The sequence below is a fragment of the Neovison vison genome, chromosome X (assembly GCF_020171115.1).
Source record: "Neovison vison isolate M4711 chromosome X, ASM_NN_V1, whole genome shotgun sequence".
NCBI classification, from domain to species: domain Eukaryota; kingdom Metazoa; phylum Chordata; class Mammalia; order Carnivora; family Mustelidae; genus Neogale; species Neogale vison.
Genome location: NC_058105.1, coordinates 35,231,360 through 35,375,538, shown reverse-complemented (window position 1 = coordinate 35,375,538; position 144,179 = coordinate 35,231,360). Strand labels below are relative to the sequence as shown.

General features: G+C 36.4%; 1 pseudogene; it reads right to left on the bottom strand.

The window, feature by feature from the left end:
* Positions 1-31,904: 31,904 nt before the first annotated feature.
* LOC122896541 lies at positions 31,905-110,107 on the bottom strand (annotated as a pseudogene).
* Between the last annotated feature and the right edge of the window lie 34,072 nt (positions 110,108-144,179).

Here is a 144,179-nt window from a genome sequence, read left to right as displayed (position 1 = left end):
CTGCAAGCTCTCATCTTGTACCCCTGATTCTGCAATTGGCTGTTTTTATTATTGTAACCTCATGCTTTTGTTTCTGCCATAGTCAGCAAGAGTATATTGGCATTGTTTACGTTATTTATAATAAAGGTATATTACTTCAGCTGAGTTTACCAAAATTAAAGGTTTTCTATTTAACTTGCCAGTAGACGCTTGGGGGAATGTGACAGACAGTTAAAATGTACTCTACAGCAACTGTTTTATGACTGTGGTAGCAATTGAAAGAGTAAGCATGGCAGCAGTATGCGCTAAAACTGATAAATGGATTGTAAAGAAAAGCAGTGCACAAAGAACGGGTAAGTGCTTGTCCCTGCTCTCTGGTGATAGAACCTCAGTCTTTCTGGAGGTAATCTGTGCTGCTGCAGAAAAAGGTGAAACTATCTTAATAGATCTTTAGTTTATCATCACATTTCTTCTTTCATTGTGTCTTGCCGTCGTTTATCTTTAGTAAGGGATCTTTAGCAATTCCATTTCCAGCAAATTGTTCCCAAACTTGTTCTTTATTTAGCCCATCACACTGCTTCTTCAGTAAGTCCATTCCGAGAATCAGCTATCATTACTTTCTGACCACAATATTTCCTTCCTTATCCTTACCCCTTTATAACTACTGACTTTTCTTCTTTTGCTCCCACCCCACAAATAACCTCCAGTCTCTTCAGGTTTTCTAATGAATTTTTCATTCAGTGGTTTTTTTTTTAATTTCCTTGCCTACTCATTCTGGGACCCATGATCAGCTACTTTAACGTATCTCTTCATTAACTCAAATAATCCTTTATTTCTTTGATCTTTTGTTAAGATTATATAACCCAGTCTCAATCCAGGAGAGAAACTTCTTGTTACTCTGTTCCTCTCATTTTACTCCTAGACCATAATATCTGAGGGAAGTCACAAAATCATGATGACAAATTTCAAAATAAATCTGGGCTCCTGAACTTCAGTTGGATTTTGTAGTTTAGTTGCTAGCTTTTTTACTGCTGCTTGACATTTTCTGATCATTCCCTATGGTAGATGCCCAAATTTTAGACAGGCCCTAGTATATCAGCTCTAAATATGGCTACTACTTAATTCCTTGGGTAAGATTGAGGTCATTTGATATGGCTCCTTGACCTTTCTTCATCTCCTTCTAAGTAAATTTCTATTGCCAAACCATCCTCTTCTAACCATCCAATATCTAATCATCTAACACCCTGTCTTTGTCCTATAAGAGACACTTCTTTAAAAAAATTATTTATTTATTTATTTATTTGACAGACAGAGATCACAAGTAGGCAAAGAGGCAGGCGGGGGGGGGAAGCAGGCTCCCCACTGAGCAGAGAGCCCGATGTGGGGCTCGATTCCAGGACTCCAGGATCATGACCTGAGTGGAGGGCAGAGGCTTTAACCCACTGAGCCACCCAGGTGCCCCAAGAGACACTTTTTAAAAAGATTTGATTTACTTTAGAGACAGAGCATGCACAAGCAGGGAGAGAGAGAGAATCTCAAGCAGACTCCCAGCTGAGCACAGAGTCCAGTGTGGGGCTTAGTCCCATGACCCCTAGATTGTGACTTGAGCCGAAGCCAAGAATTGGATGCTTAAACGATTACACTGCCCAGGCACTCCCAAGAGACTTTTCCAAGGCAGGTACCTTTTATTCTCATCCTTTCCACACTCCTCTGGCATCTCATCCTCAACACACTCCTCTTGCTATATTACTAATCCCCTCTCTACAATGGCAAGAGATTTTCTTCCCATGAATAAGATCAACTTTCCCCAGAATCCTCCACAGTCCTCCTTGAAATTGGGTATCTCCTAAAACTGCCGTTTCATTTCCCTCCCACACCCTTTACTGCCAAAACTTTTAAAAGAATAGGGTGCACTTGCAGTTTTTCTTCCTTACTCCTTCTTTGTACTCCTTAAAATCTGGTTTCCATTCTCACAACTGTACAGAAATTCTTTCTCCAAAGTTCTGATGTTCTGATAATAGTTTCATAAAAGTTTCAATAGACAACTTTCCCAATTGTCATCCTCTTAGCCTTACTCTAAGACATATGACATTCTAAGGCATATGTACTTAAGACGTAAGTACATATGTTGACTACCATATCCTTCTTAAAATTTTTTTCCTTTATATGGAAGAACTTCTTTGTCATGGATTTTCTCCTACCTAGCTATAGGTGTCCTCCACATTAACTTGTGTTATATATTATAAACATTTGCATGGAAAATTGAAAGCATTTATCTATGCAAGACACAATGAAAATTGAAAGCCATTTATCTAAGTACAAAGACTTGTACTTAATTGCTTATGGGGATTTACTTACAATTGTCAAAACCTAGATTCAACTCAATAGATGAATTGATAAATTGTGGTACATTCATAAAATGGAGAACTACTCAGGAATAAAAAGAAGCAAACTACTGATACACATAGGTTGGGTAATTCTCTCCCTTTTTAAAAAGATTTTATTTATTGATTTGAAAGGGAGAGAGTCAGACATACTAAGAAAGAAAACAAGCAGGAAGGAGAGAGAGAGAAGCAGGCTCCCCGCTGAGCAGGGAGCCCATGTGGTGATCCATCCTAGGACCCTGGGATCATGACCTGAACCAAAGGCAGACACTTAAATGGCTGAGCCACCCCAGTGCTCCAACAAGGGTAATTCTCAAAAGTATTATGCTAAGGGAAAGAAGCCAGATACTAAAGACTGTATACTGTAAAGTTCAATTTATATGACACTCGAGAAAAGGCAAAACTACAGTGACAGAAAACAGATTAGTGGTTGCCAGCTTGGTCTGAGGTTAAGGGAGGATATTGAGTACCAAGGGCCAAAAGGGAACACTCTGGAATGATGGAAATGTATATAATGATTGTAGTGGTGGTGGTTATATAACTGGATACATTTGTCATTGACATTTAAGAATTTTATTGTATATAAATTATACCTCAATATAAAGTTGACAAAAAGTTAAAATATAAAACTCTAGAACTAGTGCAGTGATTTTCATATCTTCATATATTCCCCTCAAAGATCAATTGTTCTTTTTTTAATGATCATTTTCTTTTATAAAATATTTTATTATTTGCCTCAAAATATTATAAACTTATTTTTGGATCTATCACTGAATCCAATATTGTTAGTTACATAGAATGTACTCTGCAAGTACTTGATTTGTTGATGCAGTTATTTTGAGGAGAAATTCACACTTGAGAAACAATGTAGTATAATATTTAAAACATTTGTCATTAGAGAAACTTGAGTTCACATCATTGCTTTGCAAATTGGCTGTGTGGGTTTGGACTAATTTCTTCTACTTATGCTTCTCTTTTTTTCTTCTGTAAAAGAGGGAAAAGACTAGTAATTATTTCAAAAGTTTATTGTAAGAATTAAAAGTGACAATGCTTGTAAATAACTGGCATAGAGAAAACAGCAAAGGCCAAAAGCACTAGACAGAATAAAATTTATTTTATCCTTTTAAAAGAGCTTATTCAGTGTCTAGTTTTGCATGTATAGTGGATTTATTCCTCATTAAAACTATAATCACCATCCCCAAACAGTACTCCATAGTTATCTAAACAATCTTTGATGCTGGAAACAATTACCAATGTATTCTCTTTCTATCATATCTTACCATATTACCTATGTTTCTTTCTTATCTTTCTTTACTCCTTTGTCTTTATCCTCTGTGATGTTTATTATTACTTTTTAGATATGGGATTTTAAGACAAGTCCTCCAGAAGCCATTTATTTTATTTCTATTACTTCATTTGCAATTGAAGTGAATTGGTTGATGACTTATTTAAGGGAGAGGTCATTTTCCAGGTGATTATTCTTTAAAGATGATAAGATAACAGACTAAAATTTAAATAAATCACAGAATTTTCTTTTTTTAGATTTTATTTATTTATTTGTCAGAGAGAGAGAGAGAGTAAGAGAACACAAGTTGGGGGAGCAGCAGGCAGAGGGAGAAGCAGACTCCCCACTGAGCAGAAAGCCTATTGCTAGATCTCAGGATCCTGGGGTCATGATCTGAGCCAAACACAGATGTTTAACCCACTGAGCCACCCAGGCATCCTGATAAATCACAGAACTTTCTAACTACAAGTCATGTAAGTAGTTATTCACTGCAAGTCCCTCATTACTTGTTGGGAAAGCAGAGACCAAAAGGGATGGAATGACTTGCCTAAGGACATGAAGCTAATTAGCGACAGAACTAATTAAACCCATTCTTAATCCAGTGGCTTTCCATCAAAACCAGTTGGCATCTATATAAACATGATTACTTACTTTAGTAAACTTCATCGCTAGAAAGTTTTATTGAACATAGCTTATATTTTGCCTCAGAATTAATAGAAAACATTTCTCAACTCACATTGAATCTCATAAAGAGTCAGATGTAATATAATTTCCCTAATAGTGCCATGATTCCTCTGCTCTCACCTTTCTCATTGATCAATATCAAAATATTCCTGCATCTTCTTTTATCAGGCTGCCTTACTCTTCATCTCTCAAGACAACTGAGCATGAGTTTGTATCTGACCGAAGATTAATTTCTGTCATTTGACCTATCTTGCAGCCTTCTACTTACTGAAGCAATATTAAGAGCTCTCAGTTCCTTTGATTAGTTTGGTTCATGGGTCAGCAAACTATGGCCTATGGGCCAAATTTGGCTCACCACTTATTTTTGTAAATAGAGTCTCATTGGAACAAAGCCATGCCAATTTGTTTATGAATTGTTCATGGTTGTTTTCACATTACAATGGCAGAGTTGTATACTTGTGAAAGAGACCATAAGACCCACAAAACCTAAAACATTTACTCTTTGGCCCTTAAGAGAAAAAATCTATAGAGTTCCCTGGTCTAGATTATGAACAGCTTTTGGAGATGATCATGAGCTTTGGAAAAGAATGTGTATTCTCTTTTTAGAATATTTTTATTAGATATATACCTAATAATTCAAATGGATAAAATATATTTTAAAAATTTCTTCAGTATCATGTGTTTTTTCTGCTTTCCTCTACCAAAGATCAAGTGATATGATACATCAATCTCTCACTGCAATTATGTTTTCTCAACTTCTCCTTGAATATAGAACAGATTTTGCTTATATGCATATGTAGCGATAGAGATACTATGCTATATTTTAATGGTTTGTTGGTGTTGCATCCTCTTCATAAGTTACACATTTTAATAAAAACAAATTATCTTCTGTGTCAGATAAGCTCCTTTTCTTTGACTTCTACTTTGGTATTAATTAGTATTAGGATTATGATTCTCCTGATTTGTTCTGTTTTCATCGACATAATTGTTCATTCTTTTACCTGATATTATTTTTAAATTGTTTATTTTTAATTTTTTTTAAATATTAAAATTTTTTAAAATAAACGTATAATGTATTATTAGCCCCAGGGGTTACATGATGTTTTTACTGTCCTTGGGAAGGAGACATATGAGCTGGTAATCCAGTACATCTAATATGTGTCATTCCCCTATATTTATCTTTTCCTCAACCAAAAGCAATGGCCTGGGTCTTGCAGTGTTGGACAAGACAGAGGAAGCCCCCTAGAGCCAATTTTCCCCATTAATGACAATTAAAAATTGTGGACAAGACACAAATGTGACTAATTGACATCTCTGAAAAGTAAAGAGTAGTAGGTAGATTGGGGAAAGAAGTAAAAACTTGAAGAATGACCAGGAAAGCTTTGAGTTTACTATATATTTGCTTTTTCTTTGTTTCCCTTTAACCCAAGGTTGGTGAATGTTTTCCATAACTGTCCAGTGAGTGTGGACAGCAAAAATTGAGTAACCCCCTTTCTAGGCAGAGGACTTTGAAAATGGTCTGGAGAATGTAAGGAAAATCCTTATCTTCTTTCTTTTTTTCTCTCCAGGCCTTGCCTGAGATTATTACTAGTCACAAAGTTGCAATGCTGTAATGATAATGGTACTCACTTGAAACCCCAAGGCAAAAATAATCCCCATGTTTTTTTTCTAGAGGAATCAAGTAAAGGGGCCTTGTGTGTGTTGGAAATCCTGATTATTTTTTTCTGTCCTTTTTTCTTATTCTACTCTAATTTTGCTATTAGTTGCATGGAACTCCACAACAGATCTAAAACTATAAGATGAACCCCTGTATTCTAGACAGAGAAACTGGGAAAACTGGTGTCTTGGAGTTGAGACTGTGGGGAAGTCCCAGATAGTAAATGATGGAAGAAGGGGTTTCTCTAATTCTGGGTTTAAACTGACACAAGTTCTGGGCTTACATCCACAGTGTGCATGCAGGGCACAAACACAAAGAAGAACAGCAAAGGCTTTTTTTGAAAACTGAAATGCCATATAAACTATGGGCCAAGACCTAGAGTAAGTCTCGAGTGGTACATATGTGGGGTAGACCCACATAGCAGAGCAATGGTTTAGAAAACTGAACTGATATTAGAATTGTTGCTCACAGTAGGCAAGGAAGAACTTGCAATCTGAACCTAAATGAATTTATTGTCTGCTAACTAAACCATCCAACCAACCAACCAGCCAACTAACCAACCAACCAACAAACTAACCAAACAAACTCATCATTCACCAGAGAACTTCAACAGGATCTGAAGTTAAAGTTATAGTTTTCAGAATGTCTAGAATAAGTTGTTAAGAGACAATAAACATGAAATGTTTATGAGATGTTAACAGATGCAGATATTGGAATTATCAAAAACTTTAAAACAGCTATTTTATCCATTCTTCATGTGGGAAGGTTGGACCCTCTTGAATAGATGGAAAGATAGAAGATTTCAGCCAAAAAATACAAGCTATAAAAAAGAACTAACTTAAAATGTAGTACAGGAAAATACATCAATTAAAATAGAAAGTTCCTTGAAGAGGCTCAATAGCAAGAATAGAGAGATGACAGAAAGAGGAAAAAGAGATTGGCTGAAATATTCCCAAATTTGGTGAAAGATATTAATTTATAGATTCAAAAGTTCAGCAAACTTCAAACAGAATGAACATAAATTATGGTCATATACATCATAATCAAAATACTTAAAACCAAGGAAAAGAAAAACTCTTAAAAATGAGAGAAAGAATATTTCACATCTTGGGAGAACAGTGATTTGAATGATTATGTATTTGTCATCACAAATCATGGAAGACCGAAGATCTTAGAACGATAAGTTTAATGTGCTGAAAGAAAATAAGTGTCAACTCAGAAAACTATGCTTTTTTGGGGTGATGAAATTATCGATACCTTTCTTGTTTGTGGTGGTGGTTATAAAACATCTGTGTTTGTTAGAACGTACAGATATGGACATCAAAAAAGTAAATTTCATTGTATCTAGATTACAAATAAATTTAAAAAGGAAATGACCTATAAATTCAAAATACATGTGATAAATTGTGAATACATGCAGAAAAGGAGGTATCTTTTCCTTCTCTGAAATAATAGATAATTCTATCCCTTCTCAGTCCTAGAATCAGGCCCTTTGAAATTAGTACATGATCTTTCAATTTTAAACATAAATATACTCTTAGCTTCCATTTGAAAATTAAAATAAAATCACTTTGATGTACATAAATATGCCTTTAATAAATATCTTAATTTTAGAAAAATTGATTGCACTATAATATTATTCAAAAATTTTAGTCATAATTATGATTTTTTTCCGTAATTGTGATTTTAAAAACAGAGATTAAAGGGAGGCATTTTCTACATACAGCTGTTATTTGTGACAACATAGAAATGTCTTCTGAACTGTACGAGTTACCTACGAGGTTAAGATTTATATTGTTTGCATTGAATGTGAAGAGAAGTTTCTCTATCCACTTTCCATAATTTTGGTAATTTTTTTAAACCTTATAATAGCTTTTTAAAAATAATTGTGTTGTCTTCTGTATTTTAAAATAAAAATTCTAAGTAAAATAAGTTAATTGGGAAAAGACAATTATATGGTGTCACTCATATGTGGAATATAAGAAACACACAGAAGACTAAGGGAAGGGAGGAAAAACTGAATGGGAAGAAATCAGAGAGGGAGACAAACCATGAGAGACTCTTGACTCCAGGAAACAAACTGAGGGTTGCTGAATGGGAGGTCGGTGGGAGGATGGGGTAACTGGGTGATGGACATTGATGAGGGCATGTGATGTGATGAACACTGAGTGTTGTATGCAACTGATGAGTTCTTGAACACTACATCTGAAATTGAAACTAATGATGTACTATGTGTTGGTTAATTGAATTTAAATTTAAAAAATAATAAAATAAAAATTCTACAATGTTTTTTAAAGAGTGAAAATATTAAAAAAAACCCTACATTTAATTGCTTTTAATTTTAATTTTTTAATTTTCTCTTCACTTGTCCCTGTTGCCATGTATCAGATATTTATCTGGCTGCTCATCCTTAGAGTGAAAACAGTTACTGAGTCATTGACTCAGTAGAGGACCCTGGTTCTGTCTGATAGCTTAAGAGTGTACATAGTAATGTTGTTTACACATACAGTTTTCATTTTTGTGATTAGTTTCTCTGTTACTGTCAGTAACCCTAACCAATTTTTGACAGTGCTTTGGAATGCAGTGGTGTGGGAAAAGGCAATGAGCTTTGGATGCAGATTGCCTCAGGAGAAAATTCACTTCTGGACCCTACTGGCTATAAATTTCTCTATGTAGTAAATGGTAAAAATAACAATACCTTGGGATGCCTCGGTGCCTCAGTTGGTTAAGTAGCCAACTCTTGATTTCCACTCAGGTCATGATCTCAGGGTGGTGAGACTGAGCCCTGAGTTGGGCTCCATGCTCAGCACAGAGTCGGATCCTGCTTGAGATTCTCTCCTTCTCCTTCTGCCCCTACCCCTTCTTGTGTGCTCTCTCTCTCAAATAAATAAATAAATCTTTAAAAAAATAACAGTAACTTCCTTACAAATAATCTCATGTATTACGTGAGATAATCTAGAGTTTGGACCCACGTATGCCTGTTTCCAGAGGTCAAACTCCCTATTACCACATTATGCTGCCTCTCGTGAACTGCCAAATGCATTTTCCAATGGGATCACTGTTGTAAAAAATTTTTAAATTTCCTGATTAAACCACAAAGGTTATCTGATCTATTCCCTTCAGAACTCTAGCAAAGAAAGTCATTGGCCAAAATTCCTGAGGGTCACAGACTGGGATGCTATACAATTATAAAAAATGTGATACATCATAAAGTACCATCTTAAAAAACAGCTTGCAGCCTTTTCTTGTTAATACCCAAAAGCTTTGATCCATATTGAAATCATATGCCACACAGAGCCCATATTCACAGGACTGTAATCAAATACTCAAAACTAGAAGACTCTCTGGAAGCCCAAATTTCAGAATTGTATTATACGTTGTTACATTCATGGAAAGACTAGCTTTATAACTATCACAGATTGCTTTAGCTATTTTATTACTGAGCAATCCTAGATTATTTCACAAGTAGGCAGATAATATGAAGATTTTATGATTGACAAACTACAGTATGTGGAGGTAGAGAGTCATGACCCTTTTCTTCACGGCACTCTCTTTGAGATGATAGTGAGGCACAGGCTCCTACTGATTTAAAATGGTAATGGCCAGTTTTTTTCTTCGGCAAATTTCTTGATATTCCTAATGCCCATTTTCACAAGCTGGGATCCTAATCTTTTACCGACTAATATTTTACTGCAGTAAAATATGGTTAAGAAATATTGCATTAGATAATGTAAACATTTTAAAACAGATTGCTATAGGACATTTTAGAACATTTTGATATATGAGTAAATATTCATTTGAAACCTTGAAGCTGGTGATAGCAGCACCTCCCAAACTTATTTGATTATGTGGCATGTTTTTAAGGTATACCTATTAACATCTCTCAGAACTACTAATCTGTAATACACTTTGGGAAATGTCATCCAAGTATTCAGAAGTCCATGAACGTAGTATATACATGATTTTCAAGCTTTGAATTGGAATGTGTAGGGTAGGGACCAGTACCAGGCTAGGAAATTTAATTGGGCAGATGGATTAATCATGTGTGTAAAAGCATAGAAACTTGGTACAAAGATCTGTACCCTGTCATCAGCAAAATATTTACAAATCCTCTCTTATTTCAAGTCAGTAGGACAATTTCCAAAGTTGGCAACCCCGTTCTGCTGTTTTTTAATTGTAATCTAACTCCAGATGTTCTTTCTTAGCCCAGCTTCTCTGGTATCTGTGATCATATTCTTTCTGATTAATTTCTTTAGCAATGTTTTATTTAATATCTATTGCATATATTTTGCTGAAATAGGTATTTAAAAGCCTGAAAAAATGTAATAAACATGTTTCCTGTTCTTTTTTTTTTAATTTAAAATTTTTTAAAGATTTTTATTTATTTATTTGACTGACAGAGATCACAAGTAGGCAGAGAGGCAGGCAGAGAGAGAGGAAGGGAAGCAGGCTCCCCGCTGAGCAGAGAGCCCGGTGCAGGGCTCGATCCCAGGACCCTGGGACCATGACCTGAGCAGAAGGCAGAGGCCTCAACCCACTGAGCCACCCAGGCGCCCTTTTTAATTTAAATTTAATTAGCCAACATATAGTACATTATTAGTTTCAGATGTAGTGTTCAATAATTCATCAGTTGCGTATAACACCCAGTGCTTGTCACATCATGTGCCCTCCTTACATGCATCACCCAGTTACCCCAGCCCCCTACCCACCTCCCCTTCTGAAGCCTTCAGTTTGTTTCCTATAATTAAGAGTCTCTCATGGTTTTTCTACCTCTCTAATGACTTTCCATTCAGTTTTCCCTCCCTTTCCCTATGATCCTCTGTGCCGTTTCTTATATTCCACATATGATAATCGTCTTCCTCTTACTGACTTATTTCACGCAGCATTATACCCTCCAGTTCCATCCATGTTGAAGTAAATGGTAGGTACTCATTCTTTTTGATGGCTGAGTAATATTCTACTGCATATGTGAACCACATCTTCTTTATCCATTCATCTGCTGATGGACATCTTGGCTCTTACCACAGTTTGACTATGGTAGACATTGCTGCTAATTGTGGACATTCCTGAAAACTGGGGATCAGGTGTCCATTTGGATCACTACCTTTATATCTTCAAGGTAAATACCTAGTAGGGCAATTGCTGGGTCATAGGGTAGTTTTATTTTTTAAAAATTTTTAAAGTTTTTTAAATTTTCTTTTTTCTTTTTAACTTCTTAAGGGAACTCCATACTGTTTTCTCGAATGGTTACACCAGTTTGCATTCCCAACAGTGTAAGAGTGTTCCCCTTTCTCTGCATCTTCACCAACGTTTGTTGTTTCCTGTCTTTTTTGTCTCTAATTTTAGCCATTCTGATTGGTGTGTGATGGTATTTCATTGTGGTTTTGATTTGTATTTCCCTGATACAAAGGGATGTGGAGCATTTTTTCAAGAGTCTATTGGTCATTTGTATGGCGTCTTTGGAGAAATATCTGTTCACATCTTCTGCCACTTCTTGACTGGATTATTTGTTTTTTTGGGTGTTGAGTTTGATAATTTCTTTATAAAGCATGCATACGAACCCTTTATCAGATTTGTCATTTGCAACTATCTTCTCCCATTCTGTAGGTTGCCTTTTAGTTTTGTTGAGTATTGCCCTTTGCATACAGAAGCTTTTTATCTTGATGAAGTCCTAATAGTTCATTTTAACTATTATTTCCTTTGCCTTTGGAGATGTATCTAGCAAGAAGTTGCAGTGGGTAAGGTCGAAGAGGTTGCTCCCTGAGTTCTCCTCTAGTATTTTGATGGATTCCTATCTCACATTTAGGTTTTTCATACATTTTGAGTTTATATTTGTGTTTAACGCAAGAAAATAGTCCAGTTTCATTCTTCTGCATGTGGCTGTCCAATTTTTCCAACACCATTTATTGAAGAGACTGTTCTTTTTCCATTAGATATTCTTTCCTGCTTTGTCAAAGATTAGTTAACCGTAGAGTTGAGGATCTATTTCTGGGCTCTGCATTCTGCTCTGTTGATCTACGTGTCTGTTCTTGAGCCAATACCATATTGTCCTGATGATTACAGCTTTGTAATATAGCTTAAGGTCTGGCATTATGATGCCACCAGCTTGGTTTTCTTGTTCAACATTCCTCTAGCTATTTGGGTCTTCCTTGGGCCATATAAAGTTTAAGATTATTTGTTCCAGCTCTGTGAAAAATGTCAATGGTATTTTGGTAGGGATTATACTGACATGTAGAATGCTCTGGGTAGCATAAACATTTTAATATTTATTCTTCATGAGAATGAAGTATTTTTCTTCAAATTTTTAAGAAGTGTTCTGTAGTTTTTAGAGTACAGATCCTTTACCTCTTTGGTTATGTTTATTTCTAGATATCTTATGGTTTTTGGTGCAGTTGTAAATGGGATTGATTCCTTAATTTCTCTTTTTTCTGTCTCAGTGTTGTTATCTAGAAATGCAACTGATTTCTGTGTATTGATTTTATATCTTGCCACACTTCTGAATTCTTGTATGAGTTCTAACAATTTTGGGGTGGAGTCCTTTGGGTTTTCCACAAAAAGTATCATGTCATCTGCGAAGAGTGAGATTTTGACTTCTTTGCCAATTTGAATGCCTTTTATTTCTTTTTGTCTGGTTCTTGAGGCTAGGACTTCTAGTACTATGTTGAACAACAGTGGTGAGCATGGACATCCCTGTCATGTTCCCGAGCTTAGGTGATAAGAACTCATCTTCCCTCCCATTGAGAACGACATTTGCTGCAGGCTTTTCATAGATGGCTTTTATGATATTGAGGTATGTTCCCTCTATCCCTACGCTATGGAGAGTTTTCATCAAGAAAGGATGCTGTATTTTGTTAAATGCTTTTTCTTCATTAATCAAGAGGATCATATGGTTCTTAGACTTTCTTTTATTAATGTGATGTATCACATTGGTTGATTTGTGAATGTTGAACCACCCTTGCAGCCCAGGAATAAATCCCACTTGGTCGTGGTGAATAATCCTTTTAATGTACTGTTGGATCCTATTGGCTAGTATCTTGGTGAGAATTTCGGCATCCATGTTCATCAGGGATATTTGTCTGTAATTCTCCTTTTAGTAGGGGTCTTTGGTTTGGGGATCAAGGCAATGTTGGCCTCTTACAAGTTTGGAAGTTTTCCGTCCCTCTTTTTTTGAAACAGCTTCAGAAGAATAGGTATTCGTTCTTCTTTAAATGTTTGGTAGAATTCCTCTGGGAAGCTCTCTGGCCCTGGACTCTTGTTTGTTGGGAGATTTTCAATTACTACTTCATCTGCATTGGAGGTTATAGGTTTGTCAGGTTTTCTATTTCTTCCTGTATCAGTTTTGGTAATTTATGTTTCTGGGAATGCATCCATTTCTTCCAGATTGCCTAATTTGTTGGCATATAGTTTCTCATAATATGTTCTTAAAACTGTATTTCCTTTCTGTTAGTTGTGATATCTCCTCTTTCATTCATGATTTTATTAATTTGGGTCCTTTCTCTTTTCTTTTTGATTAGTCTGGCTAGAGGTTTATTGATCTTATTAATTCTTTCAAAGAACAATTTCCTAGTTTCATTGATCTGTTCTACTGTTCTTTTGGTTACTATTTTGTTGATTTCTGCTTTAATCTTAATCATTTCTCTTCTCCTGCTTTTTAAAGCTTTATTTGCCATTCTTTCTACAGCTCCTCTAAGTGTAAAGTTAGCTTGTGAATTTGAGACTTTCCTAATTTTTGAGAGAGACTTTTGCTATTGCTATGCACTTCCCTCTTAAGACCACCTTTGCTGTATCCCAAATGTTTTGAACAGTTGTATTTTCATTTTCATTAGTTTCCATGAATTTTTAAATTCTTCTCTAATTTCCTGGTTGTCCCATTTGTTCTTCAGTAGGATGCTTTTTAACATCCAAGTTTTAGAGTTCCCTCCAAATATCCTCTTGTGATTGAGTTCAAGTTTCAAAGCATAATTGTCTGAAAATATGCAGGGAATAATCCCGATTTTGGTATCAGTTCAGACCTGATTTGTCACCCAGTACGTGACCTATTCTGGAGAATGTTCCATGCACACTCGAGAATGTATATTCTGTTGCTTTAGGATGGAATGTTCTGATTATATCTGTGAAGTCCATGTGGTCCAATGTCTCATTCAAAGCCCTTAATTTCCTTATTTATCTTTTGCTTAAATGATCTGTCCATTACTATGAGTGGGATGTTGAAGTCCCTAACTATTATTGTATTATTATCAATTGGTTTCTTTAATTTGGTTATTAATTAGTTTATATAATTGGCTGCTTCCAAATTAGGAGCATAAATATTTATAATTGTTAGATCTTCATGTTGGATAGACCCGTTAGGTATGAAATAGTGTCTCTCTTCATCCCTTACTACAGTCTTTGGCTTAAAATCTAATTTTCTGATGAAAATTGCTACCCAGCTTTCTTTTGAGGTCAACTGGTGAGATAAATGGTTCTCTACCCCCTCACTTTCAACCTGGAGGTTCCTTTAGGTCTAAAATAAGTCTTTTGTAGACAGAATATGAATGGGTCTTGCTTTTTTATACAATCTGATACCCTGTGTCTTTTGATTGGAACATTTAGCTCATTTATATTCAGAGTAACTCGTGAATGGTAGGAATCTAATGCCATTGTATTTCCTGTAAAGTCCCTGTTTTTGTAGATTATCTCTCTTTCTGGTCTTTGTTACTTTTGGGATTTCTCTTCTCTTATAGGATCCCCTTTAATATTTCTTACAGGGCTGGTTTAGTGATCACAAATTCTTCTAGTTTCTGTTGTCCTGGAAGCTCTTTATTTCTCCTTCCATTCTAATGACAGCCTCACTGGATAAAGTATTCTTGGCTGTGTGTTTTTCTCATTTAATACCCTGTACATATCATACCAGGTCTTTTTAGCCTGTCAGGTCTCTGTTGATCTGTCTGATACCAGTCCAATGTTTCTACCATTATGAGTTAAGGATCTCTTGCTCTGAACTTCTTTCAGGATTTTTTCTTTATCTCTGAAATTTTCAAGCTTCACAATTATATGTTGGGGTGTTGATCTATTTTTATTGATTTTAGGGGGCATTCTCTCTGGTCTTGGATGCCTGTTTCCTTCCCCAGATTAGGGAAGTTCTCAGGTATGATTTGCTCCAATATACCTTCTGTCCCTCTCTTTCTTCTTCCTCTGGGACTTCAATAATTCTAATATTATTTCTCTTTATTGTATCATTGATTTCATGAAGCCTTCCCTCATGGTCCATTAGTTGTTTTTCCTCTCTTTTGCTCAGCTTTCTTCCTTTCAATCATCTTGTCTTCTATATCACTGACTCTCCCTTCTGCCTCACTTACCCTAACTGTTAGAGCATCCAATTTAGACTGCATTTCAGAACATTTTAAATTTCAACCTGATTAGATTTAATTTCTGAACTAAGAGATTCTCTAGTTTCTTTTATGCTTTTTGCAAGCCCAGTTAATAACTTTATAATTGTTATACTGAATTCCAGCACTGACATTTTACTTATATCTGTATGTCTGTATGGGTTAGATCTGTGGCAGAGAGTACTTCCTCTGGTTCTTTCTTTTGTTGTGAATTCTTCCTTCTAGTCTTTTTGCCCAGAGGAGAATGGATGAATGAGAGAACAAAATAAAAAAAAATATCAACCACAACCTAAGCAAAATACACACTAGACAAATCTGAAGAGGTCAGAAACCCAAAAAGAAAAGAAAGAGAAAAAAGGGGAAAAAATGGAGAATATAATCTTTCAGGTGGACAAAACAAGGTGATCCATTTGGTCCTGGTGTATTTTGGTCTGTTTGTTAGAATACCCTAAAGTAGAAAATTGTAAAGAAAACAAAATTTATGCCTATTCAAAAATAAAATTGAATACAATGAAAGGAAACCAAGAATGAAGAATATATCTATAAAATATAAATGTAAAAATGAAAGTTAAAAAAAAAGACTTAAAAACAAAGAGTTGATAGGGGTGCTTGGGTGGCTCAGTGGGTTGGGCCGCTGCCTTCGGCTCGGGCCATGATCCCAGGGTCCTGGGATCGAGTCCCGCGTAGGGCTCCTTGCTCAGCAGGAAGCCTGCCTCTCTCTCTGCCTCTGCCTGCCTCTCTGCCTGCTTGCGTGCTTTCTCTCCCTTTCTAAAAAAAAAAAAAAAAAAAAAAAGGAAGAAAAAAGAATAAAAAGAAAGGATAATGTAAAACTGAAAGATAAAAGAATCATGAGAAAAAAAAAATAACCCTTGGTTTCTAGGTTTCTATATACTATTTTCTTTTTTTTAATGTTTATTTATTTATTTGACAGACAGAGATCACAAGGAGGCAGAGAGGCAGGCAGAAAGAGAGAGGAGGAAGCAGGCTCCCTGCCAAGAAGAGAGCCCAATGTGGGGCTTGATCCCAGGACCCTGGGATCATGACCTGAGCTGAAGGCAGAGGCTTTAACCCACTGAACCACCCAGGTGCTCCTGTATATACTATTTTCCCCTAGAGCTGGAGTTTTGCATTTCTGTGTACTTGGTAAATTTGGTATTTCCCTGATGTTTCAACTGACCATCTGAGGGAAGGGCCTGCTGTTGGGATTTTCAAGTGTCCTTGCCTGAATGGAGTTGCACCACCTTTCCAGGGGCCAGGCTCAGTGTAAGCTCTTCTGGGTTCTTCTTTGTGGCTTCTGTTCCTTGAAGGCTTTCTGTGCCTTTTTAGAGGATGAAAATAAAAATGGCCATGTCCAGGTCCCCAGCCCTGGAGTTGAAACATTGTGGCCCCCTCTCTCCAGTAAACTCTCAGGGAAAAACAGTCTTCACTTTTGTATCTGCCAAACTCTGCAGACTCCTGTAGCGCAGACCTGTACTCATCCTCCTGGGGGAAGGAGGAAGGTCACTGTGTCTCTGCCCTTTGCAGGGGTTCCGCGTGGAAAGCAGTTGCCTGGTTGTGTTGTGGTTCATGTTTTACAGCAACCTGATCCAAGAGCCCACTCCCAGGCTTGCTGACTATAGCCAGTTTCCCTGTTCCACTGTTTGGGAACTGTCCGGCACAGGCACTCCTGTACTTTAGCGACCCTGGGGATCCTGAAACATCACTGTCCCACCTAGGATTCTGTCCCACTTCACCACCTGAACACCTTTCAGGAAGGGATCTATCTCAATGGAACAGACTTCTAAAGGTTCCAGTTTGGGGCTCTGGTGCTGTATCACTTTCCAGCTTAAAGAGGCTCCCTCCCCCTGACGTTTATCTTCCCATATATCATCTCAGATTCACTTCTCCGCGACTCCTACCTTGCAAAAAGTGGTCACTTTTGTATTTGCAAAGTTCCAGCAATTTTTTCCTTACATCTCAGTTTGAATTCATAGGTGTTCAGAATGATTTGATAGTTATCTGGCTAAATTCAAGGGGCCAGATCTAATGAGGTCCTTTACTCTTTCATTGTTGTGCTGTTCTCCCACATGTTTCTTGCTCTTGAAGAGCAAATAATCCCGTGTGTGAGACAAAACCCAATACTCTTGCAGCCTTCTGCTCATTGCAGACAATATAACCATTAAAGCCATGTCAGGCTAATTGTTCTTCTCCTCCCCATTCGAATATGTACCATGTCAACTTTGTTCTCTGCCCTTTTGCTTGTGCTGTTCTCTTGCTCTAGAATGATCCCTTACTCCTCTTTCCCTATTAATAATTGGCCTTCTTGAAAAAATAAATAAATAAATAAATAACAGTACTTTTTTGGTTTAAAAATAATAAATAAATGACTTAAAACATAATTATAAATAAATAATTTATTTATTATATTATTAACTATTATAAATATAGAAAAAAAATAATTGGCCTTCTTCTAAGGCTCAGCTGATGTTCCCATCTTTGCTCTGCAGGCTTTCCTCTGCTCTCCTGCTATCCTTTCTTTCATACTTAGGTTTATTGTTTATGGGTATTTATCTTGCCTTTTCAAATAGATTTTAAGTTCTTTAACTGGGAAATGTTTTATCTGTGTATTGTTCATGGTACCTAGCATGATCCTGGATCCAGACAGAGTAGGGTTGATGTACAAAACATGTTTCTGTATTTTCATAGTATCTTATAGATGGGGTTGGGGTATGGGCTGGGAGGAAAAGAACAGTTTAAGCAGAACTATAGATGGTTAAAAACTACTAAGTTATAGTGACATGACCTTAATATTCAAATGTTTTAATTTAGTGACTAATTATATTTCCAGACAAACTAATACGCTTGAAATGGTATTTTGGCATAGTTCAAATGGCCACGGGTAGAACCTTAAAAGGATGTATTTATCATTTTTGTCCACATTCAAAAATATTCCTAGGACATACCTTAAGCAATCAGCATATATCCTCAATCTGATGCCTGCCAAAATATTTTATGTGAGCACCAAAAACCACTTTTTCTCAGAACTATCACAGAAATTAAAACTAAACTTTTGGGCAAGATTAAAAAGACTACCTTCTCACCTTTTTTTCATTATGCTAGTTTTCCACTTGAAATCAGCTCACTTTGTGATATATAAAAGGACATACCAATATGAAATAAGTAAAATGAAAAATTAATGTACATGCAAAATAGAGTTCATGCAAGCCAATTTTAAACAATAAGTAAAATGAGCTGCATTGTCTACTTTGTAGAAGGATATAGGATACATTATTTTCATTACCAGCTGCTCTTGTAAACAACACAGTTTAGTTCAATTAGTGTGACTCATTCAAACAGGTCATTAAATCAATATTACAGGCAAACTGAACTGATTAATCAAAAAATTCTCTCATGCCTGAAAGTCACCACATTATGTAAATTCTGTTAGAGTAAAACCTTGATTGACCTGAATCTAACTAACCTGAACTTTCAATTAACAGGATTTTTTAAAACCTCCACTTGAATTTTAAAAGAACAAGATAAACGACAAGACAATTTCATATCAAGTATAGTGTCAGTGTAGTTGATAATCATACGCTGTTCCAATGAGTAGGCCTATTCCTTGTGTTTTGAGGAACCCTGGGAAGAATTCTAGTTCCAGAAATAGCATCCTGTTAATAATGCCTGAACTTCTACCTTTGTTATTTATCGTCGATGGAAAAAAATAGTGAAATACAACTGTACTTGATAAGAAAATTACATAATTTTATTACTGGGTTACACCTTTCAATAGAGTTTCTTAGATATTTCCCAGCAGGAAAGTTCACTGAGATGCCCGTAACAGGTAAGTTTAGTTGGGGTAAGGGGAGGTTGAAGACCAAAGACAGGATAGTGTCTAAGGAGGGCACACCTGGCGTGGCTCCCACATGAGTGACCCTGGTTATCAGCAGGGAATTATAGGAAGAAGTATCCTTGAGGATAGGCAGTTAAAGGAAGGCTGGAAGATACCAAATCAGAACTTAAGAGTTTTTCTGAGGTCAGCCTTACATTCTCCCCCAGCATTTCAAAATGGTCTCACTACAGTGCTTTTTGTAATTTCTTTTAAGTTTTATTTTGCTAAATATAAATTGCTGCATTTCATTATATGAATCCATAGTGAAGGGCATCTGGGAAGTAAATTTTTTTTAAAGATTTATTTATTTATTTGATAGAGAGAGATCAGAAGAAGGTAGAGAGGCAGGCAGAGAGAGAGGGGGAAGCAGGCTCCCCACTGAGCAGAGATCCTGATGTGGGGCTCAATCCCAGGACTCTGGGATCATGACCTGAGCCGAAAGCAGAGGCTTTAACCCACTGAGCCACCCAGGCACCTCCTGGGAAGTAAATTTTTAAATTGACATTTTCTTTTCCTAGTGAGGTCTTGTGTGCAATAACCATAAGGAAATTCTCCCAAGAGAAAACATGCACTCTTGGAGAGAACACAGCCATAGAGCCAAGCTGCATCTTAGTCATCAATTCTAAAGGTTTCTTTAGACAACAGCCTCCCTTTGAAGAGAATAAAATTCCAAATAGCATCAGTCATAGTGAAGTCAGAGAGGCTATCCATTCCAGCCAGCTCCACTTAATTTAGAAACAATTTCTCCATCTATGAAACTCTTATATTGGCCTTTAATTTTCATTACACCAATCTGAACTTTGACAGTACCATGTAGAGACTCCCTTGGGCATGGGGTGGGGCTTGTAACTAAGTAAAATTTTGTCGGGCTGGAGATGCTAACTCTGCTTTTCACATGCTAGTACCTTAGATTCAAGGTAATAGTTCTCATAGACTCCAAGTATTCTTTTTCTTTTTTTTTTTTTATGAGGTATGAGTTCAAATGGGAAAAGTAAAAAGATACATTTATAGAATAAGCTGTAATTATAAGCAAAAAAAAATCAGGGGAAAGATGAGTTATACAGGTCCTGCTTTGAATAACTGTTAACTAATTAATAATCATATACTTACTGAGCATCCATGATGGACCAACAACTATGCTAAATTGGTGATTTGTCTATGATCTTTTTGTGTACTTCTTCTTTGTTAGATATTCCCAGAATAAAAGGCCTTAGTTTCTAAAGTATTTAAGGTTTATTCTGAGGGTAGTAGTTGGTTTTAGAATAGGAATGGCATCCTGAGATGCACGCATTAGAACAGATTTCTCTTATGCAGGATAATAAATATTTTCAGATGGTAGAAAGGATAACATGGGGGGACTGATTGGGTATGGAGCGAGGACAGCATGAAAGAGAGGGCAATTGGGTATGATGTCCAAGTATCTGGTTTGGTGAATGAGGTTCATGTTGATAATATTGGCCCTCTTGCTGCCCTTTCAAGTGTCCATTGTGTGCCAGGCACTGTGCTAGACACTGTTGTTGGTCTAGGGAGGATTCTGTGTTTCAGTGGAAAGCTAGGCCATGTTTGAAGCAGACCTTCAGGGTTATCTAATCCTGCTTGGATGGCAGTTATCTTGCAACCCTGTAGATCGGAGATAACTGATATTAATGCAAAATAATCATTGTTTATAGGCAATAATGCTTGTCTATAAACAAGCAAATCTGTTTCTCTCAGGACATCTCCTCCTCTGTGGAAAAAAGTGTTGCCTCCCATTTATACGTTCTGAAATGTCAGCATTCTTGATCTATAAATGTGCCTGTTCTTTGGATTCTGTTTTTAACTGGTTGTAACACTCTCCCAGTTTCTTCATTACTGAGTTAAATAAAATCTTTAACACGTATTTATTTCTGTATTTGTGTGAATGTTGTGATTTTACCCTTTTTCGGAGCGTTTTAACGGTAGTGAATTTGACAGGCCTACCTTTGTCCTCATGGAACTTAAATCCTAGGGGGGTGCAAACAGATAACAAACCCAACCAGTAAGTATATATGTACAGTGAAGTAGGCATCAGTAGGTGCCGGGGAGGAAAATGGTATAAGGTGTGGGGGTGAGTGGGATGAGAAAGTCCAAGGACATATCCTGGACTTTGGACTATATCAGGGGTACACAAAATTATGTGCCTATATATACCACGATTATAACCCTGTAAGGTTTCCTCCTATGTGATACTGTCTCTTCAAGGAGGGAAGGAAGAATTTATTGCCCCACCTGTCTTTTTGTTTACCTCTTCCCTTTTATCTTGCTGGGGGCGCTACTCCAATCTTATCCACTCCTTTCTCATTAGTACCTTATCTTCATCTAATGGAAGCTGGTGGTTAACACTCAATGGACCTCTTTAGTAGGCAGGGCCCAGTTTTCTGAAATAGAGCTTAAAGTTAGGAAAATTGCAGTTTACACCAGAATTTTTTCCGAAAAGGTTGGGTTCTCTCCCAGAACAATCAACCAATGGGAAAATATTTGTTGAATTTCTTCTATGTGAACGACATTATACTTGGCATCGTAAGGCCTACAAAAAGAGGAAAGTACTTTAGAAAAAAATATTTTATCTCAATTTGACAGAAGTTCAAATAATTTGAAAACAGACCATTTGAATGATTTTACCTCCATTTCCATATTTAGAAGGATGTATGCAGCTGTTACTTCCATGCCTGTATTTGGAAGGATAAAAAAAACATAATAGTTGTTTTTAAGCCTCCCTTTCCCCAGTACCCTCCAGTCCCTTTGGGCCATGGTTGAGAACCACTCCTGGAAGTAGTGCTTTTAAATATCTTTTTTTTTAATGTGTGTGAAAATTCAGTTACTTAATCATGGTTTCAGAGCTTCGTGTAACTGCTAAACTTGCCATCTGGATATTAGAGACAGAATTAATTAAAAAGCCATCAATTCTATTTCCAATGTGTTCACAAGAAAATGATGGAAGGCATTTTTCAGGAGGTATTTATCAAACAGTGATTCATCCATGTGTTCCCTCACCACTGGAATAATCCAGCACACACCGAGATGGCGAGATGGATGGAAGTACATGCTGGGGTTATGGGCTTGTTTTCACAGTGTCCTTGTGACCCTGTCACTGCTTCATTTACCCTCCACTGTTTAGTTCCTGCACCATACACTCTGAGGATACTGCTTCTGGGTCTTTCCCTTGGCCCTCCTACCTCCGCTAGATAGTGTCAGACCACTGGAGTCACCTGGTGTTTCAGATCATCAAATCAAGGAATGCCATCCTATTTGGTGAAGTTGTTTGACTTTTCATAGGTGTTAACTTTGTCTCCCCAGCTACGTTCTAAGCTTCTGCAAGTTAGGGAGTAGTACCAGGCTAACAGGCATCACTCCATTAATGTTTACAAACAGATGCCACATCCCTTATGCCCATTAGTCCTTTATCTTGTGGAGTCAAAATGTTCTCCCTGCTGTTGGAGAGGTTGTAAAAATACCATAGCAGAATTTATGGGCTCACAAGTAGACGAAGGGAAAGAAATAAATAGTTTAGGAGGAAAGGCAGGTCTAAGGTGTTTTTTTTTTTAAAGATTTTATTTATTTATTCGACAGAGAGAGATTACAAGTAGGCAGAGAGGCAGGCAGAGAGAGAGAGCAGGAAGCAGGCTCCCTGCCAAGCAGAGAGCCCGATGCGGGACTTGATCCCAGGACCCTGAGATCATGACCTGAGCCGAAGGCAGCGGCTCAACCCACCGAGCCACCCAGGTCTAAGGTTTTGTAAAGCCCAATCACAATGCAAATGTGTGATCTGGTAGCGGTAATGCTTTACATCATTACTAGAGGTCAAGATCGTTGCTATATAAATTCACCAAATGAGTTTAATTGTTTAATGAGAACAATCACAGGAAGGAGAGGTCGGGAGGATGCTATGGGACATAAAATATGTTAAGGGGGTAGCAGAGAGGAGAGAGCCCCACTCTAGGAGGCTTGGACAGGCACTCAAAAAATATCATTAGCTCTGAGACTACGTAGGGTGGAGGAGTAGAATTAGGGGAGCAGAGGTGAGGGCAGAGGGAGAGAAAGAGAAAACAGAAGACCTCCTTCACAATTTTGTCAAAGGCTAGCCCTTTGGACATCCAAAGGTTATTTTTTTTTTCTGCAAACATCTTATCTTATCTCATCTTTACTAGTTTGTTTTAGGCTATACTGGAAATTCCCTTATCTGCTTGTTCCTTATCTGTTCTTGATTCCTTTGCTGGTTCTTTGACAGCAGGGCTGAGGGCCGCTTGTGAGATCCCCTGCTTCCTGGAAACAGAATTCTTTGCAGTTACAGAAGACATTTGCTTTACCCTGGATGCTTGGCTGGGCTCTGGGGATTTACATAAAGCAATATTTGAATAAAAAAACTGAGGCTCTCTCATGTTTTGGTGTCACGTACAGACTGAGTTGATGAGGGGGTTAACTTCTTTTCCTGCCAAGGTCATCAGGAAGAAAGCTGTCCCCTGAGACACTCTAACATTAACCTGAGAACTGAAGGACCTTTGAGCTATAAGGCTTTCACAGTCAAACTGCACTAAATCAGAAAAATTTAAAGAGCAAGGCCACTTGAAGGGAAAAGCTCAGATTCTACGTTCTTTCAGAAATTCAACTTTGTTTCTTGAGGACTAGCACAAATCCTCATATACCTAGTCTGATTGTAACAAGCCAGTGTTTTGAAGGCTAGCACTGTTATCAGAAAGGCCACACACCAGGCTTTGGTGTGGAAAGACTTGTGATTGAAACCTAGTCGCAGGACTGAAGAGCTGTGTGGCATTGATCAAAGACACACAGCTGCTATTGCCTCATTTTTGTAATCTTTATAATAGAGATACCAATGTCTGTCTCCCAGGGTTTTAAAGAATTAGAAATAACAGAGGAAAAGTACTAGTGCAGTGGTCTCATAAACTAGGTTCCCAGCCAGTGTGATGTGGAGGGAGAATCCACGTTCTTTCCTCTGCCTGGGACATGGGCTAGCGGATTTACGTACTCCTCTTTATGGGAAATTCAACTTTGGGGGCAATCGGTCCTAATTAGTAACATTCATTTCTATGTAGACCATAAATATGCTAAAGAACTGTTAAGTTGTTATTCTCTTAAGTTGATTAATTCTGTCTCTTGTTTACATCTACCAGAGGAAATTGTTTGATAGCCACTTAAATGTCAACATTGGTCTAGCCTGGCTAGTTCTGATCTAATGGGTTTGTGATACAGCCAGGTAAAGTTCTGGTTGTTTTTCCTTTATTTGAAATTTCCTTGGTGGCATATTGTCCTTAAAATTGAAATAATTTTTATTTAGACTTTCACTATCAGCAAGTGGCCTATGGGCACATTTTTTTTTCTGCTACTCAGATACATTTTATTTAAAAAAAATACACTGAGGAATCACTGACACATCCTTATGAAAACATATTCATGTGTAACTTACAACCACACTAAACCATATTTGAAAGGTTTTTCAAGGTCAACTTTGGCATAAGCTAACTTTATACCATTTACTCAGGAATTATTTTAGTTTTTGATTAATGGGCATATGTTTGGTCTGTAATATAATTTTGTGACTGCTAAATCAAATTGTAACTTAATTAGGTTACTTTAGTGGTTTGGGAGAAACGTTTAAGATATTTTTGGTTCCTTATTTGTTGCTAATTTTTTTCAAAACTTTAAGTGCAGTGTAGTTAACATACAGTGTTATGTTAGTTTCAGGTGTACATTATAATTATTCTATACATTACTCAGTGCTCATCACAATGTGGATTCAATTCTCATCACCTGTTTCCCCCGACCTCCCACCCACCTGCCCTCTGGTAACCATCAGTCTGTTCTCTATAGTTAAGAGTCTGTTTCTTGGTTTGTCTCTTTTTTTCTTTGTTCATTTGTTTCTTAAATTCCACATATGAGGGAAATCATATAGTACTTTTCATTCTCTGATTTCTTTCACTTAGCATTATACTCTCTAGCTCTATCCATGTCATTGCAAACGGCAAGATTTCATTCTTTTTGATGGCTGAGTAATATTTGTGTGTGTGTGTGTGTGTAACACTTCTTCCTTATTTATTTGTCTGTTGATGGACACGGGCTGCATTCACGGGCTGCATTCATAGTTTGGCTATTGTATACAATGCTACAACAGATGTAGGGGTTCATGTATCCGTTTGAATTAGTGTTTTTGTGTTTTTGGGGGATGAATACCCAGTAGTGCAAACACTGGATCATAGAGTAGCTCTATTTTTCGCTTTTTCAGGAACCTCCATACTCTCTTCCACAGTGACTGTACCAGTTTGCATTCCCACCAACAGTAAGAGGGTTCCTTTTTCTCCATACCTCCATATCTCCAAACCTTGTTGATTCTTGTGTTTTCAACGTCAGTCATTCTGATGAGAGAGGTGGTATCTGATTGCATTTTGTTTGATTTGCATTTCCCTGCTGATAAGTGATGTTGAGCATCTTTTCATTCAGCTGTTGGCCATCTGGATGTCTGCTTTGGAAAAATGTCAGTCAGAACATGTATGTACAAATGTCTCTTTGAGTCTCTGCTTTCATTTTTCTTGGGTACTTGAAATGGAATTGCTGGATCATATGGTCATTCTGTGTTTAACTTTCTGAGGAACAACCAAACTACTTTCTGCAGTGATTGTATTGCTTTACATTCCCACCAATGATGCATGTGAGTTCCAGTTTCTCTACATCCTTGCCAAGGCTTATTTTCCACATATTTTTTATTAGAGCCATCCTAATGGATGTGAAGTGGTATCTCATTGTGGTTTTAATTTGCATTTCTCTAATGACTAATGGTGTTGAGCATCTTTTCATTTGATTATTGGCCATTTGTGTATTCTCTGTAGAGAAATATCTATTCAAGTCCTTTGCCTATATTTGAATTGGGTTGTTTGGGTACATTTTTAATTGCTATTTTTGCTAAGCCCCAGTCCGCTCCAGCGACTGAGCAGAGTAAATTCTTCTCATTAAGAAAAATAAAACTAATTTAGAAAATCAGGGACAAAATTGTGAAGAGGAACCTACCACTAACTGTGGAGGGTAAATCATGTTCCCTAAGTGAAGAGGAAGAGAGAGAAAGCAAATAGAACAAGAAAGCTGCAGGAAGATGGAGAGACCACAAGAAACACCGTTCCTTCAATTAGCTGGGATAGCTAGGCAGGGTGGCTCTATCATGCTTGACTAAGTCAACAACAAGATATTGAAGATAAAAAAAAATCAGGAAAAGTAGTTAAGCGCAAGTGATAACGGATATGAAGATTAGCATTCTAATGAAACATTATTACACGGTTGGGGCTTGGGGTGCGGTAGGTTGTGTGATGACTTTTGAGAAGCAGTGAACAAAATTATATTCTGGAATTCAGTTGGTTGACATTTGCTCTAAAGAATTATTTTAGGATTTAGTTATTATTTAAATTTATATTATGCTTCCTTTTCTTTTTTTAAATTTAAGTTCAATTAGCCCACTCATAGTACCTCATTAGTTTCAGATGTAGTGTTCAATAATTGATCAGTTGCATATAATTGGGTGATGGGCATTGAGGAAGGCACCGAGTGATGAGAAGTGGGTGTTATATGTAATATGCTTTTGATACGAACACGGTGCAAAGGGACGTTTGTCTTTCACCTCAAACCATCTCAGTTTATACCTTACAGCTCAAACCTTGGGGGCTGTGGCATACAACTGCCATCTGGTGTTGGCATGTTCTCATAGCAGGGTTATGTATCTAGCACGTTAAAAAAAAACAACTTGGGGACAGATTATGCAAACCAATATTGATGAAGTGATAGTAAGTTCCCCAGCCATCTAAATTAATAAGGTGTTATTGTTTTCAAAAAAGAGATTAGGAAACAACCTTTGAGAATACTTCCTTATGGAATTCAGAGTAATGCAGAAACTGTGCCTATTATTGGCAGAGGGGAATATTCTTTTTACGTGGCTGTGGACAGTCTATGAATTGTGAATGAACTTATTGTTTCAGTGATCTGGTTTACACTCAAATATGCTGTAAAAATACACAGATGAGAAAGTGATCAAATACAAAAGAAGTGCATTTGAGAGGAGATGTTTTCTAAGCTCTAAATTTCTCATTTTAAAGGTTACAGTCCCATCAAAAAAAAATCAAGCATTTTTTTTCTATTGTTGTGTAATTCAGTCTTTTTCTGCATCCCGTAATAGTGCTTAATGCTTCCAGAATTCATTTGACTCAAAGAAATCAGTTTGATTCATCAGGCCCCATGATGCTTGCAGAGTTAAAAGACCTTCCCTTGAAAGTAGGTATCCTGATAGCACAGATGTAAGGGATTTGCTCTAGTCACCTGTCGTCAAGAAGGTTGGCGGGGACAGAACTTCCAGTCCCCTGTTGTCTTCTCTTAGGAGTCTAGCTGCAGAAACCTTGTCATTTTTGAGCTGCCTTTCAATTAGCTGATCAGGAGAAACAGGGATGGAAGTAGCCCGAGGGAAACCTCTGAGCTACCCAGTTGAACATTACAAGACCGGCTCTATCATCGAAGAAGAGCTGGAGTATTGCTCAATTTTACAGTGGAAAAATAACGTTGGGGATGATTGGAGTTAGGAAGGAATGAGAATCTTAAATGCATTTCTTACTACTGTGGGCCTGGAGAAAGTTTGCTTAAGAAATTGTAACTTTATAAAGAATACCACTTCCTGGAGGAAAACAGTCTAGTTTGTTGAGTAACAGTGAAAGTTGTAAATGACTTTTAGCTTTTTTCATAATTCCCTTTGGGAGCAATTAGCTGCCCACAGTGGGGAGTTACAGGCAAGGAAGCTGAGAGCGGCAGGAGAGCCATGTATCTGGTCATTCGCAGGAAACTGCACTGGGAATCTTCCCGATCCTTCTTCACCCCATCTCAAGCCATCAGGTCTTATTAAACCTCAACTGCTACTTCACACATTTATCCTGATTCCGCATAAAGCCTCTGACATCTTTAGTGTTAGCGCTGAGTAATGTGAGTAAATACACAACAGTCTTTGAAACCCAAGACTAATGTCTCTTTTGTTCTCCACCTTTCTTTCCATCTCTTTTCTTCTGTGTTTCTACCTACCTGAGGTGAATAGTTTGAAGATGGGGCTCCCTGATAATTAGTAGTCAGGAGTCAAATGGACACCTTGCTGTTTCTAACTTTAGTGCCTCTTCACAGGAGTGTCTGGATGTCCTCTATTTCCTGTTTCTTATCTTTTTATGATTTATTTATTTATTTGAAGGGGTGCGGCCCAAAGAGGGAGAGAGAATCTCCAGCAGACTCCCTGCTGAGCACAGAGCCTGATGCAAGGCTCCACCCTAGGACCCCAAGATCATGACCCGAGTGGACACTTAACTGACAGAGCAACCCAGGCACCCATGTTTTCCATTTCTATAGCCACCACGTAAGTGTAGGTCTTTTTGCAAAAATTGCAACATCTATGTGGTTTTTCTACCTTCTATTTCTGTCCCATCAAAATCAATTCTCTCAAACATTATTTTCTCTCACTCAAGTGTTTCGAATGTTCAGAGTTCATGTAATAGAGCAAATCCAGATTCATTGGTATGACCTTCAAAGCTGTCACTAACAATTTCCATTGTGTACTCTCTTACTGGTTCCCGAGGTGGGCTCTGTGGCAAACAAGCAAAACACCTTACATTGGCTTATATTATTGAGTTTTCATAATGACTTTATAATACTTCCACTTCACAGATGACTTTCATAATGACTTTATAATACTTCCACTTCACAGATGAGGAAACTGAGTGTTATAAACATTGATTACTTTGTCCATGGGTAATGCAATTAGTGATGAACCTGGGATTACAATCAATGCTGATTCCAGAATCAGTGGTGAATACCCAATAGGCAGTCTTTAGTGCCTTCCGCCCATGTTTGAAGCAGGGACATATTTTTCTTTTTAATTTGGTTTGATATTAAGAGGGGGTCATTATGGAAAATAACTAGAACTTTCTTAATCTTTATTATATTACTCTGCTTTCACTTTCCTCCTCTGATGCTTTTGGGACTTAGTTTGTCTCTTAGAAAAACTTGGTGAGAAAAATGATACATTATCTTTTTAAAACTTTGTGTTATGGAGAATTTAGAATGTATACAAAGTAGATAGAATAATGCAATGAGTCCCTATGTACCCAATACCCAGGCCCAATAATAATCAATCTGTCAGGGATGCTTGGGTGGCTCAGTCAGTTAAGTGTCTGCCTTCGGCTCAGGTCATGATCTCGGGTCCTGGGATCGAGCCCAGCTTCAGGCTCCCTGCTCAGAGGGGAGTCTGCTTCTCCCTTTCCTTCTGCCCCCTCCTACTCACTTACTCTCTCTCTACCCCTCAAATGAATAAAAATCTTTTTTAAAAAATCCCATCATGCTTCATCCATACCTCCATTCACTATCCCTTCCCATAGTATATTTAAGCAAATCTCAGTCATCATATCATCTGTCAATATTTCAGTATGTATGTAAAAGAACAGGACTCTTTTTTAACATAATGACAATTATTTCGTCTATAACAATAATAATTACCCCAATAATACAACTAATCTGCTATTGTACAAATTTCCAATTGTCTCATGTTAAAATACTTTGCACACCATTTATGAATTAGGATCCAAAAAAGGTCTACATGTTGTGATCGATTGCTCTATATTTTAAGTCTCTTTTAATCTGTTAGTTACCCCTCATCTCTCTCTCTTTGCAATGTGTTGAAGAAACCAGGTCAGAGGTGCCTGGGTAGCTCAGTTGGTTAAGCGTCTGCCTTCACTTCTTTCTCTCCAATAAATAAATAAAATCTTTTTAAAAAAAGTTTGTCTTGTAGAGTTTCCCAAGGTATGGATTTTACTGATTGCATTTCCACGGTGTAGTTTAACAAGTTCCTTTGTCCTCTATTTCCTATAAAATTGTAATTGTGGCTGGAGAATTGGAGCTAGAGACTTGATTGGATGTAGAGGTTTGATTCTCTTTTCAAGATTTAATATACGGTATTGTCATATCCCATAGAAAGCATACAATGTTTGATTATCTCCATAAATATATTTATATTAATTTAGAATATCATATGTGTTTATCCATCATTTGATATATAGTTCTATTTATTGGAGTTTAACTTCATTTTTCTTTCATAAATTTCATCCATTATTGTGTAATCCTTTTCAGTTTCAGGCTCCTTAAAGTGGAGTAAGTACTTAAGGACTCTCGAATTTAGCTGAACATCGAGTTTTAGATGTTTTTCCTTCTAATATCTTAGAATTTTCTATCCTATGATTAATTATGCAGCAAATAAATTTCAACTTGTCTTTATTGATTCTTAACGAGGCATTCAGCTTAATTTGCATAGAAGACTTTTCCCATCTGTATTTTATCTGTTGACAAATTAAACTAAGTTATGTAATTTCAATGTAAGTAAACTGGAATACACAGTTTTGGGAACAAACACAACTGGATGTTTTATAAGCAGTTGAACTGGGGGGTGAAAAAATGTGTGGTTACCCATTCATTTCAGTATGTCTTGGCTATCAATTGATAAGTTTTGTAATGGGAATACAGAGTTAAAGAGGCAAGTTAGTTAAATGGAAGCCTATTAAACAACCTTCAAGCACACTGCTGTCCAAGAGAACTTTCTGTGATGGGGATGTTTTATGTCTGTGTTGTCCAATATGGTATCCACTACCCACATGTAGCTCTTGAGCACTTGAAATGTGGCCACTGTGATTGAGGGGAAGCTAGAGAACTGAACTTTTAATTTAACTAATTCAATTAATTAACTTAAATTTAATAACCTTGAACAAATTGGTTCTAGGACACAAAATTTGCACTGGAGAAAACTGGCTCCAAAGTCTAACTCTAGAGCCTGCACTCTTAAGCATAACACCATAGTTTTGTGGCTTGGTGTTTCTCAGGACTTTTTTTTTCAAGGCACTAAATGCACATTCACATTTCTTTTATCTATCTATCATCTATCTATCTATAGTGATTTTCACATTATATATATATGTGTGTGTGTGTGTGTGTGTGTGTGTGTATGTGTATATATATATACAATTGTATGTGTATATATATATATATATATATATATATATAAAAGCAAATGACAAAGACCCAGTTTACCAGCCTAAGTTTAACACTATATATTTAAACAGTTGTCAAAACTCACTAAGTTGGCAGCATTCATGCACAATTAGAAAGCATCTTCAATTTATATTAAATCAGAAATGTATTATCATTATGCATTAATATCTTGCACTACTAAATACTGGAAAAAATGAAATTATTGTTGTGGAAGATTCATCCAGGCAATATGAACTACACAGCAAGTTAACACGATTTGTCTCACACTCCAAACACATTGAGAAAAATAGATCCATGCTGGTATTAATGCATGAAAGAGCCATAGCCACCTTGGATTATATTTAATAATTAAAAAAAAAGCAAGATGCACACAAAGATTTACAAGAATTTTAAAGACAAAATAAAATAGTCCTATGAGGCCCCAACAATAAGTCAAGAGTCTGACAAATAGAGGCTAACATGAGTTGTGGTTATGAATACTTAAGATTAGGTACAATAACACTGAAAGTCAAGTTCATTTGAAATCTTCAAAAAAGAAGTTCCTGCTAATCCTCAAATGGTGCTTGTATAGTTAACTTCTGCACTAATTGGTTGCATTGAATTACTTGTTATCAAAGCATAGCAGCTGTCTCTTACCACTTGTGGTTAAGGACTTTAACTGGCTGTCTTCAGCTTTGACTCTTTCTTGACCATTTTCAACATTATTCTCTATCTTTTTTTAAAAAGATTTTATGTATTTATTTGACAGACATCACAAGCAAGCAGAGAAGCAGGTAGAGAGAGAGAGAGAGAGAGAGAGGGAAGCAGGCTCCCTACTGAGCAAAGAGCCCGATGCAGGGCTCGATTCCAGGACCCTGAGATCATGACCTGAGCTGAAGGCAGAGGTTTTAACCCACTGAGCCACCCAGGCACCCCTCAACATTATTCTCTTTGCAGTGAGTTTCCTGCCACTAACAATTTTAGTAAAAGCTGATATGGATTTGAAGCTGCTTGTTGAACTATTCTAAAAGGACATGGAAGAGAATGAAGTGAGGCTTCCATGACCCAGTGAACCTAAAGACATAAATCCTGTATCGGAAAGAGCAAATTCCCTTCAAAATGTGGAAATCCACTGAAGACAGTGAAAAACAATTCTCTGCCTCAGCTTCTTTGGGGAACCCCTGTGAGTCCTCAGAAAAGTCTACTAGTGGGTTTTCAAAGAAGTTGAATAAAAATCGGTCTCATCCACTCAATCAATCAATCAATCAATCAATCTGTGAAGGCATCATTTGAGTTATGCAGGGTGAAGCCCAACTCAGACTGTCAAAATGACTTCCACCTCCACCACTTAATCCTTCTTCGCCATATTTGTCATAGGAATCTCATTTTTTAGCATCTGAATAATATGTCATATACCTCAGCTACTTGTTTGAATTCTATCTCTCCTGCTTGTTTATTCTCATGATTTTTTTACCTGGATGCCACTTCAGTGCCAGTTTCTGATAATAGCTTTTTTAAAAGATTTATTCATTTATTTATTTGACAGAGAGAGAGAAAGAGACCACAAGTAGGCAGAGAGACAGGCAGAGAGAGAGGGGGAAGCAGGCTTCCCGCTGAGCAGAGAGCCTGATTTGAGGCTCCATCCCAGGACCCTGAGATCATGACCTGAGCTGAAAGTAAACGCTTAACCCCCTGAGCCACCCAGGCATCCCTCTGATAATGACTTGTTAATATTTTTGGCTAAGGCATGTCTGCGCATGCTCAGACCTTCAGAGTAGTCCACATGTTTTAACAGGCTGTTAGAAGGAGTCCTCATTTCTGGTTTTAAGGTCATCTGTGTGGGGCCCAGGACTCAGGAGCCTGCTAAGTGCAGCCCAAGTCTCCCTTCGGTTGCCTTTTGCACGTTGTGTGGGTTAACAGTGTCACCCTAATGCTTCTCAGGATTTACTCTTACATGAGCCATTGTCTTTGTGCACGATATTCCTTCTAGCAGAAAATTGTACCCTTAGAATCTTCTTAGCCTGGCGTGGTATCCAGTATCCATGATAGTTTCGAATAAACCATACCTCCCTGGTGTGGTTTATTAAGTGTGGGAACACACTTATGTGTTCCCTCCCACACCAGCTCACGTTTAACCAATAAATTGTGTTGACTGTGATATTGCCTGACTTCTGAGGCTGTTATAAGAAGCCTTGGAGCCTCTGTCTTGATCTGTCGGGTCGACGTTCTTGGGGCCCTGAGCCACCTTGTAAGACTCTACCTACCCTGCCGGAGGGATCTTATGGAGAAGCCCCGAAACTTCATGGAAGAAAGGAAGGTTCTAGCAGAGAGACTAGTCTTTAAAGCTGTCTCCTTCAAGGTGCCAGGCACGTGAGTGAAACCTCTTGCAGCCTACCAACCAGCCCAGCTGTTAAGTAAGTACCCAAATTCTGAGGTAGGATATTTGTTGGAGTTTTAAAGATACTTTGTTACACAGCAATAGAGAGTTGGAACACTCTGCTAGTTTTTACTCTTCCTTCAAGTGTTAGTTTAGGCATCACCTCCAAGGAACGTCTGATTTGCACTTTTAACTTCCCTTTCCCTTTTGAGTTAAGTGTGATTCTCTTTGCCCCGGTGCCATACAACACTTCATTCTACATGTGTGGTTTTGTGCTATTTGTCCTCTCGACTGTGGTCTCTCTGAACTTATGACTTATTCTCCTTTATGAGAGGACCTTATCCCAATACTTGGTGCACTATGGCTATTCAAAATAAATGTACTAAATCACAGAATCTTAGGACTTGGGGAACTTTCGATGCCCTGGAAAACAACCCAGTTTTATCTACAAAGTGTTTGTCCATCCATCCTCTGTGGGAAGCCCCTCACGTAATGATAACTTACTAATTCCTGAGGTAGCTTACCCCATCTTTAAGCAATTCACCCTGTTAGCACGTGCTTGTCAGCTTAACTCTTTTTTTTTTAAGATTTTATTTATTTATTTGACAGAGATCACAAGTAAGCAGAGAGGCAGGCGGAGGCGGGGGAGGGAAGCAGGCTCCCTGCTGAACAGAGAACCTGATGCGAGACTCGATCCCAGGACCCTGAGATCATGACCTGAGCTGAAGGCAGAGGCTTAACCCACTGAACCACCCAGATGCCTTCAGCTTAACTCTTGCTTTTGATCGCTTTTTCATTTCAGCTTCTCTCAGGAGTCCTGTGCTTGCTAATATGTTCATTTGTGCTCACCTCTGCACTGTAAACTTTTTTTTTTAATATTTTATTTTTTTGTTTGATAGTGAGAAAGAGAGAGAAAGAGAGAACACACACAAGCAGGGGGAGCAGCAGGCAGAGGGAGAAGCAGGCCTTCCGCTGAGCAGAGAGCCTGATTTGGGGCCCGATTCCAGGACCCTGGAATCACGACCCGAGCCAAAGGCAGACACCCAACGACTGAGCCACCCAGGCGCCCCCAGTAAACTTTTTTTTTTTAAGCCTTTTTAATATTTGTGTTGTAGGTACCTAACTGTATTATAAGTTTAGAAATAAACCTGCTCTCTTAGATGTATTTTATTGTCCCTCACTGGATACATTGCCTTCAGAGGTAACTCAATTTATGCACTTTGCTGATAGACCAGTAGAATGTACCGGTTAAGAGTGTGGGTTCTGATGGCAGAAGTCTTGGGTTCAAATTCTGACAGTGGCACATATTAGTGATTATGTGAAATTAGACAACTCACCTGATCTAAATAAGTTGTTCCTATCTGAAGAACGGTAACTTCCTCATACATTTGTTGTAAAAATTAAATGATATTGTGTACATAAGCAGTGCTTAACCACAACTTTACATATTAGATGCTTAGTAAGTAGTACTGATACACAACTCAGCAACACAGTACCAGCTGACCAAATTAAGTATTCTTTCTCATATTGAGCATTAGATAACCACCTCATTTTATTTTGTCTTTCTGAACTGTTTGTCTCACTTTTGCCTGGCTGCTTTCTCTCTAAAAGTTTACAATAGTGGAATTCAATTTTTTAAGCCTTACCTGCTTTTTTTGGTAGAAGATTCGAATTAGTAAATAACCATATTTACTATACACAAGATGATAGATGTTATTGTCAAAACCTTAGATAGTCACAAGACCATTTGGAATCAAGGCTTGTGTCTCACTTGCAAGAGCAAAAAATGTAGACAAGTCCATGATCTAATTGCATTGGTAACTATGTCCCTAAAGAATTGAGATGTTATTCTTTGGATTTCAACCTAGCTGTGTGCCTCTTGTAGAACTCAGCTGCCTCTTATATAAAACAGGCAAAACATTTCTGTTTACCTCTCAGGGTTTCTGTGAATATCAATGAGATGAGGTCCTTGAGGGCAGGTGTTGGGGAGGGGAATGCTTCCTCTCCACTCCTGATATTTCTTTCCAGATGGAAGGATAGCCATTACTGTGACACACCTGGCCTCTATTCTCTACTCATTCTTTACTGAGTAAATTTTTTGGTGATTTTGGTTGCAGAAATTAAGTGTCCTTAGTGAAGCAGCTGCCTACAGGAAGCATATAGACTGTCCTGTTCTCCAGGGACAGTTTTTCCAGGTCCTAACCTGCTAAATGGTTAAGCCTATAATTCTGGGATTCACATTATTAAATCTCCTTGGCTTTAGAAGCATCAGATTCTTGAATATCTGTTTTATGAGAAGTGACGTTAATATTTTGGTATCTACCTAACTTACTACTATGTCCTAAATAGGCCAATAGAGTTGGTTCAGAATTTAAGCAGGAAAGAGGTATTTTATTTATGGGGCTGCCTCAAAGACCCCCCCCCCCCAAAGCAAGGGGCTAGGTTTTAGTCCTTTTTTAGTCATTTTTATTGTTCTAGCACTTAGCACAGTGTCTGGCACATAGCAGGTACTAAATGCCTTAGGTCTGAACCTTTGGAATAATATAAAGTGCTATGAAAATAAATGGTAATACTTATTATTCAGAAAAACCCACTGTGCTTCCAGATTTGTATATTTCAAATCCAGGAGAAGCTGTTACCATGACAGTTAATTCTCCAAGAAATTTATGTAACAATTGTCTTAGCCATTTTGGTTTATTCTTTTTTTTTAAAAAGATTTTATTTATTTATTTGTCAGAGAGAGAGAGAGAGAGAGAGGGAGAACACAAGCAGGCAGAGCCAGAGAGAGAAGCAGACTTCTGGCTGAGCAAGGAGCTCAATGCGGGACTTGATCCCAGGATCTTGGGATCATGACCTGAGCCGAAAGCTGCAGCTTAACCAGCTGAGCCACCCAGGCATCCCCATTTTGGGCTATTCTAACAAAACATCACAGACCAGCTTTTTAGACAACATATTTTTTTTTCCTCTCACAATTCTGGAAGCTGAATTCTGAGATCAGAAGCCAGCATGGTTGGGTGAGGAACTTCTTCTGGGTTGCAGATTTCTTGTATCTTCACATGGTGGAAGGGGTGAGCTAGCTTTCTGGGGCCTCTTTTTAAAAAGATTTTATTTATTTATTTGAGAAAGTAAGAGCAAGAGCAAGCTGGGGAGGGACAGAGGGAGAGGGAGAAGCAGATGCCCTGCTAAGCAGGGAGCCAGATGCAGGGTTCAATCCATGACCCTGAGAGCATGACCTGAGCTGAAGGCAGATGCTTAACCCACTGAGCCACACAAGCTGTGGCCTCTTTTATAGGGGAATTAACCCCCTTTGTGGAGGCTTGGCCCTCATGATTTAATTACCTCCCAAAGATCTCTCATCCTAATATCCCCACCTTGGGCATTAAGTTAACAACATATGAATGTTTGGAATGAGAAGCACAAACATTCAGACCACAGCAATCCTGCATTATGCCCCCCAGACTCTGTAACGTGGAATGAAGAGCTCAGTCTTCCTGCATATACTACAGATTAGGAAATTTAGGTACAGGGACGCCTGGGTGGCGCAGTTGGTTGGACGACTGCCTCCGGCTCAGGGCGTGATCCTGGAGTCCTGGGATCGAGTCCCACATCAGGCTCCCAGCTCCATGGGGAGTCTGCTTCGCTCTCTGACCTTCTCCTCGCTCATTCTCTCTCTCACTGTCTCTCTCTCTCAAATCAATAAAATAAAATCTTTAAAAAAAAAAAAGAAAATTTAGGTACAAAGCAGTAGTACAATTTACTTATGCTCTCATAACAAGTTCATGGTTATGTTTTCAGTAGAATAACAGCTTCAGAACTTTATTAGCTAGTCTGGGCTCTTGTTTTGAAATTTTATAGAATACACTGAGACCATATCTGTAAGCTTCCAAATCATTAAATGTAGATGCCAGACTTTTTTACAAGTCCATTTGTGAGATCTGAAATAGTTGGATATGTTCTGGAATCTTTGGATCACAAAGCCATTGAGGCAGTTTGGATGGAGGAAGTAAGAGGCTATCACAATAAAAAAGAGGTGTGAAGTTTTTGATTATTATCGGAAGAGTAATTACCAGCAAATTGCCACATTTATAGAGCTAGCAACAGATGTGTGACAGCTGGGTTAATTGAATGTCTGGTGGGCCTTTTTCTATATAAGATAATTCCATGTGCATATTATGGGAAAGAAAGCAGGTGTGACCAGTCAACTGTCAAATGAGAATAAGTATCACCTGGAGAATGTACTGATCTACTAAACTCAATGTTTTATATTTCTTAGCTTACAAGATAATCTAGCAATCGAGTTTTTGAGGGTGTGGAGGTACATTTTACTCCAAGAAAGCACATATTAATATAAAAGTATATGGCAAAGAGTTTCCAATTTCTAGCCTTTATGTGAAGGCTTTGCAAAATGTACATTGAAGTGAAATTCTGAAGCTGTACACCCGTCTCCACAGCACTATGTATATGGCCCTGAAGTCAGCAAGTTTGCTCCTTTTTCCACAGATGTGAACTGCCAGAATATTCGCTAATTCTTGACACATTTAAGAAAGTACAGGACTGATGGGAGAGAAATCTGGTCACTGGCTATGTTACTCTAGGGACGTGGAACGTATTAGTCATTGATCTCTCTGAACTTCAGTCAATTCCATGTCTCCAGAATGAAATGATGGAATTCGATGATCTTTAAGAAAAAAAATGTAGTGTTTTAGCCATTTTTTTTCTTTGTCAGAGACTTAAGACAACAAATTATCAATTCCATTATCTTGTTAATTCCATTAACAAATAGGTCAGAAACATTCAATATTTGTTGATGGGCTGACTAACTTATGTAAACTGTTGAGGATGAAAAAATAGAAGAAAATGCCTAACTTCAGTCATGAGAGTCCTTTTTGTGATTTCCAAATATGCATCATCTGTTCCAATGTAGGACATTAGTTTGTGTAATTTCTACTAGCTGCTGAATGGAAGGCAGCTACAAGGATTTTTTCAAGTGTACGTAGTCGCCACATACACATTTCCAGTAGAGTGGACCAGTAGTTCTTAAACTTCACCATAATCATCTACAGAGTTCACAGGAGTTGCAAATTCTTATTGGTAAGACAGGTACCACACTTAGAGAAAACGACCATAGATCCTGAAGTTCCTGAATCCAGACTTAAAACTCCATCACTTATTAGCTCCACACTTAGCTCCCCAGCCCTCTCAGATGTCCTTGCCAACTATTAGACCTAACTTCTCTGTGTTCCTTGTCCCGCATTACAGGTTCCAGACCCACGAGCAAGGTGGTTGTTTATTTTGTTCTCCTCTCAGGTAAAGAAAGGCCTCTAAGTCAATGTTAGCTATCCAATTCACTTACTGCACACTTGAAGTTATCCATTATGTCTCCTTCTCTCCTCCTGTCCTCTTTCCTGTCCAGGCAGGTCCATCATTGCCTCTGCCCCCAAATACAGTTACTTTGACCAAGAGATTCAGGGTTACGTACTCTTTGAATTTACTTTCTTTACAACTCTTGTGGTTTCACATTCATGATAAAGAAGTCAGATGTATAACCTCCGTGTGCAAAATTCAGAGTCAATCCTATAATTCCCTTACAATTGTCCCAGTTGCCCTATCCCAGAACACCCAGTATTTCTCTATTCCATCTATTGTGTGTGGTAGTCATGAAATCAAGGGGGAGTGCTTGGAGGAAGCTGTATTTGGCTGGACTTTGAAGAAAGGGGCAGGATATTTGCAGAGATGTGGAGAAAGGGCATCTAGAAAAAAGCAATAGTGTGAGCAAATGCATAAGAGAGCAGAACATTGGTTCTCAAAGTTTAGTGTGCAAAAGAAGCACATGGGGAATGAGGCCTGGGTGTCTCAGTCAGTTGAGCATCTGATTTTTGATTTTGGTTCAGGTCATGATATCAGGGTCATAAGATCAAGCCCCACATCAGGCTTGGCTCTCAGTGTGGTGTCTGCTTGTCCCACTCACTCTGCTCCTCACCCCACTTGTGTTCTATCTATCTCTAAAATAAATACGAACTTTTTTTAAAAAAAAACACATGGAGATTTTATTTAAAATGCAGATTCATGGGCCACACCAAAAGAGATCCTGATTAGATTGGCCTGGAATGGAACTCAGGAATCAGCATTTTAAACAAGCACTTCAGGTGATTTTTTTTTAATCTAGTGATTCATGAGCAAAACCTAGAAAAAAAAATGAAAATATAGTCTACCTTTACACATATTGGGATGTATCATAGGTTCTTATACCCTAAAATGTACCATTTGATCAAGTTATCAAGCTTCTATTATAAGCTGTTACTCTATATAGAATAATTGTTCTTAAAGTTATCTCTATACCAGAAGCATCAACAGCACCTGAGAATCTGTCAGAAAGGAAAATTATGGGTCTCCAACTCAGACCTACTGAATCAGAAAGTCTGGACATGGGGCCCAGCAATCTGGGTTTGGGCAAGCTTTCCAGTTGGTTGTGATGCCTGAGGAGTCCGAGAACCCTTGTTCTAGAATAGTATTGGCTTTGTGTAATGTAGTCGACCTTCACATTTGCTGTTAGATCCTGTGTTCAAACCAGTATTTTAAAAATGCGTGAAAAGGGATTTAATTCATATTTTAGAAAAGTAAAAATAAAAGAGCTGATATGTTAAAGAGCTGATTATTCCTTTATCCACACTGGTAAAAATAGTAAAGAATTTTGAAACTGTTTCTTTAGCAAATATTACCTAATTTAGTTATTTAAACCAATGGATATGATGGCATGATTTTATTTCCCTGTGAATATTTATATTACACATGTTTGTTACTATTCTCTCAACATAATTCTAATTAATCTGTGGAAATGTAGTTTTAGCCTAGAGCAGTGGTTTTCACCTTTTGCACATTAGAATCACCTAGGAAGCTCTTAAAAAGTAGATGCCTAGATGAGCTCCCTCTCTCCATTCTGATTTAATTGGTCTCCATTAGGGCACAAGCATTGGATATCTTTTAAGAGTTCCTCAGAAGATTGTTATGTGCAGCCAGTTGAGAACCACTGGCCCAGAGTTTTCTACATGACTCTTATTTGGCTTAAACTTCTAACCTCAGTTTAACAGCAGATGGTCCTTAAAAAATGTAACAATAAAAGAGTTCAGACAAAAAGAATTCTACAAAAGCAGCAATGATTATCAGGTTAAAAAATATAATTAAGACCTCTTCCATTGGACAATGAGTGGATTATTTAGTATCTTTGGTGGTAGAAATCTGGACAGTAAAGTCCTTGAAATCAAGGACTTTGTCTTGTCACTTTTATGTCCTCACTGCCAGGCACAGAGTAGAGACAAAAGTATTTGTTGAATAAATGGAAGGGAAGTAAGGGAAGAGTGAGCCAATTAACCAGCACATATCAGTGTCTTGTCCACTGTTTTCAACTAGTATTCTAGGATTGTGTTCTTATCTACTATTTTCACATACTGGTCTAAGATTGTGAGCAAAGAAGCAAAGAAAAGAACAAATATGGTTCCTATACTCTTACAATGTACAATTTTGAAATAAGATATGTATATATTAAAAATGCAAGGTAGGTTATACTTTGCATCAAAAATATAAAACTTGAGATTGGATTTTCTAAGAGGAAGAATTTACGAGTTGGAGTAATGAGGATGGACTTCGTAGGGAAACTAGAACTTGAGCTGTTGGATGAAACAAGGAGAATAATCCAATAAGGAAGAACATTATAAGCAAAGATGCAGAAGAATTTTGGAAGCTAAAATTGAAAAGATAGGTTTGGACTAGATTTTGGAGAGTCTTAGATGCCAATTGAAGTGTTTGAACCTGGATTTTATCTTAGAGAGGAAAGACAGGCATTGGTATGTTCTATTGGTTTTTAACAGGAGAGAGAGAGAGACCTGACAAAAATAGCATTTTAGACCTATTATTCTAATGATAGGATAGCTATCAACAGGTAGAGTTTGGCATTGATGATGGCTAAGTATGAGGGTGTTCAAGATATGTCATTGAAAGTCATGCATGGAATTATGCCATGGTAGCAGGAACAGACAGGTAAGGACAGATGGAGAATTTTTGAATAACTGCAATAGCGGGGCACCTGAGGGCTCAGTGGGTTAAAGCCTCTGCCTTCGGCTCAGGTCATGATCCCAGGGTTCTGGGATTGAGCCCCACATTGGGCTCTCTGCTCAGCCGAGAGCTTGCTTCCCTTCCCCCTTCTCTCTGCCTGCCTCTCTGCCTACTTGTGATCTCTTGTCTGTCAAATAAATAAATAAAATCTTTAAAAAAAATAACTGCAATAGCAATAGCTATATAGCTATATATGTATATAGCTATATATATATTCATTTTGCATTAGTTGTATATATAGCTAATGCCTATCGCATTGCCTGGCACATATTAAGCATATATACCCAAACACACACTATATATATATATATATTGTGTGTGTGTGTGTGTGTGTGTGTGTATAGTGTGTATAGTATATATATATATAGTGTGTGTTTGGGTATGTATGCTTAATATGTGCCAGGCAATGCGATAGGCATTAGCTATATATATAGCTAATGCAAAATGAATATACATATAGCTATATAGCTATTGCTATTGCAGTTATTCAAAAATTCTCCATCTGTCCATATACATATATATATATATATATATATGTATGCCAGGCAATGCGATAGGCATTGAGAACCATCCAGAGGTCATGTGTATGATTTTTAAACAATTGGTACAACACAGGCATCCTAGGCTTCCACCAATCCAAAGTCATGAAGTCCAGTAGGTTATACCAGTGTTTACTATCAGTCCAGACTTAGCAGTGAATAAAACAGTCTGTGTGTTTATAGAACTTACACATGTAAAAGAATGCTTGGTGCCAGAGTATTTCCCACTGAGGACAAAAGGCAGCCTCCATAAAGTTGTTATACTAAAAATGGTCCCCTCTACAACCAATATGTAGAATTAGAGTTGACCTTTGAACAACAAGGGTGTTAGGGATACCAATACCCCGTGTAATTGAAAATGTATATAATTGAAATATATATAATTTTTGACTTCTCCAAATCTTTACTAATAGCTTTCTGTTGATCAGAAGCCTTACCAATGTCAATTAAAACATATTTTGCATGTTTACATGTATTATATATTATATTCTTTTTTAAAAGATTTATTCACTTAAGAGAGAGAGCAAATCTTTTTTTTTTTTTTAAGATTTATTCACTTAAGAGAGAGGGGGAGAAGGAGAGGGGATCTTTGAGCAGACGCCCCAGTGAGTACGGAGCCTGATACAGGGCTCAGTCCCAGGACCCTGAGATCATGACCTATGCCAAAATCAAGAGCTGGCCACTTAACTGACTGAGCCACCTAGGCACCCCATATATATTGCATTCTTGAAGTAAGAAAATATTAACAAAATCATAAGGGAAGATACATTTATAATACTGTATTTATCAAAAAGGATTTGCATATAAGTGGGCCCACACATTTCAAACCCAGGTTTTTCAAGAGTCAATTGCAGTTGGGCCACTTCTTGATTATATTGAGGTTTTTTTTTTCTCTTTTTCCTTTCATTTTGCATTAAACTACCACTTTGACACCTCCTCCATAGCTCCTGGGTTTTTTGTAAATCTTATTCTCTGCATAGACTGGACCTGTTTACTTCTTATTACTTTGTTATGAGCTTTTCACTCTCTAGTTGTAAACATTTCACAAATCTAAGTTGTGCCAAATGTGACAGATCCATCAAGGCTTAGTCATTTTTGAGGCCATGTCATGACAATCATTATAGCAAGATTTTGAGCTTTAGAGGGAGAGAGAGAGATGGAAAAACACGCAAAGTTGGTCCAAGTTCACTTTTGCTAGAGAAAAGAGGTTTGGTTTTTTGTTTTTGTTTTTTTTTTTTTTAGGTCCAGTTGTTTTTTTCAGACCTCTTAATGATTGCACTTTTGCATAATCAATGGGATCACCTTTGTAGTAAATCCTTTCTGCTTGTTAAAATGTCTGAGAACACCAGACTGGCCATTTTCCAGACTGTTTCTTAATCACCTTTAATCAGGTATAATTTTTCAAATCATTCACTGAAAGTGTTATCTTTTTTACACAGGGTATTCTTAATCATTAAACACTGGCAAAATGAAGTGTGTTACTGAAACACTAGGGAAGGTCAATTTTTCAGAGTACCAACATTTTAGACCATTTTATTGTCTAAGACTTCTGTTTAAAAACAAAAATATTCTCCTTTTTATCTTATAAAAATAAGAGTTCATTGTAAAAAGTATTTTGAAGATACAGAAAATTCAAAATTAAAAGTTCTCATATTTATACAAAAAAGAAACAACAAAATGTCAAGTAATTATTTCATCTCAACACTTTTTTCTAGCATAAAATGATGCTTTATCTATAATTTTGTATCCCAGTATTTAATATTATACCTGAAGATTTTTCATAGACCCCAAAATATTTTTCTAAAACACAGCTGTAATTGCTAGATAATGTTATAGCCTATGGATATACCTTTTTTTTTTTTAACTATTTCTGTACTACAGGATATTTAGATTGCCTTTATACATGGCATATTGTGAACCATACAATACCCAAACCATACTGTCATAAAAAAAACTTACTTTCCTGAATTTCTGATCCTTTCGATAGGTCATAAACCTATATTTGCAATTATTGTGACCAAATATGTAAATATTTATAAGGCTTATTGCACATATTATCCAGGAAGATTATACCAAAATAATATAGGTATCTATTTCACCATATTCTTACCAGAATTATTACCACATGGAAAAAAATGGTAATCATTTTTGTTTCTTTAAACTAGCAGACTAGATGCCCAGACTAACTCTCTTACAGAAAACAAAAACACTTTATAAATCTTGAATACTTCTATAAGGTAGATGGAAAGAAAATAAGTTATCATCTAGTGACCAAATGAAGGAAGAGATGTAAAAGAGTTAAGCAGCTCTCCAAAGCCAACTTTTACCTTAAGAGTATTTGCTGAATCTAATGAGGTAGTTTTTCACAGCCTTCTGGAGGTCAAGGAATAGGAGACAAAGCCCACCTAAGTTGGAGCATCTAACAGAAGGTCCTTCCACAGAGCTTTGACCCCAAAGGGTCATACCCATAGTTGAAGGGTCGACTAGAAATAAATCTGTTCCATACTATAATACCTGCTTTGAACATTGGTAAGAATGTGGGGCAATCCTCTCTTGAGATTTTATAACAGCACAGTATCCCTCACATAGGTTTACAGCCCAAGTAGACAACACATGGGTGGCCTGGAAAACCTAAAGCTGAGTATTTAAAGCCAGTCTAGACTGACTGTTCATCCAAAGGCCTGAAAGATCCCAAACTCAAATCCTTTCTTGAGGGAACTGACCTTTATCACAAACCAAGGATGATTTCCACAGATAGAGGTTGAAGGAAAATAATAGGGAAAAAAAAAATCATTGAATTCATGCAGAAAATGTCACCATGAGTGAGAGCCAGTAGAAACAAAAGACAACAGAATAAGATCCACAAAACTTCATTTGTATAACTATCAAACTCAGTAGAAAATAATTTTCTCTATTTCAATAAATTAAAGAGAATTTATAAATGTGAGTAAAGAGCAAGTGGATATAAAGATAAATCATACAGAACCCATAAAAATGGAATATATTGGGAACACCTGGGTGACTGAGTTGGTTGAGCATCTAGCTCTTGGTTGCAGCTCAGGTAATGATCTCAGGGTCATGAGACTGAGGCCCACCTTGTGCTCTGTGCTCAGCAGGGAGTCAGCTTGAGATTCTCTCTCTTCTTCTCCCTTTGCCCCTCTCCCCACTCTCCTGATCTCTCTCTCTAAAAATAATCTTTTAAAAAAAGAAATAGAATATATTATAATGAAAATTAAAAATGTAATGAATAGCTTTAACAATGGGTTACCCAAAACTAAATAAACATTTAGTGAACTATACTAAATAACTGAAGAAAACATAGAGCTCAAAGAGAAGAAGAGATGAGAAATGAGAGAGGGGTTAATGTAGGATATTATAGGATATAATATTATACTTATATAATATTAATATTTACCTATTACAGGTTAATATAAGATACTATAGGATAGACTGAAAAGATCTAATATACATATAATCAGAGATCCAAAAAGAGAAGAAAAAGTAAAACAGAAGAATATTTGAAGATACAATGGTTGAACTTTTTGTAAAAATGTTAAAAGACATCAATACATAGATTCAAAAAGCTTAACTAATCCCAAGCAAGATTTTTTAAAAAGAACTCACCTAAAAAATTCACCTAGAAACATTATGTTGAAATCCTAGGATACTGAAGAAATTTGAAACAAACAAACAAACAAACAAACAAAAAAACCTGGGAAACTAAAACTCTCTACCCAACAAAAACGTTTTTTTCAGGCAGAACAAGTATAATCCAAGATAGAAGGTTTGAAAAGCAAGAAGGAATAATGAAGAAATAAAATAAAAAGTATTTAAGTAAACATAAACATACACAGAATATTTAAACAATAATGATGCCTTTGGAACAAGAAAAAACTGAATAGTAGATAATAATAGCATTTAAGTCAAGAGAAGATTTGATCAAATTAGATCAGGCTTAGGGTATCATAAGGTTCTTATATTATTCAGTGGGAGGGTAACTATACTCATTAATTTTAGGATTTCAAGTGATTGTTATTGTACAGACAACAGTCTGATCACAGTGGGATTATGTTAAAAGTCAATCGGTAACCAGGGTGCCTTGGTGGCTCAGTCAGTTAAAGAATTGACTCTTGGTTTCAGCTCAGGTCACGATCTCAGACTCCTGTGATTGGCCCCTGAGCCGGGCTCCCCACTCTGTGCAAATTCTGCTTAAGATTCTCTCTCTCCCTCTACCCCTTTCTCCAAACTCTCTCTCTCTCTTTCTTAAATAAATAAACTTAAAAAAAATTAATATGTAACCATAAAGCCCCCATATGCTTGGAAAAGAAGATACACTTTTTTTTTTTCTTTTCGGTAATCGCTATGCCCAACATGGGGCTTGAACTAATGACCAGGGGATGAAGAGTTGCATGTTCTACTGACCGAGCCAGCCAGGCACCCCAAAGATATACTTTTCTTCTCTTTTTTATTTTGTTTGTGGGTTTTTTGTGTGTGGTAAGAGCAAAGGAGAAGTAAACAAATTGAAATTCTGAAATACTTGGAAATTAAAAAATAATAGATTTCCAATATAACAAAGCTTAGATCTAGTTAAGGTAATAATCAGAAGTTAAAATAATCCTAAATGCTTATTTTAAAAGAAAGAAAGTCTGGAAGTTAATGACAATCATACATTTCAGGAGTTTAGAAAAAATAGAAAAAGAAATTCAAAGAAATAAAGAACAAAAAGAAGAAATTAGTGAAATAAAAAAAAGACCTACATATAATAGAAAGGACCAACACAGCCAAGAGTTAGTTATTTACGAAGAAAAATAAAGTTGACAAATCACTGGTAAATGTGAGAAAACAATAAAGTAAAATATATGGCACAGATGCACAATATTAGGGACACAAAAACATATAATAAAAAATTCTGCTATTAAAAAGATAAGATATAATGAAAAATTTTATGGCAGTACATTGGATACCTTACATAGAAAATGATATAAGGTATTTCAAGAAGAAATATAAAATCTGAATAATACTATAATCACTAGGGATAGTAATTGATTTAAATCTGTCTACAAATAAAATTCTATGCCCATACAATTTTTAATAGTGAATTCTATCAAATATCTAAGGAATAAATTATTTTCATCTTCTACATACTATTCCAAAGTATATAAAAAGAAAGGATACTTCTTATTTCATTTTATGAGGCTGTCATAATTTTGATACCAAGTCCTGACAAAAATATCTGAGAGGAAAATTATAGAACAATATTACTCTGAATATAGATGAAATTCTCAAACAAAATATTAATCAGCAGGATCCCACAATGGCTATAAAGGGTAATATAGAATCTGTATCACACTGAGTTTATTCCAAAAATTCCAGGGCAGATTAACAGCAGAAAAGGAATTAATATAATTCACAGCATTAATTTCAAGGCAAATCAATGTGAATAGAAAAAATGATAAAATTCTTTATCCATTTATGATAGACATTTTTAGTAAACTAAGAGTAGAAGGGAATTCCTCTACTAATGAATACCAAAATTGGAACTTCCTTTATTTGATTTTAAGATTGGGAATAAGAAAACCATTCTTACAATTACATAGAATGGTTATCTTTTATAAACATGATTGCCTCCATAGAAAATTCACATAATTTAAATTGTTATATTATTAGGTTATAAAGAGTGCAGTGTTTCTGAATTCAAAATAAGATACGAAAATACTTTTCTGTGCTCCACTGAAAACACAGAAAATGAAATAAAAAGGAAATATAGCTTTTGATGCTATTTAAAAATATAGTGCCAAAGAACTATTTTAACAAAATCATTTAAACTTTATAGAAAAAATATGGAAAAATGTATTCAATGTATTAGGACTTTAAATTATATCAAATGGTACCTTGAATTCATATTAAGAAATTAAGAGAAACAGAAATGGACAATAAGATTAATATGACAAATTTTATAAATATATACTTTGTTTCCTTTCTCCTTTCAGGTTTTTAAATGACCTGTCTTATAAAAATGCACTTTTAAACTTGTTACATACATAGATGAAATATGTACAACAATAGCACAGAAAAGGAAATAAGAGGGAATAGGTATAATGTTTTTATAGCCCACAGAAAATAGGACACTATAAATATGAAATAGATTCTGATAAGCTATAGTGTATATTTTAAGCAACAGAACAACCACTAAAAGAAAATAAAAGATGTTTACAAAATATTTGAGGGAATTAATATATAGTAGGAAATATTCAAAGAAAAACAGAAAAAAAGCAGTAAAGGAGGACAGGAACAAAAAAGCCATGAGACCTATAGAAAACAAGTAAAATGGCAGATGTAAATTGAACATATCAATAATACCTTTAAATGTGAATAGATTAGACAATCCATCGACAGATGAATGGATAAAGAAGATATGGTACACACACACACACACACACACACACACAGAGGACTATTACTCAACCATAAAAAAGAGTGAAATCTTGCCATTTGCAACAACATGGGTGGAACTAGAGAATATAATACGAAACAAAATTAGCCAGTCAGAACAAATACCATATGATTTCACTCATTATGTGGAAGTTTAGAAACAGAAGAAATGGAGAAAGGAAAAAAAAGACTGAAAAATAGTCTCTTTACTATAGAGAACAAACAGATGGTTACCAGAGAGGAAGTAGTTGGGGGGAATGGGTGAAACAAATGAAGGAGATTAAGAGTACATTCATCTTGGGGCGCCTGGGTGGCTCGGTGGGTTAAGTCGCTGCCTTCGGCTCGGGTCATGATCTCGGGGTCCTGGGATCGAGTCCTGCGTCGGGCTCTCTGCTCAGCAGGGAGACTGCTTCCCTCTCTCTCTCTCTCTGCCTGCCTCTCGGTCTACTTGTGATTTCTCTCTGTCAAATAGATAAATAAAATCTTAAAAAAAATAAAAAAAAAGAGTACACTCATCTTGATGAGCACTGAGTAATATATGGAATTGTTAAATCACTATATTGTACACCTGAAATCAATATAACACTGTTAACTACACTGGAATTAAAAAAAAATCCCATCAAAAGGTAGGGATTACATTCTTATATGTATGTCTGAAACGTTCTACTTTAACTCAAACTAGATAGGAATTTGGGTTTTGTCACTATACTTTCTATTCCCCCTTGTGAGGAACATGTAACTATCTTTGTCTTAAATATGCATATTTACATTTATATTTAATTTTGTCTTAAATATTTTGCTTTGAATTTATAGTAAGACAAACATGCTTGAGAATATGTATCAGAAAATGTATTTACTTCCTAAACCATGTGAACTCCAAAGGGGAAAATATTTTCTTATTTCTCAGAACATAAACTAACAATAGAACGTAAGGAAAGGAAGACATCTGTGTAATTAAATAACAGGACAACAGACACCAAAACTTCATTGAAAAATTCTAAAATTCTCCTCTTTGAATGCACATCTCTTCCTTCTTCATCTCTGTAAGAGTAATTATGAAAGAATATTTCACATATACCAAAATGCAGCCTAAACTTAATAAAAAAAAACAGCTTTTGTTTTTCTAGATCCTGTTTCTGTTTCATTTCTCTTATTTTTCTTCATTCCTTTCATCGATTTTCTTTAGCTTTCTGAGCCCTTGTTTAAACTGAGTTATTTTCAAAATGAGCTATAAATGAACTTCTATGTACTTTTCTTAGCAACTCTGATGAGTGGAACTTTCATTGCCATTCAATTCTAAATGGATTATAATTTTCATTCTGATTTCCCCTTTATCTCTTATGCAGTATTACTTTTTTAGTTTATAAGTCTATGGAGTTTTTCTAAATAATTCTTTATTCTTGGCTTCTAATTTAATGTACTGTGTTCAGATGACCCGCTCCAGCTTCACTGGAACTTCTTTTGAGAACTAATACTTGGCCCATGTTTATTATTATTTCATCTATCCTTAAAAAGAATGTATATTTTCTTCTTTGGGGTACAGATCAAGCTATCAGCTTTATTCAAAATCATTACTTTTTATCTACTTGATCTATAAATTCCTAATAAAGGTCTATTAAAAGTAAAAAAAAAAGTAAGGATTACTAGCCCAAATTAAAAAAAAATCCAAACATATGCAGTTCACAGCAGGCATTCTTTAAAGAGACAAACATGTGAATAGCAAAACAATGAAAAAGATATCATGTGACCATAAGCGGTTGGAGTGGCTATACTAATAAAGTTTAAAGCAAAATATGTTACTAGAAATAGAGACATTTTATAATGACAAAAGACAATACTTTAGGAATGAATAATAATTTTAAATATATTGTTATGTACTGAATTATGTCCTCCACTCCAGATGCATATGTTAAAGCCTTAACCCCCATTATGACTGGATTTGGAGATCTGGCCTTTAAAGAAATAATTAATTTCACTGAGTTATAAGGATAAGGTCCTAATCCAATGTGACTAAAAGTGAAACAGATACCAGGTATGTTCAAGAACACAGAAAAAGCCACATGAAGACAAAGGAAGACGGTGGCCATTTACAAGCCAAGGAGAGAGGCCTCCAGAGAAATCAACCCTGCTAGTACCCTAATCTTGAACTTGCAGGCTCTAGAACTGTGAAACTGTGTTTTCAGCCACCTAGTCTGTGGCATTATTTTGTGGTAGTTCTAGCTGACTAAAACAAGTTTTAGTATTATGAAGTGGGATGCTGCTGTAACAAGTACCTAAAAATGTGGACATTGCTTTGGAAGTGGTTAATGGGTGGAGGCCAGAAGCATTTTGAAGTGCATGTTAGGAAGAAACTAGGTTGCCTTGAAGAGACTTTTGGTAGAGATATGGTGAATATTGGTAGAATATTAATGGCGATTCTGATGAAGTCTCAAATGGAAATGAGGCACATGTTATTGGAAACTGGAAGAAACACAATCCATGTTATAAAGTGACAAAGAACTTGGCCAAACTATGTTCTAGGTGTGGAGACAAAAATCAATAGAACAGCAAGGACAAATGACTCCAACTACAATAGTGGATTCACCAATACCTGTCTACCAGTAATTGACAGATTCAACCAGCAGAAAATCAGTAAGGACATAGTTAAATTGAACAATGCCATCAGTCACCTGGATATAATTGACTTTTATGGAATACTTTATCCAACTGCAGGAGAATAAATGTCCTTTTCAAGCTCACAGAGCATTCACCAAGATAAAGCATGGTCTGGGCCATAAAACACAACAAATTTAAAAGATTATTAATCACAAAAATATGTTCTCTGACTACAAAGAAATTAAACAAAAAATCAATAACAGAAAGATAGTTGGAAAACATCAATTCTGGTGATTAAACAAAACACTTCTAAATAACATGTGGGTCAAGGAAGTCTCAAAAGAAATTTAAAAATAGTTTGAGCTAAATGAAAAATCTAACTTATCAATTTGTGGGATGCAGTACAAGCAAAGCTTAGAGGGAAATTTGTAGCATTGAATGCATATTTTAGAAAAGAGGAAATATCTAAAATTAATAAGCTTCTACCATAGCAAACTATAAAAAAGAGCAAATTAAATCTAAGCAGAAGGAGAATAACAAATATCAGAGAAGAAATATCTACTAGAAGGTAACAGATGGAATACTTTCTAATTCATTCTATGAGACCAGTAATTCCAAAATAAGACAAAATCATTACAAGAAAGGAAAACTGGACACCAAGGTCATTTACGGACGTAGATACAAAAATAATAGGAGATGAAATCCAACAACATGTTAAAAATTTACACCATGTGGGTGCCTGGGTGGCTCAGTGGGTTAAGCCGCTGCCTTCCGCTCAGGTCATGATCTCAGGGTCCTGGGATGGAGTCCCGCATCGGGCTCTCTGCTCAGCGGGGAGCCTGCTTCCCTCTCTCTCTGCCTGCCTGTCTACTTGTGATCTCTCTCTGTCAAATAAATAAATAAAATCTTTAAAAAAAAATTACACCATGAATATGTGGAATTTATTCCGAATACTCAGTCTGGTTCAGCATTTGAAAACCAGCTAATGCATTCCATCACATCAGCAGACTAAAGAAGAAACATCATATGATATCAATAGATATAGAAAAAAGCACTGACAAAATAAACTATTCACGATAAAAACTCAGCTAGCAATAGAGGAGCTCTTCCTTAACTTAATAAAGAATATTTACAAAATGCTTTCAGCTAATATCCTATTTAATGATGAGAAACTAGGTACCTTCCTGCTAATATTAGGAGCAAGACAATGTTGTCAGTTCTCATCACTTTTAGCCAACTTCATCCTGGAAATCCTCACTAATGCAGTAAGACAAGAAAAGGAAATAGAAGGTTTATAGATGAGAAGGAAGAAATAAAACTGTTTTTGTTTGCAGATGAAATGATTGTGTATGTAGAATATCCCAAAGAGTTAACAAAACAGGAACTATAAACAGTTATAGCAAGATTGTAGTATAAAAGATTATTACACAATAAAAAATTGTTTTCCTATATTGCAGCAATGAAAATTAGAATTTGGAATTAAAAAAATACAATTTATGTATTGCCTAATTTACTTTGTTCATATTTTGTTGAGACTTTTGTGTCTATATTTATAAGAGATATTGGTCAGTTAATTTTCTTGGCATTATTTTATCTAGTTTTGGTATCAGAGTCTTATAGAATGATGTGAGAAGTGTTCTAGTTTTGGAAAATCTTGAGGATTGGTATTAATTTTTAAAATCTTTGGTAGGCTTCAGAACAGTCATTGAATATGGACTTTTCTTTGTCTGAAGGTTTTTTAATAATTTCATGCCTTTATTATAGGTCTATTTAGATTGTCTATGTCTTACTGAGTCAGTTTTAGAAGTTTGTGGGATTTTAAAAATATTAATATCCTTTGTGTTTTAGAAAAAAATTAAGTTTACAGAGAAATTGCATAGTACAGTTTTTATAAGGATCCTCCTTCACAGTTTCTCTTATTATCAATATCTTGCATTAATGTGGTATATTTGTTACAATGATGAGCCAATTGTGATAAATTATTAACTAAAAACCACAGTTTACATTAAGGTTTACTGTTGGTGTTGTGCATTCTAGGAGTTTTGACAAATGTATAGTGACATGTACCTATGATTATAGTATCATTCAGAATATTTTTACAGCTCTAAAAATCCTTTTGACTCCACGTATTCATCTCTCCCACCCTCCTATCCCTGGGAATACCACTGATCTTTTAATTATCTCCATAGATTTGCCTTTTTCAGAATGCCAGATTGGATTCTTTAACTGAGGAATATATATTTAAAATTCCTCCATGTCTTTTTTGTGGGTTGATAGCTAATTTCTTTTTATCATTGAATATTAATCCTTTGAATGGATGTATAAGAGGTTTTTTTAAAAAATCTATTTACCTATATGAAAGACATCTTGGTTGTCTCCAAGTTTTGGCAATTATGAATAAAATTGCTATCAACATTCATGTGCAAATTTTATATGGACATGTTTTCAAGTCATTTGAATAAATATCAAGGAACAGAGTTGCTGGATCATATAAGACTATGTTTAGATTTGTAAGAAACTACCAACTGTCTTCCAAAGTGGCTATAAAATTTTTGCATTTCCAGCAATAATGAATGAGAGTCCCATACTCACCAGCATTTGGTGGTGTCATATTTTTGGATCTTAGCCATTCTAATAGATGTGTAGTAGTGCTTAACTTTTTAAATTTTGCATATCTTTGTTATTAATTTACTTTTTTTAAAAAAAAATCTTATTTATTTATTTGATGGACAGAGATCACAAGCAGGGAGAGAAGCACGCAGAGAGAGAGTGGGGGAAGCAGGCTCCCTGCTGAGCAGAGAGCCCGATGTGGGGCTGGATCCCAAGACCCTGGGACCATGACCTGAACTGAAGGAAGAGGCTTTAACCCACTAAGACACCCAGGCGCCCCTATTCATTTACATTTGTTGTTAGACAAATCATCTAGACAGAACCTAAGATTTCACAAGAGACACATATAAAATCTAGATGCTCTACATTAAGTAAAACTCCTTAAGGTTTCTTTTTCTTTTCTTTCTTTCTTTCTTTCTTTTTTTTTCTTACAAAACAGATAAATATGACAGTTTTTTTTTCTGGACAGAATTCATGCTTGGGTGAAAAACATGATCTGCACAGAATATTTGCTATTAAGGGAAACTCATTTTACCAGCAAAAGCACCAGTCAAATTTTCAGAAAATGATGGGCGTTTATTTAAACAAGTTTTATTTGAGTAATTCCTCTGGTATTTTTGTCTTTCAGCAAGAAGACATAAAACTATAAACACATTCTATGACTTTAAGATCTCAAATTTCTTTCATCCTTTGTGTATGAATACAGGAATGTGGTCTATGTCTAACCCTAACTGTGTTATTGTCTCCAAACAATAGATTTGACTAACATTTAGCCATGTATAAAGGAGATTTTTGGCTTTCATCACAAAATTTTAATAACTTTGTTATCATCCCCGGACCAAAAAAATCGCAGTGCAATCAAAATAGTCACTCCACACGTGACATCTTCTCATTATGAGCAATTACCAGGAATATACTCCTCAGTATTTACATTAATTCTCTTCTTTCTCTGCACACCACTCTCCAATCTTTCATTTGCTTCTAACACTGAACCTCCCCTTTTTTTTTGTTAAATGTGAGGTAAGCCTCATGAACATTTCCATGCACAAAGAGTTCTATAAAAGTGAACTACAGTCTTAATTAGCATCTCTGTAAAAAAAAAACCATTGGTTTCCATAAAAGATAGTAAAAGTTCCTGAAAGCTGAAAATGATCTGTAGACAACCTAGCCTACACTTCCCTGCAGGATTACCTTTGAATAATTCTCCCACCAGCAGCCCTAAATCATTATCTATCATATTTTATAGATTTCTAGAGACAGCTTTTGAGACAACCTTGCAGTGTTAATGTTTAATGTTCCATAAACTATTGTCAGGATAAAAATCCTCTTTTCTAACCTGTGGTTTTATCTTATTTCCATTTAAATTCTCTCTGAAGGTGGCTACTATTCATCAAGTTCATTTACATTCTGACAACTGTTATTAATAAACGGCATGAGGCTTATGTTTTAAACTCCAATGTCAATTTTCAGCTGTCATTTACCTGACCTCTCAGCAGAACTGGCACAGGTGATCACTCCTTCAAAGTTGATATTTCTTATTCACTTGGCTTCCAGTAAACTACTTTAGTCAGCTTTTTAAATTTTTCTGTTGCCTCACTAGCTGTTCTATCTGTCTTATTTTCTGGATTCTTCTCTACTCCCACCTTTTAAAATGTTGGAGTGTCCCAGGACTCAATCCTTAGTTCTCTTTTCTTCTCTATCTACATTTGTTTCATCTGTGATGTCATTTCTTGACCTTAAATACCATCTACACACTAAAGGCTCCCAAATTTATATCTTCATCACACCTTCACCATCCTCGGAGTCATCCTTATTTTCTCTCCATAACTCACATACAGTTTATTATCAAGTCTTATAGGCTCTATCATAAGATATCTTCAGATGTGTCTAAAATCTCAACACCTTTCACAACTAAACACTTCTGCCTATGTCAAAGCCATTATCCTCTCTCACTTACATTATTGCAATAGATTTCTGACTAGTTCTCTTGTTTCTACTCTTGTGCCCTGATAGTGTGTTTTCCATATAACATTCAGACTAAGCTTTCAGCTATTAACTGAATTGTGTCCCCCTAAAATTCATGTTGAAGTCCTAACCCCCCAATGTGATGATATTTGGAGATAAGAAATTTGGGAGGTGATTAGGCTTAGAAGAAGTCATGAGGAAGGGGTCCCTATGATGGGGTTAGTGCCCTTATAGGAAGAGACACAAGAGAACTTGCTCCCTCCCACTGTTTCTGTATGTATGGAGGCAAGACCATGTGAAGACATACCAATAAGTTAGCTGTCTGAAATCTAAGGAGAGAGTTCTTAGTAGACATCTATTCTGTGGGCACCTTGATCTTGGATTTTCAGTCTATAGAACTATAAGAAATAAATTTGTATTGTTTAAGCCCCCTAATCTTTGGTGATTTTTATGGCAGCCTGAGCTGACTAAGATCCTTCTAAAATATATATATAAATTATATCATGTAATTTTCCTACTCAAAACTTTCAAATGACTTTCTATCAATTCTAGAACAAAGTCCAAAGACCTTGCTATCACCTCTAAGGTTCTCTATGATCTAGATTCCTGCTACTTCTCTAAACTCCTCTCTTAAACAGGATACTCCTGGCTCATAGTATTTCTGCTGCTCTGGCTTCTTTCCTGTTGCTAGGTTATTGCAAGGTTCTCCTCTGTCCTGGGATTTTGCATTTGTTGATCCAGCCCCTCTTTCTCCTGATGGTGGCATTATTCACTCTCTACCTTTAGATTTTTTTCAAATATCATCTCAAAAATGCCTATTTAAAATAGCCATGTCTTTATCCATTACTTTTTATCCTCTCATCCTGATGAATTTTCCTGTATAAACTTATCATTAGATGATATTATCTTTCTATATCTACTTTCTTTTCTCCCACTATATGCTAAGTTTCATGAGGGCAGGGAGGGGTTATGTCTGTTTTAATCACTGTTGTATATTTGTGTGTGGTATATATTTGATAAATGTTTAATGAAAAAAATGTTTGAGTTTATTTTCATAATCACTGCTCTCCATCTGACTCTTTTGTTTAACTCTGAAAGTTAAGGTAAGAAAAGGACAACCTGGAGGGACTTTAATGACCAAACATGAAAAATCTATTTAGGAACTCTTTTCAGTATAACAGAATATCAAATTTTTATTTTGATGTTTCCACACACCGCTAAGTGCTCTGTTCTTTTACCCTTATAAAATACATGTTTGTGGTTGGGTAGTCTTCATGGTTGAGGATGAAGGAACCATCTGATACCTGTAGAAGTGAATTCAGATCCTGTTAAATTTTCTATTTAGTCTAATCCTGTGATTTGTTAATTCATCAAATATTGAATATCTGGGGGAAAATAGGCTAGAAAATAAAGACGGATGAAGTCTAGTCCATGACATTGAAAAACTCAGTCTTATGGGAGGGAGAGGCATACAATAAAATAATTTCAATAATTACATACTGGGGTAGGATTCAAGCTATAGTGTGGGAACCTAGGGGAAAAGAATACCAAAAGATGCCTGGAAAAGTCAAAGATTGCTTCATAGAGGAGGTAACATTTTAACTGATAGATAAAAGAAGAATGAGGCATGTTACCAGGTGACATATGCAGGGACTGTTTCTTTTTTTTTTTTTCTCCCAATTTATTTATTTTCAGAAAAACAGTATTCATTATTTTTTCACCACACCCAGTGCTATTATAGAGGGCACGGCTTGCATGGAGCAGGGACTGTTTCTTGAAGGATGTGGTGCATGATCTGGGCATGGCAAAAAGTTATGATCGTATAAAAGGGAATCTACGGAGGAGTAAATAAACAGCATGGACAAAGTCACAGAGTCACATGAATTAAAAACAATTCATGGTTTGAATGATTGCAAATAATGAGTGTATTGGGAGATATGGAATATAAGACTAATATAGTCAATCCAGACTTATTCTGAGATTTCCAGAATGGCTAATTAGCAGAACACACTATTGCAAATTCCATTCCCTCAATGCACACAGCTGGTTATCAGTTAAGAGGGAAATTTGATAAACTAGTCTAAACTATAGTATAATGACACATTTGCTAATGCTTTCAGGGACACTTAAATTTTATAGGAAGATGCCCAGACAAGATACTGTGTTTTCTAGCAGAATTTTGGCATGGGCAAGTAGATCAGATTCAAACTAATAAATTTCCAGTAAGGATTCCTGCCCTTAAAAATCATACCATCATGATCTCTATCTGCCATGTCAACTCACTGCAGTAGCAGATTTTAAATTTTCCTTCAATACTCTGTCTATAAGGGACAAGAAAATGAATGAATTTAGTTATAAGAATGTCAATGAATTATTCCCCCTGATTGAAATTCCAAATACCCAGAAGAGATTAAAATAAATAGTGTGACTTAGAAAATACTTGGTTAAAAAAAAAAGGAATGGAAGCAGCTGTGCTTTACCTAAGTAAAGACTAATACATAAAGGGAAAAAAAAATCCATCTGTTTTGAGTCATGAAATCATCCTCCAGGCTCCAAGGAGAGCTTATATCCAAGTGGGAGAGAAAGTGATTCTCTCTGTGAAACTCAATTCTAAAGAACAGCATCTTTTCCTTGAGGCCTCCTGGTGGGATAGCTCTTCCTCTTTCATCAGTCTAGGTTACAGAACTGCAGATATATGTAAAGGTTAAATTACAGTACCTCAGCTGGAACATTTAAGACCTGATGGTTGTTCATACCCTCAGTGGTGCACTAAAAATCAGAGCTCTAAAAATAGAACATAAAGAACATAAAGAACATGTTCTTTTAAAAAAGAAGGTAAAATGAAAATGAGTTCAGTTTAGAAAAATGAAGCAAGTAAAGGGATCTGGACATTTAAAAATGCCATATTACCATGTAGAGAAAAGAAAGTTCTAACAAGTATACCATTTCATGCCAAGTGAACCCTGTATTGACCTAAAAACAGGCTTCTATTTATTGATTATTAATATGAAGCTACATATGTATCTTGGGTACTGTGTTAAGTGATGTCGATGATGACAAAAAGATCCTTTGTCATTTGCCTAGAATCTAAGTGTGGAAGCTAGTCATATATTGAGAACATTAAAGTCCATGGAAGTATTTGGTACTGACATACATATTCATGCGGTGGGCATTTCAAGTAAGGAAATGGTCACTGAAGGATGGGGTTAAATAGGGCAGCTCCTATGGAAAAGATGAATCTTGAACTTAGCGCTTTGAAAGAAGGAAATTGGGGTTTTGAATGGTGAGAAGAAAGGAAAGAAAGCATTTCAGATATAAGGAAGTAGAACAAGTGAAGGTATAGAGGCAAGAATCTGGTATGTGATTTTAAGGGGGCCAGTTTGACAGAACTGAGGCTAGCGATCATGTTGGGGATTAGTGTGGGGTTAGAATGAATAGCTAGGGTGGAGTCAGTTGATGGAAGACTTGGAATGCCAGGTTGATTAGTTTTGGCTTTATCCTATGGGCAAATGGATGGCCTTGTAGAGGAATGACATGCTGAAAGCAGTGCCTTAAGATTAATCTAGCAGTGGATTTCAGAAGGATTTGCTTGTCTGTGTGTGGTAAATGATTGATAGGTGTGGGACTAGTGATAGAGTTAACTCCCAGTTATTGCATTAAGGCTTATCAGAAGAATCTTTAAATTCTTCTCTAAGTGATTAGAATAGGGAACAAAGCCATGCTAGTTTTTTTCCCCTTCCAGTTCATTTGTTGACATTATTATATTTACTGTAGTTTTCTCTTCTTCTAATTTAGCATGCTGCTCAGAGGAGTTGTAAAGGAGGCAATGTTCAGGGTGTGTAAACATCTCCCCCTAACTTCTTGCCCACCTCCCTCCTCCCCATCCTGATCTACACTCAGGGGCGTTATGATCCATTCTTCCATTCCCTGGGGAAGATGTGAGTCATTCAGCCTGTAATTGTTAAAAGCCCCCAAGGCTGGACTTGGTGCCTTGCTTTAGTCCTCAGCATGAGTATAAACTGGATTACTTTCCATTTTCTTCAAAATCACCTCTTCCCAATGTGACTTCATTATTTGAAATTATGCAAAGTCCTAATAACACAGACATATCCCTATTGAAATGGAAATACAAACACCCATCAAAACGCCAGATAGGGATGAGCTGGAGATTATTGATGTTATTGCCCCCCCAGTTCAATTCAGGTCAGCCCAAGGATTATTTATTGAACATACCCATCAGGGATTTATGGACTACATAGGGAAAAAGCTTTATCCATATAACATAGACATATAAGCACAAAAACATGAAAAACCACATTGAACAGTTAAATAGCAACATGCAATGCTTATGATTAGTGCACAGACAACTGTATGAACTGACCACAATAATTACTTGACATTAAAAAGAAAACTCTAAGCCCTGCAGTAGTACGCATGTTATGGACATTAAATCAATTTTATGTATCTCATCTCTGAGTTTCTCCAATCTGGTATGGGCTGACATGAGAACTGACAGTTAATTGACTCCGTATCAAAACATCATTTTCAAATAAGCTTTTTCTTCTTGTTTTTGAGTTTTGCCTTTTCAACATTCTTTCCAACTAGTTGAGTTATCCTATCATTGAGTACCGTTTTCTCTCTTACAATTAAGGGGATTAGTTTCTCACTGAGAAATATTATCTGAGTATGTCTATGCAAAGATCTTACTTTGAAGAGTAGACTGTAGGGTTATGTAGGAAGTTAATGTGTTCACTCTATCTGTAGATTGATGAGGCAGAATTGGAATCTCTCAGTGGTGCTGCAGTCATATTTGGAAATGAAGCTTGCTTTTTGTGCCAATAAATATGTGCCTCTGCTCGTAGAAATATTTTGAGGATGCTGAGTTTTTGTTGGCAGGTTTGAGAAGGGGTGGGATTAATTAGAGTAACTCTCTAAAGGAAAATTGTACTTTGGAATCATTCTAACAAGGAAGGGATGTGCTGCGATTCCAAGAGGAGCTGGTTCTTGAATAGCACTAAAATTCATTGGGTTGCCTGGCCTATCAATCCATAAGTACTCCTTAAGATAAGCTGTGTGTATTCTGTGTATGCTGCCTGATTGAGAGCAAGGGCCTGAAGGAAGATGATCTAGGGGATGATGGGATTTGTGAAGGGAAAGCAAAGAAGAGAAAAAGAGAGAGTAGGAGAGAGGGGGAGAGAGAGAGACAAAGGAGAGGGAGGGAGGGAGCAAGAGAGGGAAAGAGGGAAGGAGGGATGCAGAAGGCGAGTGAAGAGGAGAGAGGGACAATATTAATAAATGAGAAGCAGAATGGGAGAGGGAGTTGCACATACTTGGGTTTGGACCATTGACAAGGCAATAGAGCAACATAATCCTGGTGTTTCAGGAGAATGATTGTTCAGAACATAGAGAGTATAAGAAGAAGACATGGATGACCAAAAAATGACTTATTTGGACACCTAAAATATTGCTTGATTCTCCAAAGACCTTTACTTTTCTATGTCTAGCATATATAGCACATTGAAATCACATGAAGGGAGAATGTTCCAGGGCTAGTTTTACTCATGGTATTGCAAGTTTGAGGTATTTGGAGCTACTTAAGGTATCAAAACAATGTACTTCAAAACGATTGAGTATTTTTGAAAATTTATTGCTTAGTAACTTTTTGTATATTATGTAGGCAATCCCTATACTTTCCCTATAGCAAGATAATTTAAAGGTAATTAGGCAATTATGCATAATGTGTACAAATACGCATTTATACAGAACCTAGCTACTGAGTAATAATATTTTGAGAGTATTCTATTTTTAAATAATCATGAATCCTCTTCCTCAAAACTCTCATTTTCTGCTATTTTAAAGTGAGGCCCCTAATAAGCTTTTTTTCTACTTCTCCAACCAAGCTTTGTATACCAAGTAGACACAGGCAGGAGATGGAGGTGGAAGGAATGGGGAAGATGGGGCAACAAACCCCACTACGATATTTTGCAGCCTTGGCTCCTAGTGAGGATCTTACTGCAAAAATCCTGTTTAATGTGTATAGATTTCTAGAAACTCAACATAAGAGCCAAGATATAATATTATTTTCTTATTTGGTATAAACAACTAATTATTTTACGGTCACATTGCTCCAAACTAGTGCTAAGATATGGTTATGAGTCAACTTCAAAAAGCTAGCTCCATATCATTAGACTGACCATCTTGGCCCAACTGATAGCATTTCTGGCTGTGGCCATCATCCCAAAGTGGTTATTTGGAGTTCCCAAATAAAAAACCCTTAGACTCACATCAAAAGAAATGAGGCCTAAAAGATTATGCAAGGCATTTGAAAAATATCAAAAAGTAGGCTATTAACATTGAAAGACTTTCACTTAGGGGTGTCTGGGTGGCTCAGGTGGATAAGGGTCCAATTCTTGATTTTGGCTCAAGTCTTGTCTTCAGGGTTTTAAGACCAAGCCCCTCACTGGGCTCCATGCTTAGTGGGGAATCTTCTCTCTTTTTCCCTTTCCCTCTGTCCTTCACAATGCATTCTCTCTCAAAATAAATAAATGTTAAAGGCTCTAACTTGGAAGAATGTGGAAAATCAAGGTAATTTCATAGTCAGCATTAAAAATACTTATTTCTCAGTTTAAACGCTGAGCAAGAGCTTTCTGCATCTTCTTGGGGTTTTTTCCTTAATTGTAGTAGGACTGGGGCACCTGGATGGTATGGCTGATTAAGTGCCCGACTCTTGGTTTCAGCTCAGGTGGTGATCTCAGGGTCTTAAGATTGAGCCTCACTTCATATTCCACAGTCAGCATGGAGTCTGCTTGAGTTTGTCTCTCCCTTCCCTTCCATCCCTCCCCTACTGTACTCCCTTGATCTCTTTCAAATAAATAAATCAATCTTAAAAAAATAATTATAGTAGGATTACCAGGATTCACACAGAACTCTGGAGCCTACAGGAACTCTGGAGGCAACCTGGCTGTGTACTTCTCTGCTTTCACAAAAAATCTACACAGAGTTGAATGGAATGATTTCTATTACTTCCAAGATGATTTTTTTCCAAGGGTTTAATGACACATGTGGGAGAAATAACTTTTTTTCAGAGTAGCTGATGTAAGGGGATATTCCTATATAACTGTCTCAACAAGACTCAAAATGAAAGAAAAGTTCTGATTTAACCTCAATAGGAGAAATAACTCTCACCTCTTGTTGATTAGATTTCATCAACTGTAATTTTACCTTCTTTACTTTTCACAGTCAAAGAAGTATTTGTTAAGGAAGTGTAATAGGTGTTTCTTTCATGGCCTTTGAGCAAATGTGCTGTTATAAAGAGAGCTCCAGTGTTCCCAGAATTTCAAAGAAATAAGTTCATCTCAGCAGCTCCCGGAAGGGTTTCATTCATTTACCAAGGAAACTTTATAATAAAGGTTATAAAAATGTATAAAAGTAGTATGTATAACACACTACCTACCATAGTGAATAATCTCTTAAAAATGCTCACTTGGTGGAATAATCTTGAACCAGATTTGCTATTAATGAGAATATTCTTTGAAGAATTAAAAAATCTAAAAGAGTATAAAAGCTCTTTGTAATTCACTGTCCATCCTAGAATCGAGTAGGAAACTGATTTAACTCCTTATTTTCAAGATAACAGGGTATGCTGGTATGATGTTCTCCTGAAAAACAGCTCAGAGACCTGGAGGTGTCCATAGAGTTTAAAGTCAGTTCTCTCTGCTTGACTTATTTCACTCAGCATAATCTCTTCCAGTCCGGTCCATGTTGCTACAAAAGTTGGGTATTCATCCTTTCTGATGGAGGCATAATACTCCATAGTGTATATGGACCACATCTTCCTTATCCATTCATCTGTTAAAGTCAGTTCTCTTCACTCACACAGATGAGGCTTGCAAAGCTTATCTTTGGAGTTCCATTACATTCGTTTTCAGTGCTTTTGTCCCTATTGTGATACCTTTCTGTTTAAAGTGTGACTAATATGCATGCAATATTTTTACAATCAATTTTAAGTACACATTTTAATGAATTTTGGTAATTGCATGCAATTGTGTAAACACCACCATGATCAATATATAGAATGTTCCATCACCCTAAAAAGTTTCTTCATGTCCCATTAACTTCATTCCTTCTTATCCCTGACCCCAGGCAATCATTTATCTGTTTTATGTCACTATAGTTCTTTTCTTGAATTTCATATAAATGGAATCATACACAACGTAATATTTTATATTTGATGTTTTTTGCTTAGTGCATGGTTTCTCAGCTTGACACTAATGGACATTTGGGCTATATTCTTTTTTTTTTTTAAGATTTATTTATTTATTTGACAGAGAGATCACAAGTAGACAGAGAGGCAGGCAGAGAGAGAGAGAAGCAGGCTCCCTGCTGAGCAGAGATCCCGATGCGGGACTCGATCCCAGGACCCCGAGACCATGACCCGAGCCGAAGGCAGCGGCTTAACCCACTGAGCCACCCAGGCGCCCCTGGGCTATATTCTTTGTTATGGGGACCTGGCCTGTACTTTTTAGGATGTTGCGTAGCATTGCTGACCTCTACCTATGAGATGCTAGTCGCACTCCCCAGTTGTGATAATCAAAAATGCCTCCAGATATTGCCAGTTATTCCTGGGAGGGGGCAAAATCATTCCTGGTCAAGAACTATAGATTGACCATAATGTTTTTGAGACATATCCATGCCATATGTGTGAAAAGTTCACTATTTTATTGATGAATAGTATTCTGATTTATGAATATAACACAGTTTATTTTTTTAGTTGTATGTGACTGGGCATTGGGTTATTTCCAGTTTGGGAATATTACAAATAAAGCTACTATGAACTTCCACATAGCTATTTTTGTGTGGATATATGTTTCCCTTTCTCTTGGTTAAATATTGATGAGAGGAATTGCTAGGTTATATGATAACTCTGTGCTTAGCCTTTTGAGGAAATGCCAGACTGTTTTCTTTTCTTTTTTTTTTAAGATTTTATTTATTTAATTGACACAGAGAGAGAGAGAGAGAGAGAGATCACAAGTAGGCAGAGAGAAAGGGAGAAGCAGGCTCCCTGCTGAGCAGAGAGCCTGATGTGGGGCTCATCCCAGGACCCTGAGATCATGACCTGAGCCGAAGGCAGAGTCTTAACCCACTGAGCCACCCAGGCACCCACCAGACTTTTTTCTAAAGTGGATGAACCATTTTATATTCCCACCTTGTTCCAAATCTTCAACAACCCTTGTTATCATTCATCACTCTGAGTATAGCCATACCCATGGGTGAATAGTGATTATCTCATTGCAGTTACAATTTGTATTTCCCTAATGACTACTAATGCTAAGCATTTTTCATGTACTTATGGGCCATATGTGTATCTTTGGAGAAATGTTTATTGAAATCCTTTGCTTATGTTTAATAAAGTGGGTTGTGTTTTTGTGGTTGAATTGCAAGAGATATTTATATATTATTGATGCAAAAGCCCTTTGTCAGGTGGATGATTTGTAAATACTCCCAGGCTGTAGGTAATTTTCTGTTCTTTTCTTAATTATGTTTTTTTCTTAATTAGTTTTTCAAACAGAAAACTTTCTTAATATTAGTGGAGTCCATTTCATCAGTTTTTTTTCTATTTTATGTTTTACTGTCCTGTTTAAGAACTTTTACTTAACCTAATGTCACAAAAATTTTCGTCTGTGTTTTCTTCTAGAAGTTTAACTATTTAACTCTTAGCATTTAGATATATGACCCATTTTGAGTTATCTTTGTGTTTGGTGTGCAATAAAAGTCAAGGTTCATTTTTTTTTCTATACAACTATGCAGTTCCAACATCATCTGTTGAAAAGATCATCTTTGCTTTATGCAATTAACTTGACACTTTTGTTAAATATCAATTGACTGTATAAATATAGAACGGTACTATGTGCTTGAAAAAAATGTGTATACTTCCATTTTTGTTTGTGTTCTATAAATATGAAGTAAATTGAAGTGACTGATAGTTTTCGTCGGATCTAAGTTTTTGCCGATTTTATTTTTGTCTGGTTGTTCTATCAATTTCTAAGAGGGCTGTTAATATACACAGCATTATTGAGGAATTATCTGTTTTTCCCTTCAATTTTGTGATTTTTGCTTCATGTATTTTGAAGCTTTTCATTGGGTAAATGCACTTATGATCATTCTGTCCTATTGAATTGACTTTTTTATTGTAAGGATAATAATATATAATCTCTGGTTATATATTTTGTTTAAAAATGTATTTGATTAGAAATTATTACAGGTACCCTAGGCATCTCATGCTCACTGTTTGCATGGATGTTACTTCTAAGTTTTAATCACAGGGCTGTTGGCTGAGGCTTTGGGTCCTTAACACATGGGCCTCTCTATAAGGCCGTTCATGACATGCCAGCTGGCTTCCCCAACAGTGAGTGTTCCAGTGATGTATGAATGACCAAGATAGATTTTAAAACTTCAGCTCAGAAGTGCCATAAGCTTCATTTCTGTTATGTTGTTTTTTTTAAATTTTATTTTATTGTCAAAGTATAGTTGACATATAATGTCATATTTGTTTCAGGTGTATACCATAGTAATTTGCCAGTCTAGACATTGTACTCAGTGCTCAGCATGGTAAGTGTAGTCACCATCCATCATCATATAACATGATAATACTATTGAGTATATTCCCTATGCTGTTTTTTTCATCACCATGATTTATTTATAACTGGAAATCCATACCTTTTAATCTTCATTTATTTAGTCCATCCCCCAACCCATCTCCCCTCTGTCAAGCACCAGTTTGTTCCCTATATTTAAGTCTGTTTCTAGTATATTATGTTGGTCATCCAGATGAACTTGGTATAATTTGAGACTATACAAGAGTATAAAATACTAGGAGGTGTGTGTCATTGGGGCTGGCTTGGAGACTGGATCCTACAATAGTTTTAGAAGAGCCATCTGAAAAAAATGGTTTCTACTTAGATGTCTTGAATTCTAGAATAATTTCTTTCCTGTGTTCCTCAGGAGCTCAGAGTTGGCACATTCAGTTACCTCACAGAAGATGTCTAATGAACTGCCTTTAAAACAATAGACACTCCTGACACTCATCATTGTGCTTAGATCTTATGGTTAGAGGAGAAGAATGTAAGAACTGTAACATTTAACATAGTGTTAACTTTCAAATAAGTCACCATTCACTTGAGACAATACCACCGTGTCTGTCATTAGTGTTCATCTAGTGCAGGCCCTCATCTTATTTCCCATGGCAATGACATCTCAATTGATATCCTTGGTTCTAGTCCCTTGAATCCAATGTTTATTTTACTGCCTGGTGTATGCCTGGTGTATCTTTTTGTAGGTCTAATTATGTAACTCCCTTTTATAAAATTTTTAATGTTTCCTATTACCTATAGAAAAACAAATCTAATATACTTAGAGAATTATTTAAGGTACTTCAAAATTTGACTCCACCTCTGTATCTAGCTACATCATTCACCACCTACACTTCTTTCACAATGCAAATTTTGTCATAGTCTAATTTTTTTTCCAGAGAATTTTCTATAGAACCTTAACTCTATTAGCACTGGGAAAAAAGGTTTTGTGGTCATATAAGTTTGGGCAGTGCTGCATACTACATCCCGTACTTAGAATGCATGCAATATCGTATATTAAAAACTCTGAAAAAAATACTGTAATGAAGAGATTTAACAAGAATCAGTTATTTTACAGTTTATTGGATAATGGAACCAATTTTTGAAGACCACCTCTTAACACCCTGCAAAGAGCTCTCTCATAGAACATGTTTTGGGAAATGCTGCTCTGTCACAGGACTATTTGCAGTTTTCTAAATAACCATATTTTATTTTATTTTATTTTTCCACGGGGTGAGGAGGATACATCTGGTAGCTCATTACTGGAAGTAGAGGCCGTACAATGTCTTTTTCCCCCTTGCCAACCCAGAAAACTTCCTTATTTTTTAAAGCCTGGCTCATGTTTAATCTCTTATAAAAACCTTTTTGTCACACCATACACTTTTTCCTAAAGCAAATTTTATTGTCTATGTTATTACCAAACTTTTCTTATAACTGTTTAATATTATGTCTCACATTTTGTGTATCTGCTTCCTTCTTCCCTGGTAAGCTGTGAGCTAAGGGAAGGGACCGCATCTTATGCATTTTCCTATCTTGAGTGCCTAGCACAGTGCCAGGCATTTGAGAGGCACATTTCAGTTAATGTTCATTGCGTGAATACATATGAAGACATTAGTACAATACAAGCTGACATATAACTAAAGACTGATCCCCAAAAACTGAACACTAGAGGTGAACCATGCTCCTGGACATGAATCTAAATTCTAGAATTCTTACATTTTGAAATGTACAAGTAGTCCTTTGAGTTCATTCAAGGGAAAGTATTCCTTAACAGAGAAGCAAAACTTAAACTGGTGTTCATCTATCTTTCTTTAGCTCTAACTCATTAAAATAATGTGAAATTAGTTGATAGACCATAATATTGAGTTATTACTATGCATATTATTAAAAAATGTTTTTTCTTTTAAAGAGATGGTTAGCTCCAGGAGAATATTTCAAATCTAATAATTGGATTTTGGATTGGCTTATTCCAGGAATATATTTCCTAAATTTTTCTGAATGCTATTGAAGTTTCTTAATCTTTTTCAATCTAAGCTTCACTTTATTGGAATTGATGAATCTAAATCTGCTTATTTATTTCTAAATCAAACCTTTACTTTTGATATGATATCTAAAAGATTTTATTAGCAAGAGAGAGAGAGAGCATACATGCATGTGAGTGGGGGAAGGGGCAGACGGAGAGTGAGAGAGAATCTCAAGCAGACTTCCCTGAGCACAGAGCCCCACATGGGGCTTGATCCCACCATTGTGAGATCATGACCTGAGCTAAAATCAAGAATTGGATGCTTAACCAACTGAACCACCAGATGCCCCTTGATCTGATATCTTTAAGGAATGTTATTAAGAAATATATATTATTTTGTTTTATTTTTTATTAAGACATAATTGACATATAACAATATGTTAGTTTCAAGTGTACAACATAGTGTTTTGATATTGGTATAATTGTGAAATGATCACCACAATAAGTCTGGTTAACATGCATCACTACACACAGTTGTGATTTTTTTTTCTTGTGATAAGAACTTTTAAGATCTACTCTCTTATTAGTAACTTTCAAATATACAATACAGGATCACTTACTATCATCACCATGCTGTTCATTACTTAATCAACTTATTTTTAATCCTTACTAATATTCTCTCTTTCTTCCTTTACCATGGTTTATTTTTTCCACATTATTATTATAACCTGGCATATTTTATATTTACCTGTTTATTTTATGTATCTATTCATTAAAATATAACATCTGTGACTGTAAGGACTTTGTTGTGCTTACTGCCACATTCAGCCTTCTTAAAACATTGTCCAGAACATAATAGGTACTTAATAAATGTTAGTTGAATGAATGAATGAATGAGTGAATGAATGAATGAAATAAAGAATACATTGTGTTTTTAAGCCTCAAATGAATTATTTAAAAGCAGATTTTTTTCTTTTAATGAACGAATAATAAGCTGTTTCTAAGAGAAAGAAATTGTATTAGGTACCTAAGGCATACAAAATAAATCCTATAGAGCCATGTCTGCTCTCAAGGAGCCTTTTAGTGGGGAAGATAATGTAAGCATATAAATAACTTTAATACAAGGTAAAAATAAAACATGCAGGAAGAAAGGGCACAAATGAATTTCTATGAAAGTTAAAAGGGAAAAAAACCCCTATTTTTGGCTTATGCAATCAGGGTGAACATCATAGGCGCAAGAGAGCCTTTGACAGCTACATGGTGGGTAAACATTTGGACATGGTTTGGAAGTAAATATATTTCAGACAAAGGAAGAAGGATAAATAAAATACAGGAGTATGAAATTATAGGAATTTGAAAGTACAGGAACTTGAAGGAAGAGTGGGATTCAATCTGCCAAAATGAGAGGGGGAATTTCATGGAGATGACACATGAGCAAAGATATAGAGATGAGAAGGTGAGAAGCATTTTTTATTTTTCATCTTTTTTGAGCAAATTGTAATGGTATGTGGATCCAATAATTAGATGACAGATGAATATGGCCCATAGTATGTAAATATTAAATGAGATTATTTTTCTTTCACTAGAGGCCCAATGAAATCTTCTCTTATTTATTTAAAAACTGTTTAGTACCCTAATAATGTATAATAGTGGAGCATTTTGTTGTAAATGAAAGCTGTGAATTGAGAAAAAATGAAATGGCTTATTTCAGAATGTGTCTGATAGTCTATATGATGAGCAATAACTGGCTTGACTGAATTTTTATTTTTCAGTTGATGGTTAGTGTATGTAGATGTGAGCAAAGAATAAATGTATGTTTGGAGTGCATCTTTTGGGCTTTTATACTGATTCCATGTTCTTGTTGTCATGGCTACCTACTTTAGGCATAAAATAGAGCAGATGTTCCTTTATATGAATACCTATATAAGCTCTCTACATATAGCCTGTACTATTCATTAAATCAAAGAAAGTAGTAGGAATAACTGAATTTGTATTTAAGTGAAATTCTGCACTGGTAGTAATGAGGGGTCTATTATAGTACTTAGAATGTAATGAGGGCAGGCAGTCCCTGTGTAGTGACTCAGAATGGTTATCAAAAAACAAGAGAAGGGCAAATGAAAGCAGATGGAAAGGGCTTAAAGACAAGATGGTTCTATTTAGCAGTCTGCCTCAAACCAGCATGGTCACCATAATAAAAATAACTTTAATAATAAATAAAATTGGAGGTTGAGGAATAGTTAGCCTGATTCTTACTTTTTACTCAACTATCAGACAACAGATAGACATTTAATGGTCTATGGGGCCCTCTGCCTACAGTCCCAGGCTTCACCCTCCTTGCCCACTGGGTGTGGGGGGGGGGGGTGTAGGGGGGACGGAGCACGGACACCCGGCCCACGTCACTCTCCCGCCCTTGGCTCACAGAGTCAGCCAGACCAGCATCCTCTGCTACAGTGGGCGTTCTGCCTCACCTTTTGGTGTGTATCTTGGGCAGCCTTCCTGATGTAGACGAATACCAGGTGCGTAAGTGCCGCAGCAATGCCGCGGATGTTTCCAGCTACTTCGACCTGTGACCGTGTTGTTTTGGCCTTGCGGAGGCTGACAGAAGTCTGGTTTCCATTCCAGCAACCCCTTTCGGGTCACCGTGGTGACTAGAATGTCCAAGGAGCGGGCATAGTCTGTAAGGAGGTATGTCTGTCTGTCTGTCCCCTTCCCGGGGCGGATGCCTTTTTCTCCCACTGCGCATGCCTAGACCACAGATCCCTCCCGCAACCCCGCCTCTCTGAATGCCTTTGCTGGTCTTTGGTGGGACCTTGGTAGGGAAGACCCTCGGTTAGAAAATCTCCTTTAGCCATCAGAGAGGGTACCTTCCAGTACCAGACCCCTGCTCCCAGCCACTGCCCTTACTCTGCATTTAGTGGCCCTTTTAATGACAGTTATTTGTGAGCAGAGCTGCGCTCCTCCATGAGGGGTCCACCGCAAAATGCAGTGCTTTCCCTAAAACGCATAAACAAGCCAGTGTTCTGATTAGTCTTTTTAAGAAAGTTTCTCGCCCATAAGAATTTAATACACTTGGTCTATATATAATATTAAAACTTTACATTACTAAACAATAATTACATTAGTTAGAAATTGAACTGGGGGGGGGCGCCTGGGTGGCTCAGTGGGTTAAAGCCTCTGCCTTCGGCTCAGGTCATGATCCCAGGGTCCTGGGATCAAGCCCGGTGTCGGGCTCTCTGCTCCGCAGGGAGCCTGCTTCCTCCCCTCTCCCTCTCTGCCTGCCTCTCTGCCTACTTGTGATTTCTCTCTCTGTGTCAAATAAATAAAATCTTAAAAAAAAAAGAAAGAAAGAAATTGAACTGGGGTAAAGAGACAGGCTGAATTAACCCTTTGTGGTAGCTGAGTGCCAGAGTGCCAGGCCAGTTGGCAGAAATAATGGAAATTATGATCATGTGTCATGAGGTTGTTAGATTTGATGAGAAGGTATGAAAGCACTGCATTTAGCATGTTGTAAATGATTCAAGTTTATTATTTTATATTGCTGTCTTTTAAAAAGTTCTTTCATATCTCATCATTATATGTATTCTCCTAGTACATTTGTATTTTAATTTTTTGTAAATTTTTATTTTTAATTCACTGATTCTCAAATCTTTTTTATCTCAGGATTTCTTTACCCTCTTAAAAATTATTGAGGAATTCCAAAAGCTTTTGTTCATATAGGTTATATATATCAATGTTGGCACTGGAGATTAAAGCTAAAAAATTTAAACTATATTTACCTATTTAAAAAGAATATGAAATCTACTACATACTAATATACACCTCTATAAATGAAAGTAACTGTATTTTTAATTTTTTAATTTTTTTCTTTTATTTATTTATTTATTTTTTATAAACATATATTTTTATCCCCAGGGGTACATGTCTGTACCCCTGGATCACCTGAATCACCAGGTTTACACACTTCACAACACTCACCCCAGCACATACCATCCCCAATGTCCATAACCCCACCCCTCTCTCCCAACTCCCCTCCCCCCAGCACCCCTCAGTTTGTTTTGTGAGATTACGAGTCACTTATGGTTTGTTTCCCTCCCAATCCCATTTTGTTTCATTTATTCTTCTCTTACCCCCTTAACCCCCCATGTTGCCTCTCCACTTCCTCATATCAGGGAGATCATATGATAGTTCTTTCTCTGATTGACTTACTTCTCTAAGCATGATACCCTCTAGTTCGATCCACGTTGTCACAAATGGCAAGATTTTATTTCTTTTGATGGCTGCATAGTATTCCATTGTGTGTATATATACCACATCTTCTTTATCCATTCATCTGTTGATGGACATCTAGATTCTTTCCATAGTTTGGCTATTGTGGACATTGCTGCTATAAACATTCGGGTGCACGTGCCCCTTTGGAGCACTACGTTTGTATCTTTAGGGTAAATACCCAGTAGTGCAATTGCTGGGTGATAGGGTAGCTCTATTTTTATCATTGCACCCAAAACTATAAGATACCTAGGAATAAACCTAACCAAAGAGGCTAAGAATCTATACTCAGAAAACTATAAAGTACTCATGAAAGAAATTGAGGAAGACACAAAGTAACTGTATTTTTTAAAACAAAAATAAATTTAGTGAGAAGACTATTGTTATTTTTTACCTTTGCAAATCTTTACAATATCTGGCTTCATAAGAGACACATTAGGTAACCTCTGAAATACCCCATAACATACACATAAGAGAATAAGAGTAAAAATGACAAATTATCTCTTGGTATTTTTATGAAAATTGTTTTTAAGCTTGTGAACTCTCTCCCAAGATATATTTTTTCTAAATAACCAAATCCACATACTAATATTCTTTTTTTCCCCACATGAGATTTGAAATGCTATCAGTATTTGCTAACTGGAAAACACACACACACACACACACACACACACCCCTGGGTTTGTTCCTAAGCTTTCTGTACTCCTTCTTATTATATTTTGGCTCTAGCACCACTCTTCTAATTATTTAGGTTTATATTTTATTATTTTAATGTCAGCTATGTAAATTCTACTTCCCATTCTCATTTCACCTCATTTTAATAGGATTTTTATCTCCAGAACTCTACCGAAACAGCTTTTATTAAAGACCCCAAAGACCTACATATTGCCAAAGCCAACAGCCAGTTCTCTGTCCTTATTTTCATTTTTCAAATGTATTTGCCATGATTGGTCATTTCTTCCTTTTTGAAATATTTTCTTTTCTTGGCTTCCATAACACTACACTTACATGGTTTCTTCCTATTTCATTAACTACATATTCTAAACTTGATTACTCTCTCTTATATGAGTTCTTTTTTTTTTTAAAGAGAGGGGTGGGAGGGACAGAAGGAAAGGGAGAGAGAGAATCTTAAGGAGGCTCGACACCAGTGCCAGCCCGATGCGGGGCTCAATCTCATAACCCTGAGATCATGACCTGAGTTAAAATCAGGAGTTGCATGCTTAACCAGCTAAGCTGCCCAGGTGCCCCTCTCTTACATGACTTGTAACTGTTAAAATGGTTAAGTTATATCCTGGGCCACTTTCTCTTCTCTATCTATACTCTCTCCTTAGGCATTGCAAGGAATCACAGAACTTAAAATACCACTTAAAAGCCAGTAACTCAAATTTACCTCTCAAAGGAATAGCCATGACAATCATAATTAAAAAAGAATAAAGCTGGAGAATTACACTACTGGGTATTGAGATCTATTCTAAAACTGTAGTGATTAAAACAGATATAAAAATAAACAAACTTTTTAATGGAACAAAATGTAGTAAAAAGAAAAAACCCATATACCTGCATATACACAGTCCCCTGTTTCATGACAAAATGACACCATAGTACATTAGGGAATGGATACTTTTTAAAATAGTACTGGCTCAATCAGATATCCAAGTGGGGAAAATTATATCTTGACCCTTACTTCACATCATATACAATTTTAGATGTATTGTATATGAAAGGTAAATTGATAAAAGCTTTTAGAGGAAAACATGGAAAATATATTATCTTGGAGAAGGCAAAGAGTTCTTAAAAGAGTTAATCATAAAAGAAAAAAATGACAGTTTATACTATATTGTGATTTAAAACTTATTTTTATCAAAGATTCCATTAAGAGAATTAAGAGGTAACTTATAAAATGGGACATGATATTTATGAGACACATAAAACTAGCAAATGACTAGCATTGAGATTAAGGAACTCTTACAGATCAATAAATTGTTTTGTAACAAAAAAGAAAGGGGCACCTCGATGGCTCAGTTGGTTGAGCGTCTGCCTTCAGCTGGGGTCATGGTCCTGGGGTCCCGGGATCGAGTCCAGCATTGGGCTCCCTGCTCAGCAGGGGGTCTGCTTCTCCCTCTTCCTCTCTCCCTCCTCTCTCTCAGGTGCTGTCTCTCTCAAATAAATAAATAAAATCTTAAAAAAAAGAAGGAGAAGGAAAAACGGACAAATGATTTAAACAGACACTTCACAAAAGAGACTATCCAGTGCCAAAAAAGGAAGAAGAGTTGCTCAACTTCATTAGGCATTGAGGAATGCAAATTGAAACCACAATAAAATACCACGTACCAATCAGAATGTCTAAAACAAACAAAAAAGTAAGAAAAAAGAGAATGGTTAGGATATAGACCGCTGCTATTTTCAAACTGTGCTAGCATGAGTGTTAATTGGTTGAAAAACTGATAGTATCTAATAAAACCATAAACTGATGCCCTATCACTCAGCAATTCCACTCCTAGGTAAATATCCAAAAGAAAGTCGTATATAAGTTAAAAAGGAAACATGTAATAAAATACCCATAGCAAACCAAAGTAGCAAAATTCACCAAGGTGATACTATACAGCAATAAAAAAGGATTGACAATATTTATGGATCTCACAAACACATTGAGTAAAAGAAAAGACACAAGATAAATTCTCTATGATTTTATTAATATAAAAAGTACAAAAACAGATATATGAGCCAATATATGCTGTTTAGATATCAAGATACTGATTATCCCTTGGGAATGAGAAGACAGGGTGCAGGGTCACACAGGATACTTCTGGATGTTAGTTATGCTTGTTTCTTGTTTTTAAAGGTTTTATTTGTTTGAGAGAGAGAGAGAGAACATGCACAAGCTGGAAGAGGGGCAGAGAGAGAGGGAGAAGCAGACTCCCCTTTCATCAGGGAGTCCCAAGCAGGGCTCCATTCCAGGACCCTGAGATCATGACCCAAGCCGAAGGCAGAGGCTTAACTGACTAAGCCACCCAGGTGTCCCGTGCTGTTTCTTGATCTTGGTGTTGTTATACAGGAATGCTTGAAAATTTGTTGAGAACTTTAATATGTATACTTTACTGGGTGTATATGATCCTGAATGTCTATTTACTAAAATAAAAGATTTCAGGGGCACCTGGGTGGCTCAGTGGGTTAAAGCCTCTGCCTTCGGCTCAGGTCATGATCCCAGCGTCCTGGGATAGAGCCCTGCATCGGGCTCTCTGCTCTGCAGAGAGTCTGCTTCCTCCTCTCTCTGCCTGCCTCCCTGTCTGCTTGTGATCTCTCTCTCTGTCAAATAAATAAATAAATCTAAAAAAAATAAAAATAAAAGATTTCATTTTTTAAAAGGTTTATTATTTGAGAGAGAGGGAGAGTACATGCAAATTGTGGGAGAGGTGGAGGGCAAGAATCCTCAAGCAAACTCCTGCTGAATGCAGAGCCCAATGTGGGGCTTGATCTCACCACCCATGAGATCATGACCTGAGACAAAATCTAGAGTCAGGGCACTTAACTGACTGAGCTATCCAGGCGCCCCTGACCTAAACTTTGGATATCATTGCTTACTCATGATCTAGGTATCTAATGAATATAACAGACTGGATATGATCAAACAGAACAGTTGAATTTTCTCCACCTTATACTCTTTGAAATCCATTCTCCTCAAACATTTCCCATTTTAGTAAATGACACCCTGTTTCTTAAGCTAAAAGCCTAGGAGATAGTCTTGATTTTTTTCTTTCCTTCATAGTGCACATCCAGTCCTTCAGTAAGTCCTCTTGGATTTATGTTCAAAACGTATCCTATTTATGACTACTTCTCATCATTTCCAATGTTAAAATATTACTTCAGGACACCTCTATCTCTTGAACCTTTCTCCAGCTCTCTAGCTAGTTTTCCTCCTTTATACTTACCCTTCTCCAGCCCACAGTGCATCTTTCTAAAGAATAAATAATATCATATGACTGAAAGCCTTCTACTGACTGTATTTTAGGCTATTGAAATAGCTGTAGATGAGTGAGATTTTTCCTTTTCTAGTTAAGAATCCTATTTTGATAAATGGATTTTGATAAATGGAGAAACAATGAAGGATTAGAAAATCCATACTGTGTAGCACTTAATGAGAAAATTGATTTAGGCAATGATCTTTAAAGGATGAAAGCAGTGAGTGAAGGATTTATGGGGGACTTTACAATGAAGGGATCAGACTACCATCACATGGATCTGATCAAGCACCAAAAATAACAACCAGAAATTGTTTTCTCAAGATGAAAAACATGGCACAGCCTTCATATATATACATATATGTATACATATATGTATATATATTTAAATATATATCTATTAATATATATGTTTAAAAGTTATAGATATAACTTAAATATGGATCTATTTAGATAGATATATATTTAAAAGTTGAACTTGAATCTAATTAAGGACTAGCTTCCATTTAAAGAAATATGGGAACTAGATAAACAAGTTAAACAGCATCACAAGGAAGTGAATCCACTATATTGGGATATCCTCCAGTAAAATAGACATATCCTTTTACAACTCAATGACACAAAGAAAAAAAGGAGGGTTTTACTTTAGTGTGATAAAAGAATAACAACAAGCATCCTGTGTAGAACTTGTGCAGATCCTGCTTTGAATAAACCAATGGTGAAAGATATCTGTGACATAACTGGATAAATTTTATTGCAGACTAGTTATTACATGACACCAAAGACTTAATTGTTACCAATGTTAGGTGCAAGAATGGCATTGTAGCTATGTAAGAAAATATCCGTACTTTTCAGAGATGCATACTGAATAATGTATATAGAGGTGAAGTGACATGAAGTCTGGGAGATTTGCTTAAAATACATAAGCAAAGAAAAAAGCACAGGTGAAGCAAATATAAAATATTGATAATTAATGAATTTGGGTGATAGATGTATGAGGTTTATTACACCATTCTCTTTAATATAGGGTTTAATTATAGGGTTTTTTTAAAAATAAAAAGCAATCAAATCTCTGATGGCTACTCAAACCACTTATAATAAAAGCCAAACCCCTTATAGAAATCTTAGAAGATTTACATAATTTGTTTACTTCTTTGACTCATCTCTCTCTATCCCCCTCATTCTGCTAATCTTGTTGGTGTTTTTTTTAAAATTTTTTCGAGATTTATTTTAGAGAGAGAGATGTTCTGCATGAGCAGGGGGAGGGACAGGAAAGGAAGAGAGAGAATCTCAAGCAGACTCCCTGCTGAGTTCAGAACCCTGTGTGGTCCCTGTCTTATGACCCTGAGATCATGACTTGAGCCAAAATCAAGTGGGACCCTTAACTGACTGTGCCACCCATGCGCCCCTAACCTTTTTGTTTCTGAACACATGCATACAGCTCTTTTCTGTTTCAGAATACTTGAAATTGTTGGCTTTTTTTTTTTTTTCTGTTTGAAGTGCGCTTCCTCCAAAAATTGCATGGCTGTTACTCTTCTTAACACTGGAGATCCAACTCTAATATTACCTCCTAGGAGAGCTTGTCCTCAACAATCCTAGCTAGAGAAGCCTCCATACTCATATTCTACTACAGTGTCCTATGTGGAAGATCATACGACTGTTCAGGAAATACTTACTACCTACTCCTCTTCTACTAGTGGAGTACATTTCCTTTCTCCAGTGTTGTTGTGATTGGCCAGGTAAATTGTTAAAACCAATTTGGACAATTGGATATGAATAGATATAAGCAAGCAGACTTGAAATGTTTTGCAGTTAGGCACTCTTACCCTTTTTGATAGAGCCATGGAAAGCTTTCTCAGGATAGCTGCTGACCCTTCTTTATTGATCTTGTTACTAATAGCTCTAAAGTATTATACAGATATTTATTATAATTGTCAAAAGCTGTTGTAGTGACTAGCAAATAATAGGTGTTTAATAACATTTTATTGAGTAAATAAATGAGAATCAGGCCATGAAGATATGGAAAACAGTTGATTTAGGATCCTTTGGCAACCTCTTAGGGCCTCTATTTGTGGTACATAATCCTATGTTTTGGGAGGCAGGATAAAAAAAAACAACTTCTCAACCAAAGTGGTCAGATTTCATGACTTATCATAGTATGCATTATGAACTTTATTTGCCCCCTACAGACTTTCCTGAAACCTTGTCTGGAGGCAATTTCTAAGGCAATTTCTGTCCCTGTTAGAAAATGTTTGGAAGAAAACCGATAATTTAGATATAATAAGGGTAGGTCTTCCAATGAGATAGTCCTCTTCTGATTTGTATTTTCTATCTTAATATAAAATTTTACAGCAGTCACAGAACAAATAGTACTGTATCCCTTAATTCATAATTTGTGAAGTTTTCATATATTTTTGACCTAATTTTTTCCTCTGTGATATTGAGATAGTATATTAAGAAGTCATAGACCCCATGTATCCTGATGCCACTGTTACTTTTGACCTTTAGGAAAGTTGTATCCAGAAGTCAGAGCAGTTAGTCCTCCATATGAGTGAATGATGAGAAATTTCCTACACTTCCCATGAATCTCTGTTCACCCCAGAAGGATCCCTTAGGAGGAGAGGGGGTAGATAATTGAGGTTTTATTGCTCTAATTGAGCCGCTTATTAAACCTCACACATCATGGTTGAATGTGGGGGGCAAACGAAGTTGACACCTTGTACATGCTAAAATCATAGCATGAGCTAATATACCATCCATTTACAGTTGTGATTATTTTTAAATATAATCCTTAGGGATCATGCTCTACTTTGAGGTTCAGATTACCATATCTTATGATTGTGTACCATGGCCTATCGCAATCAATTACTAGTAATTGTTATGCCTTCCTAGCATTCTAAATCTAGTTTATTAGTTGATTCTAAATGCCACCCTAGAGGAGTCCTCAATTCTCTTTATTTCGTCTGATAACTGGTCTGTTTATCTCTGTTTATTACTTTACCTTCATCCCCCACTCCTTACAAATCCTTTCCCACTAGTGTCATTATAATTCTGAAATTTAGTACATATTCCAATACAACATCCCTTTATACATTGCTCATTAGAGTAAAATATTTATTGAGCACTTGTTACAGAGCACTGCTAGATACTGGATTTTGATAAAAAGAATGTTTTGGTCTTCCATTACTGTTTTATTTTCAGTATGGCTTTTTGATTAATACTTTGATGCTTTTCTGGGCCTATCACCTATGCTAATTTTCTTTCAGTTACTAAAAGTTCCTTGCTGGGATTTCTTCCTTAATATTTATATGGTATATACCCCAAATTAATCAGTGATCATGTGGGTTGGGAACAGAGTTGTAGAGTGTAAGTGGGTGTGAATACAGGCCTGAATTGGGAGTTACGATGAGAAAGAATTACAGCATATTTTAGAATAACCTATAGCTGCTGGTGAATATGTAGTATTTCCTCTGGATCCTACTATAGGACTTAGCTTTGGACCTACCCCAAGAACTATTCCATGATATCATGGTACTGGTAGAAGATCAACCTTAAGTTGACATCAGGGTTTTTAGAGTTTTCAAAAGTGTACCTCCACTCATGATGCCTAGAACTATAGGCTGCCAACACTTTGACTCTTCTCAATTTAACCTTTTTGAAAACAAACTCTGGATTCACTCTTATCAGGAGATATAAATTCCATTTCTGACTCTGCCAATAGCTAGTTCTTCCCTCTTTGGCTATTTTCTTTCTGTAAAATGAGGGACGATCTCCAATATGAATTCCAGTGATGATATTCCCTGAATCTTATGACTATAAGATGAGCCCTGGAAAGAAGCTAGTTACTATATATATTTCCAATGGCATTTACAGTCGGAGCTAAGGAACACTGAATATGGAACACCATGGCTGAAGAAGTCGGACACCATAAGAATTCAGAAATTTATTGTTGTTCTTTAGAGTCATTTTAATAAATTATTTGTATCTTCAGCATGTGCTTATCTCTTTAGTTATACAACTGCTCAGTAATCAAGCATAAATGCCATGTGGTAATTAGGAAGCAACCTCCTACTGCAGAATGATAAAATATGAGAATTGGGATAGCTAATTACTGCTAAACTAATCGAAGAATGAAGTACCCTGATCAGCTCTTGCAAACTGTGTCTTAGTTTCCTCTTTAAGAAAACAATGAATAAGATCTTTTATCACAGATAGAAGAGAATGCATATTGGATTTTCAAACCCTTCTAAAGGCTTTCATTAAAGGAAATATCTAACCTTAGAAATGACAGAAAAGACTTGGTCATAAGAAAATAGAGAATCCAAATACTCCAGTTACTTAAAATATCCAGCAGCAATGAAGCAGCACTGATCTAAAATCTGAATGACCAAGCAAAGTAGAAGCTAAGATTGTCTCCCTCAACAAAGCATAAACAAGCCTTCTGTGCTGATAGCTGAGACCTTGCCCTCGCCTCCCCTTTCCCCAAAGAAGTGAGGGCTAGAAACACATTAGTGCTCTCTAGAAGTCCTGTTTGATGTTCAGTTTAAATGAGAAAAATAGACTTTTCTATGCAATTTTTGTGCTCTCAAAAAGGCTTATAGCACAGAAAAGCTTATCCAACCTATTCTTTAAGGCTTAATTCAAGTCCCATCTATCCCCTCTGTTGTGAAACATTTTCTGATGAATTCTCCCTTCTTTACTCTTTGTTTTTTACATTTACTGTGTGCATAACACAAAAAGGATCTTATTGTTTACTTTTGATATCACGGACTGTAGCATTTTAGTATATACTTTCATTGTCTTGTGTGTCTTGCTTCTCAGTTAGTTTTCACTTGCCTTAATAATAGGATTTCCTTTCTCTACTGCCATGATTCCCCATTTCTAGCATGATTCTGGGCACATAGAAGGTACTTGATTAAATGATTGATTAATCAATGTGGTTTGATGAAAAATGATTCGAAGTGACATGAACTATGTGCGAATTTGAGAAAACAAATGTGACACTTGCATTCCTTGAAGGATATGCCATTAAGGTGCCTGATTAATGGATAAACTTTATTTAATTCATCATATTCTCATCATTGACCAACAGACACATAACATCAACATTAGTGTAGTAGAAAATTTTATCTTAGGAACATAGCTGCATCACTAAAATAAATGTGATCAAACTTGGTCACACTGAAATTTTTTGCTTGCCAAGATATTCATGTTTATTTTTCTAAAATCTTAAATATCTATATATACTTAGTTTCAATGTAAGTTCATTTGGTCCACTTCAATAATCATTTCTCTAAACATATAACAGAACTATTACCTCATGGTTATTATCTGGATTTGTGATGGCTGATTTTTTGTGTCAGCCTGGACTTATAGAAGGTCTCATATGTACTTGACCTTGAAAAGACCTACTCATGTCTGGCCCCCATCTTGTTTTAGTCTGGCTTGGCATTATGTCATATCAGAAGTAGGTAACCCAATTAGAGCCCAACTTGACCTAAATTTCACATACTAGCTCTCATATTCTAGCTCTTCCTTGAATTCCTGAAACTGACTCTCTACTAATGCTGGGTTTTAAATTTGTTTTTTAATTTTTAAGTAATCCCTACACACAACCTGGCGCTTGAACTCATAACCCTGAGATCAAGAGTCATGTGCTCTACAGAGTGAGCCAGTCAGGTGCCCGTACTAATGCTGTTTAGTTGTATAGGCATTCAAACAGCAGGATGAGGGGGAACATGGGGTTTGGCATGGGGCTCTATTGCCTGGAGGAATAGGAGCCTTTTAATAATTTGCACAAAGGTACTCTGTGGGCCTGGCTTGACTATGGCTTAGTTATCACCTTTAGTTTAGTTTTAGCCTTGATCACTATGTATAATGTAAAACTTCCTGTCCCCGTTCATACTGGCATCTCTGTACTGTCTGTACTTGATTCACTTACTGTGCCCATTTAGACAAATCGCCTTTATTGAATTCAGCCCATGGTGTGCAATAAGAGCCCAGTCTAACTGCACATTATGGTGCCGGCGTAGCGTACTCTCCCTCCCGAGAATTATCCTGGTTGTTGGTCTCTTGACTGTTTGTTACCATCATACTTTTTGGTGGAGGGTTTCAGATGTTTCTGCATATTAGAGGTCAAGCTCTCCAGTTTAAACTGTAAATAAATTTGTTCCACTCTTCAAAAACTGCCTTTGTGGTTTGGTTTGCTGCCACCAAATGATATTAGTGATATTAGTGTGTTACAGTTAGTGATTTCCTTAAAACTGAAAATAATGTTACTGAATTGGAACTTTTAAGCATAGATTTTAAAGATTCATTATATATAAAAAGTATAAAAAGTCAATCTTTTTAACCAAAATCTTGAGTCTCTACAAACATTAAATGTTTGAAAATATAATATAGTGAGCTTTCCTTACAAAGTAATTAAACATCAAGATAAAGGAATATTATCTGGATAAAGGGAAAATATAGCTTTTCCTATTACTATCACAAATTATTAGTTTTTATTAATTTTAACACAAAATACTCTATGTTCCTTGAGCCGAAGTTCAAATAATACATAGAGACTAATGAGTTAAAAGACTTCTTATCTCATTGACCTAAGAAGTCCCATGTTCAAGGGGAAAGTTACTATAAAAAGATTGATATATGGGATGCCTGGGTGGCTCAGTTGGTTAAGCAGCTGCCTTCGGCTCAGGTCATGATCCCAGCATCCAGGGATTGAGTCCCACATCGGGCTCCTTGCTCGGCAGGGAACCTGCTTCTCCCTCTGCCTCTGCCTGCCATTCTGCCTGCCTGTGCTTGCTCTTTTTCCCTCTCTCTCTCTGACAAATAAATAAATAAAATCTTAAAAAAAAAAAGCTAAATGGTATTCCATTGCATATATATGTCATATTTTCTTTATCCATCTGCAAACAGATAGTTTGTTTCCATATCTTAGCTATTGTGAATAGCACTGTAATTAACGTGGAAGTACAGATAACTCTTCAAGACAGTGATTTCGTTTCCTTCAGATATATACCCACAAGTGGGAGTACTGGATGAGGTGAATTTTTAGTGGAAATTAATTAGATTGGGGAACAGAGTAGGAAAGTAATGTTACATTTGATAGAGGATGTTAGAATCCTTGATTAACAATTTGTGGTATTAAAATTTTATTTTAACAAGATGGGATAGGGAGGGAGACAAACCATAAGTGACTCTTAATCTCACGAAACAAACTGTGGGTTGCTAGGGGGAGGGGGGTTGGGAGAAGGGGGGTAGGGTTATGGACATTGGGGAGGGTATGTGCTTTTGGGTAAATTGGAAGGGGAGATGAACCATGAGAGACTATGGACTCTGAAAAACAATCTGAGGGGTTTGAAGTGGCGGGGGTGGGTGGGAGGTTGGGGTACCAGGTGGTGGGTATTATAGAGGGCACAGCTTGCATGGAGCACTGGGTGTGGTGAAAAAATAATGAATACTGTTTTTCTGAAAATAAATAAATTGGAAAAAAAATAAAAAATAAAGAGACAATTAAAAAAAATTTTATTTTAAATTGCAAAAGTAATACATTTTCATCATTGAAAAATCCAAAAATACAAATAAGCAAAAAAAGTTCAAGACAGACTACATGGAAAAAAACATTAATATCTTGATTTATTTTTTCCAGCCTTTTTGTTTATGTATCATACATTTAGTTTATAATTTTATAAAAAAGGAGTAATAGTAAAAATATTACTTGATGTTTTTCTTCAAATCTTAAAATATTGTGAATAACTTTTACTGTCTTTCAATACATACCTATGGTATACTTTTCATGACTAATCTTAATGTCTAATAATGAAACTTGTTTTATACAACTGATTCCTTGTTCAACTAAATAACCATTTAATTGTTTTTAAATATTTTTTATTTTCAAAATTATTATGAAGAAAAATTGACTTTTTTCCCTTTGGATTTTAATAGATATATAGATTTATGCAACCACTGCCATAATCAGGATACAGAATCTCAAAAATCTCTTCTATAGTATATCTATATAGTCATTCTCAAGCCATCCATATCTCCTGGCAATTACTGATCTGTTTTCTGTCACTATAGTTTTTCCACCTATTTAACAGTGTCTAATACATGGAATCATAAGTATGTAACCTTTTGACACTGTTTAGTCTCACTCAGCATAATGCCATTGAGATTCATCCAAGTTGCTGTTTATAACTTTTTTTTTTTTACTCCTGAGTAATATTCTATTGTATGGATATGCCACACTGTGGCTAAGCATTCACCCATTAAAAGATATCTGATCCTGGGGCACCTGGGTGGCTCATTCGGTTAAGTATCCACCTTTGGCTCAGATCATGATCTCAGAGTCCTGGGATTGAGTCCCAATTCAGGCTCCCTGCTCAGTGGGAGTGTGCTTCTCCCTCTGCCCCCACTTGTGCTCTTTCTCTCTTTCAAATAAATAGAATCTTAAAAAAAAAGACATCTGGCCCCATTCTGCCCCCATGCTCCTTCAATGTGACCCTGCCAAAGCCAACCAGGTGAGTACCCCACCACCATGCTCTGCTCTATTTCGGTCTCATTCAAGCTGGCCAGGTTCAAGCTGGCCAGCACATGCTGTTCACACAGGAGATACCCTTTGAATGTCTGGCTCTGTTGATCAAGGGGGCTTGTGTTTCTGGGTTCTATGAGTCTGAGCCAATTGGAAACACAGTTTATGGCAGGCTACCACCCCCGGGGCACTATACAGACAGCAGACTGAAACACACCCCCAGTCTTCCTGTGGAGGGGGAAAAAAACCCTATCTACTTGACCTGGAGCCTCAGCTTGAGGGTTAAGCCTTCAGGTTTACCACACATCTGGAAGTTATGGAAGTGTTCTCAGGAAATGTAGGTTAGGGGATACTACCTTCAAGTTTTCACTTAGCCTCACTATAGCTCACTAATATTTATTGGAAGAAAACAAAAATACTAATTCAAAAAGATATATATATATATATATATATATATATATATATATATATCCATGTTCACTTCAGCATTATTTACAATAGCCAAGATATGGAAACAACCTAAATGCACATCAGTGGATGAATGGATAAAGATGTGGTATTTATATATACAGTGGAATACTACTCAGGTATTAAAAAGAAAGAAATCTTGCCATTTGCAAACAACATGGATGGACCTAGAGGGTATTATACTAAATGAAATAAGTCAGTTGGAGAAAGACAGATACCATTTAATTTTGTCTATCTGGAATCTAAAAACAAAACAAATGACCAAACAAAACAAAATAAAACTCCTAGATACAGAGAAAAGATTGGTGGCTCCCAGAGGGGATAGCAGTTGGGGAATGAACAAAATGGGTAAAGGAGATCAAGAGGTAAAAGCTTCTAGTTATAAATTCTAGTCATGAGGAAATAATATATAACACTGGGACTATAGTCAATAGTATTGTATGGCAAATATGAAAGTTGCTGAGAAAGTAAATCTTGAAACTTTTCATCACAAGAAAAGATGTAAACTTGTGTGGTGACAGATGGTAAATAGACTTAACATGGTAATCTAATGTATACAAGTGTTGAATTACTGTGTTTACACCTAAGACTAATATAATGTTTTGCCTCACTCATACTTCAATAAGAAAAGATATCTGGGATATTTCCAGTTTGGGGGCTGTTACAAATAATGCTGCTGTGAACATCCACGTACAAGTTTTCTGTGGATATGTTTTTGTTTCTCTTGGACGTATACCTAAGGTATAGAGCCAGAATTGCTGGCTCATATGCCAACTATGGTTAACCTTTTACGGAAATGCCAGACCAAGGCACCTGGGTGGCTCAGTTGGTTAAGCAACTGCTTTCAGCTCAGGACATGATCCTGGAGTCCTGGGATTGAGCCCCACATTGGGCTCCTTGCTCAGCAGGGAGTCTGCTTCTCCCTCTCCCTCTACCTGCAATTCCACCTGCTTGTGCTCTCAGCCAAATAAATAAATTAAATTAAATTTAAAAAAAAGGAACTGCCAGACCATTTTCCACAGTAGCTACCTTATTTTTTTTTGTCTTTCCCCAAACTGTACGAGGGCTCTAATTTCTTCACATCCTTGCCAAGGTTTATTATTGTTGTTTTTTACTATAGCCATCCTAGTAAGTGTGAAGTGGTATCTCATTATGGTCCTGATTTGCCTTTTTCTAGTGACTAATGATGGTGAGCATCTTTTAATGTACCTATTGGCCATTTGTGTGTCTTCTTTGGAGAAATGTCTTTTATTTCCTTTGTTCATTTTTAATTTGTGTTCTATATCATTTTATCACTGAGTTGTAATGTTCTTTATATATTCTGGATAATAATCCTTATCAGATATATAATAAAATCAATATTATCATTGTTACTAATGTCTGAAAGTATAAACATTATACTTAGCATTGAGGATAAAGGGACAGAAGAACAATAATCCCTTCTTTCTAGGGTTTGAAAGTACCAGAAAAATAAAAGCTGAGGACATCTATTCTATGAAAAATGCAGGGGAGAGAGTTAACATTTATAAGCCTGATTAATAGATTAATAGATTAATGTGTCTTTTTGGAAAGTTGTGACAAATATCCTATGCAATGATCAAGCTTGGGTCAAACTGTATATTTCCTGTAATTTTTTACAACAACATTTCCCAAACTGAGTATATGGATAAGTGGCTCATTGGATACATTATGATCATCTGGTTCTTAAAAACATACTCTCAGGGTTACATACTAGATTTGCTGTACTAGACACTTTGAGAGTAATACCTGAGAATATGCATTTTAAATCTGCTCCCTCAGTAAGACAGAAGTATGGTTATATTTAGCAATGACTATGCATGATGAAAAATGCCATTAAGGTGGATTTGTTCTGCAAAGCAGCCTACTCAGTGAAGAGGAAAAGGCTGTTTCCTCATATATTTATCAGTTCTGACAAGGAATTCAAAGGTTATTTAGGAGTCTGTCAACTTACTTGTTGAATGAATAACAAACATGGTGGGGAAGGTATACTCATGGTATGTAGAATTGTGTTGGTGTGGCCTTTTAGCATACTTGCATTAATAAGGATAGCCACGTAGGAAGGCAAGGTAGGCCACTGCTTTTATCCTATGATCTAGGTTTTGAGGGTGGGAGTCCTAGATTGTCTTCCCTAAACATTTCTCCTATCCTCCTACTATTTGCTAACTGAAATTCAGCAGTAGAGCTGAAAGTTTAGATTACTTTAAAAAATGTAAATAAAGGTGATCCCAAGTTTTCTGGTAATTCGGGTTTCTAGAAACTGGTAAAGCTGATCACATCCAGCAGCTGCTTTCCCCTTTGGCATTTTTGGTTCCTGAACTTACAGCAATCAGTTTAGAGAGAATGTGCCCAGTATTTTTTTGTTTATTTTACTATTAATAAAATGCTGGCACACTGGATGATTTTACTTACATTTTTTCTTGGCACATCCAAGCTTTATATAATCAATCTCTATCACTCACTATATTAGTTAGGATAAAGTTAAAGATGCTGTAACAAAGAGACTCCCCCAGTTGAGTGACTTGCTGAAGAAAGAAATTTCTCATTTAACAAGGAATCCAGATACCAGTGGTCTAGACTGCCTGGTGGACATTCAGGGACTCTGAGGTCTTTCTATTTTTTTCTTGTTTTTCTACTACCCACCAGAACAGAGATTAGCAAATCATAGCTAGTAGGTCAAATCTGTGCCACTAACTATCTGTTTTTGGTAAATGGATTTTTATTGGAACACAGGTATGCTCATTTGTGTATGTATTGCCTATGACTGCTTTTGTACCACAATAGAATGGAGTAGATGCAACACAGATCCTGTCTGGCCAACAAAACCTAAAATATTTATTGTTTGGTCCTTTATAGAAAAAGTTTGCCCATTGCTACCCTGAAGAAATGCCTTTGTCAGTATGGTCATAACTGAGTCTTGGACATTTCATGTTAGACTTCAGGGGTAAGCAAAGATTTAAGGTGGTTGTTGTCATTTAGCATATTGGAGATCATGTAGAAATTATACACATCATACTAATTCACATCCTGTTGACCAAAACTAGCCATATGGTCCACACTAACTGCAAGAAAGGTTTGGAAATATGATGTCTAGTTGTTCATTCCTATTCCTCTGGGGAAATAGGCTAACTGGTTTTGTTGGACTCTGCCCTACTTGTATTTCTGCACTTTCTTAAGAAAGAGAGGGGTAAACTAAAAGATCCGGAATCACAATGAGTGTGTGTCATTGTGAACTTGATCTGTTGAGTTATTTTCAATGGGGAATAAAAGAGTTGAAGAAAAGTTTGTGTGCAGCATCCATTGCTTTGTTGTTATCTGCAGTTACACTGGATCGCGTGTGGTGTTGTTTTGAATTTGTACACTCGTAGGGGGTGGGCAGGGGATAAAAGCCAAAGAATAAGCAAAGCTCTCAAGAAGTATAGGGCAGGTTTAATGTAAATATGAGGATAAAGAGTAGAGGATTAGAAAAAGGTCCAGGAATCAAAAAAGACCTCAACTTGAATCTGGCGTTATCAGTGGCTAGCTGTGATGAGCTTTAAGTTTCAGTTTCTTCATCTGTAAAATGAGAATAATATCTAGTACCTAGTTGTTGTGATGATTCAATTAGATAATACATATGTAAATGTGTTAAGCAGGATGGCTGGCAAGAAGTTAGGATTTAAATGTGTGAGTGAATATTATTAGTCAGTGAAGTGCAAAGCTGCTAAAGAGGGGAAGTTTACAATTAATTGTCTAAGCTGTATCAGGAGTTCTGATAGGCAGTTTACTTGTGTTATCTTAATGACTACATTACCCCATGGGGATACATACATGTTTAGTACTTTTAAAATTTTTTCAGTCATTTTTGCCTCAGTATGAGTGTCAGAAAACATTTTAATGGGCCAAGTGTGGAAACTAGAGTGCACGGGGTAAGAAAGCAAGCAAGAGTGAAGGGGAGAGATCAGATGGGGAGGGGAGTCAGTAACATTATTTTGCCAAAGGCCAGAGTGATCTACTACTTTAAAAATGTGAATGAACTCAGAAACTAATTTGAAATATACAATGACTAATATTGAAGACAAAATAATCTTTATATTAAAAGTCAAACTTAAAAAGTAAGTACAAGCAGGGGGGCCTGGATGGCCCAGTCTGTTGAGTGTCCTACTCTTGATTTCAGCTCAGGTCATGATCTCAGGGTCATGAGATCTAGCCCTGTGTCTGCTCTGCTTTCAGCAGGACCCTGCTTGGGACATTCTTTCCTACTCCCTCTGCCCCTTTCCCCTTACCTCTCCCTGCATGCTTGTTGACTTTGGATATCTCTCTCTCTTCTTCTCTCTCTCTTTCTCAAAAAAATTCTAATAAATAAATATTTAAAGTATTTTAAAAACATAACTATAAGCATTTTCATAACTACAAGCATTTTCATAAATTAGATGACTCCCTGGAAATTAATGTGGGGTTTTTTTTGTTTGTTTTATAAGGGAGTATTGGTTTCCTAGCTTGATTTTGGTTATTTGTTCTCATTAACATTACCTGGATAACATATCTACATTATGGTTAAAGTCATCTTTTGCAATTACTCTAATGTATTATTGTAGTTTGTTAAATATTTGGCATTAAGAGTATTGACATTTCACATTCTACTTTCAGCATCTCTGAAAAGGTTTATGGTAAAAAAAAATCTTCATTGATTTTTACTTTTGAAATCTTCACCCTATATTACTATCTGATTGCATGCCCAAAAAAGGAAGCCTGCCTTCAAACATTTATTTTTAGAATGTAATAAAGTGTAGCTAGAGGAAGTAATTTTTCTTAAGAAGGAACCAAATATTATGTGGTGGAAAACATAGAGGCATATTTAAAATACCTTTACTAAAGTTCAGTTTTTTAAAAGAAAGATAATGCTAAGATTATGCAAAATTTGCCTTATAGTTACATATGATTTATTAAGTAAGCTGGTGTTACACATCATTAACAAAATTGATGACTCCTCAAATTTATATTAATGCTAACTCGGGCAGTCAGCGATAATTACTTATGCTTGGAGAAATATCATATTTGCATGAAAAATTTACTTGAAGAGGATCGACTTTCAATAAACATTGAATGGCTCCCAATGATGATTCCTGCTCCCTGGTATCCACACACTTGTGTAGTCTTCTCTCAAATTATACCAGGGTTAGACTTTGTGGCCAATAGCATATGGTGCAAGTGATGTTATGTCACTTCAGATATGAATCTATACAAGACTGTGGGGTCTATCTTTGGTGTTCTCTCTCTCGATCTTGGCTCACATACTTTGGAGAAAGCCAAGTCATGAGCAGGTCTATGGAGAAGCCCGCCTGGCAAGGACCTGAGGCCTCCCTCCAATACTCCCCTAAGAGTGATTGCGAGTACTTTTGGGTCCCTTTGGTATGTGCATCCCTAGTCATGACTTGACTGCCACCTTATGGGAGACTCTGAGCCAGAACCACCCAGCTATGCTGATCCCAGATTCCTGATTTTCCCAAACTGTGTGAGCTAATCAATGTTTTATGCTGCTAAATTTCAGAGTAATTTATTACAGAGCAATAAATGATTAATATAAAGATTATGGCTTTAGATATTTCAAATAATATTCCTAGAAAAGGAAGAAAACATTTGGTGCATATTTAAACACCTAACATTTATATCTCATATTTTGCTGATCAACTGGGCAAACCTTATATGTTGCTTATTATTACTTACTGTGTCACTTATTGCTTAATGTGTGCCAAATGGTATACTAAGCATTAGACATGCATTATCTCATTTAATTATCACAAAAATCTTATAATACATTACTATCTTCAATTTATAGGTAAAGAGAGCTCCAAATCCTAGCCACTAGACCACCAGGGAGCGTCGAATTTATAGATAAAAAAACCGAGGTAAAAAGAGTTGGAGTAACTTGCCTATAGTCATGAACTTGAGGGGTACAGCTAGAACTCAAACACTATTCTCTTTGATTCCAAAGTCTGCTCCTAACAAATATGCAAAAGAAGATCACAATGTTAGGTGGGTACAGTGTGGTTGGGAAAGATCCTTCTGCACCCCCAATTATCACTTATCTACCCCCGTGTTTTCCAAAATTGTTTCTATTAAGACTCCCAGTAAAATATAGTCTGCATTGTGCCTGGTATGCACTCGCTCTCTCTCTCTCTCTCTCTCACACACACACACACACACACCTGAAATACACTCTTGACAAAATAATACTTAGCCTGATGTGCTCTGATATTTTCTATTCTAGTCTATTTTAATCACTTTGATTATGACATTGGTGGTCACAATTTGTTAAATATCAAAACTTCATTTTAAAAATTTTATTTCTGGCCGATGCTTGGACACTTTTCTTTAAGGAGGAATTCTTTTTTTTTAATTTTTATTTATTTTTTTCCACTTTATTTATTTTCAGAAAAACATTATTCATTATTTTTTCACCACACCCAGTGCTCCATGCAAGCCGTGCCCTCTATAATACCCACCACCTGGTACCCCAACCTCCCACTCCCCCGCCACTTCAAACCCCTCAGATTGTTTTTCAGAGTCCATAGTCTCTCATGGTTCACCTCCCCTTCCAATTTACCCAAATTCCCTACTCCTCTCTAACGCCCCTTGTCCTCCATGCTATTTGTTATGCTCCACAAATAAGTGAAACCATATGATAATTGACTCTCTCTGCTTGACTTATTTCACTCAGCATAATCTCTTCCAGTCCCGTCCATGTTGCTACAAAAGTTGGGTATTCATCCTTTCTGATGGAGGCATAATACTCCATAGTGAATATGGACCACATCTTCCTTATCCATTCATCCGTTGAAGGGCATCTTGGTTCTTTCCATAGTTTGGCGACCGTGGCCTCTTATGTTTAAAGAATGCTTTTTGTTAAACTGTGGATATGACATAAGGCTACATATACATGCTAGCCTTGCATTACAAGTTAAATTCATTCATTTGAAAAGTAAGTACATATGCTTGTATAATACTGAAAACTTTGTTGTTGTTGTTGTAAATGCCTTTAGGCAAGGCCTGTTTTCTCTAGTTTATCACGAGCCCCACAGACCCTATTGCTTAATATCCATACATTTCCCTTATTTCTAGGATCTGTGAAATACCCAAAGGCACTTAATCTTGCAGCCTCTGTTATCTTCTTTTGGAGCAGTGGTTATCCAGGTAGGCAATCCCATTCCTGGGGAGGTTTTAGAAATGGAAGGAATGGTATTTTCTTTTGGTTTTCACAGTGCTTGAGGATGGTACAGGCATCTGATGGATGGGGACCAGGCATTCATGGTATTACCCTGCAGTACTTGGGACAAGCCTACACAATGAAGATTCTCCCAGTATCTCATATGACTTTCAAATGGCCCTCAGATATTCATGTAGGGAAAACCCTAAAATTATGTCGGCCTAGAATATAACTCCAGTTTTTTATATGAATGCAGATGTGTTTTCTACAGTTTTAATATATGCTGACTTTTCCAGAAATGCAACTGCTGTATATAAGTCAAGGGGAGATATTACTTTGTTTTATTTAGAACTTCATCTAGGGCTGTTTATTTCAAAAAACTGTGTAATTAATCAATGTCAATGCCCACTGATGGCATTTGAGTTGTCAGTACAATATCCCTATATTAGTCTGCATTTATAGTTGGCATATCCAAGGCAATTTTATCACACACATGTCAATTTTATAAATCTGTTTCTATAGCCCTTATTTTGAAATGTCAAATAGAAAGAAAAGGTAGTGAAAATACTCAATTCAATATTATCTTACTTACATGAAAGCCAAACTTCTTCATTTTAAGTAGATACAAATATGTAACTACTTCATTATGTCCTTAAGTATCTTCATGCCCAAACATTTACATAGTGAAGTATGTGATGTATAATCTTTACATAGTATCATATAATGAAGCCCTTTTCTGGTATTTCTCTTGTTATGTTTTGTTATGGCATTATATTGGTATTTTGAAATTTTGTGTGTACATGAGTTATATTATTTATGGTTTTCATGAAGAGGACATTACAAAGTATTTAATACAAGGAGGCCTTGGTCTGCTAGAGGTGAAAAACCTCTCATCTATACCTATGCAACAGTGTTAATATTTAAATGTACAGGTTTCTAGGCCACAACTAAGGCCTAGAGAATTAGAACCTGTGAGGGCTGAGCCCAGGAACTGATCTTTTTAATAAACTCCCAGGGTGATTCTGACACCATCTTTGTGAAATCAGTTTATGAACTGGCATTTGGAAAGCATTCATCTTGATGTCATCATCTTCTGCCTTTATGTTGTTGGGATCTTAATCCTACCCTCATCGCTTCTCAGGAAAGGAAATAAATTATTTGTTCTGACTTTTATTTTAAATATCTCTCTCCACTGGTTCCTTTATCTCTGTCTACATGTATGCTTAAAGAGTCAGTGGCTTAAAGAAGTCCTTATTTGACCCCGTTCTCTTCCTAAAACTCTACTTTATCATTCACATTCAAGTTCCAGAATGAATGTCATGAAAGAGTTGTGTATCATCTCTTATCTCCACTAATATTTCTCTGTTCCCAGTGACTCGTAATATGTCTTCTGCCCTCACCACTTTAGTGAAACTATCTTTCATGCCATTCTGACAGTACAATTACATCTTCTCAGTCCTGATGCTGCTCAGTTTCTTTGCAACATTATACACTTTTGAAAACCTCCTCCTGCTGGAAAGTTTTCTTGGTTTCTGGAATTGGGCTTCCCTCATTCTCCTCTTACCTCTGGGAAACTGATCAAGTTTCCCTTTCTGACTCATCTTGTATACACTCATTATAGATTTTTCAAAGATTCAGTCCCCAGATCAGTTTTCTATACATGTATGTCCCCATTTGTTTCTAGGATCCAGGTTTATATGTTTACCTGCCTTCTGGGAACTTATTTATACACAGAATATCCTCTAGATATCTCAATTTTATGCATTTAAAATTGAACCCATCTTTCCTCATAAAGCAGCTATAGTTCCTTTCTCTTCAGTTAGTTAACATTACCACCAAATTACTCAGACTTAAAACTTAGTCAATTTAAGCAACTCTTTCTCATCCTTCATATATAACATGTTGAATTCTACTGATTCTTCTTCTGCCTCTCCTATAAATCTTTTAAATTCCTACTACATCTATCATCATTTCAAGCATGTTACCCTTCCACGTTGACTCTGTTCTCCTAACTGGTCTCCCTTCTTTGATGCTTTTGTGTTCCCATCTACAGTTCAGCATTTAACTACTTGATCTCCAGAGCCAGACTGTAGGTGTTTGACTTCACCACTTACTGCATGACTTTGAACAAGTTACTCAGTCTCTCCCTGTGCTTTAATTTCCTTTATCTATAAAATAAAGCCAACAAGAATATCTACCACATACACATACAATTCTTTTGATGATAAAAAGAGATGTCATATATATTTATATGTATCTACATACATATAGATAGAACTGTATATATGTATATATGTATCTATCTATATATTTATCCATATATGTGTGTATACATATGTATGTATGTATGTATGATGTATATATTGTTTCAAAAAGTCCCTGAAACAGGCCAAGCACTTAATAGCTGTTATTTGTTATTAACTCTTTGACCTACTAGCATTTTTACCCAGGTTTATACTTTCCATTCAAAAGTCCCTAGTGTCCTCTTAGAAATCTTTGCAATTTTAAGTAGCCTCAATTATTTAGGCTCATTTAATCTGATGTTTTGCATAAATTAAGCATGAGGAAATAGATTGTCTTTCACTTTCCTCCCTTCGGAGTATTTTGATAAACTCTATCATAATGTAAATAGCTCTCTCTTCAGGTCAGAATATGTCAATTATTCCTGTCTTTTAATATTTGCATTTATTGGATCACTTATAGTTCATCTGTGAAATCTGACTGATTGATGTGGCCTCACATTTCTGGGTGAGGAAGAGAATATTTCACAATGTCGATAACCATTTCCTTAATGTATACTCTCAGTTATGCCTTATATGCTATGCTTTTTGCTATCAGCTAATGAAGTTGCTTCTTGGGAGGCAAAGGAAAAAAAAATCTAACTATAATCCAGGACTGTGGTGCTGGCTTTGAGAATGATATTTGCTGAAATAGTTCTATATCCAGAAGACCAGAAGTCTTTTTTGTGGGAGAAGGAAATACTTACATAAGTTCTTGATAGTGTGCTTCTCTTCTACATTTTCTTTGATCATTTTATCTATATTCCATACAGTATGTGTTGAGTTTTTCAGGATAACTCCATCTCTTTTTTCTCTGATTAGGTTTGATTTTTATATTCAAAGTGATGGATTCCCACTTCTACCCTCAACAACTTTGTTCTGGACAAACTGTGGGTTTTGAGTGGATGGAAGTTAGATGTAGTTCACAGAGCTTATGCCCAGTATAGCTGGCCCCATGATTCATTTAGTGTTCACACTTGGCTACAGGCAAGAGGCAAAATACAATTGTGTTTGCCTTGTTGCCTTTCACAGTGTTAAAAATAAGACAATAAGCCCCAAATGGAGTCACTTCTGCTACACTCCATGTCACCAAACCTACACTTGATTACAGTTTCGGCTTTTCCATAACTGGAATCTCAATCCAGTCAACCAGGAATTTCCCAATCAGCACTAGTTTAGTAATCTGCTTGATAGGCCCCTGATATCCCCTAAAAGAGAGTAATCTTGCAATAACCAGCCCAGTTTTTTGCCTAGTAGAATTTCCTTGTTCCTACTCCCTTCTGCTTATAAATGCCTTTCATTTTATACAGTTCCTCAGAACTTCTTTGTATCTGCTAGACTGGATGCTGCTTGATTCATGAATCACTGAATAAGTCTAATAAGATCTTTAAAATTTACTCAGTTGAATTTCATTAACAACAATCCTAAGGGTATTTTCACAAACAGGCCAGCAGAATGATAGAAAAAAAAAATGGAAAGTTGAGGAGAAGAATGAAAGGAAAATACTGGATAGAGATCAGCAGATGGAGAAGAGGGCAAGGGTGTGTTTCAGAAGAAACTTCTCAGCCTTCTCATCTGGCTCTTAGAACATCCATTGTCTTACCAGTATCCATGAAAGAGGATGTGGTTAAATCCTAGGTTATAGGCCCCCTTCAACCACTGAGGGCAGCTATAAAAATCAACTTTTTTTTTCCAATTTATTTATTTTCAGAAAAACAGTATTCGTTATTTTTTCACCACACCCAGTGCTCCATGCAAGCTGTGCCCTCTATAATACCCACCACCTGGTACCCCAACCTCCCACGACCCCGCCACTTCAAACCCCTCAGATTGTTTTTCAGAGTCCATAGTCTCTCATGGTTCACCACCCCTTCCAATTTACCCAAAAGCACATACCCTCCCCAATGTCCATAACCCTACCCCCCTTCTCCCAACCCCCCTCCCCCCAGCAACCCACAGTTTGTTTCGTGAGATTAAGAGTCACTTATGGTTTGTCTCCCTCCCTATCCCATCTTGTTTCATGGATTCTTCTCCTACCCACTTAAGCCCCCATGTTGCATCACCACTTCCTCATATCAGGGAGATCATATGATATTTGTCTTTCTCTGCTTGACTTATTTCGCTAAGCATGATACGCTCTAGTTCCATCCATGTTGTCGCAAATGGCAAGATTCAACTTCTTAATGCAGTACAAGAGATCTTTAAAATCCCTATATCCTTGACTTTGCCTGGAATCTTTTTTTAAAGAATTTATTTATTTATTTGAGAGAGAGAGTAAGTGAGCATAAAGCCAACTTAACTGCCCCTTAGTGAGTGGGAGAAGGGGCAGAAGGGGAGGGAGAGGGAGAGAGAGAGAATCTCAAGTAGACTCCACACTGAGCCTGGAGCCACACCCAGGGTGGGATCTCATGACCCTGAGATCATGCCCTGAGCCAAAACCAAGAGTCAGATGCTTAACCAACTGAGCCACCCAGATGCTTAACCAACTGAGCCACCCAGGAGCCACAACTTTACCTGGCATCTTTTTTTTCCCAGACTATATATCCTTTACACTTTACCTCAGTTCCTTCCTTTCTTTTTGTTACTCACTCCCCGGATCTGCTGCTGAAGTAACTGTGATCCCTGCTTATTAATAGCTGCTAAGGCAGCAGGCAGGGAAGCAGCAGAGTGAGGGCCTGCTTATATGGTACATAGAGGTCAAAATACAAACTTCAAGGAGAAAAAGGATGATAGAGTAGTCAATGAACATGAGCTGTTATCCTTTATTTATTAGAGCTATAGTTTAAAATGACCTCTTTCAACTTCCCTACACATCACTTCCCCCCCACAATTTGTTTGACTCCTTTCTCATTCATTGCTTACCAGTTATACCTCACTAAGCTGGCGGACTGGCTGTCTCCTTTTCTTGCCACTTTATAATTTAGCTGGCCCTTCCTATGCATAGTCATAGCATGGAAAGTATACTTTCACATCATTGAAGCTGGTGAAAAAGCAGAATGGTTTTATAGTTTTTGATTGATGAGGCTGTCATATTAGTTAAATCAAATCTATAAGTAGACAGAATGCTGAAACATTTATTTAAGAAGGGATATGTAAAACATTGTGTGTTATGGAGTGCCACATTCATTGTATTATGCTTCACAGCAACTCCTCCAAAAACTGAAGACGTGGCCTATGACTCCACAAGTGGATCATCTTAGTTGGTGCAATTAAACATACACAGTGGGAAATATTTGAAAAACAAATTATCAAAAAAAACCCCACTCAAAACAAAATATCAACAACTGTACGTTGATTTTGTAATAAATCTCCTGCCTCATAAAGGTTGACCACACTTTTGGGGTCAATGAAGGAAGAGATTTGATGGGTGCCAGTTAGACTTTGAAGAGGTAGTATGTGGAAGTGGAATTTAGAGGGAAAGAACAGAGAGCTTAGGACTGAACCATGATGAATTCCAAAAGTCAATGGGCAAATTTAGATTTGGATTCAGTACCAGTTAGTGATTAGTCACTGTGTGCTAGGCTTGATATTTTTACATATGTGATCTCATGTAATTGTCATAACAGCTTTGTGATGATATGATGCTCAGAAGGATTATATAACTGGACCAAGATTACACAGTTGGAAATTATTTTGGATTCTAATGCTTGATATTTCATTCTAAATCAAGTGATTTTTCCATTATACTCCATGAAAAAGAAAGGAAGCCTGGGGGGGGGGAGGGACAGAGAAATAAAACCTTGAAAGGTAGACAAGACAATGAAGCTGAGAATTAAACAATCTGAGATGTGACTATTGAATTTAGCTAAGTCACATTTTTTTTAAGTGAAAAATCCACAGGGAAGGAAACCAACAGGTACTTGCTGACTCCCACAGGGAGAGCACTTTGTTGAGACTTCTGGAACATTTCTGCATTATTTTCATTAAGAAGGATTAAATGTGAGTGCTCTAGGCTACAGTGTTATCTTTGGTAGGTCATGATTAGTGTCTTTCTCCTATAAAGATGTGTGTAAATTGAATTCACAGTAATGTGATTTCTATTTGTAATGTACATTGCCATTGCATTCTGACAATTTGAGATCTGTCATGAAGAAAGAAAGAAAATAATTAGTGATCAGCAGTGGGAGTTTAATATTTTAATTCTCCAGCTGTTGTGCAAAATGTCTTTGTGCATGTAGATTCAATTAGTCATAAAGGAGGGATTCAGAATAATGGAGCTACATTATGTAGCTTTTGAACATGCACTGTAGGTAGAAATTGGTAGGTTCCTTAATTTACTGCCACTATTTAGGGGGAACACAGACAGCAAAGACCTTTCAAACAAAAGATTCTTAATATTGTCAAGGGAACACTGAGAGAAACCTCATAGTCACAATAGAACTATAGAATATATTGATATTATAGGCTATAAATTGAGATAATAATTATAAAAAATACTATAATTTGACTATTTACAATTTAAAAATAAACATATACAAACTAAAACATTTGTCCATCTGAATGAATCAAAAATTTAATAGCAAATGACAATCTGGGGTAAATTTTTTGCAAATATAGCAGATAAGGGGCCAATGCATTTAATATGTAAAGAAATTTTGCAGATCAGTGATAATTAAAAAAAATACACACATAATAACATCCTAATAAAAAAGGGCAAAATCTATGAGAGAAAATTTACAAAAGAAGAAATATGAATACAAATAAATGTGTACCAAGATTTGTCTTTAGTAGTCAAAAGGTAGAAAAAGATGTACAATGAGTTTATGCCTTAATCTTCCCTGTGCCCTACTTGAAACACCTAAAAATGATTATACAAAAATAACTTAAGACAAACACGGTTGTGACAAAACAATAAAGTACTCTGTGGGCAGGAATAGGGTAGAGACATACTTGGTGGTGAAAGACAGGCATAACTGAGTTCTCCTTTCAGATACAGGCAGAAGTTATTGATAATTTGACTTCTGTGGAATAAAGGAGCCAAAAGCATTGCATATGTGGAGGGGGAAAGCTAAACTCACAGGGGGAAATCAGCAGCTAGGGTGGAGCTCTCCTGATCTGGGAAAGAAGATGATAAGACCAAGGAAAATGATAAAACGTAGAACCATGGCCTGCAGCCTTTTTAAAGCTGCGTGTCTATCAGGTCCTCCTTTCTCCCAACCTTGAAACCATCACAGGTATGAGTGAAGAGGCCGTTCTTGAGCTCTCTTTGCTCCTGGTAACTTGGATCACTCTCTTACTTTTATCAAGGGCTAAAGTGGAAGACCCAAGGCTAGGAGCTTTTGATAAGACGCCTCCTTGATCCTTCCACACTCACAATGAAAGCTAGGCCTATCCCCCACATTTGCAGCTCCCAGAACAAGCATGCCAACAGAAGGAGGTGTACCAGTTTTATACACATTGAAAAGTTGCATATAGATGTAACAAAAGGTTAAATAATACTCTCTGACAACTCTGCCTTCGCAATGGTAAGATCAAAACATACATGTGTAACAATTGTTTTCTATGCTGAAAATTAGTAAAATGCCCCCAAATAGTGAACTATTACTTTACATATCTTTTTGTTTACAGTCCGGTGGTGTTTGGGTGAGTAATAAATGCATACATGCTTCATAAGCTAGTATATATTTGTTTTATTAACTCTATTTTTCTTGCTTTCGTTGCCAAAAGATTAACATCAGGATGTTCTAATCAAGGCTTTCACACAATCTGTGTTCCCCTTGCAGTTCTGACTTGAAGGATTAAAATAAAAATGTATTCAAAATTGGTAAAATTTGAATTTTATGTATTTAAATAAATTAAAAATTAAATTATTTTTATATTTTAAGTTACCTTTTAAAAAACAAAATTGATAAAGTTAAAAAGCAAATTATCACACATTTAAGTCAAAATTACATGATTTGAATGTTTTAATTTTTCAAATATAAATAAACCTTATTAACTACATAAAGTGATATTAATCAAAAAATTATAGTTTGATATGCATTAATAACCAAAGAAAAGAATTGGTAACTAAATTTTACCCATGCATGCTTAGACAGATGCATATATACCTTCAGGGATAAAATGAATTGTTTAGTAATGTGAAATATTCCTCAAACAACATGTATAATTGCTGAATTTATGAGTTTTTCAGGAGCTATAAATTGTATCAGGAAGAGAGGCAAGAAAATGGATGCTGGGCGCCAATCTGAAATGAAATGTTGTTATGCAACCATCTGTTGCATTTATACCATGTAAGTGGAAGGATTTGATAAGTTAGTTATCACTACCAAGAAAATGTGCTGCTCAATTCCTTCCTGCACTGTAGAGCACTGTCAAATTCTAGCTAAGCAGTAGTGCAAACCAAAAAATCTTCTCCATAGGTGCTACTCTGGATTCTTCAGGAAGCAGATGTCAAGGCAGGATTAGACCTGTAAGAGACTTATCTAAAAGTGAAATATCTATGAAAGACCAAGGGAAGGGCTCTGTAGACTGGGAGTGTATTCCTACAGTGGTGTAAGTCTGACCCCTGTAGGAGAGTGCAAAGAAAGGAAAGAAAGAAGGGTATGAGTAAGGAAGAGTCTCAGACTGCAGTGCTATTCTAAGAAAGTTTTGGCCAAGGCGGTGAGTATTCCTGGACTAGGAATTCCTGCCAGTTCGAGAATACCCATGGTCTGCAGGAATAGGCCCATGTGTGTTTCTCTACTGTGCTTGAATTTTGGCTAGGAGCAGCCTAGAGAGAGTGTGGCCTTTGCACAAATGTGGTGGTGGACCCCGAGGAGCTATAGCCGATGGTCAGCCAAGGTCCGTGATGCAAATTTAGGTAGCCATTTCTTGGTGGCCAGAGTGTATGGGTACGACTCAAAGTTGTAAACCTTATCAGCTCTCCAAATATTGGTTTATGGAATCAGCTCTATGCTTATTGGAATCCCACCAGGCTTTTTCTGTAGAAATTGACAAACTGATGCTAAAATTACCATGGCAATGTAAAGGACCTAGAGTAGCCAAAACAATAGGAAGAACAAAAATTAGAAGATGAACATTACCTGTTTTCAGTACTTACTATGAACCTGTATTAATCAAGGCAATGTAGCATTGGTGTGAAGATACACAAATAGGTCAACAGAACAAAATGAAGAGTCCAGAAGTAGACACATACATATGTATGTAAGAGTGATTTTCGATAATGGTGCAATGAGATTTCAGTCAGTGGGAAAAAGAGAGTCTTTTTTTACTTTTTAAAAGATTTTATTTGGGTGCCTGGGTGACTCAGATGATTAAGCATCTCCCTTCAACTCAGGTCATTATCCCAGGGTCCTGGAATCAAGGCCCATGCCGGACTCCCTGCTCAGTGGGAGCCTGCATCTCCCTCTCTCTCTCTGCCATTCCCTCCACTTATGTTCTCTGACTCTATCTGTCAAATAAACAAATAACATCTTTAAAAAAAATCTGAGCTCTTAAAAAAATAAAAATAAATTTAAAAAAGATTTTATTATTTGAGAGAGACAGAGAAAGCAGGCATGAGCAGAGGGGAGAGGCAGAAGGAGAGGGAGAAGCAGACTCCCCGCTGAGCAAGGAACCTGACAATCCTAGGACCTAGGATCATGACCTAAGCCAAAGGCAGAGCTTAACCGACTGAGCTACCTAGGCGCCCTGAGGAGAGACTTATAAACAAATAGGGCTGGAATAATTGGATAGTCATATGAAAAAATAAACTTCAATCTATCCCTTGTAACACATTTAAGAATTTACTCAAAATGTTTCATAGACCTAAATATAAAGCTTTCTTAAGTAGAGGATGGGCAAACAATAGTCTGCAGTCCACATCCAACCTACAATCTGTTTTTATAAATAAAAATTTATTGGAACATATCCTTGCTTATTCACTGCATATTATCTATGGCTGCTCTTATGCCACAAAAACAGAGTTGGACAGTTGTGACAGAGACCATATGGTCCAAAAAGCCTAAAATGTTTCCTATCTAGTTCTTCAGAGAGAAATTTACTATCCTTTATTAGATACAACAAATGCACAGTCCATAACAGAAAAAAATAAGTTGCACTTATCAAAATTTGAAATTTGTCTATAAATCTTCATAAGACACTGTTAAGAGGATAAAATGATAAGCTGCAGACTTAGGATACTATATTTGCATATCATATATCTGATGAAGAACATATATCCATGTAAAGAACTCAACAGTAGAAAGTACAAACAACCTAATAATAAAATGGGCAGAATGCTTGAATTAGTATATTTCACTGAAGATTTATGGATAGCAAATAAGCACACAAAAAAATACTCAACATCATCAGTCACTAAGGAAATGTATATTAAAACCACAATGAGATACCACTACATACCTGTCAGAATGGCTAAACTTTATTTTCTTTTTTAAGATTTTACTTCTATGACAGGAGTAGAGTACAAGCAGGGGAAGCAACAGGCAGAGGGAGAGGGAGAGGGAGAAGCAGACTCCCTGCTGAGCAGGGAGCCCCATGTGGGACTCGATTACCAGGACCCTGGGATCGTGACCTAAGCTGATGGCAGACGCTTAACCAAATGAGCCACCTAGGCATCCCTAGAATGGCTAAATTTAAAGGACTCATGACACCAAGTGTTGGCAAGGATGTGCAGGAACTGGATATCTGCACACTGCTGAACAGAATGTAAAATTGTACAGCCATTTGGAAAAACAGTTTGCCACTTCTCTTAAAAGTTAAGGGTACACCTTTGCTCACAAGTATTTACACAAGAGAAATAAAACCATATCTCCTTATAATTACTTGTACATGAATATCCACAGCAGTTTTACATGTAATTATTAAACACTGGAAACAATTCAGATGTTCACCTACAGGTGAATGGATGAACAAACTGGTATATTCATTTTTGGTACATGCAATAACATGAATGAATCTCTATGCTGAATGAATAAAGTAAAAAAAAAAGAATTCATACTGTATGATTCCATTTATATAAAATTCAAGATAATGAAAACAAGTTCATAGTTACAAGCACAGATCATTGGTTGTTCAGTGGGAAGTGTTAAGAAGGGCGGAAGAGAGGGATTGCAAAGAGTCATAAGGAAACACTTGAGGGAGGTAAATGCATTCATGGCTTGGTTGGAGTGATGGTTTCATGCTTGTGTAGATATGTCAAAATTTATTGACTTGTACACTTTAAAATGTGAAATTTATTGTATGCAAATTATAGTTCAATATAGCTATTTTTTTAAAGTGTAAAAAACGTGTTCACTGACAAAAGTTCACCCCCCTTGAGGACCAGGACCTCCCACCATGTAGAACCTAGAAAAGTAAAGATGGAAAACACAAAGTCCTCCTCATTGGAAGTGATTGTACCAGGACCACTCCTGCTTTGAACCCCTGTTTTCTGGACTCATTTAGCCTTCCTCCTGGGAACACAATACCATTTAGAGGTCTCTAATTTAATACATTTACCATGCCTTGGGAGATGGCATTCCTTTAGAGAACATTGCATCTGAGCTTTTGCTTTAGCTATGCCCTTAGAAGACTATTCCAGGGCTCTGTAAAGCCAGTTCCCTCTGGGCAGTGCAGTATACAATTTTGACTGTGGATACCATGGTCATGGGGTCATTTCTGCACCTTCTTTGTTTGAATTGTTTTACACTGGTGATATGTTGGATACTATATTGTGTAGGATTCTGTCCCCATGGATTGAGCCTTCTTTCAGCCTCTGGATGGCAGTGCTGGCTGAGGCTTTTCAGTCGGGAAAGGCAAGCCCATTCCTGGAAGATATATATATCCCCGTGAGAAGAAGCCACTGACCTTTCTCAAAATAATGGGTCTGATGTAGGTGACTTGCCGCTAAGTGGCTTGCTGGTCTCTGTGAGACACAGAGCTGTAACAGGAGTTCAGCATTGGTGTGTGAAAGGATAGAGATTCAGAGGCATCACTAGCTGAACTAGCTTTAGAAAGTGAAAGTATATGCTAGAAGGCCTGTATATAACCTTCCCCTTTGCCGATCTGTTCATGGGTCCATTATGCCATTTCCAGGGTAGCTGATGACAACTGGTGGAGTTATTTTGTCCAGTTGTGTTTTTCAGTGTGTCTTCCATGGTGAATGCATTCTGCTGGGAATTAATGTGTAATACACAAAATATTTATATTTAGTGCCCACTCCCATGTGTTCATATGCCTCTATTCTAGACTTTTCTGTCTCTGATTTGCCAGTCCTTTTCTTTCCAGGCTTCTGACCAGATGGCCACATATTTATCATTTCCTTCATACATTTTTCTTGCTCCTTCTAATAATTTGGAAGTAAATACACTATTTCCATTCTTTTAGTGGATACTATTAAAAATTTAAGCTGAATATTTAATGGCGTCTATAGTTAGTCACCATTTTTAGGCTTCTCTTGAACAATCTAAGGATTTAGAATGCTTTGACTCTGACCACTTTACCTCCATCTTACATGTTACCATTGTCCTGTATTTTAGTTTTGTATTATTTTTCTTTTTACTCCCTTAGTAAGATACTATTATTTTTTATTCAATTAACATTTGTTTATATTTATATAAAATATAAATTGTTCTTTGCTCATTCCTTTTTGGGTCTTGAGCCTTCCTTCTGTAAGTCTTCCTTTTCTTTATTCCCAAAGTACATCCCTTAAAGTTCCCTTTTCATGGAGGTTCCTGGCTGCCTCATTTGGTGGAGCATGCAGCTCTTGATCTCGGGCTCATGAATTCACACCCCATGTTGGGCATGGAGCCTACTTAAAAAGAATATATTTTTTTAAATTCCTTTTTCATGGTCTGCTTTTTGTAAATTTTCTCCATTTTTGTTTTTCAGAAAGGTGAATTTGAATGAGAGCTAATCTGAATGTCAGATTGTAAATTAAAAGCTCTATCCTGTCAGTATTTTGAAGTTACTGTTACCCTGTCATGTTTTCTGTTACTGCTCTGGTGAAGTCTACTCTCAGTTTAATAGTCATTGATATAAAATATTTTGTCTTCACTCTCTGGCTGTTGATAACATCTTTTTGGTTGGGCGTTGTGCAGTTTCACTATGACATGTCCAATGCGGACTTTGAAAAATGTGTCCTGCTTGTGATTCATTCTGTCTCCTAGACCCAAAGGCATCAGTCGTGATTTTTTGACTGTTGTCTCTCCCCCATTCTCAGAATTCTCTTTTTCCAGGACTCCCATTGGACATTCTCATTCTATTTACATGTTTCTAAACCCCTCTTTTAATATTTTCCATCTCTTTGTCTTTCTGAACTACATTTTTGGGTAATATTTTTCAGATCTAATAGTTCCCAGATCTGCCCTTTATTAGCGTCTATTCCTGTTGCTTAGTCTATTTATTGAGACTTAGTATTTTAGTTCACTTTTTTTTACTTCTAGATGTTTTATTTGGTTTTGAAATATAGCTGGTCTTTAAAAATGATGTCATTTTCCTTGACTAAGTTCTGACTATTGTTATTTTTTAATTTCTCAATATGCATTTTCTGTATTTTCTATTCAGTATCCATTAATTTCAGTATTTCATATCCTTGTGGATCTAATTTTAAATTTTATTTTTTATCTGCTAACTGTGGTGGCTAACTGGACTGACTGCTTATAGTTTGAGGTTGTGGTCACATGCATGGGGCTTTATCTGTAGGAATCCATTAGGTGCAGTTCCATGGTTTATTATTTTTTTTAATTGTGTTATGTTAGTCACCATACAATACATCATTAGTTTTTGATGTAGTGTTCCATGATTCATTGTTTGCATAGAACACCCAGTGGTCCATGCAATATGTGCCCTCCTTAATACCCACCAGCAGACTCATTCTTTCATGGAAATTGGCATTTGCTTCTGCTAGCCACATCAGAGAGCTACTAATTTAGTGCCATGTTAAGTTACTTTTTTAGCTTTGGATTTTAAGGAACATGCAAAAAGTGTGTATTTAGACACAAACCTGTTATAGGCCTGTGTACTTGAATTCTCAGAGAAGATATTTTCTATCAAAGGCTAAGCTGGAACAGATAAGAGTTCTTTTTAGCTTTCTGTCTTTGCTAGTGGGTGGATTTTTTTTTCCAGTCTGCCATTTCACTGAGGTGTGGAACTTTTAGATTCCTAGTTTTTTTTTTTAAGATTTTATTTATTTATTTGTCAGAGAGAGAGGGAGAGAGAGCAAGCACAGGCAGACAGAGGCAGAGGGAGAAGCAGGCTCCCCGCCAAGCAAGGAGCCCTATGTGGGACTCGATCCCAGGACGCTGGGATCATGACCTGAGCCGAAGGCAGCTGCTTAACCAACTGAACCACCCAGGCGTCCCTAGATTCCTAGTTTTATGTGTTATCTCAATTCCCATTATCCACAGTATACAAAATTCTTTCTCTATTGGCTATTAAGCCAAATAGCTTGGATTTTTTAATACTAGTAAGTCTCCTTTAAGCTGCTGCAATTTTATAATTGGCTTATCTCTCTGATTTCTACATGTGTGTTTGTATGTGCCCCAATTCTTCTCACTCCCTTTCCTCCTGGCTCTAAAACTTGCTCTTGTTCTTGGGCTCATATACATGAATATTTTTAACTTTATAGTTGGATGAACTGAATTTAATAGCATGCTTATTATAGTTTATCCAGGATTTCTTGGAGGTTTAATGGATTTTTAAAGATGTCCAATCTGTTATATTTCTAGGAACAGAAGTTGATATGCATGACCTTTTAAAATAAAAAAGTAATAAAATCAATTAACAGCATATATACTAACTCAGTATTACGAGTTAAGCAAATTTTTCTTGACTTCAGTCTATATGGTAATAACACCAGGCAGCAGTAGAGGGCCTGAAACTTTTTCAAAGCATTTTTTGTATTTTATCTAATTTGAGTTTCTCAAAACATTTATAAGGTTGAATATCTGTACCACAGAGGTGAAGTTTTTGCTAAGGATACATAGCAAGTTAGCAGCAACTCAGACCATTAGACATGAAGACCAACATAACTCTGCTATTAATTGTTCACAAAGTAAGATGTGTGTCTTTACACTGAACACACCTCCTTTGATGTCAGAAATCCAAAGAGCTACAAATGTAAATCTTCCTATTGAAAGCATGTTTTGAACTCCAAAGTTTGTGTTTTAGGATTGGAATATAAAAAGTCTGCTAGAAGCCATGGTTACAGTTTCTCTGGGTTATGAAGGCAATTTGTCTATACTTCTCTTTTGATATGCATCATGTCATATCCTATATTACCATTACTTATCTAAACAAACAAAACTTAGAAGTGTTCAGAAGCAACTATCCTTCTGTCCCTAAGACCTTTAATCAACAAAATCACCAGGGCTTAGCCTTGTGTCCCCTGCTTTTCAATATGTAAAGGTGTCTAAGGCCATCCTTTCAGACACAGTGGCATTCTACAGGCCCTGACTTGCAGATGGGTATTTCTTTGAATATAATCTGGAAGGAATGATGTTTCCTTTTTATCTGAAAATTTAACCTCCTTGGAAGTTAAGCTGATTTAAACACAGCTGGGTAAGACCAAAGATATTTTTTATAGGTAAATAGTATGAGTTGGTTGCAAACTAAACAAATCTATGTGGGAGGCCCCTATAAGCTTATTTGCTTCAGACTTGTCAGCTTATCTTGTCAGTTCTTGCAGGAGACACAGAGGAACAGAATCCTCCCTTTAAAAATGGATGAAGTGATTGGAAGATATTCCTGAAGGTGAGTGGGAGGTGAAGGCCTGGGAGAGTTTTAGGGAAGGAGGGAACAAAGACTAATCTATGATATTTTTATTTTCCTTTAGTTTACTGGAATGGGGATAGAGGAAAAAGTCTTGCAAAGTGAGTTTACATCTCTTTAATCGAAAAGCCACTGAATGGATAAAAGTGGTGAATGTGGACTGCATTACCCTATGGTTTAGACAGTATGTTCACTGGATCATAAATACTGAATTTTGGAACAATGCTCGTGATATATATTGAGCAATAATAATAAAAAAAACAACTAATATTTATTGAACACTTACTGTGTGACAGGCACTGTTCTACATCCTTTACATATGTTAACTAAGTTAATTTTCAGAACAACTATTAGTAGCTAATACTAGTATCCATATTAGTAACCATTTTTCAGAGATGAGGAAACTGCATCTCTCAGGTTAAATAAGTTGTCAGGGTTACAAATATAGAGGGCGCCTGGGTGGCTCAGTGGGTTAAGCCGCTGCCTTCGGCTCAGGTCATGATCTCAGGGTCCTGGGATGGAGTCCCGCATCGGGCTCTCTGCTCAGCAGGGAGCCTGCTTCCTCCTCTCTCTCTGCCTCTCTCTCTGCCTGCCTCTCTGCCTACTTGTAATCTCTCTCTGTCAAATAAATAAATAAAATCTTTAAAAAAATAAATAAATAAGTTGTCAGGATTACAAATATAGAAAATGAAGCTAGAATTTGAACTCAAACACTTGGTTTCTATGCTCTCTGTCATCTCTATGTCTTCAGAATTCTTATCTTCACCTTGGAAGATATTGGGGCACCTGGCTGGCTCAGTCAGTAGGGCATGTGACTCTTCATCTCAGAATTGTGAGTTCAAGCCCCACATGGGGTGTGGAGCCTACTTAAAAAAATAAGATAACCTAACTTTCTCCTTACTTTTACATGAAACTTGGCTACTTCTGTGGGTAGTGGTGCTATGGTACCCATTTAAAGGGGATGAATATTAAAACTTTATTTAGAAAGGTATTGGGCAATGCTATTAAGCAAAAAGGAATTCCCACATTCTAGATGAGTCTCACCTGTTCATCAAGAATTACAGATGGCACTTGGACAGGAAGAGTCTGATTAAAGTTATCTCGGTTTGATTGCACTTTATCTGCATTTGCCTTAAAGAGGAAGACACAGAAAGCATGGGCACTCATCCAGTGCAAGCCTCTGAGTTTAAGAAGTTCTTTCGTCATTTAGAGGCTTTCTTTTGGTCCTTTATTCAGCATGTATTTGTTGAGTACGTGCTGTTTGCCAGGCACTGTGCTAGGCACCAAGGGCATTTTGATGAGCACAGACAGATCTGTCACATCCTCTCATAGAATTTGTAGTTAAACAGAGGAGGCAGATAAGCTAATAATCCCACAAACAAACAAATGTGTAATTACAAACTGAGACATGAATCATGAAGGAAAGGCATTTGGCACTAGAGCGGAGATACTATCATGGGGAGACTATGGCCTCCTCTGGGAGATTAGAAGATACTTCTCTAAGGAAATGACATTCCAGTGGGAGGAAGCAGCATGCAAAGGCCCTGCGCCCCTTGTTCTTAGAGCCTAGAATGAGAAATAGATTAATGATTTATTCATAGAACAAGAACTCTGCTTCTGAATGTATACTGTTTATAATTTTCAATGACTTAGGCATGCTCTTTAGCTTCTTGTTGGCTAAACAAAGAACTTGCTTTGGGTAATTGGTAAAATCACTTTTTTTTTAAAGATTATTTTTTTATTTATTTGACAGAGATCACAAGTAGGCTGAGAGGCAGGCAGAGAGAGAGAGAGGAGGAAGCAGGCTCCCAGCTGAACAAAGAGCCCGATGCGGGGCTCAATTCCAGGGCCCTGGGACCATGACCCGGGCCGAAGGCAGAGGCTTTAACCCACTGAGCCACCCAGGCGCCCCCACTTTTTGGTTTTAGTAAGATCCTCAGACTGAGGAAACTTTTTCGTTTATCCATCAGATTATCTATCATCTATCTATCTATTTTTATTTTTATTTTTTTTTAAGATTTTATTTATTTATTTGACAGACAAAGATCATAAGCAGGCAGAGAGAGGAGGAAGCAGGTTCTATGCTGAGCAGAGAACCTGATGTGGGTCTCGATCCCAGGACTCTGGGATCATGACCTGAGCTGAAGGCAGAGGCTTTAACCCACTGAGCTACCCAGGCTCCCCTCTGTTTATTTTTAATTATATTAGTCACCATATAGAATGTCATTAGTTTTTGATGTAGTGTTCCAAGATTCATTGTTTCCATATAACACCCAGTGCTCCATGTAATACATGCCCTCCTTGATACTCATCACTGGGCTAACCCATTCCTCCTACCCCCTCCCTTTAAAACCCTCAATTTGCTTCTGAGAGTCTGTGGTCTCTCATGGTTCTCTCTCCCCTTCTGATTGCTCACCTTCATTCTTCCCTTCCTTCTCCTAATGTCCTCCATGCTATTCCTTATGTTCCACAAATAAGTGAAACCATATAATAATTGGCTTTCTTTCCTTGACTTATTTCACTTAGCATAATCTGCTCCAGTCCTATCCATGTTGATGCAAAAGTTGGGTGTTCACCCTTTCCAATGGCTGAGTAATATTCTATTGCATATATGGACCACATCTTCTTTATCCATTCATCTGTTGAAGGGCATCTCTTCTCTTTCCACATCTCTGCTCTTTGTGGCCATTGCTGCTATGAACATTGGGGTGCATATGGCCTTTCTTTTCACTACATCTGTATCTTTGGGGTAAATACCCAGTAGTACAATTTCTGGGTCATAGGGTAGCTCTATTTTTAATTTTTTGAGGAACATCAGGTTATCTTCTTAAGTACCCTCTTTGCTCCCTCCCTCCCTTTCATCCTTGCACAAAGATTTATTGGATGTCTGTAATATACTAGTACTAGTATTCTTCTCTTCACTACCAAACTTCTTAGAGTAGTCTACATTTGCTGCCTCCATTTTCTTGCATTCTTAACCTGTTGCTGTCTGTTTTCTCTCCTCATCAATGTCCCTGACACTGCCAAATCCAGAATTTGGTTTCTTATCTCCTCATTGTACCTGGTTTCTCTGAAGCCTCGTAACCCTCGTGTTCAATCACAGAACCTCTTCCCTTTGACCTTCTGTGACAGTTCACTCTTTCTTCTTCTACTTCTCAGTACTTATTTTTCATTTTTGCTGATTCCACTTTCTCTACCCAACACTTTAATGTTGCTTTCCAGCTCATCATCTTCATGCTTTATTTTTTAAAATTATTTATTTGAGAAAGAGAGGGAAAGAGAGGGGGGGAGGGAGGGGAAGAGGGAGAGAAACTTCTAAGCAGACTCCTGAATGACTGTGGAGCCTGATGCAGGGCTCCATTTCATGATCCTGAGATCATGACCTGAAATGAAACCAAGAGTCAGTCACTTAACCACATGAGCCAGCCAGGCAAACCCCCCCTTAATTCCTTTTCTGCCTAAATTTCATCTTTTTTTTAAGATTTTATTTATTTATTTGACAGAGACCACAAGTAGGCAGAGAGGCAGGCAGAGAGAGAGGAGGAAGCAGGCTCCCTGCTGAGCAGAGAGCCCGATGCGGGGCTCGATCCCAGGAACCTGAGATCATGACCTGAGCCGAAGGCAGCGGCTTAACCCACTGAGCCACCCAGGCACCCTCTAAATTTCATCTTTTTAATCAACTTCTAGAGGGAAATAGTTGGATTATTCCTCATATGTTTGTGCTTCCATGGCATGTGGTGCATATATGTGTTGTGGCACTTCGACATAAATATATCATGTAAATCCGATATGAGATCTCTTTCAGTTGACAATGTGCTCAAATTTAGGAATCAAATCTTATAGGTGATGTGCAAAATAAAAAGTATTTAATTAATATTTGATGTACAAATAAGTTTGGGGACTCCAGGAAAGGCCAAATATAAAGTATTAGTTAATTGTCACAGGCTGAAAATTGAGAATTTTGCTTTAGTATGTTACTTAATTAGACATTTAACTCATCTTGATGATGAGCAAGAGTGAAACATAATTACATGAAGTATGTTTCCATCTTCAAGTCATGGATTATCCATTTTCCCTGATTAATGACTCTTACTATCTGTAATTAATAAAAATTGCCCATCATTCACAGTGATTTCTTGAGTCACTTTTTTTTCTTTTGTCTAAAGTCTAATGAGGTGTAATCTGCAATAGAGTATAGTGGTCTTGATTTTCTCAGATAGACTTTGCCAGTTTATTAGGGAGTTAAAAGCCTATAAGGTATGTAAGTTCTTTGGGGCTCATAGTAAAGAAAGTTTCCCCCCCCAGGAAATGAAAACATACACATATTATTTTGAATGTAATTATTAATTGACATGTTTTCTGTCAAAAGGAATGAATTGATAAATATTTTGAATAAAATAAATTTATTTTAAAACACACTTAGGTGCATATTATAAAGTGATCAGACACAGAAAATATAGGAACATAAATCTACATTTGTATTAAATTTAACTAAGTGGAATATATTTGAAAATTGCATTCAAAAGGCTCAAACTCTATAGTAAAAATAAAAATGAATGTTATATATATTAAAATTAGGCTGTTGTATAAAATAGGCATTGAAGAATACAACCAACATATTTTAGGGTTATCTTTCTTTGAAAGGACTTTTTTTTTCCTATTTTGAATGTGGTGCTATACTCTTCAATATAGTTTAAACTACATTTGGTAAAAACTATGCTTTCTAACAATAACTTAAAAATCTTTGGCCAGCATGCTGATAGTGCTTAATCTACATATAAATTAGAAAGTTTTCTGCCAAAATACTAACCAGACTACATATGGATTGGTGTAGTGTTTCCATTTTTTCCTCTTTGTTAGTTTGGGAGGGATTAATGGCAGTTTTTGTCTGATATGGCTTTTATAAACACTGGTGATTTTGGCATGTTTAAATAACGACCTTGTATTCATTCATTATAAATGGCAAGATCAATGGAAAAGTAAAGGCAACACAACCTTATCAATGGTTCTTAAATATTGGTGCGTGTTAGAAGCACCAAGAGAACTTGCTGACAATGGGAATCTGAAGTAATCCCTAAGATTGTGCTTCTGTGGTTCTGGAATAGAGCACAGGAATAAGAATTTTTAACAGGCCCTCAGGAGATTCACATGCTCTGATTTCAAAAACATTGGCCTATTACCTGTTTCAACAAATTTCTCCTCATTTTTTTCAAATGATCTCACCTTTTGCAGTGCCATTGCTTTGTAAATTTATTCATTCATTAGACCCCCAATGCCTTCCAACTCATGTTACTACCTGGTAGAATAAAATTCCTATTTATCTCCCAAGACCCCATTTATATATGACTCTCTCTTCAGAGTCTTTACTCAGTACTTTGTACGTATTTCTGCTTTTATATTTATACAGTGTATTACATGATAGCTTTATATGTACAAATAATACACACATAAATATATTAATATTACATTGAATTTATTTTAAGGAGGAAGGTTATGTCTTACTTTTTATGCATCAAATATGAAAGCTAGGGACAGAGCCTAGTACAAAATGGGTGGTACTCAGACATTAGCACGCAAAAGAATTATCTGGGGAATTTGGTTAAAATGGAGATACCTAGCATGCTCACCACCCCCCCATGCCCAATTCCCAGATTCTCATTTAATAGATCTGAAGATGGTCCTAGGAATTCACATCTTTATAAACTCTCCAAAGAATTCATATCTTGATAAATTCTGAATACCAAGGGGACATCAACTAACCTTTAGTTAACCAAATACATGACAAAGGGTTACTTATATTTATCCCAATTGCTCTCTAATATGATAAAATTTTCTCATGCATTATAATATATTTTGGACACTCCTGAAAATGTTCAGGTCCATGTGAATAGTGGTCAGAAACAATGTAGACAACTTTATACAGGGTCTTACACATGGGTACAACAGGGGTTTAGAGTGGGGTTTACAAGTGACAGGGCTCATGAGATAAACTGAAAGAATTTTAATGAGGACTTTCTCTATGGAGAATGCATATCAAGAGTAAAAGTCAGTGTACATGAAAAAATGTTCAGCATCATTCTTCATCAGGGAAATGCAAATCAAAACCAAGTGAGATATCACCTCACACTTGTCAGAATGGCTAAAATTAAAAAGAAAAAACTCAAAAAACAACAAGTGTTGGTGAGGATGTGGAGAAAGAGGAAGCTTCTTGCACTCTTGGTGGAATGCAAAGTGCTGCAGCCACTCGGAAAACAGTAGAGAGGTTCCCCCCAAAAATTAAAGATAGAACTATCCTATGATCTAGTAATTCCACTACTTGGTATTTACCCAAAGAATACAAAAACACCTATTCAAAGGGATATATGCACCCCTATGTTTATCGCATCGTTATTTACAATAGCCAAATTATGGAAGCAGCCCAAGTGATAGATGAATGGATAAAGAAGAGGTTGTATATATGTGCAATGGAATATTATTCTGCCACAGAAAAGAATGAAATCTTGTCATTTGCTATAGCATAGATGGATCTAGAGAGTATAATGCTGAGTGAAATACGTCAGAGAAAGATAAATACTATATGATTTCACTCATGTGGAATTTAAGAAACAAAACAAATGAACAAAGCTAAAAGAGAGAGAGAGAGAGAGAGAGAGAGAGAAACCAAAAACCAGACTCTTAACTATAGAGAAAAAGAAGATGGTTACCAGAGGGAAGGTGGGTGGGGGGATGGGTGAAACAGGTGAAGGGGATTAAGAGTACACTTATCGTGATAAGCAGTGAGAAATATATAGAGTAAGTGAATCACTGTATTGTGCACCTGAAATGAATATAACAATGTATGCTAACTACATTGGAATTAAGATTTTAAAAAGTAAAAATAAATAAAAAGTTTAAAATAAATAAAAAATTAAAAAATTTACTCTTCTAAAAAAGAGTAAAAGTCAATAATCAGTTTTTGAAAATGAAAACAATTCTCATGGGACACCTGAGTGGCTCAGTTAAGTGTCTGCCTTTGGGTCCTGGGATCAAGCCCTGCTGAGCAGAGAGCCTGCTTCTCCCTCTCCCTCTGCCCCTCCCCCCCGACCTCACTTGTGTGCTCTACTTCTCTCTCTCAAATAAATAAAATATTAAAAAAACTCTGGAAGAAAACATAGGGAAAATACTTCCTGGGTTAGGCAAAGACTTTTTAGTTATGACACCAAGAGCATTATCAGCACAAAAAAAATTAATAAAATATACTTCATCAAAATGTAATATTTTCAACAGAAACTGTTAAGAGATGGAAAAGAGAGCCACAAACGGGAGAAAATCTTTGCCCAGAGTACATTTGATAAAGAACTTTCCTTCATGGTTTATAAACAACTCAGAGATCTTAATAAGAAAATAAACGACCCAATAAAAAGTGACCAAAACGGGTGAATGGATAAGGAAGATGTGGTCCATATACACTATGGAGTATTATGCCTCCATCAGAAAGGACGAATATCCAACTTTTGTAGCAACATGGACGGGACTGGAAGAGATTATGCTGAGTGAAATCAGTCAAGCAGAGAGAGTCAATTATCATATGGTTTCACTCATTTGTGGAGCATAACCAATAGCATGGAGGACAAGGGGCGTTAGAGAGTAGTAGGGAATTTGGGTAAATGGGAAGGGGAGGTGAACCATGAGAGACTATGGACTCTGAAAAACAGTCTGAGGGGTTTGAAGTGGTGGGGGGGTGGGAGGTTGGGGTACCAGGTGGTGGGTATTATAGAGGGCACAGCTTGCATGGAGCACTGGGTGTGGTGAAAAAATAATGAATACTGTTTTTCTGAAAATAAATAAATTGGGGGAAAAAAAAAGTGACCAAAATACTTAACAGATACTTTACTAAGGAATATACATAGTAGGCTAATAAACACATAAAACTATGCTTAACATCATCAGTCAAAATCACAGTGTGAAACAATTACACATTTATTTTAATGGCTAAAATTAAAAAGCCCAAAAGTATCAAATATTGGTGAAGTTGTAAATCAACTGGGACTTTCGCATATTATTGGTGGAAATGTAAAATGGCACAACCACTTTGGAAAATTATTTGGCAGTTTCTTAAAAAGTTAAGCATACATCTATCATGATTGAGCTATTCCACTCCTAAGCATTTACCCAAGAGGAAAGAAAGAATATGTCTACATATAGACTTGCACACAAATGTTCATTGAAGTTTTATTTACAATAGCTTCACATTGAAAACAACAAATGTTCCTCAAAAGATGAATGGATAAACAACTTATCGTATAATCTTAAAATACTTCTACTGTACACACACACACACACACACACGTGTATATACTACATACACATATGCATATCCATACCATAATATTAATCTCAAAATAATTTTAAGACCTGCTAGAAGCCATAAAACTAAAAGTACATGGCTTATGATTCCATTAATAAAAATTTTTAAAGAATGCAAACTAATCAATAGTGACAGAATAAAAGTCAGTGCTTGCTTGAGGGGGATGGGGAAGAGGGCTAGTAACTACAATACATAGATTGTTAGGAGTGGTAGATATGCTCATTATTTTGCTTGTGTTATTGGTTTCATGAGTGTATAGATATCAGGACTTATCAAATTGTATACTACAAAGTGTTCAGTTTATATCTTGTCATTTATACCTCATTAAACTTTTAAAAATACATTAGACCTTTTTTTCTTCAAATAAGCTCTTACTTGGAAGCCCAATAATTAAAACAGAAAATAGGGAAAAGGTCTTTTGCCATCTTATTTCTGAAAAGATCCATAGAACTCTAATTTTCATACCTCTGATATACAACATCTGACTTCCAGAAATATATTTAGATGTATAAATAGATACGGCAATTTACTTTAATTCAAAGCCTCTTGTCCAGAAGTCTGGGGTTGCCAATAGTCTTAGACATCATTGCAATAGAATCTGAACCATTTAGAAATTCTCTGAAAATTAACTATTTGGATACCTGAATTTACTTTGTATGTTGGCTGCATTCCTTTATAAATGATTTTTTAATACTTAAAAAATGTTTTAATAATACATGACTCAATTTTCCATCACCTTAAATAGAGTAAACATACTCTTCTTTTTAGTCTGCCTTTTACTAATGATGCAGGACCATCATTATTAGCATCAAGCTTACGCTATGCTAGAAGGTACTGATACCCTCTGGGCTTCATTAAATGTGCAGATGCTCATTAATATTTTCTCCAGTAATAAGTGGCTTAAGACAAGAGCATTTTTTTTCTTTTTATGGAGAAAAACGATGGTTACATCTGCCACTTCTATATTCTATCTGTTCCTGTGCTATCATCTGTTACTTCTTGCAGAGTGTGACTTCCTGCTTCAACATGCCTTCCTTGATAATATATAGACTAAATTGGTAAAGCACACACTGAGGTTGTTAGCACTGTATAGACATGGGCTGTTAATAGGGGACTGGAGAGTGTCCCTTTGAGTAAAATACATGATTTTTAGTGCATGGACTATTTTCACTGAGTGAAGCAATTCATTTTTTATCCTCTGGTTCTCAGCTCTGAAATGGATAATTTGGTTTGTTGCTGAACTCCATTCCAAACAGGTGAGATAGTATTGTATTACATTTTCAAAGACCTGCAATATAAAGGCCATAAAATAGCACTTCTACCACCAGAGTCCTCACTGAAAATATTTATTACTTCAACTGTCAGTAAAAGTCAGGACCTTTTGGGGGGATCTGACAATTTGAAAGTAAGGCTCTGAGAAAATACGTCTGATGATTTTCTTGTTCTTGTGAGTTGTCAAGCTAGCAGGTGGTGGTGTTAGTTGCTCTCTTGGTCAGTAATTTTTTTCTGTCTCTCCTCTAATATTAAGTATCAGCTGTTAGAAAAAAGAGATGAACAAAATATGGAGGATTCCTAAGGTTTTGGAATAGATTCATTTCCTTTTCTCAATTTTCCATTTTCAAAATAAATCTGACTTTATTTTTATTTTTATTTTTTAAAAGATTTTATTTATTTATTTGACAGACAGAGATCCCAAGTAGGCAGAGAGGCAGGCAGAGAGAAAAGGGGAAGCAGGCTCCTTGCAGAGCAGAGTGCCCGATGCGGGACTCAATGCGGGGCTTGATCCCAGGACCCTGAGATCACAACCCAAGCTGAAGGCAGAGGCTTAACCCACTGAGTCACTCAAGCACCCCTGTTTTTTTTTTTTAAGTCATCCTTTCTTTTCCTCAGTTCTAAAGGGAGCTTCAGAAAACACAGATAATAGAATCAGTAGCTGAATTCAGTAATTCATTTGGTGCAGTGCCATTTTTTTTTTATATTGAGGAATCAGGCTTATTTTTGAGAATAATTGGAAAGTATTCTAGGCCAGTAAGAAGATTATAAGTAAGGACTATACTGATCAATTTAAATGTTCTAACTTCCTTTTACAGTATACTAACTGAAGTCTTGTTGAGTGCTGAAAAGCCTCACAACTTACTGTTTGCCCTGATAAATTCGCTGTGGTCCAGAGGTTGGCCATCAGAAATTTGATTGTCTTAGCACACCAAGAATAGTTGTTTCCTTTTTGAGGGAGTAGAAGGAAGGTGGGGAGAAAGCTAAGTTAATTAAAGAAAGATTAGTTAAAGAAAGATTAGTTAATCAAGTTAGCAAAATGGATTTATAAAACAGAATGCCTATTTATTCTGAGAAATAAAACCATCAAGAAGACTGGATTGTTTATTTCCCCAGATCTAGGTGGTCTCTCCCTGTAGTATAGGAAAAATTCTCAGACTGAATTTTTTGCTGAATGAGTATGGAATCAGAGCAAGAGTAGTGTCACAGAAAACTTTCTTTCCTGGCTTATATTTGGGTAGGCACTATCATATCCAGCTCTCTGGGCTTTACCAATTCTGTAGTTTCAGCTAATTCTTCTGTTCACCTAGTCTCTTTAGAGTACCGAACAGTCCATTAAGTTTCCAAACAAGAGAAAATTCAGTTAATTATGTTTCCATTTAAGTTAATTAAAACCGCATTCCTGCCTTGCTTCTTTGGGTCATCTTGATTGGAGTCTTTGGTATCTCCAAACTTTTCTGAATTGCCCATTTATACATAATCCCTTATTTATTTTCCAAGGTGGTTATTTACATATTAGTGGATTTTACTGAATTATGTTTCAAAGGACTATCTTGTTTTCTTATTTTCCATTTTTTCTAGTTCTTGTGGATCACCTCATAGTCACCACTAATAGTAAAAATGAAAAGTATATGTGTTTCCCCAAATCTATAATATTTGTACATTTTATCTGTCAAATTTTAAGAGTTTGGCTTATTTTTAGGAACAGGATGATACCTTCAACATCACTTCTTATTGAAAACCTACCTGAATATATTATTAGTTGGTCATCACAAATTGACAACACACTGTAGACAATGCATGCTATTAACTTTTGAAAGCTACAATGTAACTTTCATATAATATGATATGAGGAAATCTCAATATATTCTTATTTGTCAAGAAAAAGATTTTTGTGTAGGACATATCTCTCTTTGACTCTGTTTCATAAAATATAGTTATTTAAATATCCAAGAAATTTACATCCAAGTGATTCATTCTATGGAAGTCTTCCTTATATGAATAATTTCCAGCATGTACTCTGAAGACAGGATACCAAGGTACCTCAGTGTATTATCATAATGATCATTTTATGATTATTAACTATCAATAATCAACATCCATGATCAATTTTTATGTACATTAAATTTCTTTCAATTAAGCCAATTAATGCCACTGGAAAGCCTCTCTTCATTAGTTGGTGTGTATTTCAGGAAAGGTAAGTAAGTTTTGGAATTACCCTAAGGAATTAGATTCTCAGTCTGTCCATTTGAAGAGAACTTAGAGTACTTCAGTCCTTGATTATTACTCTGTACAGTATGAATGAATCATCTTTACTTCATCTATTCCGTAGTCACTCAGTCTTTGCCTAAACATATTCAGTGATGAGAAACTCACTCCCTCATAAAGTTACCCATTTTACATATTTGTCAAAAGTTTACTTTTATTTGGCTAAAAATATACTGCTTTTAAATTTCATCTGTTGGTTCTAATTCTGTAGTCTAGAGCAATATAAAAATAAAATCCAAAGAAGTGTTTCTATCCTAGAAATTAAGAATGCAAAATTTTGAGAAAATGAATATTTAATTTCAAAACCCAATATTTTCAATTTTGTTTTTTGATTAATTGAAACCACTAATGTCTTCAAAACACTAAATCATGTAGATATATTTAAAAAAAACAGTAACAGAAATATATGGGATAGCAATCATATGGAAAATATGCATACATGGTAAATGATCTACATAAGAAGAAGGATGAACATGGGGCTCCATCAGGGTAGTTGGAGAGACTGAAACCAGGTTAAGACTATCATGTAATATTCTATAGTAATTAGAAATATTATATATCACTGATATCTAATTAATTTATTTTATGGGTTCATCCATAAAATTTATTCTGCTCTGGAACAAAGAAAGTTACATACCCAGTGAGTCTCAACATGTGACAGAATTTGAACTACAATCCAGGACTGAAAAGCTTCATATAAAAGGGAACTTAGGTAAAAGGGACATGCTTTATCAAAGAGATGATGCAAGTTATTTTAAAAAGTGCAGACAACATGGGCTCCTGGTTGGCTCAATGGGTTAAGCCTCTGCTTTCAGCTCAGGTCATGATCTCAGGGTCCTGGAATTGAGTCCCACATCAGGCTTTCTGCTCGGCAGGGAACCTGCTTCCTCCTCCTTTCTCTCTCTGCCTGCCTCTCTGCCTACTTGTGATCGCTCTCTGCCAAATAAATAAATAAATTCTTTTGAAAAAGTGCAGAGAACAATAATTTATCCAACTCAGTGAGAGAGCATAATGTAGGTTGTAGCAGCAAGTGAGAGTGTTAGGTAAAGAGTGTTGGGGTCAATGTCATTAATGCCCCCAAATAAAATTTCATATTTTTTGTTCAAGGTTACTGAGAACTTTGTATGTAAGAGAAGTTAACAGCTTAAAACATGATACTATAAGATATTTTATTAAGCCTCTTGATAGCCTCAAAGAAAACACTTATAGAAACAACACACAAAAAAAGAAAGAAATCAAAATCTATCACTTAAAAACAAACACAAAGGAAGACAGCAAGGATGAAAAAGAGGAACAAAGAATTACAGAGCAAACAGGAAACAGTAAAAAATAGGTGATAATAGTAAGTTCTTCCCTATTAATAACTTAAATGTAGATAGAATGAACTCCCCAGTAAAAAGATAGAGTAGCTGAATGAATAAACAACAAGATCCAACTGTACAAGAAACTTGTCATAGTTTCTACTATAGTGTCTACAAGAAATTTGTCATAGTTTCAAGGACACACATAAGATGAAAGTAAGGGAATGGAAGAAGATAGTCCATACAAATTGTAACCATATGAAAACAGGAGTTGTTATATTTATATGAGAGTAGACTTTAAGTCAAAACCTTTCTCTAGAAGGGTGCCTGAGTGGCTCAGTCATTAAGCCCCTGCCTTTCGCTCAGATCATGATCCTGGGGTCCTGGGATTGAGCCCTGCCCTGCTCTGTGGGGAGCATGCTTCTCCCTATCCCATTCCCCCTGCTTGTGTTCCCTCTCTTGCTGTCCCTCTCTGTCAAATAAATAAAATCTTCAAATTTTTTCCAGAGATAAGGAAAGTCATTACATAATAATGAAAGGCTCAATTCAACAGAAGATACAACAACTATAAATATACATGCACCCAACATTACTGTACATAAATATATAAAGCAAATATTGGCAGATCTGAAAGGAGAACTTGACAGCAATACAATAATAGTAGGAGATTCCAGTACCTCACTTTCAATAATAGATAGTACATTCAGACAAAAAATCAAGAAACAGTAGATGTCAACAACACTATGGACTACATGAATCTAATAGTCATATGCAGAATGTTCTACCAAACACCAAAAGAAAACACATTCTTTTCAATTGCACATAGAGCATTCTCCGGGACAGATCACATGTTAGGTAGCAAAACAAGTCTTAACACATTTAAGGAAATCAAAATCATATCTTTTCCATCCACAATGGAATGAAATTAGAAATCAATAACAGCAGGAAAAGAGGCACCTGGGTGGCTCAATGGGTTAAAGCCTCTGCCTTCGGCTCAGGTCATGATCTCAGGGTCCTGGGATTGAGCCCCACATCAGGCTTTCTGCTCAGCGAGGAGCCTGCTTCCCCCTCTCTCTCTGCCTGCCTCTCTGCCTACTTGTGATTTCTCTCTCTGTGTCAAATAAATAAATAAAATATTAAAAAAATAACTGCAGGAAAATAGGAATATTCACACAGAGGTAGGAACTAAGGAACACACTATTGAACAGCTGTCAGGTTAAGAAGAAAATCAAAAGATAATTTAAAAAATGTCTTAAGACAAAGGAAAATGAAAACACAGCTTACCAAAACTTTTGGAATGCAGCAAAAGCAGTATTAATAGAGTATTTTATTTTGTATTTTTCGGCATAAGACAGTATTTTAGAGTGATAAATGCCTATATTAAAAAGAGACAAAAAATCTCAATTTAACTTTCTACTAAAGGAATTACAGGAAGAAGAACAAATTAAAATTAGCAGGAGAAAGGGAGCAATAAAGATCAGAAGAGAAATAAAATAAAGAACAGAAAAACAATAGAAAAAAGTCAACAAAACTGAGAGGTTTTTTTAAAGATTTTATTTTATTTGAGAGAGAGACTGAGAGAGAGAATGAAAGGAGAGAGGTCAGCGGGAGAAGCAGACTCCCTGCTGAGCAGGAATCCCAATGTGCGACTCGATCCTGGAACTCCAGGATCATGACCTGAGCTGAAGGCAGTTGTCCAACCAACTGAGCCACCCAGGTGCCCCGAGAGTTGTTTTTTTTAAAAGATAAAATTAACAAACTCCTAGCTAGGTAAGAAAAAAAGAGAAGACTCAAATAATGAAAGGGAAGACATTACAAAGGTTGCCACCAAAATAAAAAGGATTACAAGAGGCCATTATGAACAATTGTGTGCCAACAAGTTGGATATTCTAAAAGAAATAGAGTAGTAGGCATTTGTCTCCTAGAAATATACAACCTACAAAGACTGAATTAAGCAAAAATAGAAAGCCTGTGCAGACCTCTAACAAATAAGGAGATTGAAGGAGTAATCAAAAACCTCTCAAACAAGAGAAGGTCCGGGACCAGGTGTCTTCATGGCTAACTTCTGCCTAAAGAATTAATAACAAAGAGAAATTAATAATAATACTTCTTAAACTTGTCCAAAAATAGAACTAGAGGGAATACTTCCAAACTCACTTGATAGGGACTGGCATAACCCTAATATCAAAGCCAGGCAAACCCACCACAAGAAGACTATAGATCAATATCCAATGAACATCAATGCAAAAGTCTTCAATAAAATATTAGCAAACCAAATGCAAGAGCACATGAAAAACATTATATGCTATGACCAAGTAAGATTTATCTCTGGAATGCAAATATGGTTTAATATATGCAAATCAATCAATGTGATACACAATATTAACAAAGTAAAATATTAAAATCATACGATCATCTTAATAGATGCATAAAATATTTAACCAAATTCAACATCCATTCATGATAAAAATGCTCATCAAAATAGGTATAGAATGAGGTTAACCTCAACACAACAAACCATTTATTCAAAGTCTGCAGGTAACATAATAATCAATGGGGAAAACCTGAAATCTTCTCCTCTGATTATACCCACTCTTGCCACTTATTCAACAAAATACTGGAAGTACTAACAATAGCCACAAGGAAAAAACATAAGAAGAGGAGGAAGGAGAAGGAGAAGAAAGAGAAGGAAGTAGAGAAAGAGGAAGAAGGAGAAGGAGGAGAAGGAGAAAAGAGAAGGAAAAGAAAAAAAAAGAAAAAGAAAGAAGAGGCATCCAAATCAGAAAGGAAGAAGTAAGATTAGCTTTTTGCAGATAACATGATTCTGTGTGTAGAAAACCCTAAAGACCACACAAACACACACACACACACACACACACACACACAACTTAGAATAAATAAATGAACTCAGTGAAGTTGCAGGATAAAAAAGCAACATACAAAAAATCAGTTATATTTCTTTACATCAATAATGATCTAGTGAAAAGGAAATTGATAAAACAATTCCATTTATGGCAGTAATCAAAAAGAATAAAATATTTGGGAATAAATTTAACCAAGGAGGTAAAAAAATATGTCCACTTAAAATAGAAGACATTGACAAAAACCTTGAAGAATGCACAAATAAGTGGGAAGATATCCTGTGTTCATGGATTGAAAGAATTAATATTGTTAAAATGTGCACATAACTCAAGCTATATACAGATTCAGCAAAATCTCTATCAAAATTCCAATGAAACTTTTTCACAGAAATAGAAAAATCAATTATAAAATTCCTATGGAATTACAAGACCTTGTGAATAGTCAAAGCAATCTTAGGAAAGAAAAACAAAGTTGTAGGCATTACATTTCTTGATTTGAAAATGTTGTACAAAACTATAGTAATGAGAATAATTGTACTGGCATAAAAACTGATTTACAGACTAATGTCAACAAAATAGCCCAGAAATAAACCCAAGTATATACAGTCAACTAATTTTTGGGCAAAGACATCAAAAGTACAAAATGAGGAAAGGATAGTCTTTTTAATAAATGGTGTTGGGAAAACTGGATATTCACATGCAAAAGAATAAAATCAGGCCCCTACACTATATACAAAAATCAACTCAAAATGATTAAAGACTTACACATAAAAACCTGAAACTGTAAAACTCCTAGAGGAAAACATAGAGGCAGATATCCTTGACATTGGTTTTGTCAATAATTCTTTAGATATGACCCCAAAAGCTATGGCAACAAAACAAAAATAAACAAGTGGGACTACATCAAATTTAAAAGCTTTTGCACAACAAAAGAAACTGAAAAAGCAACCTATGGATGGGAGAAAATGTTTGCAAGTCTTATATTTAATAATGGGTTAATATCCAAAATATATGAATAATTCATACAATTCAATAGCAAAACAAAATAACCTGATTAAAAAATTGGCAATGAGCCTGAATAAACATTTTTCCAAAGAAAACACACAAATGGCAAACCAATATATGCAAATGTGTTGAACATCACTAATCATTATGGAAATGCAAATCAAAATAACAGTGGTGCTGGCCAGGTTGTGGAGAAATTGAAACCTTTGTGTATTGTTGGTGAGTATGTAAATTGGTATAGCTATTATGAAAAAAACTATGGAGGTTCCTCGAAAAATTCAAAATTCAACTATCATGTGATCCAGCCACATATTTTGGGGTATATATTGAAAGAATATGAAATCATTGGTTTGAGATATCTGCACTTCCATGTTCATTGCAGCATTATTCACAATAACAAGATATAAAAACAGCCTAAGTGTTTGTTAGCAGATGAGTGGACAAACAAAATGTAATACATGCATACAATGATATATTATTTAGTCAAAAAAAGGAGAAACTGGAGAGCAGTATGCAACGTGAAATAAGCCAAATACAGAAAGAAAAATACCATATGATTTAATTTATATGTGGAATCTGAAAAAAAAAAAACAAATTTATAGAGGCAGAGAACAGAATGTTGGTTACCAGGTGTGAGGAGGTGGGGAAAGACGTAGATATTGTTCAAAGAGATCAAAGTTGCAGTTACATAGGGTGAATACATTCTAAAGACCTAATGTATGGTATTATGACTACAGATTTTTAGAGATTTATTTATTTTAGAGAAAGGAGAGAGTGAGTAGTGGGAGGAGCAGATGGTGAGGGAGAGAATCTCAAGCAGATTCCCCGCTGAGATTGGAGCCCAATGTTGGTCTCCATCTCATGACCCTGAGACCATGATTTAAGCCAAAATCAAGAACTGGACACTTAACTGACAGAGCCACCCAGGTGCCCAATGGGTGGGCATTATTTAGTTAATAATAATGTAGTGTATAGTGAAAATTTGCTAAGAGAGTAGATTATAGGTGTGCACATCACACAAACAAAAAAAATGGTAACTTTATGAGGAGATGGATATGCTAATTAGCTTGATTATGGTTATCATGTCCCTATATATGTGTATATCAAGTCATCATGTTGTGCATCTTAGATATAAGATACAATCTTTTTTTAAAAAAAAGGATTAGTTGAATTCTCCAGAGTCTCTACTCTTCTGTTTGGGCTATAATCCCCATTATTAGCAGAGCCTTGACTTCTACTGTTCCTATGAACATTTAATTACTTACCCCAGAAGGGCTGCTTAAAGCTGGAGCAAAGGACAGATACGCAATTCTATTCAAAGGAAGAGATATCCTCTTTTTAAAAATTTTTTTAAAAAATTTAAGTTCAAATTAACATATATTATTAGTTTCAGAGTTAGAGGTCAGTGATTTATCAGTCTTATATGCTATCCAATACTCATTACATCATGTGTCCTCCTGAATGTCTATCACCCAATTAGCCTATCCCCCCAACCATCTCCCCTCCAAGCAACCCTCAGATTGTTTCCTATGATTAAGAGTCTCTTACGGTTTGTCTCCCTCTCTGATTTCATCATGTTTTTTTCCTCTCTTTCCCATGATACTCTTTTTTGTTTCTTAAATTCCACATATCAGTGAGATCATATGATAATTGTTTCTCAGATTGACTTATTTTGCTTAGCATAATACCCTCTAGTTCCATTCGTACAATTGCAAATGGCAAGGTTTCATTCTTTTTTGATGGCTGAGTACTATTCCATGGTGTGTGCATGTGTGTGTGTGTGTGTGTGTGTGTGTGTGTAGCACATCTTCTTTATCTATCCATCTGTTTTGGGACATCTGGACTCTTACCTCAGTTTGGCTATTTTGGACATTGCTGCTATAAACGTTGGGGTTTAGGTGCCTTTTCTGACCACTACATTTGTATCTTTGTGGTAGATACCTAGTAGTACAATTGGTGTGTTGTAATGTAGCTCTATTTTCAACTTTTTGAGGAGCCTCCATACTTTTTTTCCAGAGTGGCTGCACCAGCTTGCATCCCAGTAGTGTAAGAGGGTTCCCCTTTCTCCACATCCTTGCCAACATCTGTCCTTTCCTGACTTGTTAATTTTAGCCATTCTGACTGGTGTGTGGTGGTATCTCATTGGGGTTTTGATTTGAGTTTTCCTGATGCTGAGAGATGTTGAGCATTTTCTCATGTGTCTGTCGGCCATTTGTAAGTCTTCATTGGAGAAATGTCTGTTTATGTCTTCTGGCCTTTTCTTGATTGGATTATTTGTTCTTTGGGTGTTGAGCTTGATAAGTTTTTTATAGAGTTTGGATGCTAGCCCTTCATCTGATAAGTCATTTGTTAAAATCTTCTCCCATTCCATAGGTTGCCTTTTAGTTTTGTTGATTGTTCCCTTTGCTGTGCAAAAGCTTTTTATCTCAATGAAGGCAAATAATTCATTTTTTGCCTTTGTTGTCTTTGCCTTTGGAGACATGTCTAGCAAGGAGTTGTTACAGCCGAGGTCACAGAGGTTGCTGCCTATGTTCTCCTCAAGGATTTTGATGGATTCCTGTCTCACATTTAGTTCTTTCATCTGTTTTGAGTCTATTTTGTGTGTGGTATAAGGAAGTGGTCCAGTTTCATTCTTCTGCATGTGGCTGTCCAATTTTCCCAACACCATTTGTTGAAGAGAGTGTCTTTTTTCCTTTTTTTTTAAAAAAAGATATTATTTACTTATTTGACATAGATATAGAGAGAGAGAGTACACAAGCAGGGGGAGCAGCAGGCCAAGGAAGAGGGAGAAGCAGACTTCATGTCGAGCAGAGAGCCCGATGTGGGGCTTGATCCCAGGACCCTGGGATCATGACCTGAGCAGAAGGCATACACATAACCTACTGAGCCATCCAGGTGCCCCCAAACTGTCATTTCTTTCAACGGATATTCTTTACTGCTTTGTCAAAGATTAGTTGACCATAGAGCTGAATGTCCATTTCTGAGTTCTCTATTCTGTTCCATTGATCTATGTGTCTGTTTTTTTGCCAGTACCATACTATCTTGATGATTACAGCTTTCTAATAGAGCTTGAAGTCCTGCATTATGATGCCACCAGTTTTGGTTTTCTTTTTCAATATTCCTTTGGCTATTTGGGATTTTTTTAATGGTTCTATAAAAATTTTAGTATTATTTGTTCCAGTTCTGTTAAAAAAAAGTTGATGGTATTTTGGTAGGGATTGACTTGAATGTGTAGATTGCTCTAGGTAGCATGGCATTTTCACAATATTTGTTCTTCTAATCCATGATCATGGAATATTTTTCCAATTCTTTGTGTCTTCCTCAATTTCTTTCATGAGTGTTCTATAGTTTTCTAAATTCAGATCTCTTGCCTCTTTGGGTAGGTTTATTCCCAGGTGTCTTATGAGGTGCAATTGCAGATGGGATTGACTCCTAATTTCTGTTTCTTCTGTCTCATTGTTAGTGTATAGAAATACAACTGATTTCTGAAAAAGAAATCTTCTTAACCCTTTTAATGTTAACAGTGGTGTTGCAAGTGTAGATGACCTACAAAGGCCAGATAGAAAAAATAAAGCTGGCTTCTGCATTGCACTGGAAAGGGGCAGTACTCACTCTAGTCAGGCATTGCCATGTGTGAATGTATATTCAGTGTTGCCAGACATTCCAGCTTTTCAGGAAAGATCTTGATTTTAGTATGACTTGTCCAGATGACTCAAAGTTGACAACTTGTTTTGAAAACAAAACCAAAAAAGCCAAACACTGTGGAAAGCCAAACAAAATTTGTCTGTGGCCTGGATTTAGCATGTGGGTAGCAAGTTTGTGACCCATGATATAAGGACACAAGGAAGCAATTTTCTAGATACACAAGAACAGGAAAGCAAAGTATAGTTTTGCCACATGGGGATTGAAACTGGAAAGTTACAAATTAGGGATACTCTTTCTGTCTTTTATAGAATCAAATGATCTATTGTCCACATATCATCTCTGTTCCTCAGTGATGCATTGCAAACTTGATATTTTTCTCTTTACTAATAACTTATTTGATCTCATGTGACTTTGCTTTGTCATTATGTGTATTTTGGCCTTAAGTAGGCCATTCATGAACATGAGATGTATTTCCATTTATCTAAGTCTTCCTTAATTTATTTCAGCAATGTTTTATAGTTTTCAGTTTGTAAGTCTTGCACCTCCTTGTTTGAATTTATTTCTAAGTATTTTATACTTTCTTCATGCTATTTAAATGGAATTGTTTTCTTAATTCCCATTTTGGATTTTTCATTGCTACTATATAAAGATATGGCTGATTTTTGTGCATTGATCTTGTGTACTGCAACTTTGCTGAATTTATTTATTAGTTCTAATAGGTTTTTGGTGGACTCTTAAGAATTTTCTATATATAAGATCATGTCATCTGTGAATAAAGATGATTTAACTTCTTCCTTTCCAATTTGGATGCCTTCTATTTCTTTTTCATCCCTAACTGCTCTGGTTGGAACTTCCAGTACCATGTTGAATAGATGTAATGAAAATGGGCATCCTTGTCTTATTCCTGATCTTGGGACAGAAAGCTTTCAGTCTTTCACTATTGAGTGTGGTGCTATATGTGGAGTTTTCATGTCAGGTTGAGGAATTTCTCTTCTATTCCTAGTTTGTTGAGTGTTTTTTAATGAAAGTATGTTGTATTGCTCAAAGGGGTGATTAATGTTGCAAGAGAAGTGTTTGTCTTATAGGTGTTTTGTTCTGACACTCAATGATGGGGGTGTCACTTTACACTTTCCTCCAATTTTTTTTAAATTCACAGGACCTGAAGTAACAGCACCTCCCCCTGCCCCAGTTCTGCCAAGGGACAAACAAGATGAACCATAGGGGAAAGTATGGAGAAATAATGAAATCAGTGAATTATAGGGGAGGAGGAGAGAAAGGAGAAAAGGAGGGAGAACAAATAGGAGGTCTCCCTTCCCTGATGACTTTCAGAAGTGGAATGGATTTAGCACGATAGACAACTGTACTGGAAATATAAATAGTATTTTACACCATCATCTGGACTTTATATTTAAGCTTAATCATCTAAAAAAGCAAGGTTTTCTATGTGGTAATAGACTGTATTTTGACAGCCCTTTCATGAATTAGTTACATAACTCAGAGTTTATAATTGATTCTGGAGAAGTGAGAAAAAATTGATAGTCACATGGTACATTGTGCTACCATTTGCCCTCCTACCTGATTTATTGATGACTTAGTCAGCCTTCCCATGAGAAGTTGCAGCAGCCTACTTGAAATCCAAATATAGGACACTGACATTCATAAAATATATCAAGACTGAGAATATAAAATTGAGATTCATCAGTATATGGATAGCTGTTCTGCAAACTCAGTAACTTTACAACCTCAGTAACTTACTGTGTACAATCTGACACTGGTCCCTGTACATAGGAGGCAGAGAAAAATCAAAGAAAGAAGCAGATTGGTAGGTGTCAGGTTTAATAAGCAAGGAAACTTGCATATGACACTTGTTTTAGGCAGCTGTAAGATGAGTAGTTCTCTGCACCTGCCTGCCAGAATATTAAAGTTCATGTAGAAGTCTTAACTGGGTTTAGTCATGTATACCATCCAGATGGTCTCAAAATCACATTACTGTCTCAAGGGTATGTCCTTGGGCAGCTTCTAACATGGGAAAGGCAAACAGAGAGCACATTCCAACGGCAGGGAAGAAGATGAGGACCCTCTGATTTCCTGGGAATGGCTCATATGTAAACCAGCAGTCATGTCCTCTCAATGACTTCCTATGACAATAACATAAATTCATAAAACTGGATGATATCCCCACGGAGGCAAGTGAAAGAGAAAAAAGAAATCTAAGGATTAAATCCTGGGGCACTCCAATATTAAGGAGAAACCAGCAAAAACAAAACAAAACAAAACAGAAAAGGTGTGACTAGTGAGTTGGGATAAAAACCAAGAGTGTGGTGTTCTGGAAACCAAAGGAAGAAACTTAAAGAGTGAGTGATTAAATTTCTCATATGCTGGTGATAGTTTAAGGTGACAAGTAAGAGTTGATTTTAGGATTTGGCAACATAGAGTCATTGATAACTTTGACAAGAATAGTTTCACTGATAAGGGTATGAGTGAAAGTCCAGTCTGAATGGACTTTAATTTCCTAAAATCCTAAGGATGTCATAACAAACTGTATGCCTTCAAATGATAAAAATTCATCCTCTTACAGTTATGGAGGCTAGAAGTTTGAAATCCAAGTATTGTCCAACCTTAATCCTTCTGGAAGTTCTGAGGGCTAATGTTCCCTTCATTTCTTCCAGCTGTCAGTGATTACTGGCTGTGCTTGGTGTTCCTTGGCTTATAGGCACACCACTCCAATCTCTGTCTCTGTCTTCAAATGGTTTTTCACCACACCCAGTGCTCCATGCAAGCCGTGCCCTCTATAATACCCACCACCTGGTACCCCAACCTCCCACCCCCCCACCACTTCAAACCCCTCAGATTGTTTTTCAGAGTCCATAGTCTCTCATGGTTCACCTCCCCTTCCAATTTACCCAAATTCCCTTCTCCTCTCTAACGCCCCTTGTCCTCCATGCTATTTGTTATGCTCCACAAATAAGTGAAACCATATGATAATTGACTCTCTCTGCTTGACTTATTTCACTCAGCATAACCTCTTCTGTCCTCTTACCATTGTTTATCTTCCTCTGTGTTTTTCTTTCACTCATCTAAGAATATAAGTCATGTTTTATTAGGGCCCACCCTAATCACCTCATCTAAACTTTATTACATTTGTAAATATCCTATTTCCAAGTAGGGTCACTATCACAGGTACCAAGGTTAGAACTTCAGTGTATCTTTTGTGGGGGGATAGAATTGAACTCATAACAAATTAATTCAAGAAAGTATAGGAAGATCAGAATCTGAAGCACTAATTAGCCAATATTTTCAAAAGTAGGAATAGAGAAGCAAATGGGACCAGGAGAGTCTTTGTTGTTGTTATTCACTTGTTTTTTTATTTTTGTTTTTAGGATGCTAAAACCACATTTAAAGTTGATGGAAAAGATCTGGTAAAGTGAAAAACCAGTGATACAGAAAAGAGAGGGAGAAGGAATGGGAGATGGAAAGAATGAGGGAGAAAGAGAGGGTGAGAATTGCTAGATCAATATCTTTGAGTAAGTGAGAGAGAATGGGGTCCAGCAAATAAGTAGAGACATTAATTATAGCTAGGCATGTGAATAATTCATCTATAGTAATAAGATGGAAGCTGAGTATAATAACATTATTGCTGGTATGTGGGTACATTTGGTATTAGAAACTTGTGAAAGGTCTCTCTTCTCATTTCCCAGTGATATTCTCTGAGGTATGGCATTGTGAATTTACTAACAGTTTTTCGTGTTTCCCTAGAATTAGATTTTGTTTTATATTAGTTATCTATTGCTATATAACATTTTTTCCCACAATTTCTGTGGGTTAGGGTCCTCACAAGGCTTCATTCAAGATGTTGGGCCAGGTTTGCCTAGGAAAATGTGTACTTTGTAATATTTGGCAGGATTCCATCTTCGGCAGGTTATTGGACTGAGAGTCTCAGTTTCTCACAGGCTGTCAGCTGGGGCCTGCCTTCTGTTCCTTGTCATTTGCTGCATCAAAAAATATAAACCAAGGAAACAATAGTGAGAGTCTGCTGGCAAGACAAAAGTCACGATCTTTTTTAACTTATGGAAATGACATCCCATTATCTTTGCTCTATTCTATTGGTTGGAAGCACCCGCAAGGGCACACATACCTGGGGCCATCCTAAAAGTCTACATACCATGGTTGCTTTTCTTTCTTAATCTTCCCCCTCATGTTTGTCCTCCCTTGATGCCTGGTTTCTGGGCAATGGCCCAGTTTGTTACAAGCTCTAAGTTGTGTTGACTATCATATAGAGTAGTAATGGTATTTCTTTTCAGTTGGTGGGCAGATAGGGCAAGGTGAAAAATGTTCTCAGAAACAACTTGATCAACCTAGCAATGTACTATTTAGATTTGCTAAAGTGCTACCAAAGTCTTCAATTGACCAAATGGGGCAATTTCCTTATGTGGTCTCTTCTACGTTTTGTTTTTTTCTCAAATCCTATCAATTCTATAGAATTTCTACACAAAAGTGAAGAAACTTGTTTTAAAAATGGGATTTTCTTCCACAGGCTGACCTTGTGCCTTTTCACAAACTAAGTTAAATAGATAAGAAGGTTAATTTTCCTTTTGCAGATAAGGAGTTTGTCACAGCAGTTTCCAGGAGAAATAATGTGATTTGACTATAGAAAAACTCATTTTAATCAGTCAAACAGTATCTTTGAACACATCAGGGCTGAGCCTCAATGAGTTTTTAAGAATTCTGTTTCCTGCAACTGCTTTTTGTCCTCCAGAGAAAAGAGTTTGCTTATCATTCATTTTCATTTTACATTTTCTAAACATTAATGGTCTGTTTTTGCTTTCTTATCCTCATGCTGATAAGTAATTCAAATAGGAAGTTATTTATTGCATGGTGGAGAAAAATATGAGAAAATGTCAGGAAGCTTGTATCTTTTACAGATACTACCCCATGAGGGAAATCTTGTCCTTAAACCTTAATGGTTCATTGATTATAAAAGTATTCTCTAGTTTCCTTCAGGTTAAGCATACCGAAAATGATCTATATTTTACTTGAATGTTCTTGATGGAATTCATATTTTATCTCATCTCTTTAAACATAAAAGATTTTATTTATTTATATGAGAGAGAGGGAGAGAGAAAGAGAGCACAAGTGAAGGAGCGGGCAAAGCAGACTCCCTGCTGAGCAGGGAGCCGGATGCAGGGCTTGATCTCAGGACCCCAAAATCATGACCTGAGGTGAAGGCAGATGCTTAGTCAACTGAACCACTCAGGTGCCTCCCCACCTCAATCTCCTTTTAAATAGGGTCTTCACAGTAGACACTTTCACAGAAATGTGAAATGTGCTTTTGCCACTCTCCCTTTTGCCTCTTCCTGCAGTTATCCAGTGAACACAAAGATGGAAGTCTGGATCCCTGATCATATTCTAAAGCTGTTACAATAGTTCTTGATAGGTACACCTAGAATTCTTGTTACATGAGAAAAAAAAACTTATGTATTTAAGCATGTTACTTGAATTTTCTGGTACATAAAGCTTAGCACTATTAACTGATATACAAATCATTTCCTTTATGTGATTTACAAAGTGCTGGAAACTCCCTCAGTTGGAAACTACATGTAACTAAACTGATGGCCTAGCTTTGATTCTTACAGGAAAGATTTTGTAACATGTGAACTATCTGTACAAAAACAAATCCATATGGCAAGACAGGAAGGGGCTGATAGAGAGATCTGTCACTTGGGATCTATGTGAACTGATGGGAGAGTCTTGAAGTTGTATGGCCCTATTTCTGGTTTTAGGAAAACCTATGGAAGAAAGGAAGGCTGCCTTTGATTGATGCCTCACTCATTCCACATCAGAGCTAGTTCTTAGGCTACATTACCAAGATAAAGAAATATGATAAATAAATTAATTGCAGAGTTCTACTGATGGCTAAGCTTTTCTTCCTCTTTCTGAGAAAGGATTTCTAGGATAGATGTGTCTTATTTTTGATTAAGAATTTCTCTTGGTAGGAGTGTAGGGGGTCTGTGTTGCCAGGTGGAGGGGTATTCTGGAACAGAGGGCCTTTCTGTGATGGCTACATTTCCACAGCAGTGGTGATGTCTTAATTTGCTTACACCTTGTACTGTCTTTAACAATGTGGGGGGAGAAAGGAGTTTTACTTCATTTCTTGTTGATCTGGAGGTCACTTTATGGATTTTTAAAGATGAAGACATTCTTGCTAACAAAAGTCTCCCTTTAGCCTTCAGCCTCCTAGCCGTTACAGCCTACATTTTCAAAAAGAAGAAATTAAATTCTGCAGATTGATGGCTTCTAACCTCTCTTAGACCCTCAGCATTGTTTGGTAATCATTGTACTCATCCCTAATCAACCTAATGCTATCTTATGTGGCTATTCCAGACTTTAATGACTATCTTCCATGACCCTATATCATGTCTTCTTCCTTGTCTCATAATTCCCAATTTCAAAATGTGTTATAAAGCTATAGTAATTAAAACAGTATGGTACTAATATAAAAACAGACATAAAACCCAATGGAATAGAGAGCCCAGAAATAAACCCACACATTTACAATCAACTCATTTTTGACAAGAGTGCCAAGAACACACAATGGGAATAGGATGTCAACAAATGATGTTGGGAAAACCGAATAACTGAATATCTGCATGCAGAAGAAAAAAATAGGACACTTACCTCCTATTGTATACAAAAAAGTAAGTAAAATGAATTCAAGTTGAAAAAATAATACATGAGACTATAAAAATCACAGGCAAAAGGCTTCTTAATGCTAGTCTGGGTAGTTTTTTTTTTTTTTAATATGTGGCCCTAAAAGAACGTTTAGCAAAATAAAAACAAACAGGTAGGATTATAGCAAACTAAGAAGCTCTGTACAGCAAAAGAAACAATCAACAGAATGAAAAGACCAGCTATAGAATGGGAGAAAATATTTGCAATCCTAATGTCTGATGAGTGGTTAATAATTAAAATGCATAAGGAACTGGGACACCTGGGTGGCTCAGTTGGTTAAGCAGCTGCCTTCGGCTCAGGTCATGATCCCAGCATCCTGGGATCGAGTCCCGCATCGGGCTCCTTGCTCGGCAGGGAGCCTGCTTCTCCCTCTGCCTCTGCTGCCACTCGGCCTGCCTGTGCTTGCTCTCTTGCCCTCTCTCTCTGATAAATAAATAAAATCTTAAAAAAAAATGCATAAGGAACTCAACTCAATAGCAAAAAAAAAAAAAAAAAAAACAAAACCAAAAAACAAAACAAAACAAAAAACCAAGTAACTGTTAAAAAAGTTTAAAAGGCTTTCGCAGCAGAGTGACGTAGTCAGATTTATGTTTCATTTTATTTTTTTTAAGATTTTATTTATTTATTTGACAGAGAGAGATCACAAATAGACAGAGAAGCAGGCAGTGAGAGAGAAAGAGAAGCAGGCTCCCCACTGAGCAGAGAGCCCGATGCGGAACTCGATCCCAGGACCCTGAGATCATGACCTGAGCCGAAGGCAGTGGCTTAACCCACTGAGCCACCCAGGCGCCCCGGATTTATGTTTTAAATAGAACATGTGTGGATGGTGAAGAAACAAGCTCACGGAAAGGGGAAAACAGTAGAGAGGCTAGTATTATAGTCCAGATTAGAAACAACGGTGACTTGAAATAGGGTAGAAGTATTGGGGTTGTTGAAAAGTGTTTGGATGCAGCATAGACTGCAGTGACAGACAATGGATCATATTTGCTGGTGATCTGTATATGATTTGAGAGAGAAAGAGATGAGTCAAGTATATATTTGAGATATTCATATATATATTCAAACATATTTTATAAAGTTTGTATCATATTTATAAAAATATTCAAAATGTTTTTATCCTTCATAACTCATTAGGGTATTTTATTAGGAAATATTTCAAACATTTGGACAAAGATATAGATTTACATATTCTTTTTTCTCCAGATTTATTGAAATATAATTAACATATTATGTAAGTTTAAGGTATACAATATTATGATTTGATACAAACATATAGTGAAATGTCTATAAAATTTTTTTATAAAAAATGTTTACTTAACATATCCTTCACCTCAATAATTACCACTTTTATTGTTGTTCATATGGTAAGAACATTAAAATGTTACTCTCAGCAACTTTCAAATATATACTACAGTATTATTAACCTGTGTAACTATATTAATAGAGTCGCCATGCTTTTCCTTAGATTCCCAGAACTTACTCATCATATAACTGAATGTTTGCACCATTTAACCAACCACTCCCCTAGGTCCCTAAGAACCACCATTCTATTGTCTGTTTCTATGAGTGTAATGTTTATAGATTCCACATGTGAGGTCAGATAGTATTTGTCTTTGTCTGACATATTTCACTCAGCGTAATGCCATCATTGTCCATCCATATTGTTAAGTATGGCTGAATAATACTTCTGTGTGTGTGTGTGTGTGTGTGTGTGTGTGTCTACACACCATATATTCTTGGTCCATTCATCCATCAATGGACACTTAAGTTGTTCTTATGTCTTGGCTATTGTGAAAAATGCTACAATGACCATGGGAGTGCAGATATTTCTTTGAAATAGTGACTGCCTTTGGATGTATACCTAGAAGTGGGATTGGTGAATCATATGGTAGTTTTATTTTTAATTTTTGAGGAATGTTCATACTGTTTTCCACAGTGACTGTACCAATTTACATTCCCACTAATGTATCATTTTCCTTTTTCCTCACATCCTGACCAACATTTGCTATCTTTTTCCTTTTTGATAATAACCATTATAACAAGTGTGAGGAGATAGCTCATTCTGCTCTGATTTGTATTTCTCTAATATTAGTGATGCTGTACACCATTTCATGTACTTGCTGGCCATGTGTGTATCTTCTTTAAAGAAATGTGTATTCAAGTCCTCTGCCAACTTTTTAAATTATATTGAGCATTTTATTTATTTATTTATTCGCCTATCTATTTATTTACTGTTAAGTTGTAAGAGTTCCTTGTATGTTTTGTATAGTAGCCCTTTGTTAGATATATGAATTGAAAATCTTTCTTTTCCCTTCTGTAGGCTCCCCTTTTTCATTTTGTTGATTATTTCTTTTGCTGTGCAGAAGCTTTTTAGTTTGGTGTAGTCCCACTTGTTGATTTTTCTTTTAATTGTGCTTTCAGTAAAATTGCCAAAAAACATTGCAAAGACTGATGTCAAAAAGATTTTCTTATTTTCTTCTAGGAACTTTATGGTTTCACGTCTTCTGTTTAAGTTCTCAGTCCATTTATAATTCATTTTTGTGGGTGGTATAAGATAGGGGTCCAATTTCTTTCTTTTTTATATGGATATCTAGTTTTCTCAACATTTTTTATTGACAAGTTTATCTATTCTTTATTGATTACAATAAAGTAATCTTTATTGGTTACTCTTGGCTCCCTTTTTAAATATTAGTTGACCATAAATACTTGGGCTTATTTCTGGGCTCTTGATTCTGTTCCTTTGGTTTATGTGACTGTTTTTATGCCAGTATTATACAGTTTGGATTACTACAACTTTGTAATATAATTTGAAATCAAGAAATGTGATGCCTCCAGCTTTGTTCTTTCTCAAGATTTCTTCAAAGACTTTTGTACTTCCATATGAATTTTAGTATTTTTTTCTGTTACTGTGAAAAATGCAATTGGAATTATGAGAGATACTGGAGTCTATAGATGGCTTTGGGTAGTAGGGACATTTTAACAACATTAACTCTTCTGGTCTGTGATTATGGAATATCTTTCAGTTTATTTGCATCTTCTTAATTTTCTTTCATCTGTGTCTTATAGTTTTTGGTGTATAGAACTTTCATTTCATTGGTAAATTTATTTCTAAGTATCTTACTATTTTGATGCTATTTTAAGTGGGATTATTTTATTTCGTTTTCAGATAGTTGATTATTAGTATATAGAAAAACCACTGAATTTTGTATTTGCATTTGTCTTGATTTCATATCCTGATACTTTATTGAATTTGTTAGATATAAAAGTTTTTGGTGGAGCCTAGGATTTTCTGTATACAAGGTCATGGCATCAGCCAATAAAGACAATCTTACTTCTTCCTTTCTGAATTGGAAGCCTTCTATTTCTTTATTCTTTCCCTTTCCTTCCTTCCTTTTCCCTTCCCTCCTTCCTTCCTTTTTTTGCCTAATTTCTCTGGTGTGGACTTCTAGTAATATGCTGAATAAGATTGTTGAGAGTAGGCACCCCTGTCCTATTCCTGAAATTAGAAAGCTTTTAACCTTTCACCACTGAATGTATTAGATGTAGATTTGTCACATATGGCCTTTATTATATTGAAGTGTATTCCTTCTAAAACTGAATTTCTTGAGAATTTTTATCATGACATTTTTATTACGTTGATTTTTCTCAAATGAGTTTTCTACATATTAAGATGATCATGTGATTTTGTCCTTCATTATATTAATGTGGCATATCACATTTATTGATTGGTGTGTACTGAACTGTCTTTGAATCCCAGGGAAAAATTCCAGTTGATCATGGACTATGATCCTTTCAAGTGCCATTGAATTCAGTTTACTAGTACTTTGTTGAGGGCTTTTGCACTTATGATCACCAGAGACATTTGCCTGCAGTCTTTTTTGTAGTCTCATTATGTGGCAATATTTTGTGTTGCTGTGATATCTGTCTCCTTCTTTACTTATAATTTATAATTCTCTATTGGATTTTTTCAGTCATTGTATTCTTTGGCACCAAAATTTCCTTTTGGTGCTTTATCATGTTTTCTGTCTCTTTGTTGGACTTCTTATTTTGTTTTTATGTTGCAGTCCTGATTTTGTTAAATTGTTTATCTGTGTTCTCATAGATCTCTGAGGATAATTAGAATAATTATTTTGAGTTCTTCTTTGGAAATTCATATATCGCCATTTTTGTGGTGTTCGTTACTGGAAGTTTATTATGTTCCTTTGGTAGCATGATGTTTTTCTGAATAGTTGTGATTTCTGTAGCCTTGCATACATATGCATTTGAAGGAGTGATTTCTTCAAGTCTTTATGGGCTGACTTCAGTAAGGAAAGACCTTCACTTGCTGAGGGGGACATGCTAGAGTGTGGTTTGACCCCAGGTCTACTAGTGCACAATGCCAAGATCAGGGGTATGTGGTAGGAGGCTCTGGTTCCAGGGAATGTGATGTTTCATTGACTGAGGCTGCTAAGGTCCATAGCATTGACTATTGCATGGTCCTTGGCAAGCACTGCAGGGATTCCACAATGGCTGCAATGCCTGTTGGGGTCCTCAGCAGTGCTTCCAGGTCTAGCAGCTAGGGATCAGGACAGTCATATGCACACACTTGGCTACAGGGTCAGCTGCAGATATCTGTGCAGTGGTATGGGCTGGTTGCAGACACACACACACACACACACACACACACACATAGTGTAGCAAGGGCCAGGGCCAGCTTAGCTATACTGTTAGCTCTGGGGCCCTGGATGCTGGCATATGCACAGCAATGGAGGCTAGTGGTAGGAGGTGGGATGGCACAGTGTATGTGCATGGTTAGAGGGGCTAATTGCCAGGAAGTCCAGCAGCACAGGCCAATGACAAGACTCAGGGCCATTGCTAGGTCCACAAGCAGCTGCCAGACTCTAGCTGTCAGCATGCACTCCTGTGGCTGCAATCTGCAAACAGGCAGGCACACTGCTGTGGAGGCTGGTGAGGGAGGTCAGACTAGGGGTATCCAGCTGCAGAGCTGTGGGGTTAGCTGCAGGTGAGCCTATTTGTGTAGACTAGGAACTGGAGATAGAGCTGAATCTGGTCCCATGGCTAGCTGTGTGCGGGGGCATTGGCTGTTAGCATGCACTTCTATAAGTGTAGGGTCTAGGCCAGTGGTGTGCAGGTACATGGCAGAAGGGATTAGCCCAAGCCCAAACATTGTCATGGGAGTCAGTTGTGGGAGTCTACTGACATCTTGCACTCATGTAGCTGCAAAGGCCTTGGCTGGATTCTGGGCTCTGGAAGGAACAGGGCAGGAGGAAGCAGGGAGGGACTTAGGCAGCTGGTGTCTGGGAATTTGAATACTGTGGGGTGAAAAGTAGTGAAATTTGTAGGTGGTTCTTGACAACTGTGCTGGCCATTGGTTTCTTTCACAGAGGAAGTTACTTGGGCCTTCTGTAGAGCAGTTCACTGGGAACTTGCCCTTGCTCTTGCTGTCTATTGATATTGGTAGCCCCTTCTCATCTTCCTTGTTCCTAGCCATTTCTGTGTGTGTCAGCTTTGTAAGTCTCTGGGTGGGATGAAACCAAAGCAGACCCTTTGTGTAGTGCCCCAAAAGATTGGGGAAGCTGGTCACTCACCCTGTTCTCCCTTTTTTGAGAAGGGAAACTCTTTCTACCCAGAGAGTTCCCTCTTAGTGGTGAGCACGGTTGGTCTAGAAGCTGGGGTGGCGATGCAGGTCAAATCACACTAGTCTTCATTCCCATTTTGTGTGATTGTGTTCAGGTTTTTTGTTCCACTGTTTTGTTGAACTGTACTCCTGAGTTTTCCTAGAGCTGTTCCTATTTGTGGATAGCTCTCTAATTGCTGATCTTTGTGGGGCAAGAGAGGCTGATGTCTGCTACTTCACTATCTTGGTGATGTTACTCCTTCTATCCTGTTTAAAATATACCCAAGTTTAATATGGGCATAGTGCCAACAGACTAGGATATGATTCCTATTGAAAATGCAGTTTATTGGGGCACATGAGTAGCTTAGTTGGTCAAGCATCTGCTTTTGCCTCAGGTCATGATCCCAGGGTCCTGTGATTAAGTCCCACATGGTGGTGGTGGGGGGTGCTGCTCAGCAGGGAGTCTGTTTCTCCTTCTCCCTCTGCCTGCTGCACCCCCTACTTGTGCTCTCTCTGTCAAATAAATAAAATAAAATAAAAATACAATTTATTCCTCACAGTTCCCAAGAGGGCAGTATGCCATGCTACACAGGGTCACAAGAGACAACACTGGGATGGGTCATAGGCAGAGAGAGAGAGTGAGGAGAACTGTGGGAAAGACTTTATTATAGTTTTTTAGGGGAAGGAATGGGCAGAGCACTGTAAGTGGGCTGACCAAATTTCAGATTGGATGATTGGGGTAATTTCAGTGTGCTCAAGGATGTAGGAGCTACTCCTAGTTGTCTTGTATCTGACCCAGTATTGATTAGGGAAGGAAGTTAGTGTCTCACAAGTGCTAGTCCATGACGAAGCAGGCATTTGGTGGGGTCTGGGGTAGGGTATGGGACCTGGATTGGCTAGTTTGTTTATGAAAGCCATGCTAACTGGGTTGTTGTTATGTCTAGCAATCTGCTGGCCCTTGGAAAGGTAGTTCCTCTCTAGTCAGCAATATGCTATGATGACAAAATATCAGATCCATAAACTAACATGGTTAGTACACATACCTACCATATTCTAACTTTTGTTTTTATTATTACTTTATCTTTTATGCTATATACACTAAGATATGATTTAAATAAGAGTAAAAAAACTAATAAATAAAACTAATTTTATTAATAATTTAACTAATAAATATAACTAATAATTAACAATTAACTAATGATTTAACTAATAAATAATACTAATAAATGTATCATTTAGGTACATATACACATGTAACAAAATTTTTAAATCTCATTAAGTTTTTAAGCTTTTAAATTTTTTTCTGATATATATCATTAAAGATATGAATTTCATTCTAATTTTAGCCATAGAAGCACCTCCATATTTTTCCCATTTTGTTTTTAATGAAGTTCAGATATGATGAATATTTTAAATATTTTTATGATTTCTACTTTGGCACATGAATTACTTAGAAATTTTCTTTGTTTTTATGAGAGTAATGGATTAATTTGATTATTTTTTGTTGTTTAATAATTTAAGGAAATTGGTCTTCGTTCCATAGCTTTTTTGGTATTTATCAAGACATTTTATATATTTGTTCTACATCTCAAGCTCTTCTTGTAAGTTCTGTTTCCCTTTTTGCTAAAGTATATCTGTTACATCTCTTTCTGCAAGGATTTATGAAGTACTAAACTAAGTCTTTGTTTTAAAATGTCTGTTTCACTCTCACTTTTAGTTTAGCAGGTATAATTCCACTGTCTTCTGGCCTCTGTTTCTTCCCAAAAGTATGTTGTCATTTTAGGTGTCATTCCTTTCTAGGTAATCTGTTCTCCCTCCTTATTTATGGTTTGGCTTTTCTCTTTTGATTTATTTCACATAATAATAGTAGTTACTGTTGTTGTAATTATTATCATAATTGGAATAATGCTTGGTAGCTGGCACACTTCAGTTTGAGGATTTGCATTTTTTAAAAATAAGTTTTGGAAATTTCCACTCATTGCCATCTTGGATATCATTTTTTTCCTTTTTTTTTTCCTATTTTTTTTTCCTTCTGGAACTCTTAAAAAATATTATGTTTTAATTTTATGTTCTATGTATTTTAAACTCTCTCAAATTTTTTATCTTTATACTTCTCAATGCTACATTTTGGTAGGCTGTTTTTCAAATGATTTTCCAGTTTTAAAATTTCTTTTATTATTATTATTATGTTCAGTTAGCCAACATATAGTACATCATTAGTCTTTGATGTAGT